At 53.5% G+C, this 142718-nt stretch overlaps 1 protein-coding gene across 1 annotated transcript; it reads right to left on the bottom strand.

Moving 5' to 3' along the window:
* Positions 1-22076: 22076 nt before the first annotated feature.
* Positions 22077-141610, bottom strand: DCHS1 (dachsous cadherin-related 1). Its single transcript, XM_073327118.2, has 21 exons — positions 141390-141610; positions 133208-135036; positions 103614-103802; positions 102992-103223; positions 96767-97003; positions 95384-96403; positions 93994-94181; positions 90939-91035; positions 90604-90761; positions 61629-62463; positions 60728-60967; positions 59965-60090; positions 59364-59573; positions 57646-58509; positions 48881-48994; positions 41727-41938; positions 40248-40402; positions 36652-36782; positions 35489-35775; positions 27787-27925; positions 22077-27425 (listed from the first exon to the last, which is right to left on the bottom strand). Exons 2-21 carry the CDS (start codon positions 134957-134959, stop codon positions 24811-24813), a joined length of 9801 nt encoding a protein of 3266 aa, XP_073183219.1. The 5' UTR covers positions 134960-135036; positions 141390-141610; the 3' UTR covers positions 22077-24810.
* Positions 141611-142718: the final 1108 nt, after the last annotated feature.

Here is a 142718-nt window from a genome sequence, read left to right as displayed (position 1 = left end):
CACAGAGGGCTGACCACCTCCTTCCCATGCTGTGCTGCCCAGTGCAGTAGTCTGGGAGCTGACCTTGTTCGTGAAGACAGAGGCAAAAAAAGCATTGAGTACATTAGCTTTTTCCACATCCTCTGTCACTGGGTTGCCTCCCTCATTTAGTAAGGGGACCACACTTTCCTTGGCTTTCTTCTTATTGCCAACATACCTGAAGAAACCCTTCTTGTTACTCTTAACATCCCTCGCTAGCTGCAACTCCAGGTGTGATTTAGCCTTCCTGATTCCATTCCTACATGCCCGAGCAATATTTATATACTCATCCCTGGTCATTTGTCCAATCTTCTACTTCTTGTAAGCCTCTTTTTTTGTGTTTAAGATCAGCAAGGATTTCACTGTTAAGCCAAGCTGGTCGCCTGCCATATTTACTATTCTTTCTACACATCGGGATGGTTTGTCCCTGTAACCTCAATAAGGATTCTTTAAAATGCAGCCAGCTCTCCTGGATTCCTTTCCCCCTCATGTTATTCTCCCAGCGGATCTTGCCCATCAGTTCCCTAAGGGAGTCAAATTCTGCTTTTCTGAAGTCCAGGGTCTGTATTCTGCTGCTTTCCTTTCTTCCTTGTGTCAGGATCCTGAACTCGACCATCTCATGGTCACTGCCGCCCAGGTTCCCATCCACTTTTGCTTCCCCTACTAATTCTTCCCAGTTTGTGAGCAGCAGGTCAAGAAGAGCTCCACCCCTAGTTGGTTCCTCCAGCACTTGCACCAGGAAATTGTCCCCTACACTTTCCAAAAACTTCCTGGATTGTCTGTGCACCGCTGTATTGCTCTCCCAGCAGATATCAGGATGATTGAAGTCCCCCATGAGAACCAGGGCATGCGATCTATTAGCTTCTGCGACTTGCCGGAAGAAAGCCTCGTCCACCTCATCCCCCTGGTCCGGTGGTCTATAGCAGATTCCCACCACGACATCACCCTTGTTGCTCAGGCTTCTAAACTTAATCCAGGTTTTTCTGCAGTCTCATACTTGAGCTCTGAGCAGTCATACTGCTCCCTTACATACAGTGCAACTCCCTCACCTTTTCTGGCCTCCCTGTCCTTCCTAAACTGTTTATACCCATCCATGACAGTACTCCAGTCATGCGAGTTATCCCACCAAGTCTCCGTTATTCCAATCACATCATAATTCTCTGACTTTGACAGGACCTCCAGTTCTCCCTGCTTGTTTCCCAGGCTTTGTGCATTTGTATATAGGCACTTGAGATAACCCGCTGAGAGCCCTCCCCTCTCACATGCTCCTGCTCGTGCTTCCTCCTGGTATCCCGCTTCCCCACTTACCTCAGGGCTTTGGTCTCCTTCCCCCGGTGAACCTAGTTTAAAGCCCTCCTCACTAGGTTAGCCAGCCTGCTTGCGAAGATGCTCTTCCCTCTCTTCGTTAGGTAGAGCCCGTCTCTGCCTAGCACTCCTCCTTCTTGGAACACCATCCCATGGTCAAAGAGTCCAAAGCCTTCTCTCTGACACCAGCTGTGTAGCCATTCGTTGACTTCCATGATTCGACGGTCTCTACCCAGGCCTTTTCCTTCCACGGGGAGGATGGACGAGAACACCACTTGCACCTCAAACTCCTTTATCCTTCTTCCCAGAGCCACGTAGTCCGCAGTGATCTGCTCAAGGTCATTCTTGGCAGTATCATTGGTGCCCACGTGGAAAAGCAGGAAGGGGTAGCGGTCCGAGGGCTTGATGAGTCTCGGCAGACTCCAATCAGCGGAGTCTCCTTCTGTTCCCTTCCCCCAGACGTATCATCTGGGCCATTCCCCGCAATGGTACCTGTGGAGAGAACATGAAAACGGTTACTTACCTGTGTCCGCGTTGCTGGTACATGGACGTTCCCCCTTCTTCTTCTGGAGGTCACATGTTGCCAGATTTCTTCACCGTCATCCTGTCCATGCTGCGCAGCCTGCTCTGAATCTTCAGAACCTTGTGCCTGTAGAAGCATATCCTGACATCTGTCCAGGAAATCTTCAGGTTCTCTTATGGCTTATGCAATGCAGGGTCGATACCTGTTGCTCCAGACCTTGAACCTTCTCTTCCAATATGGAGACCAGCTTGCACTTTGTACAGACAAAGTCACTTCTGTCCTGTGGAAGAAAGACAAACATGGCACATCCAGTGCAGGTCACAACAGTTGAACACTCCCCATCCATATTACCTTCCTCAGGAGATGCAATAATTACTCAGAGAAGTCGTTAGGGTGTAAGCCTCAGTGGGCTCACTCCAGGCAAACTCCCAGGCAAACTCCTGCTGTTTGCTGCTCTGCTGTCCCCCTCTGTGTGCCCCAGCCCCTGCGGTGCCAGCCCGTGTTCCCCCACCCCCTGCTGTGCCAGCCCGTGTTTGCCCCTCTGCCGTGCCATCCTGTGTCCCCCGCCCCCTGCCATTCCAACCCATATCCCCTACTCCCTGCCATGCCAGTGAGTATCCCCTGCCCCTTGCCATGCCAGCCCGTGTTACCCGCCCCCTGCTATTACAGCCCATGTTCCCTTCCCCCTGTGGTACCAGCTGTGACGATGTGAGGCAGCAGGGAGGGGGGAGTGTTGACCTAGGAATGTGCCCTGGGGATGGGAGACCTGAGAGCCTGTCACCTGAGCCAGGAGGGGGAGGGGGGGGTGACACCTCTGCCGGGGAATGTGAAGACAGGCTGCAGGAGGGGGCCTGCTGGGGGGGTTTAGTTTCAGTTTGGGGCTGGGTGGAGGAACACAGGGAACCCCAGGGCTGGGGTCTAAGCTCCCTGCTCCCCCAGAAGGACGTGATTGAGGGGTCCTGGGTGTACCCACAAGCTCTGTTGTGGACTGTGTTCCTGGTGTCCCATAAACCTTCTGTTTTACTGGCTGGCTGAGAGTCTCAGTGAATCCCAGGAAGAGGGGTGCAGGGCCTGGACTCCCGCACACTCTGTGACAACTGGTGGTAGCAGTGGGATGTACTGCACCCCGTGAACGGCGCTTCCTGCAGTAAGTGACTGGGGAACAGTAAAACGAAGGGGGATTGACGGGGACCAGGCGTGCTGAAGATTCAGAGAGAGAGACGGTTTCAGGGGGTGGTTAACCCCTGGAAGCGTGTGACCAGAGAGAAGGACTTTTGCAGTAACAGGGTCCCGGGGGGGATTGCAGCGAGCGGTCCCAGGGGCGGAGGAGTCTGCAGCTCGACCCTGGAAAAGAGGTGGTGACCTCAAGAAGGACTGGCACACTAGGGGCTTTTCCTGGAAACCGTAGAAAGCTGCCCGGCCTGCGAGGGGCCAGCAGGGAGATGTACGCTAAACGCCTGAAGAGCGACCTGGTGGAGCTGTGCAGGCAGAGGGGGCTGCGCATCGGGAGGTCCACCAAGGAACAGCTGATTGCCCAGTTGGAGGAGAGGGATCGCTTGGATGACCCGATCCCTGTCCCTGAGGGAAGCCCCCCGGCGGACGCAGCGTGGGCCCTGGGGCCTGACCGGGCTGGGAGGGGTCAGACTGCTGCCGAGGACATCCCGAGACCCTTCCTATCTAGGCCTGGGGGAGGGGTTGGGGAAGCCCAGCGAATACCAAGGGCACCCTGACCCCGGCACCCAGCAGGGGATCCTCCCGACGGAGCTCCCCATCCCTGGAGCGGATGCGGCTGGAATGGGAGCGGGAGATGAAAATGAGGGAGCTGGAGGATCATGAAAAACAACGTCAACATGAGGAGAAACAACGTCAACATGAGCAGGAGGAGAAGGAGAAACAACGTCAACATGAGCAGGAGGAGAAGGAGAGGGAGCGTCAGGAGAAGGAGAGGGAGCGTCAGGAGAAGGAGAAACAAAGCCATCATGAACTGGAGCTGGCCAGGCTGAGGAGCAGTGGGGCCCCGGCTGTGGTGAGTGAGGGGGGACCCAAGACTGCAAGGAGCTTTGATAAGTGCTTCCTGGCCCAGCGGAAGGAGGGGGAGGACATAGATAGCTTCCTGACGGCCTTTGAGAATGCCTGCGAGCTGCACAGGGTTGACCCTGCAGACAGGCTCCAGTTCCTCACCCCCTTACTGGACCCCAAAGCCGTGGAGGTGTACAGCCGAATGACAGGGGCGGAGGCAGGGGACTATGAACTATTCAAACAGGCCCTGCTCCGTGAGTTTGGGCTGACCCCCGAGATGTACCGGAGAAGGTTCCGGAGTCAGCGTAAAACGCGTGAGGTCACCTACCTACAACTGGCCAACCGGATGCAGGGGTATGCCCGCAAGTGGACAGCTGGGGCCCGAGCTAAAGAGGACCTGCTTGACCTAATTGTACTGGAGCAACTGTATGATCAGTGCCCTTCCGACCTGAGGCTGTGGCTGGTGGACAAAAAGCTCGAGAACCCCCAGCACGCAGGGCAGCTGGCCGACGAGTTTGTGAACAGTCGGTCAGGGGGTAGCAGGGAGGAGTCCCAAAAGAACAGGCCCCCCGCGATGCAGAGAGAGAGTGACCATGGGGCCTCCCACCGGGGAAATAGGGAGAATGCCCTCCAAAGGGGAACGCCTGGCGTCGGGCCCCTCCGACCCGCTCGAGGGGACCAACGTGACCTGAGCTGCTATCACTGTGGCCAGAGAGGCCACGTACGGACCCAGTGCCCCGGGCTCAGGGACAGACTGAGCAGACCCAACCTACCCAGGGTTAACTGGGTAGGGACTCAGGTGGACGAGGGGCAGACGACCCAGGCAAGGGGGGCTACCAGTTTACCACCTGCCCCGGAGGGAAGAGTACCCCAGGCCAGCTCCGCCAGAGGGCTGGAGGCTCTGGACTCAGGGTGCTCAGTTTACAGGGTGGGCGCGGGGCTGTCCCTCCGGAGAGAGTGCCTTGTTCCCCTGGAGGTGGATGGGAGGAAGGTCAACGGGCGCGGAGGTGATGCTGGCCCGGCCCGAGGTGGTGGCCCCAGATCGCGTGGTGCCCAACACCTACCTGACCCTGACAGGGGTGGGCGGGACCCCATTTAAGGTGCCCGTGGCAAGGGTACACCTGAAATGGGGGGCCAAGGAGGGCCCCAAGAATGTGGGGGTGCACCACCATTTGCCCACTGAAGTTTTGATGGGGGGAGACCTAGAGGACTGGCCAAGCAAGCCCCAGACCGCCCTGGTTGTGACCCGTAGCCAGAGCCGGCGAGGGGCACTGCGCCCTGACCTCGGGGAGGGTACCACACCGGAGGTGCAGGACCCTACCCTGGTGGGGAGGGAGCGCTGAGGGGCACGGCTCAGAGAGGCGGAGGCCTCAGACCTGGCCACTGAGGGGGAACCAGGCCCCATCCCTTCTCCAGCCGCTGAGTTCCAGGCCGAGTTGAGGAAAGATCCCTCCTTGTGGAAGCTCAGGGACCTGGCCGACCTCAGGGTGGTACGGACCATGAGGAGAGGCTGCCAGGAGAGGTTCCTGTGGGAGAAGGGGTTCCTGTACCGAGAATGGGCTCCCACAAGGGAAGTAGAGTCCTGTGGGATCAGGAGGCAGCTGGTGGTCCCCCAGAAGTATCGCCGCAAGCTACTGTACCTGGCCCATGACATCCCCCTCGCAGGGCACCAGGGAATCCGGCGCACCCGGCAGAGGTTGCTACAGAACTTTTACTGGCCTGGGGTCTTTACCACGGTCCGGCAGTATTGCCGATCCTGTGACCCCTGTCAGAGGGTGGGGAAGGCCTTTCCAAAAGGTGGCCATGGACATCGTGGGGCCTCTCAGCAAGACGACCCAGTCGGGGAAGAAATACATTCTGGGGGTGGTAGATTTTGCCACCCGCTACCCCGAGGCAGTGCCCTTAGCTTCCATTGAAGCAGACACCGTGGCAAACGTGCTCCTGACCATTTTCAGCCGAGTGGGGTTCCCCAAGGAAGTCTTGACAGACCAAGGCTCCAACTTCATGTCGGCCCTGCTCCGGTGCTTGTGGGAGAAATGTGGGGTCCGGCACGACTGGGCCTCAGCTTATCACCCCCAGTCCAATGGGCTGGTGGAGAGGTTTAACGGGACACTAAAGATGATGCTGAAAACCTTTATGAACCAGCACCCGCAGGACTGGGACAAGTACTTACCTCACCTGCTGTTCGCGTACAGGGAGGTGCCCCAGGAATCTACCGGATTTTCGCCTTTCAAACTGTTATATGGCAGGAGGGTGAGGGGCCCCCTGGACCTGATGAGAGACGAATGGGAGGGGAAGGCCACTCCCGATGGAGAGTCAGTGGTGGAGTATGTCCTGATCTTCCGAGAGAGACTGGCTGAACTCATGGGCCTGGCCAGGGAGAATCTGGCCAGAGCCCAGAGGAAGCAGAAGGTCTGGTATGACCGCACGGCGCGGGCCCGTGCCTACGCCACCGGGGATCAGGTGATGGTTCTCATCCCCGTGAGAAAGAACAAACTACAGGCCACCTGGGAAGGCCCTTCCAAGGTCATCAAGCAGCTCAATGAGGTAAACTATGTGGTGGAGCTGTCAAACCGGGCACACCACCGCCGGGTGTACCATGTGAATATGATGAAGCCATATTATGCCAGGGGGAATGTGGTGTTGGCCGTGTGTGGACAGTGGGAGGAGCAGGGAGATGACCCTTTAGTAGATCTATTCCCTGGGACCGGAGCTGATTCCCCCCTGGAAACAATTCCCCTCTCGGATCAGCTAACCCCTGCCCAGCAAGCTGAGGTCAGGGGGGTGCTGCATCCGTACCGACAGCTGTTTTCCAACCAGCCTGGACGCCCTAATCTGACTGTCCACTGGATGCAGACAGGGTCGCACCCGCCGATAAGATGCTCCCCCTTCCGAGTCACAGGGAAAACTGCTCAGGACCTGGAAAGAGAGGTCCGGGACATGCTGGCTTTGGGGGTGATCCAGCCATTGGCCAGCGCTTCGGCCTCGCCGGTGGTGCTGGTCCCCAAAAAGGATGGGTCGGTCCGGATCTGTGTGGACTATCGGAAGCTCAATGCCATCACTGTATCTGATGCCTACCCCATGCCCAGGCCGGACGAGCTCCTAGACAAGCTGGGAGGAGCTCAATACCTTACCACCATGGACCTTACATAGGGCTACTGGAAAGTGCCGCTGGATGCAGCTGCTCAGCTGAAATCGGCCTTTATCACCCCTCTGGGGCCCTATGAGTTCCTGACCCTGCCTTTTGGCCTCAAGGGAGCGCCGGCCACCTTCCAGCGCCTAGTGGACCAGCTCTTGAGGGGGATGGAGAGTTTTGCCGTGGCGTATATTGATGACATCTGTGTCTTTAGCCAGACCTGGGAGGACCACGTGTCCCAGGTTAGCCAAGTGCTGGACCGACTCCAGGGGGCTGGGCTGACTGTAAAAGCGGAGAAGTGCAAGGTGGGGATGGTGGAAGTATCTTACCTGGGCCATCAGGTGGGGAGCGGCCGCCTAAAGCTGGAACCAGCCAAGGTGGAGGTGATCAGAGACTGGCCCGCTCCCCACACCAAAAAGCAGGTCCAAGCCTTTATTGGGATGGCCGGATACTACCGAAGATTTGTGCCCCACTTTAGCGCCCTAGCCACCCCCATCACTGAGCTATGCAAGAACGGGAAGCCAGACAAGGTGGTCTGGACCGAGCAGTGCCAGGAGGCTTTCCGGGCGCTGAAGGAGGCTCTGGTCAGTGGCCCAGTTCTGGCAAACCCAGACTTTGACAAGCCCTTTCTGGTGTTCACCGACGCCTCCGACACGGGACTGAGGGCGGTGTTAATGCAGGAGGATGAAAAGGGGGAGAGACACCCCATCGTGTACCTGAGCAAGAAGTTGCTACCCCGGGAGCAACACTACGTGGCCATCGAGAAGGAGTGCCTGGCCATGGTGTGGGCCCTCAAGAAACTAGAGCCCTATCTCTTCGGGCGACACTTCACCGTGTACACCGACCACTCTCCCCTGACCTGGCTGCACCAGATGAAAGGAGCCAACGCCAAACTCCTGAGATGGAGCCTGCTCCTGCAGGATTATGACATGGATGTGGTCCACGTGAAGGGAAGGGCCAACATGATAGCGGATGCGCTGTCCCGGAGAGGGGGCCCCGAACTTCCCCAGGTCACTGGTCACAGTGACCCCGCTCAGTTCAGTCTCGAAGGGGGGAGAGATGTGACGATGTGACACAGCAGGGAGGGGGGAGTGTTGACCTGGGAATGTGCCCTGGGGATGGGAGACCTGAGAGCCTGTCACCTGAGCCAGGAGGGGGAGGGGGAGGTAACACCTCTGTCCAGGAATGTGAACAGAGGCTGCAGGAGGGGGCCTGCTGGGGGGGTTTAGTTCCAGTTTGGGGCTGGGTGGAGGAACGCAGGGAACCCCAGGGCTGGGGTCTAAGCTCCCTGCTCCCCCAGAAGGACTTGACTGAGGGGTCCTGGCTGTACCCACAAGCTCTGTTGTGGACTGTGTTCCTGTTGTCCAATAAACCTTCTGTTTTACTGGCTGGCTGAGAGTCTCCGTGAATCCCTGGAAGAGGGGTGCAGGGCCTGGACTCCCCCACACTCCGTGACACCAGCCCGTGTCCCCCATCCCCTGCTGTGCCAGCCCACGTCCCCTGCCCCATGCCATGGCAGCCCGTGTCCCCCGCCCCTGCCATTCCAACCCGTGTCCTCTGCTCCCTGCCATTCCAACCCATGCTCCCCGTCCGCTGCTGTGCCAGCCGGTGTCCCCCGCCCCCCGCGGTGCCAGCCCGTGTCCCCCGCCCCCTGCGGTGCCAGCCCGTGTCCCCCGCCTGCTGCCGTGCCAGCCCTTGTCCCCCACCCCTGCGGTGCCAGCCCGTGTCCCCCGCCCCCCGTGGTGCCAGCCCATGTCCCCCGCCCCCCGCGGTGCCAGCCCGTGTCCCCCACCCCCCGCGGTGCCAGCCCGTGTCCCCCGTCCCCTGCGGTGCCAGCTCGTGTCTCCCGCCCCCTGCGGTGCCAGCCCGTTTCCCCCACCCCCTGCGGTGCCAGCCCGTGTCCCCCGCCCGCTGCCGTGCCAGCCCGTGTCCCCCACCCCCTGCGGTGCCAGCCCGTGTCCCCCACCCCCCGCGGTGCCAGCCCGTGTCCCCCGCCCCCTGCGGTGCCAGCCCGTGTCCCCCATCCCCCGCGGTGCCAGCCCGTGTCCCCCATCCCCCGCGGTGCCAGCCCGTGTCCCACGCCCCCTGCGGTGCCAGCCCATGTCACCCGCCCCCCGCAGTGCCAGCCCGTGTCCCCCATCCCCCGCGGTGCCAGCCCATGTCACCCGCCCCCCGCAGTGCCAGCCCGTGTCCCACGCCCCCTGCGGTGCCAGCCCGTGTCCCCCATCCCCCGCGGTGCCAGCCCATGTCACCCGCCCCCCGCAGTGCCAGCCCGTGTCCCCCGCCCCCTGCGGTGCCAGCCCGTGTCCCCCATCCCCCGCGGTGCCAGCCCATGTCACCCGCCCCCCGCAGTGCCAGCCCGTGTCCCACGCCCCCTGCGGTGCCAGCCCGTGTCCCCCATCCCCCGCGGTGCCAGCCCATGTCACCCGCCCCCCGCAGTGCCAGCCCGTGTCCCACGCCCCCTGCGGTGCCAGCCCGTGTCCCCCATCCCCCGCGGTGCCAGCCCATGTCACCCGCCCCCCGCAGTGCCAGCCCGTGTCCCCCGCCCCCTGCGGTGCCAGCCCGTGTCCCCCATCCCCCGCGGTGCCAGCCCATGTCACCCGCCCCCCGCAGTGCCAGCCCGTGTCCCACGCCCCCTGCGGTGCCAGCCCGTGTCCCACGCCCCCTGCGGTGCCAGCAAGCATCCCTGCTGTAGGAGCCACTGCAGGTTGGGGAGGGAAGAATTGGGCCCCTTGGGCTTCACACACACGCGCCCGCTCCCCAGCCCGGAGCCCGAGGAGCTGCTGCTTCCCCGTGATTTCCTGCAGGGGCCAGAGGTGTTTGGGGAAATGGTCTTTGAGTCCCCCAGCTGGTCACACAGCTCCCTGCTCCCTGGTGGCTGCCCCATGGCTTGGCTCACCACCGCCCCCGTCCCCAGCTCAGCCAAGCTCCCTCTGGTTTGGCCTGCTCTGGGGTTCCTGCTCTAGCCAATGGCCCGTGGGGAAGTTACTGGCCAGGGAGACCCCTGCTCTGTTCCTGGCTCTGTGCAGACTTTGCCTGGCCTGGCGAATTCCTTCCCCTCTGTGAGTGCAGCCCCTTGCAATGCGGCAGCTGCTTGGGCTCCTGCCAGCCGGGGTGGGGCGGCTGCAGGGGGGGACAGGCGGGGATGGGACATGCGTCCCATTCAGCCCTTGGAGCCTCTGCAGGCTGTGCTCCCCGGGGAGCCGTGACAGAGCTGGGCAGGGGCGGGAGGGACCCTGGTGGCAGGAGGTGGGGAGGACGAAGGGGCTGGAGCGTGACGAAGGGCTGTGGGGCTGGACTGAGGCATAGGCACCGACTTCCACTGTTCCTGGTGGGTGCTCGACCCCACCCCCGCCCCTGCACTGCCCTCGCCCTGCCCCCATTCCACCCCTTCCCCAAAGCCCCCGCCCCTGCCCCGCCTCTTTCCCTGAGCACGACATGTCCCTGGAAAGTCCTAAGCACCACCAAATAGCTGTCTGGCGACAGGAGGTGCTGGGAGGTAGGAGGAGGAGTGGGGAGGTGGCGTGCTCGAGGAGTGGGGGGGGGGGTGAGGGGAGCTTGGCTGCCCCACTAATTTTTCCCCGTGGGTGCTCCAGCCCTGGAGTCGACACCTATGGCCTGAGGTGCATATTGTGGGGATAGTTAGGGGCCATGACTCTGGGAGCCCAAGGCAGCAGCTGGTGTCCCTGGGCAGGGGTTGTGCAGCTGGCGTGGGTGGCTGTGATGTTCCCCTGGTGTTATCTGGACCGGTGATCTGCTAGGTCACTCCAAACCTCAACTCTGCGAGCCAGCCTTACCTTGCTCTGCTGTGAGAACCCCCACTCCCGGGTTGGTCATGCTCAGCCTCTGGCGTGTAAGCTGCTCCCAGCTATGTGAGTGAGCACTTTTAGCCAGCCACTGCTTGGATTGTGCAACTGAATGACACTAGCCAGTATCTCTGGTCCCAGACACAACCCTAGGAACCTCCCTCTTGCAGTGTCCAGTTATGCTCACTGGGTGCTGGGGGCCCAGCCCATAACAGGTCACTCCCGAGGCACTGGTTCCAGAACTGGAGCATAAACTAACCCTGCCCATCTGTGATAGCTGGCTCAGGCAGGGTTAGCAGCTCCTGCGTGAGGGACGACCCAGAGCTCAGGGCCTGGGCGAGACGTGGGGAACAGACTGTCAGGAAGAAGCTGGCCATAGGCATACAGGGGCAAGGTCAGGGCCTGGGGAACAGGCCGTGGGGAGGGAGGCAGACCTGGGCAAGAGACATGATTGAACCAACTGGGCAAGTCATCCCCAGGCCCATTCTACCAGTCACAGGGTCAGGAGCCCAGCCCGAACCATCTCTAGGCCCAGAGTTGGGGGGACAATGCTGAGCTGGCCCATCCCACCATTCACCTGGCCAGGGCATTGGGGTGCTGCAGAACTCACCCTCCTGTACACACTGCATGGAGCCAGGACAGCCACAGGGCCTGCCGCAGTTGTCATAACCATACAGCTAAGGGTAGCCTGGAATTCCTCCTTACCTGTAAGGGTTAAGAAGCTCAGATAACCTGGTTGGCACCTAACCAAAAGGACCAATGTGGAAAGAAGATACTTTCAAATCTTGGAGTGGGGGAAGGCTTTGTTTTGTGTGTTCTCTTGGGAAACAGAGAAGCATCAGGTCAGAAAACTCCTCCTATAAACCATCCTAAAAGTTTCTCATATTACAAAAATTGTAAGTAAAAGCCAGGCAAGGAGTGTTAGGTTATCTTTTCTTCTGCTTGTGAATTTTTCCTTTGCTGGAGGGAGGTTTAGTCCTGTTTTTTGTAACTTTGAAACTAAGCCTAGAGGAAGTTCTGTTGTGTTTTTGAATCTTTTGTTACCCTGTACAGTTATTTTCCATTCTGATTTTACAGAGGTGATTTTTACCTTTTTTTTAAAATAAAATCCTTCTTTTAAGAACCAGATTTCTCTATTTCTCTATCCCCAGGTGTTTGGGTCTGTGATCACTTTGTAACCAATTGGTTAGGATATTATTATCAAGCCTCCGCTTTGGGGGATATTTTGGGGGAATAGGAACGCCAAGTGGTCCTTTCCCTGATTCTTTGTTAAATCACTTGGTGGTGGCAGCGTACCCTCCAAGGGCAAAGAATTTGTGTGTTGGGGAAGTTTTAACCTAAGCTGGTAGAAATAAGCTTGGGGGGGTCTTTCATGTGGGTCCCCACATCTGTACCCTAGAGTTCAGAGTGGGGAGGGAACCCTGACAGCAGTCATGGACACACGAAGCCCCAGCTACTGCCTAAAGACCCTGCCCTTCCCTGCTCCCAGTGGGACCCACACAGCTCAGCCTAGCAGAGAGAGAAAGCAGCCGGTTTCCCCCTCCCACACTGGGCTGCAGGAGTGACACCTCCACGGACCTCTGCCCTTCCCGCCATGAGGCTTCCCAGGGACGGCAGGAGGCTGCCCCACTGCCTATGGCAGTGACTTGCCCTCAGTGGGCGGCTCCATGCATTACAGTATGCCCAGCAGGGAGAGGGGCCAATGTGCCAGCCACAGGGAACCCCCCGGCCCTGTCTCCATCAAGCCACATCAATGAACATGGGGCAGGGCTGGGATCTCCCCTACCTTCTTGGCCTTGTTTCCCTGCAGCTGCAGAGGGCTGAGGGCCTCATGGGCAGCAGCTTGGGGCACAGCAGATCAGTGCCCTGCACAGTCCAAGGGCCCCTGTTCTAGGGCCGTGGCAGGCCAGGCTCAATATGGCACCAGCTGCTCGGGACAGAAGAGGGGCCGGACCAGGAAGAAGGTGCTGACCCAAGAGGGGTGGCCAGCAGCAAGCCAGAGGCCACCTCTGCAGCCTAGGCCTGTGGAGTCGGCTTGCTGGGCTCAGTGGAGCCCACCCCTGTCGTACAAGCTTAGTAAAGGTGCTGAGACTCCTGCAGGCCAAAGACTTGCCAATCAACAGCATGGAGACAGCCACTTTTGATTTAAAGGTGGAGAAAACCTGCTACAAATTCCACTCCCAGCCCCTTCCCAGCAGGGGGGCGGTGCAAGGCGCTGGCTGTGGGATGAGCTCCTGGTTACTCCAGTCCCAGCCATGCTGGGGACTGCAAACAGGGGAGTCTGAGTGAGGGCGAAGGAGATCCCCCTGCTGAACAAACAAGGTGCGAATACTAACCTTGGGGTGAGTGAGTTTATTTGGCTCTTTCTGTTTTTCTTTTTCTTTCAGATTATTTTAGTCACAAGGTCAATTGGGATTGTGTGTTTGGGGCCATTTTGAGCAGCTGTTCCTTTGATCATCGTTGATCAGCCTCAATCAGCCTTGTGATCACCTTCCCCCTCTGTGATTAACGACAGGGGTAGGGCTGACCTAGGAGGGAAGGACTTAAAAGCCAGTGTCTAAGCGACCAAGGGGAGCTAGCAAAACAGGGGACTGTGAAGGAGGGAGTTCGTAGGAGGGAGACGTAATATAGTCGCTATGGTTAGGAAGGGCCCCATCACCAGTGCCAACGCTGCTCCTGTCTCCTCCACCTGCGCCTGTATCCAGACAGACAACCTAACCATGGACGCCTCTACCCAGATCCTGGTGTGGACTTGCAGAGATTGTGGCCTGCAATTCCCACTCTCGGAAAGCCAGGCTGGGGGACCATCCAGTGCAAAAGGGGCCTGCTGGTGGAATCTCTCAGGAAGCAGATGGGAGAGCTACAGGAGGAGGTGGCTAGGCTGAGGAGCATCTGTGCACAGGAGGAATTTCTCAAGAGTATTCACATGGAGACATCCAAGGCTGAGGAAGCTATTCAGTTACCGAGGATTGCTGTCACACCACTGGGGGAAGAGGATATGGCTCTGTCACAGGGAGGACACTGGCTGCTGGTTACTTCAGGCAGCTGACAGTGCTCCACCCCTACTCCCAACCCACCCACCATGGTGATGGAGAACTGTTATGCTGCCCTGGCAATGAGTGATGAGGAATCGCCCCTGGAGGAGGAGGAGGAGAAGCCGTGTACCCTCAAGGCTGGGAGGATCACAGCCACCACTCCCAGGAGGAAACTTAGGGTAGTGGTGGTTGGTGACTCTCTTCTGAGGGGGACAGAAGCACCCATCTGTCACCTTGACATGGCATCCCGGGAGGTATGCTGCCCGCCAGGAGCCTGTATCCGAGACATTATGGAGGGATTGTCAAGGATCATCCAGCCCTCTGACTACTACCCCATGCTGCGGAAAAGGACCTAGGGGTGACAGTGGACGAGAAGCTGGATATGAGTCAGCAGTGTGCCCTTGTTGCCAAGAAGGCCAATGGCATTTTGGGATGTATAAGTAGGGGCATAGCGAGCAGATCGAGGGACGTGGTCGTTCCCCTCTATTCGACATTGGTGAGGCCTCATCTGGAGTACTGTGTCCAGTTTTGGGCCCCACACTTCAAGAAGGATGTGGATAAATTGGAGAGAGTCCAGCGAAGGGCAACAAAAATGATTAGGGGACTGGAACACATGAGTTATGAGGAGAGGCTGAGGGAGCTGGGATTGTTTAGTCTGCAGAAGAGAAGAATGAGGGGGGATTTGATAGCTGCTTTCAACTACCTGAAAGGGGGTTCCAAAGAGGATGGCTCTAGACTGTTCTCAATGGTAGCAGATGACAGAACGAGGAGTAATGGTCTCAAGTTGCAGTGGGGGAGGTTTAGATTGGATATTAGGAAAAACTTTTTCACTAAGAGGGTGGTGAAACACTGGAATGCGTTACCTAGGGAGGTGGTAGAATCTCCTTCCTTAGAGGTTTTTAAGGTCAGGCTTGACAAAGCCCTGGCTGGGATGATTTAACTGGGAATTGGTCCTGCTTTGAGCAGGGGGTTGGACTAGATGACCTTCTGGGGTCCCTTCCAACCCTGATATTCTATGATTCTATGATTCTATGCTGCTCATCCATGTGGGCAGTAATGATACTGCGAGGTCTGACCCATAGCAGATCAGAAATGACTACAGGGCTCTGGGAGTAAGGCTGAGGGAGTTTGGAGCACAGGTGGTGGTCTCTTCAGTCCTTCCAGTCAAGATTAGGGGCCTTGGCAAGGTTAGAGCCATCTTGGAGGTGAATGCCTCTCTGCAAGGATGGTGTCGCCAGGAGGGCTTCAGCTTCCTTGACCACTGGATGCTGTTCCAGGAAGAAGGACTGTTAAGCAGAGATAGGGTTCACCTATCGAGGAAGGGGACGTCTCTAGGTAAGGATAAAAGGGGTAAAACCAAGGGCGATGTCATGGTAGGGTCCACTACAGACCAGCTAACTGGGAAGAAGAGGTGGATGAGGCTTTTTTTTAAACAACTAACAAAATCATCCGAAGCCCAGGACTTGGTAACGATGGGGGACGTCAACTCCCCAGCCATCTGTTGGGAAAATAACACAGCAGGGCACCGATTATCCAACAAGTTCTTGCAATTGTATTGGAGACCATTTTTTTATTTCAGAAGGGGGAGAAAGCTACTAGGGGGGAGGTTGTTCTAGATTTGATTTTGACAGATAGGGAGGAACTGGTTGAGAATTTGAAAGTGGAAGGCAACTTGGGGGAAAGCGATCATGAAATGGTAGAGTTCATGATTCTAAGGAATGGTAGGAGGGAGAACAGCACAATAAAGACAATGGATTTCAAGAAGGCAGACTTTAGCAAACTCAGGGAGTTGGTAGGTAAAATCCCATGGGAAGCAAGTCTAAGGGTATGTCTACACTAAGAAATTAGGTTGAATTTATAGAAGTCAAATTTTTAGAAAGTGATTTTATACAGTCGATTGTGTGTGTCCCCACTTAAAACCATTAAGACCATTAAGTCGGCAGAGTGCAACCACAGTACCGAGGCTAGCATCAACTTCCTGAGAGTTGCACTGTGGGTAGCTATCCCACAGTTCCTGCAGTCTCCACTGCCCATTGGAATTCTGGGTTGAGATCCCAATGCCTGATGGGGCAAAAATCATTGTTGCGGGTGGTTCTGGGTATGTCGTCAGGCCCTCATTCCCTCCCTCCCTCCATGAAAGCAATGGCAGACAATCGTTTCGTGCCTTTTTTCATGGGTTACCCATGCAGACACCATAAAACAACTGAAGACAGTTGGGGAAAAACAGGGGAAAAACAACTGAAGGCAGTAGGCAGTTTTTCAAAGAGACATTATTAAGGGCACAAGACAAAACTATCCCACTGCATAGGAAAGATAGGAAGTATGGCAGGAGACCACACTGGCTTAACCAGGAGATCTTCAATGATCTAAAACTCAAAAAAGAGTCCAACAAAAAGTAGAAACGTGGTCAAATTACAAAGGATGAATATAAACAAATAACACAAGTATGTAAGGACAAAATTAGAAAAGCCAAGGCACAAAACAAGATCAAACTAGCTAGGGACATAAAAGGAAACAAGAAAACATTCTACAAATACATTAGAAGCAAGAGGAAGACCAAGGACAGAGGAGGTCCATTACTCAATGAGGGGGGAAAGACAATAACAGAAAAAGTGGAAATGGCAGAGGTGCTAAATGACTTTTTTGTTTTGGCTTTCACCAAGAAGGTTGGTGGTGATTGGATGTCTAACATAGTGAATGCCAGTGAAAATGAGATAGGATCAGAGTCTAAAATAGGGAAAAAAGAAATAAAAAATTACTTAGACAAGTTAGATGTCCTCAAATCACCAAGGCCTGATGAAATACATCCTAGAATACTCAAGGAGCTGATTGAGGAGATATCTGAGCCATTAACAATTATCTTTGAAATGTCATGGAAGACGGGAGACATTCAAGAAGACTGGAAAAGGGCAAATCTAATGCCCATCTCTAAAAAGGGAAATAAGGACAACCCAGGGAATTACAGACCAGTCAGCTTAACTTCCGTACCTGGAAAGATAATGGAGCAAATAATTAAGCAATCAGTTTGCAAACTCTGAGAAGATAATAAGCTGATAAATAACAATCAGCATGGATTTGCCAAGAACAAATCATGTAAAACCAACGTGATAGCTTTCTTTGACAAAATAACAAGCCTTGTTGGTAGGGGGGAAGCGGTAGACATGGTATATCTCGACTTTAGTAAGGCTTTTGATACTGTCTCGCATGACCTTCTCATAAACAAACTAGGGAAATACTTAGGAAGGAACAATCAGTTGCACACACACAAAATGGGAAATGACTGCCTAGGAAGGAGTACTGTGGAAAGGGATCTGGGGGTCATAGTGGATCACAAGCTAAATATTCCAGTTCTGGGTACCACATTTCAGGAATGATTCGCAAAAGTCATGAGAAGAGCAACAAAAATGATTAAAGGTCTAGAAAATATGACCTATGAGGGAAGACTGAAAAAATTGGGTTTGTTTAGTCTGGGGAAGAGAAGACTGAGAGGGGACATGATAACAGTTTTCAAGTACATAAAAGGTTGTTACTAGGAGGAGGGAGAAAAATTGTTCTACTTGACCTCTGAGAATAGGACAAGAAGCAATGGGCTTAAATTGCAGCAAAGGAGGTTTAGTTTGGACATTAGGAAAAACTTCCTGTCAGGGTGGTTAAGCACTGGAATAAACTGCCCAGGGAGGTTGTGGAATCTCCATCATTGGGGATTTTAAAGAGCAGGTTAGACAAACACCTGTCAGGGATGGTCTAGATAATACTTACTTCTGCCTTGAGTGCAGGGGACTGGAATAGATGACCTCTCAAGGTCCCTTCCAGTTCTATGATTCTATGCTCAGAAGGGGGTGCTGCAAGGAGTGGTGCAGGGTGATGGCTGTGGGATGAGCTCCTGGCTACTCCAGCCCCAGTTATGCCTAGCAGGGAGTTGTCTGGTGAAAGGAGTATTCCTGGGGGGATTCTGTGCCCATGCAGGGGTGCAGAATTCATGTGGTCCGCATTTTCCTGTGCCCCTCACACAGAAAAATGCAAAAGAAATCTGCTGGGGGACATGCACCACTTCCCCAGCAGCCTGGGCAGCGGGTCTGTTCCAGCGGGCATCAGGCAGCCTCAGAGACAAGGGATGGGGGCTGCTGGGCATGCGTTACTGTGTGATTATTGCCGGGGGAGGGGGGGCACAGGGCGGTTCTGGGCCTATGTAGGCATGAGGCAGGCAAGAGGCACAAATGAAGCAGCCTGCTTGAGTTAATTGATCTCATTCTCTGAAGCACAAATGTAGCACCCTGACTGTGTAGTAAAGTTGTTAAAGTTGCTGTTGATAGTGAATTGATCTCATTCTCTGAGGCAGAAATGTAGCAGCCTGCCTACTACTGTTAGTTAAGGGTTTCCATTCTCAGTCAATTCCCCCAGGAGCATAAAACCTGTGAAAATTTTAAGGCCCCTACATTGCCAGAGTGATGTAAAAGAGCCTTATTATAAATGACAGTAAGGGAATCCGCAGCTGGGAAGATCTAGGTGCTTTCTCACTTATTTCCTGTGTCAAAGTGGCACAATGGGGTTAGATTACAGCTCAGGATTTATTAAATTTACCCATTTAAAAAAAAAGACTTTGAGGGCAAATAAAACATTGACTAAGCAGTCAATAAAATGTCAGGACAATCAGAACCAAGCACTTCCCAAAGTACCCCGCCGGGTCCATGACAATTATTAGCAAACCTGTATGACTTTCATGTGTGAAAGTCTTAGCAATCTAAAATGCCATTTTACTTTTGTGTGTGTGTGTGTGTGTGTGCTGTTTGGTGTTCTGTAATGTAATTTAAATGAAAATCCAGGATTATAACTGGAAGGCAGGGTATTAGTTACCAAGCGTTTGTAATTTCACTTTCATGTGTTTAGGAAATGCTGAATACTTATTGTGACTTTTTTCTGTATTGTAGTTTAAATAAATTACCAAAACAATTGAAACTGGTGTGATTATATTGCATCATTTTGACAAATAAAATATGCAGAATTTTGAATTTTTTGGCGCAGAATCCCCCCAGGAGTAAAGGCGGAAACGTGTAATTTCTGATTTACCCTGGTAATTTAGCCTCCGGTATCTTAATCAGGAGATGGTCTGAGGCATAAATTCCAGCAGTACAGGGACCCCTAGCACCCTGATTGGGCACTGGGGGTCGGCATTGACTGGGAAAGGCGAATGCCCCCTACTGTCCCCTGCAACACAGTGTTCCCTAGTGCCATGCTAGGGCATTGGGGTCAGCACTCATGGGGCAGGGCCTCCTACTGAGCCCCCCACCCCATGCCCTGAAACACTGGGGTCCCCTGGGACTTTGTTTCAGGTACTGCCTGGGGAGGAGCGGTTATAGCAGTTTCCAACCACCGGCACAGCCTCAGCCATGAAACCTCCTGGAGAGTCTCAGTCTGAGCCTTCCTACACCACGCGGGTGCGCCTCGTATTCAGCTGGCCTGCTGGTGCAGGGGAGGAAGATTGGAGCCAGAGGTGAGCACAGCTTGACACTGTTGCACACGCACACAGACACATGGATAAGGGGCACGCGCACATGCAAACACAGACACATAGAGGCATATGAGCTGCTGTGTGCGTAGACACACCTGCAGGTGAGTGTACATTCATATACATGCACATACACACTCACAATATACACTCCCCCATAAGCGTATGCACGTCTGCACACCCTGCACCTGCATGCAGAGATGTGTGCATACACAGATGAGGGCACACCCACCTACTCAAGCCTGTGCACACTCACACTGATTTGCCCCCCCCCCCAATAAGCAGATGAACACACAGAGGTGAGTGCGCGTGCACCACCTGCAATGTGTCAAGCCTGCTGCTCTCAGTCTGTGCTGCGGGAGAAGGTAACGCGGGGTCCAGGGGAGGGGGCCTGTCCTCTCCCAGTGTGACAGGACCCTGCCCAGCCCCATCCCTTGTGAGGGAGAAAGGCCAGAGCGAGGCTTCAGCTTCAGGGCCTAGTGGGCAGCCAGCTGGGTGCCTTGCTCAGATTGACCCTGGCAGCGTCCAGGCCCCCCTTCACAATTGAAACCAGAGATGCCCCTTCCCCACCTGCCTGTGGATGGCAAAAGTGTGGGGGCCTGGGCCCCCTCCTCCCCCCCAGTGGCCAGCCACATTTGCTGTCTTTCAGCCCAGGGTCTGTCTCAGCTGCCAGGCAGGCAATGCCTTCTAGACCTCCCCATGGGCATCGGGTGCCAGGGGTCTCGCTCCCGTAACTAGTAGTGGTCCCTGTTTCTCACTGGGCCTTTGGCTCGTTGCTGTGCCCTTGGCTTGGCCACTGAGACTGGCTTTCTTTTGTGCTGCGGCAGGAAGCCGGGCTCACCCCATCGGTTCTGCCTACAGCATTGAGGGTGGCACATCTCTGTACAAACACATGTGGTTTATTAAGGCATTTCTTTGAGAAATTGGCACTTGGGTCCGGGCCATGCTGGAGCAGCCCGGGGTCATGGGCAGGCGAGCAGGGCCCAATACATGCAGTTCAGCGCGGACACGATACAAAAGGCTACAAACAAAGTAGAAAACAGAACCGCTTAGTACAAAGTGTAAAAATAAATAACTGGAGCCGCAGCTCCTGATGTGGTCAGCTGCACAGCCCCCATACTGTGTTCAGCGGTGCCCTTTCATGTCCACCCCCCCCATACTGCGCTCAGCGGTGCCTGTTCATATCCATCTTCCCTGCCCCATACTGTCCTTAGCGGTGCCCGTTCATGTCCATCCCCCCCATACTGCACCCAGCAGTGCCTGTTTGTGTCCATCCCCCCCATACTGAGCTCAGCGGTGCCCGTTCGTGTCCATCCCCCCCATACTGCGCCCAGCAGTGCCTGTTTGTGTCCATCCCCCCCATACTGCGCTCAGCGGTGCCCGTTCGTGTCCATCCCCCCCATACTGCGCCCAGCAGTGCCTGTTCGTGTCCATCCCCCCCCATACTGCGCTCAGCGGTGCCCGTTTGTGTCCATTCCCCCCCATACTGCGCTCAGCGGTGCCCGTTCGTGTCCATCCCCCCCATACTGCGCCCAGGGGTGCCCTTTCATGTCCACCCCCCCATATACTGCGCCCAGCAGTGCCCTTTCATGTCCACCCCCCCCATATACTGCGCCCAGCAGTGCCCGTTCATGTCCATCCCCCCATACTGCGCCCAGCAGTGCCCGTTCGTGTCCATCCTCCCCATACTGCGCCCAGCAGTGCATATTCGTGTCCATCCCCCCCATACTGCACCCAGGGGTGCCCTTTCATGTCCACCCCCCCATATACTGCGCCCAGCAGTGCCCGTTCGTGTCCATCCCCCCATACTGCGCCCAGCAGTGCCCGTTCGTGTCCATCCCCCCCATACTGCGCCCAGCAGTGCCCGTTCGTGTCCATCCCCCCCATACTGCGCTCAGCAGTGCCCGTTCGTGTCCATCCCCCCCATACTGCGCCCAGCGGTGCCCGTTCGTGTCCATCCCCCCCACCATATGGCGCTCAGCAGCAGTGCAAGTACATGCCTATCCCCCCCTGCATACTACGCTCCGTGGTGCATGTATGTGTCCTCCCCCCCCGACCCCCAGCAATGCTGCAATCAGCAGCAGTGCACATACCTGTCCATTCCTGCCCCATACTGCACTCAGGGGTGCATATATGCGTCTGTTCCCCACCCCCATATTGCCATCAGCGATGCAGGTGTGTCGTCCCCCCCATATTGGGAGTCGTGCTACAACTATCCATGTCCTCGCCTTGACACACATTGGGGCTAGTGTGAGGGACCCAGCGGTCACTGGGGAGACGGATCTCTTGGGCAGGAGCCCCTTGGAGCCTGTTACCTGCTTTAGGGCTGCATTAGGGGCAGAGTGAGGACAAGACCTTCAGATCCCAGCGGGAGGGGCACAGGGATACCCTAGTCCTGGGCTGGGCAGAGAATTCTCTGGGCCACTGCCCCTGTCCACTCCTGCTGCCCCAGGAACACAGCCCAGCCCTGCCTGCGACAGGGGATCACGTGGCAGGGCCCCAGCTCCGGGGCTGTAGCCCCTTAGTTCTGCTGCGGCCAGGGGAGCATTGCACCTTAGCAAGTGCCCTGCACTGCGGCTTCTGTTCCGTCTTCCCAGGGGACCTCAACCCCTGCCACAGGCTCTCCCCATGTCACCGCACCCCCTCTGGGCCACCCCCCATGTCACCGCAGCCCCCCCAGGTCACTACCCTGCCCCTTGGTTCCTACCCCCCATGTCACCACCAACCCCAGGCTCTCCCCACCCCCGGGTACTCCTGCATGTCCCTGTCCCAGGATAAGTGAGGGTGCTAGAGAACCACACTTGGGCTGAAATGCCCAACGAGCACTGGGAAAAGCAGCTCAAGGTGACTGAGCTGAGCTGATGGAGGGGGCTGGGCACAGATGGGCGGGGCCAAAGTGGGGGCAGCTGAGCGCAGAGAGGTGGGGGGCAGGACTGATGGAGGGAGGGGGCAGGGCTGAGCCACAAAATTCCAGCATGAAACTTTCACAATCAAACCACAAAGTTTTTCTCCCACAGCTGGGGGAAGGGGCACTCTATCCCCTGCTGTTATATACCCACCTGTCCCCAGCCACACCCAGTCCCCTGCTGCACCCTCCCCCAACCACACCCACCAAGTCACACCTTAGGTGGCTGCACCCTCCCCCCGCAACAGCCTGTTCACATCTGCTGCACCCTGCGCTGCTCTGTCCCCGCCTCACCCTGTCAGCCCAGCATCTGATTGCTTTGTGCGCCCAGGTGCTAGCCCTCCTGCCGGGTTATTGCTGCAGCCTGGTGGATGGAAGCGAACAGACAGATGTAGCCCCCCAAACGTAGCTGGGCAGGATGGAGAGCCTCTGTCATCCCCTCAGGGGTCCTGGACCCGGCCTTGGTACTGTGCATGGTGCTGGATGGCAGGGGAGCATGCTGCCTGTCTGTCGCAGCGTGTGTCCAATTCCAGTTGGTGCAGCCCCATAGCCCAGGCTTGTGCAAGACACAGGGTTGTGCAAGACATTCTGGTGCCAGGGCTGAGCATGTGAGAGTGACACTGGGGCACCAAGATGGGCTGCAGTGAGACACGGGTGGCAGCAGGAGGGTGGGGACTATGGGAGCATGTACCCGTGCCATGCTCACAGCACCACATGGAGGGGAGATGAGCAGCCACAACCAATTGTCCACCCCTCCCACAGGGGAATATGGGGCTCCTACAGTGGAGGCCCTGGATGCAGGGACCCCAGCCCAAGGCAGATGGGCAGGGGGTGTCTTTCAACTGCACAGACCCCCCCTCCGGTGCGGGAGGGGGCATTGTGGCTGCACAGACCCCCTCTGCCCCCACCCCTCCACCAGCAGGGCATTGCAGCAGCACAGGCCCTTACCTGGATAAGGCATCATGGCTGCACAGACCCACCCTGGCTGGGGAAGGGGTCCTCATGGCTGCACAGACCTGCCCCTGCTTGGAGAAGGGGTCCTCATGGCTGCACAGACCCACCCTGGCTGGGGAAGGGGTCCTCATGGCTGCACAGACCTGCCCCTGCCTGGGAAAGGGGGCACTGTGGCTGCACAGACTGGGGGGCGGCGGGCTCTTTTGGATGCTGTCTTGCGGCCGAAAGAGAAAGTGCAGCAACACACCCAGGTGGGGCTTACAGCTGCTGAAAGCCCCAGGTGCGGTCCATGCTGTCTCCATCTGCCCTGTCCCTCCAGGGGCCACAGGACCGGCTCAGTCATGGGAGGGGCCCAAGCGTGTCTCTGGCCCTGGTACAGGTGATGCCCAAGGGGTGAAGTGGCTGGGAATCAGGGCATGCCCATGGAACAGGCGTGGTTCTGTGGCAGCCCTCAGGGTCTCTGGCCCTCCTAAAGCTGCTTCCTCTATGCAGCTTGTCTCAGCAGCAAAAAACAGAATCAATGAGCTGGAAAGCTCCTGGTGTGGATGATCTGTGGGGAACCAGATCTGCCCCCCGGAGCCAGACGAGCCTGCAGGGAATGGAATTCCTTCCCTGAGTCTGGATGGGGTGGCAGGGAACAGGATCCCCCCTGGGGTCTCGATGGGTCTACAGGGAACAGGATCCCCTGCCCTGGGGACTGGATGGGGCAGCAGGGAACAGGATTCCCTCCCTCCTTCCCCCTGGCAAGACTGCAGGGAACAGGATCTGTTCCCCACTGTGACTGGAGGGGTTTGTGGGAATAGGACCCTCCACCCTGTGTTAGGCCAGACCTGCGGTGTAGGGTATCCCATCCCCCAGATCCCCCTGTGTCCTGTTTCCCTGCCCTGTATCCAGATTTCCCCCCATTCTGGGGCTGGACAGGCCTGCAGGGAATGGGATTTCTCCTGGGTCTTGGTAGGTCTACAGGGAACAGGATCAGCCCTCACCGATGGGCCTACAAGTTGGAGGTGATGGGGAGTGGGAGACAGCCAGCTCAGTGTGGTGGAGTGAGCTCTGTCCATGTGCATGGCATGATGTCTGGTATGCTGGCCCATGCTCCCCCCACCCCTTTGGAATGTGTCCCCACCCCAGAAACCTTCACCCAGCGCTTTCCCGGCCTCTAGCTCACAGTCCGGCCCCCCAAACTAAATCCCAGGCAGGTACAGCTGCTGCCACTCCCGGCTGGGCAGCTTGGCCCACAGGACTGGAGGAATGAGGTCACGAGCGGCCATGGCCATCACAGGGGTGGCGAGGACACCACTTCGCCCCCCGCCCCCACCACTCAGGGCAAACAGTACCATGAGAGAGCAGGTCTGACACCAGCACCAGAACCGGCAGCCATTTGAGGCAGTGGGACCAGCACCACCGCAAGCAACCTATCGGGGCGCTGAAATTAGTAGTGGAACTGGCAGCCCATGTGGAGCGACTGGAACCAGAAGCAGCAACCTGCTGGGGTCTGAGAATGAAGCAGCCTGTGGGGGTGGCAGATCCAGCTCTTCCGCCCCCGCCGCACCTGGAGGCTGCAGAGAATAGCAGGAGGGGCTGAGAGTCCATGGGAGCCTGGCTAAATCCTGAGCTCAGCTTCCTCAGGGAGCTCCAGCGAGTGCTCGGCGCTGATGACAGAGGCTGAGGGCCCCTGGGAGACACCAAAAGGCGACACCACGGGGGAGCGGGCAGCCAGCGGGGACAGCGAGGGCGAGAAGCTGGGCGACATGGCCGAGGAGGAGATGGACCCCTCGTGGCTGATGGGTGAGCGGCGCAGGGAAGACAGGTGCGGGAAGGTCCTGCCCACTGCTGGCTTGGGGGGCACTGACTTGGCCCCGGGATGGGCCACCGAGGTGATAAGGGGCGGCGGATCAATGCGGGGCTTGGGCTCTGCCTTGGGCTTGGCTTGGAAGGGCTTGCGCAGGGAGCTCTCATCCTTGAGCCGGGCGATCTCGGTGAAGACGCTGGCCAGGGGCTGGAACTGGGGGCACCAGTTCAGCAGGTAATCCCAGTTGTAGCTGCCACGGAGCTCCTCCTCACTAGCCACAACGGCGGTGAGGGAGCCCTCCACAGAGGGCTTGCCATCCTCGGGGAAGGTGTAGTCCTTGGGGTGGGAGGAGACGCTCAGGCCGCAGCCCACGCCCAGGAAGGTGCTACTGCCCCCTTCGTCGCGGTACAGCTGGGGCGGCTGCCCAGGCAGCAGCAGGCTGGAGCCCTTCTTGGTCTTGAACCACTGGGCGCTCTCCAGAGTGGTGGGCTCACAGGAGATGTCAGAGAGCTGGTCGGCGTCCTGCTGGATGCCCGAGTCGGGACCGCGGGCTGAGATGTGCTCCTGCATGGAGGAGGTGACGCTGGCCACACGTGGGTATTCGTTAATCATCCGGATCTCATCGTCCTCGGCTGCCTCGGCTGAGCCACGCCCGCTGGAGTGGGAGGGGTCCAGGGAGCCACCCCGCGGGTAGGGTCCGGCTGACTCACTGCCATAGCCTGGCAGGGCCTGGTGGTAGATGCGGTCACTGCCGGGAAGCACTGGCTCCTCATGGCCTAGCTTCTGCAAGGAGCCACTCTGCATGCGGTTGAGCTGCGAGTCCTGCTCTGGCTTCTTGTGTCCCTGTTGGTGCCGGGAGCGGACCAGCACCAGGACGATGGCCACGGCGGCCAGCACCACCACCACGCCCAGGGAGGCAGCTACAGCTACTACCAGCAGCAAGTTGAGGTCCGGAGCCAGGCCGAAGGAGGTGTGGGTGATGTCGATGGAGACCTGAGCAGAGGCCGAGCGGGAGGAAGGCAGGGGGCTGCGGGCCTGCACCTCCAGGCTCATCTCTCGTGGCTCCCGCTTGGGGCGCCCTGCTGGCTCTGGCTGGCTGTCCACGCGCAGGTAGATGGTGCCGGTGGTCTGGTTGACCCCGAAGTATGGTGAGGGCTTAGCTAAAGAGTAGAGCACCACGCCGTCCACACCCTCGTCCTCGTCAGTGGCCAACACCCGGCCAATGCTCTGGCCCTTGTGGGCACCCTCAGGCACCTCGAAGCTGAAGTCAGGGCTCAGGAAGACAGGACTGTACTCATCCTCGCCGGTCACCAGCACCCGCACGGTGACGGTGGCTGAGGCGTTGCCAGCGTCTGTGGCCTGCACCAGCAGCTGGAAGGTCTTGGCGCGCTCGTAGTCAAAGGCGAGACGGGAGCGTAGCTCCCCGGAAGAGCGGTTAATGAAGAAGACATCCCTGCCCTCAGGGGCTCCCAGCTCCCCCACTGCCTGCTCCAGCACAGCGTAGTGCAGCTCTCCGAAAGCCCCGGTGTCGGCGTCGATAGCATGCAGAGTGGTGACCAGGGTGCCTGGCGGCAGATTCTCCTGCACGCTCGTGCTCAGCATCTCCACCGGGAAGTAGGGTGTGTTGTCATTGACGTCCTTCACTTCAATGGTGATGGGCACCAGCGTGAAATGCCCGCCGGGGCCGTCAGACGCCTGCACCACCAGGCTGTGCAGGGCCTGGGTCTCTCGGTCTAGGGGCTGTGCCAGGCGCAGGGCGCCTGTGGCCTCATGCAGCTGGAAGAGCCCACACTGATCCCCGGAGCTGATGCTGTAGTGCACCTGGCCATAGGGGCCCGAGTCGGCGTCGTGGGCTGCCAGCCGCAGCAGCTCGGTGCCCGGGGGGGTGCTCTCGCTCACGGCCGTGCGGTACTCGGCCCGGGCAAAGACGGGCGGGTTGTCGTTGACATCCAGCACAGTGACTAGCACTGGCAAGGTGGTGCTGCGCTGCGGCACACCCCGGTCCGAGGCTGCCACTGTCAAATTGTAAACGGGGGTGGCTTCGAAGTCTAGCGCCTCCACCAGCACCACGGCTCCCTGCGTGCGCAGGTGCCCCCGAGACCAGCCCACGTGGCTCTCCACCTGGAAGGCATTGCCACTGTTGCCACTGACGATGGTGTAGTCAAAGCCGGCGTTCTCCCGGGACAGGTCAGCGTCACCTGCCTCTAGCGTCAGCACGGTGGTGCCCGGGTGCAGGTCCTCAGGGACACAGGCATTGTAATGCGCCTGCTGAAAGGTGGGGCTGTGGTCATTCACGTCCAGCACCTGGATCTGCACTGTGGTCCAGGCCGAGAGGCTGGGAGAGCCATGGTCACACACCTCCACCACCAGGTCCAGCGTGGGCTGGTTTGCATCCAGCTCCACCTGGCGGGAGGTGAACAGCGTTCCTGTGTGAGGACAGAGTAGTCAGTCAGTGCAGCCCTGGGCAGGGGCGCAGAGCCTGCCAGGCACCAATGGGTGAGCATAGGGGTGGGGAGAGTGTTGGGAGTGGGGGAAGGTGGGGCCAGAAGCAACCCCCACCCCCTGGGGTGAGAAGAGTCAGGGGACTTATTAACCTCAAGGCAAAATAGGGAGGCCAGACCCACTCCCACTGGTGATGGGGGTCACCGCTGGGGGGAAGTCAGACAGCTCCAGGCTGTGGGGCCCTGAAAGAGATATCGCTGTCCCCAGGAAGCCAGTTAACAGCTCCCTGTTGCTGGCATGGGATGGAGCTGCTTCTCCCAGGCACAGCAGCACCTTCCCACCTACCGTTGCTGGGGTTGATGGAGACATCAGAGCTGGGCACAGCCAGGCGATAGGTGAGCTCCCCATTGCTGCCAGAGTCCCTGTCCGTGGCACTGACGGTGAGGATGGTGCTGCCTGCTGGCGTGTGCTCCAGCAATGCCACCTGAGAGGAAAGCAAAGCCCAGAACCGTCAGACTCCTAGGAATCATAGGACTGGAAGGGACCTCGAGAGGTCATCTAGTCCAGTCCCTGCACTCATGGCTGGACTACGTATTGTCTAGAAGACCATCCCTGACAGGTGTTTGTCTAACCTGCTCTTAAAAATCTCCAATGCTGGAGATTCCACAACCTCCCTAGGCCATTTATTCCAGTCCTTAACCACCCTGACAGTTAGGAAGTTTTTCCTACTGTCCAAACTAAACCGCCCTTGCTGCAATTTAAGCCCTCTTGTCCTATCCTCAGAGGTTAAAAAGAACTATTTTTCTCCCTCCTCCTTGTAATAACCTTTTACATACTTGAAAACTGTTATTATGTCCCCTCTCAGGCTTCTCCTGGGGCTCACCCCGGAGCTCTGGCAATGGCTCCCAGTTTGGCGGGGGAGTCACAGGCAGGGTGTGCCTGCCCTAGAAGCATCAGGCTCTGGAGAGAGGCGGGCACACCAGGCTGTGCAGCCCCACTTCTCTGATCCAGGAGTGGGGAACAGCAGGCTAGACGGGCACATTGGCTTGATCTGGCTAGAGTGCAGGGTGTTAGCATGTAAGACCAGAAGGGTCCAACAGATCATTGTGTCTGACCAGGCCATTTACTGCTGTCATGAGCCCAGTAACCTGTGAGTGACTGAACCCCCGAAGGCACATGCAGCGTGGAGCCACAGCCATTAATGAGGTTGATCAACGTAGCATTCCTGGGACCCAGCCCACAGTACGTTCGCTGCAACTGGGCTGGCCATGTGGTGAATTTACCAGACCAGCTGCCCATCCTGCTGCTGCTCACCATGACAAGGATCACAATGCCACTCCCTACATTTGGTCTCCCTGTACCGCCATCATGACAGGGGTGGCCAGGCCCAATTTGAGGGATTAGCATTGCAGCACTGCCATAGTCAGCAGGCCCTGAGTAGCAGCAGGATGAGCAACCAATCCTGGTAGATCCACAGCATGGCCAGCCGAGCCATGGCAAGAGTATTGTACGGCTGGGTGTTGTTATTCATAAGAAGGTAAGGGCCCATAAGAGAATAGTGCCTATGGCCCACTGATGGGTTAATCCAGCCTTGGGCATCAAGGGATGGAGAATCTATCACTTCCCCTGGTACTTGGTTCCCATGGTTAATGCCTCTCACGGTTAACGATATGCACCTTATTAACACATACTCTGGTAGAGAAAGGGGATGAAAAATACAAGAAATGCTGAACAAACTGGACTGTCTAAACAGAAGGCGTGGTATGATAATCATACTTGGAAGCACTTCCCTGACATGAAATTTGCTTCTGCAGTTATGTCTCTTAATACACTATCTATGGCAGGGGTCTCAAACTCAATTTACCTTAGGGCCAGTGCCAGTCCTCAAATCCTCCCAGTGAGCCAAAAATGTCACTGAAGATGGTGTTCACACCACGTCCCAGCCCGTTCCCACCCTTTTCCCTTGCTTCCTTGGCCTCATGCGGCGCCAGCTGACCCTGCCTCCATGGCTGACTCTGCCTGACAACTTATGATGCTGCCTCCACCGGCTGACTCCGCCCAGCAACTAGTGATGATATCTCTGTCCCTCTCTCCCCAGCCAATGGGGCTGTGGGGGGCAGCGCTTGTAGCAGACAGCAGGCAGGGTGGCTGCATAGGTCTCTCCTCTGTGGCTTCCCCAGCAACAGCAGGGATAGGGAACTGCCCATTGCCAAGTGCAACCCCTGGGAGGGTCCCAGGAGCAGCAGGATGGAGCAACGTTAGGGGGAGGGACATGTGAATCTCTCCTGCCTGCTCCCCTCCCTCCCCCCCACAGTCGATAGACATGAGGGCCAGATGAAAGAACTTTTTAAAAAGTTTCCGTGGGCCGCAGATGGCCCGCAGACTGGGACTTTGAGACCCCTGATCTATGGGTTGAGACCAAGAATTTGGTACTCATAGTAAATCCTTTAAAAATGTGTAACATGCATGATTTTTGGAAGAAACTTTGGTCCAGGCTAGGAGTGGTAACACGGACGTCCTGTAAGAATACTGCTTCTCAGCTAGTACCTGTAAACAGGCTTAGAGCTTGGCACAGCAGAGAAAGCATAACCAATCTAGACTGCTGTGTGGAAGGGGAAACTGAGTCACACCTCCTCATGGTGTTGGTGGCTAAATGCCAAAACACCTACACTCTAGAAGATATTAATATCTACATTATGTTAACCATGCTGCACAATAAAAGGCTTTCAGGCAACTTGGAAAAAGGAACCTAGAACTTTGTGAAAACATCTGTGGGTAACAATACAATTTTTGGTAACACTAAGAAATTAAATAATTAAGCCCTAAAGCGGCAAAGAGTCCTGTGGCACCTTATAGACTAACAGACGTCTGTTAGTCTATAAGGTGCCACAGGACTCTTTGCCTCTTTTACAGATCCAGACTAACACGCGTACCCCTCTGATACTTAAGCCCTAAAGAGAATTTTAGGCACACTGCCTTCACATTAGTCAGTAACTAAACCTCTGGCAGTAATCTAAGGGGGGAGGTGTAACACTACACCCCATATTATTCACAGAAATATTGTTATGATATGAATATGGCATAACTAAGATACGTTTTATGCAATGTAGATCATGTGAGATATCATTGGAAAGATTTACTGAATATGATTATCCAATTTGTATGCATGTATCATGTCTGTATCTGAAGTTAGAAATATTGACTGTGTAATAATTACAGCTGTGTTTTCACCTGGGGAACATCCCACCAGACAGTATGCAAACAGCCTGGATGGACCATTAAGAAGGACAATAGGACTTTGAAGATACTAATCTCCCTCCTTCCTGAGAAGTTTCCTGGGATGCTGATTTGACACTGCAGGGTCAGGTGATCGTCTCACCTGGTACTAGACCCCATCTTGGACATCTAGTGTTTTTCCATTAAGAGGGAGTGGAAGTCAAACTGGGAAACAAAGGGTTCCCGTCATATGCAACTCCTATTTAAGGCTGGGAAGTGAGTTAATCTTGGCTCTTCTCCACTGCCTCCCTGCCCAAAAAGGAAAACTGCTGAAAACACCTGAAGAAACAAAGGAACTAAATGGGCAGGGGCTGAGCCCAGGCGAGAGTAAATGTCATGATCTTACACTGTATAGATCTCTATACAGTGCAAGACAATAAAATTTTGGGTTACACTCCAGAGGGTGTTTGCACCTGAGTGCTAGGCAATTCCCTGAGCTGAGTCTTCCTACACAGAGCTGATTGCAGATTCTGTGATTCTACAGCTAGGTGTGTCCCTACCTGTGTGTGTGTGTGAATGTAGGACAGGGTGAGGGAGCCCAGGCTGGTGGAACGGGCGGGCTCAGTGGGACCCCTATACATCAGGTCCAACCCACCATGGAAGGGTGTTAGGATGAACCGGGGAACAGAGGGCCTTGTGAGAGAGACTGGAAGAGCTTTGCTTGTTAGCCTGGCAACACCAAGGCTGAGCGGGGATTCTGACTGCTTTCTCTAAATACACTGTAGGGGTAAATCCCAGGGAGAGAAGAGCTGTGGGTGCTAAAGGACAATGCTGACACAAGAACCAATGGGGACAAACTGGCCAGGAGCAAACTCAGGCTGGGAATCAGAAGGTTTCTAACCACCAGAGTGGGGATGGCTTGGAGCAGCCTCCCAATAAGAGTAGGGGATGCAAACAACTCAACTCGCTTTAAAACGGACCTGGATAAGTTTGTGAACAGGAATATAGAAAGAGCCTGCCTGAGCCTGCCTGGGCTAGCCGAGGAATGGACAAGATGACTCAGGAGGTCCCGTCCAGTCCTCGGTTCTTATAAGGCAGGTTTTCCAGTCCTTTAGTCGTTCTTGTCGCTCTTTTGTGAATCCTCCCACATTGTTCAACATTCTTGTTGAATTGTGGGCACCAGAACTGGACTCGGGATTCCAACAGTGGCCACACCAGTGCCAATGGAAGTAAAATAACCTCTCTGCTCCAGAGTTTCCTGTGTACGCATCCAGGGATTGCATTAGCCCTTTGTCCCAGCATCACACTGGGAGATCACGCTGAGCTGCTTCTCCACTGTGACCCCGAGATGCCAGTTTTCAGGATACATGCCCCATACTGTCAATATGCCCTGCAGGTCTGGGCCTTTGGTGCAGCGCACCAGTCTGTCACAGATGGGCCCATTGGCTGGATCCAAGGAGGCAGAGAAATACCAGTGGGTTTACCGGGAGAGATGGGCCATAGACAGAGGTTAATGCCATTGACCCAGGCAAATCTCTCTACCCTGACCCAGAGGGCACCTGGGAGTGGCCCAGGCACATGCAGGTGAAGGTCCCAATGTTCCATGGGGGCCGGTGCTAGTGTAGTAGAACTGGGCAATACCTAGTAGAGGGCTCTATGGTGTTTGTTTGTGTCTGTCTGTCTGTGGGGGGTGCTGGGGAGTGATGCTGGGCGGTACCTGGTGAGGCTCTGGGGTGTGTGTCCCTGTGGCAGGGGGACTAGGACAGTGCCCTGGGCGGTACCTGGTGCAGGCTCTGGAGTGTGTGTCCCTGTGGCGGGGTGCGAGGACAGTGCTCGGGGCGGTACCTGGTGCAGGCTCTGGGGTGTGTGTCCCTGTGGCAGGGGGACTAGGACAGTGCTCGGGGCGGTACCTGGTGCAGGCTCTGGGGTGTGTGTCCCTGTGGCGGGGGGGCTAGGACAGTGCCCTGGGCGGTACCTGGTGTAGGCTCTGGGGTGTGTGTCCCTGTGGCAGGGGGACTAGGACAGTGCTCGGGGCGTTACCTGGTGCAGGCTCTGGGGGGTGTGTCCCTGTGGCAGGGGGACTAGGACAGTGCCCTGGGCGGTACCTGGTGCAGGCTCTGGGGTGTGTGTCCCTGTGGCGGGGGTGCTAGGACAGTGCTCGGGGCGGTACCTGGTGCAGGCTCTGGGGTGTGTGTCCCTGTGGCAGGGGGACTAGGACAGTGCCCTGGGTGGTACCTGGTGCAGGCTCTGGGGTGTGTGTCCCTGTGGCAGGTGCACGAGGACAGAGCTCGGGGCGGTACCTGGTGCAGGCTCTGGGGTGTGTGTCCCTGTGACAGGGGGACTAGGACAGTGCTCGGGGCGGTACCTGGTGCAGACTCTGGGGTGTGTGTCCCTGTGGCGGGGGGGCTAGGACAGTGCCCTGGGCGGTACCTGGTGCAGGCTCTGGGGTGTGTGTCCCTGTGGCAGGGGGACTAGGACAGTGCTCGGGGTGGTATCTGGTGCAGGCTCTGGGGTGTGTGTCCCTGTGGCGGGGGTGCGAGGACAGTGCCCTGGGCGGTACCTGGTGCAGGCTCTGGGGTGTGTGTCCCTGTGGCAGGGGGACTAGGACAGTGCCCTGGGCGGTACCTGGTGCAGGCTCTGGGGTGTGTGTCCCTGTGGCGGGGTGCGAGGACAGTGCTTGGGGCGGTACCTGGTGCAGGCTCTGGGGTGTGTGTCCCTGTGGCGGGGGGGCTAGGACAGTGCTCGGGGTGGTACCTGGTGCAGGCTCTGGGGTATGTGTCCCTGTGGCAGGGGGACTAGGACAGTGCCCTGGGTGGTACCTGGTGCAGGCTCTGGGGTGTGTGTCCCTGTGGCAGGGGGACTAGGACAGTGCTCGGGGTGGTACCTGGGCAGGCTCTGGGGTGTGTGTCCCTGTGGCGGGGGGGCTAGGACAGTGCTCGGGGTGGTACCTGGTGCAGGCTCTGGGGTATGTGTCCCTGTGGCAGGGGGACTAGGACAGTGCCCTGGGTGGTACCTGGTGCAGGCTCTGGGGTGTGTGTCCCTGTGGCAGGGGGACTAGGACAGTGCTCGGGGTGGTACCTGAGCAGGCTCTGGGGTGTGTGTCCCTGTGGCGGGGGGGCTAGGACAGTGCTCGGGGCGGTACCTGGTGCAGGCTCTGGGGTGTGTGTCCCTGTGGCAGGGGGACTAGGACAGTGCTCGGGGTGGTACCTGGTGCAGACTCTGGGGTGTGTGTCCCTGTGGCGGGGGGGCTAGGACAGTGCTCGGGGCAGTACCTGGTGCAGGCTCTGGGGTGTGTGTCCCTGTGGCAGGAGGACTACGACAGGGCTCGGGGCGGTACCTGGTGCAGGCTCTGGGGTGTGTATCCCTGTGGCGGGGGTGCTAGGACAGTGCTCGGGGCGGTACCTGGTGCAGGCTCTGGGGTGTGTGTCCCTGTGGCAGGGGGACTAGGACAGTGCTCGGGGCGGTACCTGGTGCAGACTCTGGGGTGTGTGTCCCTGTGGCAGGGGGACTAGGACAGTGCTCGGGGTGGTACCTGGGCAGGCTCTGGGGTGTGTGTCCCTGTGGCGGGGGGGCTAGGACAGTGCTCGGGGCGGTACCTGGTGCAGGCTCTGGGGTGTGTGTCCCTGTGGCAGGGGGACTAGGACAGTGCTCGGGGTGGTACCTGGTGCAGGCTCTGGGGTGTGTGTCCCTGTGGCGGGGGGGCTAGGACAGTGCTCGGGGCGGTACCTGGTGCAGGCTCTGGGGTGTGTGTCCCTGTGGCAGGAGGACTAGGACAGGGCTCGGGGCGGTACCTGGTGCAGGCTCTGGGGTGTGTATCCCTGTGGCGGGGGTGCTAGGACAGTGCTCGGGGCGGTACCTGGTGCAGGCTCTGGGGTGTGTGTCCCTGTGGCAGGTGGACTAGGACAGTGCTCGGGGCGGTACCTGGTGTAGGCTCTGGGGTGTGTGTCCCTGTGGCAGGAGGACTAGGACAGTGCTCGGGGTGGTACCTGGTGCAGGCTCTGGGGTGTGTGTCCCTGTGGCAGGGGGACTAGGACAGTGCCCTGGGTGGTACCTGGTGCAGGCTCTGGGGTGTGTGTCCCTGTGGCAGGGGGACTAGGACAGTGCCCTGGGCGGTACCTGGTGCAGGCTCTGCGGTGTGTGTCCTTGTGGCAGGGGGACTAGGACAGTGCTCGGGGCGGTACCTGGTGCAGGCTCTGGGGTGTGTGTCCCTGTGGCAGGGGTGCGAGGACAGTGCTCGCGGTGGTACCTGGTGCAGGCTCTGGGATGTGTGTCCCTGTGGCGGGGGTGCGAGTACAGTGCTCGGGGTGGTACCTGGTGCAGGCTCTGGGGTGTGTGTCCCTGTGGCAGGGGTGCGAGGACAGTGCTCGCGGTGGTACCTGGTGCAGGCTCTGGGGTGTGTGTCCCTGTGGCAGGGGTGCGAGGACAGTGCTCGCGGTGGTACCTGGTGCAGGCTCTGGGGTGTGTGTCCCTGTGGCGGGGGTGCGAGGACAGTGCTCGGGGTGGTACCTGGTGCAGGCTCTGGGGTGTGTGTCCCTGTGGCAGGGGTGCGAGGACAGTGCTCGCGGTGGTACCTGGTGCAGGCTCTGGGGTGTGTGTCCCTGTGGCAGGGGGACTAGGACAGTGCTCGGGGCGGTACCTGGTGCAGGCTCTGGGGTGTGTGTCCCTGTGGCAGGGGGACTAGGACAGTGCTCGGGGCGGTACCTGGTGCAGGCTCTGGCGTGTGTGTCCCTGTGGCAGGGGGACTAGGACAGTGCCCTGGGTGGTACCTGGTGCAGGCTCTGGGGCGCATGTCCTAGAAGCAGGTGCAATAGTGCAGTGTTCGGCACAGTACCTGGTAGAGGCCCTGGCTGAAGATGGGCGCGTTGTCGTTGATGTCTTCCACAATGACTGTGAGGTTGGCCTCGGTCTCGTGCCGGGAGTCAGAGGAGCGGATGGTCAGGACGTAGTGGCTGCACTGCTCGTAGTCCAGTGGTGCTGTCAGGGCGATGCGGCCTCCATAGCGCAGGATGCTGAAGGTTCCTGCTGTGCCTCCATCCGGCATCAGCGTGTAGGAGAGCGCTGGGCCTGAGTCCACGTCGTTCCCTGTCACCTGGGTGATCTCAGTGCCCAGCAGGGTGTCTGCAGGAGGGGTGCCATGTCAGCAGCCCACAGGCTCAGTGCTGGGAGTCCTGCCCCCAGCCAAAAGTGCTGGGAGGGAACCACTGAGGCATGGCTTTTTGTGCGGGGGACAGGAACCCAGCTCAGCACTGAGCCAGAAGGGGATGCTATGTTACCTGTAGTCTATAGGGAAAGGGTCAGAGGGAGCTCCAGCAGGGAGAAGCCAGGGCTGACATGGGGTTAAGTGGCAGCGGATGGGGGCTGGAGTGGGAGGGCAGGGGGCTCCTGTGAGGGGAGTTGGGGCTGGTGAGGGGGCAGGCATTGATGGAAGGGTAGCCAGGGCTGGTGTGGGGAGCAGAGGGTTCCAGAAGGGGTGAGTTGGGCGGGCGGGAAAAGAGGTGTGGGGCTTTAGCTGTGGGGCACCAGGACTGGCAGGGGAAGCAGGGTGAGGGAAACCTGGGGCTGGCTGACAGGAGGGCACCACTTTGGGATGCGGCCTTCAGCCACCCATGACCAGCCCCTCTCCAGCGAGAGGGCTACAGCCACAGCCCAGGCCAGAGGCTCTGCAGGAAAGTGTCTCTGGTGCCCCCAGGGCTGTGCGAGGTGCTGCCCTGTCTTGTCCAACAGCACCCAGCCAGTACCCTGCAGAAGGGGCACTCTGGGCTGCGACTCTGTGGTTAAGCTCCACGTCTATGGTTAGAGTCCTCCAGCAGTCTCTCTAGAGACCTTGACTGGAACAGCACCCTGAGGCAATGGGACAAGGAGTTGAGGATTCATGTAAATTAGTCTTTACATATTAATTGATATGCAAATCTCAGGATTGCACAGGTAGTAGGGTTTGAGCCCCTACCGTGCTTGCCTCCATGTTACCCTACCCCCACCCTGTGCCCCACTTACTCTCGGGCACCCGCACCTCCCAGGGCAGGGGGATGGTGGGGCTGTTATCATTGATGTCCATCACCACCACGGTCAGCGTGGCTGAGCCAATGAGAGGCGGGTTCCCTCTGTCCATCGCTGTCACCACTAGCCTGCGGGGCAGAGACAAAGCCGCAGGATCAGCATCGTCCAGGACCCTGTGCACCTGCATGCACACTGGAAGAGGATGCATGGAACCCCAGGTGTTTGGGTCCTCAGAGTGTGGGGAGTGCTAGGGGATGGGGGGAGGGATAGCTCAGTGGTTTGAGCATTAGCCTGCTAAACCCAGGGTAGTGAGTTCAATCCTTGAGGGGGCCATTTAGAAATCTGGGGCAAAAACTGGGGATGGGTCCTGCTTTGAGCGGTTGGACTAGATGACCTGCTGAGGTCCCTTCCAACCCCGATATTCTATGATTCCATGATGCACAGAGCCCCAGGTGTGTGGGCTGGGTGCTCAGAGTGAGGGGAGTGTTAGTGGAGGCATGGAGCTGTGGGTGGGGGGGTGCCCAGTACACTTGGGCTGTGAGACAGGAGGATGAGTGTCCAGAGTGAATAGGCTAGAGGGGTGCATCATGCCCTGAGTGTGTGGGCTGTGGGAGTGTGATGTTATTGACATAATCTGGGAATGTATAGATCATTGTGGCAACCAAGGTCCTGTAGTGGCACCAAATCTTGCATAAAGGGGGTCAAATGAGGTGTCTAACACAAGGTGATGGTTTTCTGATTAGGATTATGCTGTCTATATGTGTGTATCATTTTTGTAGTTAAAAGTTATGAATATTGGCCTATTCTGTCTGTATTTCAAATTTAGGCTATGCTTCTGGGTGACACCCCAGACAAGTTGGTGTCAACTCTGCTCAGCCTGCTGGATGGCCCATTAAGGACCATCAGCGACACAACTGACCCATTGAGAGAAGGCAGACACACCTTGTGACTCAGCAAGGCATGCAGGGACCTGCCTATGGACAGAACTCTGAGGTGTTTCCAGGCCATGGGATGGGCAGCTTGTCCTTGGGACAAAGAAAGCAGAGACCACATGGCGAGAAAATATAAAAAGCTGCTGCAGCTCCTCCATCTGGTCTTCAGTCCTGCTTCTGACCTCTGGAGAAACTTTGCTACACTGAAGCTGTGAACCAAGGACTGAAAGATCCATCCCAGCTTGGAATATACTCCAGAGACTTGATTTGAACCTGCAGTTTATTCTATCATTGCTACAAGCCTGAACCAAGAACTTTGCCATAACTGTATGTAATTGATTCCATTTAACCAATTCTAGCTCTCATCTCTATCTTCTTCCTTTTATGAATAAACCTTTAAGATTTTAGATTAGAAAGGATTGGCAACAGCGTGATTTGTGGGTAAGATCTGATTTGTATATTGACCTGGGTCTGGGGCTTGGTCCTTTGGGATCAAGAGAACCTTTTTTCTTTTACTGGGGTTGTCATAAATATAAAGGGAAGGGTAAACCCCTTTGAAATCCCTCCTGGCCAGGGGAAAGCTCCTCTCACCTGTAAAGGGTTAAGAAGCTAAAGGTAACCTTGCTGGCACCTGACCAAAATGACCAATGAGGAGACAAGATACTTTCAAAAGCTGGGAGGAGGGAGAGAAACAAAGGGTCTGTGTCTGTCTGTATGCTGGTTTCTGCCAGGGATAGACCAGGAATGGAGCCTTAGAACTTTTAGTAAGTAATCTAGCTAGGTATGTGTTAGATTATGATTTCTTTAAATGGCTGAGAAAAGAATTGTGCTGAATAGAATAACTATTTCTGTCTGTGTATCTTTTTTGTAACTTAAGGTTTTGCCTAGAGGGGTTCTCTATGTTTTTGAATCTAATTACCCTGTAAGATATCTACCATCCTGATTTTACAGGGGGGATTTCTTTATTTCTATTTACTTCTATTTTTTATTAAAAGTCTTCTTGTAAAACACTGAATGCTTTTTCATTGTTCTCAGATCCAAGGGTTTGGGTCTGTGGTCACCTATGCAAATTGGTGAGGCTTTTTATCCAACATTTCCCAGGAAAGGGGGGGTGCAAGTGTTGGGAGGATTGTTCATTGTTCTTAAGATCCAAGGGTCTGGGTCTGTAGTCACCTAGGCAAATTGGTGAGGCTTTTTACCAAACCTTGTCCAGGAAGTGGGGTGCAAGGTTTTGGGAAGTATTTTGGGGGGAAGGATGCGTCCAAACAGCTCTTCCCCAGTAACTAGTATTAGTTTGGTGGTGGTAGCGGCCAGTCCAAGGATAACGGGTGTAATATTTTGTACCTTGGGGAAGTTTTGACCTAAGCTGGTAAAGATAAGCTTAGGAGGTTTTTCATGCAGGTCCCCACATCTGTACCCTAGAGTTCAGAGTGGGGGAGGAACCTTGACAGGGGTATTGGTTTTCATAACCATTCATCCTCATAACGAGTGGCACTGGTGGGGATACTGGGAAACTGGAGTGTCTAAGGGAATGGCTTGTGTGACTTGTGGTTAGCCAGTGGGGTAAAACCAAAGTCCTATCTGTCTGGCTGGTTGGGTTTGCTTTGATGTGCACAGAAACCCCAGCCTTGGGCTGTAACTGCCCTGCTTTAAGCAGTTTGTCCTGAATTGGCACTCTCAGTTGGGTCCCACCAGAACCAGTATCGTTACAGGGGGAAATGGGGGCATGGTGCCCAGAGGGCGTGGGCTGTGGGGAGGTGCGTGGTGCCCAGAGGGCATGGGCTGTGGGGAGGTGTATGGTGCCCAGTTTGTGTGGGCTGTAGGGGGGCGTTGCATAGGGCCCAGAGGACATGGGCTGTGGGGGATCGTTGCATTGTGCCCAGAGGTTGTGGGCTGTGGGGGGTCGTAGCATGGTGCCCAGAGGGCGAGGGCTGTGGGGAATTGCATGGTGCCCAGTTTATGTGGTCTGTAGGAGGGCGTTGCATGGGGCCCAGAGGACATGGGTTGTGTGGGGTCGTTCCATTGTGTCTGGTTTGTGTGGGCTGTGGGGGGGTCTTTGCATTGTGCCCATAGGACGTGGGTTGTGGGGATGCTCTGTGTGTGGTGCCCAGAGTATATGAGCTGTGAGGGGGCCACGATGCCCAGAGTTTGTGGGCTGTAGGGCAGGCATGATGACCAGTTCGTGGTCTGTGGAAGGGGAGGTTACATACTGCCCAGCGGGTGTGGGAGAGGTAGATATATATGGGGATTGGGCACGTGGTGCACAGAGAGCTTGGGATGGGGCAGCATGGTGCCCAGTGGGAACGGTGCTCAGAGTGTGTAGCTTGGCAAGAGGGTTGGGGGATGCCCAGAGTGTTCAGGCTAGGCAGATGTGTGGTGCCTGGACATTCGTTCTTTCTGCCAGCCCCAAATACAAGTGAGAGTCACAGAGTTTATGGCCAGAAGGGTCTGTCAGAACTTGTCTGAACGGCTGCATAACACATGCTAGCGATGCCCACCCAGGTCTCTGTGTATGGAGCCCAGTGACTTGAGTCAGCTAAATTTTGCTAATGCAGCCAATGTGGATCTGAAGTCACTAAGAGATGGAGAATTTCCCACTTCTCCCTAATCGCATCCCTGGGATACACGGCGCCTTATTCCATTTGGCTGGCTTTCACGCACCGGGTCTGTGGCCAGATCTCCCTGTCCAGAATGGCTGCAGTGGTGATGGTCCCCATCTGGGCATCAATGTGGTACAGGCCATTCATGGGCAGCGACTGGTTGATGGCGTAGGTCACCTGACCATTTGCACCCTGATCTGGGTCGTCAGCCAGAACCTGCAAAACAACACATGGGATTCAGTGTGCTGGCTCAGACCCACGAGCCACCCCAGCCCCGACCTTATGCTTCTGGCTCAGACCCACAGGCTGTTCCAGCCCTGGTCTCATGCATCCGGCTCAGACCCACGGGCTGCTCCAGCCCCAATCTCATGCTTCCAGCTCAAAGCCACAGGCCACTCCGGCCCCAATCTCATGCTTCCGGCTCAGACGCACGGGCCACTCTGACCCCGCTCTCATGCTTTGAGCTCTGACCCACAGGCTGTTTCAGCCCCGATCAGATGCTTCCGGCTCAGACCCTCGGGCCATTCCGGACCCGATCAGATGCTTCCGGCTCAGACCCTCGGGCCATTCCGGCCCCAATCTGATGCTTCCGGCTCAGACTCTCGGGCTACCCACAGGCCACCCACTCCGGCCCCGATATCATGCTTCCGGCTCAGACCCACAGGCCGTTTCTGCTCGGACCTCACGCTTCCGGCTCAGACCCACGGGCCATTCCAGCCCCGATCTCACGCTTGCGGCTCAGACCCATGGACTGTTCCAGCCCCAATTTACACCCCCCAGATCAGAGCAATGGGCCAGTCTGGCCCCAATTTACTCTCCCCACCTCAGATCAATGAGACCATCTAACCCCTGTTTACACCCCTCTGGTCAGACCAATAAGCCCATCCAACCCTGACCTATGCCCCCTTCATCAGACCAATGGGCCCATCCAGATTCAATACCCCCCAATCAGCACAATGGGCCCATCCAGCCCTGATTTTCCCCTCCTCGATCAGCCCAATGGGCCCATCCAGCCCTAATTCCCTCCCACCGATCTAACCAATGGGTCCATCCAGCCCAATTTATACCCCCCAGGCAGACCAATGGGCTCATACAGCCCCAATTCCCCCCCCCCAATCAGACCAATGGGCCCATCCATCTCTGATACCCCTCCAAGCAGAGCAATGAACCCATCCAGCCCCAATTCCTGCCCCTGATCACACCAATGGGCTCATCCAGCCCCAATTTCCCCCCACTCCCAATCAGCCCACTGGGCCCACCTGGCTCTGTTCCACCCCCCTGGCCAGACCAATGGGCCCATCCAACCCTGACCCAACCCTGACCCTCCCCTCAATCAGACCAGTGGGCCCATCCAATCCTGATTCCACACCACCACCCGGATCAGACCAATGGGCCCATCCAGCCCCGATTCCCCCCCACCATTAGACCAATGGGCCTATCCAGCCCAGTGCCCTCCCCTTCCCGTCCACAGGCCCCTTGGACTCATCATGTGTGAGGCTCCCATCGCCCCATCCTGGGGCTCCCCCGCCCCCGGTGGTACCTGTATGACGGGGGAGTCGTAGCTCTGTGACTCCCAGATAAAGGCCACATAGTTCTGCAGCTGGAAGCGTGGCAAGTTGTCGTTCACATCCTGCAGGTTGAGGTTCACTGCCATGAAGCCAAAGGAGGCGGCAGTCTCTGCTTGAACCACAAGGCGCAGCCGAGGGCTTGACTCGAAGTCCAGGCTGCTGGAGTCCTGCACTGAGATGGCACCTAGGAGAGGACGGGGTAAGCCAGTGCATGGAGTCCCAGGGTCACCAAGCTGACTAAGATGGTGCGCAGGCCCATGCATGAGCACATACACCCTTACATATACATCTCCACGCACCCACATATCTATCCAGCTATCTGTGGCACATCTGTGACCCTAGAACTGCAGTGCTGGTCACTTCACAATTGTTACTGCATTTCTCCTCACACTCCTGTGCAGCAGGGCAGAGCTGCTAACCCCCTATACAGTCGCACAGGGAGTTTGGGGGAAGCCTAGGAATTACTGCCATCTTCAGCCTAGATGTCAAGATCAAAGACATCACAACCCAACCAACGTCCTGCACAGACTGTCACCTCATTAAGGTAGTGGTCACTGCTTTGCCAGGAAACAAAACAGACCTATGATCCTGATTCAGCTGCAAAGACTCAGGGACTCTACTAAATTTCAAAGACAACTAAAGGACAGCAGCACTCCACCCACAGGATGAGGACCTGGTGAATTGTTACCATTCCACACTAGCCTCAACCAGCAACATATTGACCCCAAAGAGCCTCTTCCTCTCCACACCGCTTTCCTTGGTTTGCTGACACCTTGAGCCAGATGAAGAGAGTGGGGCAGAAATTTAATTGCCAAAGCAGAAAACAAAGACTGATGCAGACAGGATGAAACAACATGTCTCCAAGCCTATGGCAAGAGACCCTTCCTATGAGCTCCATTAAAGCTGACAAATCCCACCCCGAGGAGCTATTCAGGGTGGTAAACTGCTTCAGCAATTCTGGGTGGCTACAACCTGCATCTGAACCCAGCACCAAGTGCTGCAAAGGACTATATTCTACTGCGCTGAAAGATCATGCATAGTCAAGAAGGCTTCTCAGACAGCCTGGATCCACCCTGCCTGCACTCACCATCCAACAGCCTGCCTGAAATCCTGGAGTCCAGTATATTTACTCCTCAAGAAGTTCTGGACACTCCAAAGGAGTCTTGACTCAAGACTTGTGCACCAGACCCCTGCCATTTATGGCTGGTGAAAGAGAGTAATGAGCAACTGATGCCACTGATGACTGTAATGGCCAATGACTCATTCAGAGAATTTTTTCCTTCCTCCTCTGAACACGCAACAGTGTGACCAACACTGACATTACCTGGATATGTTGGTTATAACCATCTATCACTTGGTGTCAAATCTCCCATTCCTTAGCAAGCTCACAGAGAAAAGTTAGCCAAAGGACAACTACAAGCTCATCTAACTCCTCCCCATAGAAGGAAAAGGCCTGGGTAGAGACTGTCGAATTGTGGAAGTCAACGAATGGCTACGCAGGTGGTGTCAGAGAGAAGGCTTTGGAGTCTTTGACCATGGGATGGTGTTTCAAGAAGGAAGAGTGCTAGGCAGAGATGGGCTCCACCTAACAAAGAGAGGGAAGAGAATCTTCGCAAGCAGGCTGGCTAACCTAGTGGGGAGGGCTTTAAACTAGGCTCACCCGGGGAAGGAGACCAAAGCCCTGAGGTAAGTGGGGACGTGGGATACCGGGAGGAAGCACGAGCAGGAAAATGCGAAAGGGGAGGGTTTCTGCCTCATACTAAGAAAGCAGGACAAACAGCAAGTTATCTCAAGTGCCTATACACAAATGCAAGAAGCCTGGGAAACAAGCAGGGAGAACTGGAAGTCCTGGCACAGTCAAGGAATTATGATGTGATTGGAATAACAGAGACTTGGTGGGATAATTCACATGACTGGAGTACTGTCATGGATGGATATAAGCTGTTCAGGAAGGACAGGAAGGGCAGAAAAGGTGGGGGAGTTGCATTGTATGTAAGGGAGCAGTATGACTGCTCAGAGCTCAAGAATGAAACTGCAGAAAAACCGGAGAGTCTCTGGATTAAGTTTAGAAGTGTGATCAACAAGGGTGATGTCATGGTGGGAGTCTGCTATAGACCACTGGACCAGGAAGATGAGGTGGACGAGGCTTTCTTCCGGCAACTCACGGAAGTTACTAGATCGCAAGCCCTGGTTCTCATGGGGGACTTCAAACACCCTGATATCTGCTGGGAGAGCAATACAGCGATGCACAGAAAATCCAGGAAGTTTTTGGAAAGTGTAGAGGACAATTTCCTGGTGCAAGTGCTGGAGGAACCAACGAGGGGCAGAGCTCTTCTTGACCTGCTGCTCACAAACCGGGAAACAATTAGTAGGGGAAGCAAACGTGGATGGGAACCTGGGAGGCAGTGACCATGAGATCATCAAGTTCAGGGTCCTGACACAGGGAAGAAAGGAGAGCAGCAGAATGCGGACCCTGGACTTCAGAAAAGCAGACTTTGACTCCCTCAGTGAGCTGATGGGCAGGATCCCCTGGGAGAATAACATGAGGGGGAAAGGAGTCCAGGAGAGCTGGCTGTATTTTAAAGAATCCTTATTGAGGTTACAGGGACAAACCATCCCGATGTGTAAAAAGAATAGTAAATATGGCAGGCGACCAGCTTGGCTTAACAGTGAAATCCTTGCTATTCTTAAACACAGAAAAGAAGCTTACAAGAAGTGGAAGATTGGACAAATGACCAGGGAAGAGTATAAAAATATTACTCGGGGATGCAGGAGTGAAATCAGGAAGGCCAAATCACACCTGGAGTTGCAGCTAGCAAGAGATGTTAAGACTAACAAGAAGAGTTTCTTCAGGTATGTTAGCAACAAGAAGAAAGCCAAGGAAAGTGTGGGCCCCTTACTGAATGAGGGAGGCAACCTAGTGACAGAGGATGTGGAAAAAGCTAATGTACTCAATGCTTTTTTTGCCTCTGCCTTCACGAACAAGGTCAGCTCCCAGACTGCTGCACTGGGCAGCACAGCATGGGGAGGAGGTGACCAGCCCTCTGTGAAGAAGTGGTTTGGGACTATTTAGAAAACCTGGATGAGCACAAGACCATTGGGCTGGATGCGCTGCATCCGAGAGTGCTAAAGGAGTTGGTGGATGTGATTGCAGAGCCATTTGCCATTATCTTTGAAAACTCATGGCGATTGTGGGAGGTCCCGGACGACTGGAAAAAGGCTAATGTAGTGCCCATTTTTAAAAAAGGGAAGAAGGAGGATCCTGGGAACTACAGGCCAGTCAGCCTCACCTCAGTCCCCGGAAAAATCATGGACCAGGTCCTCAAGGAATCAATTCTGAAGCACTTACAGGAGAGGAAAGTGATCAGGAACAGTCAGCATGGATTCACCAAGGGCAAGTCATGCCTGACTAATCTAATTGCCTTCTATGATGAGATTACTGGCTCTGTGGATGAGGGGAAAGCAGTGGATGTGTTGTTCCTTGACTTTAGCAAAGCTTTTGACATGGTGTCCCACAGTATTCTTGTCAGCAAGTTAAAGACGTATGGGCTGGATGAATGGACGATAAGGTGGATAGAAAGTTGGCTAGATTGTCAGGCTCAACGGGTAGTGATCAATGGCTCCATGTCTAGTTGGCAGCCGGTATCAAGTGGAGTGCCCCAAGGGTCGGTCCTGGGGCCGGTTTTGTTCAGTATCTTCATTAATGATCTGGAGGATGGTGTGGATTGCACCCTGAGCAAGTTTGCAGAGGACACTAAACTGGGAGGAGAGGTAGATACGCTGGTGGGGAGGGATAGGATACAGAGGGACCTACACAAATTAGAGGATTGGGCCAAAAGAAATCTGAGGTTCAACAAGGACAAGTGCACAATCCTGCACTTAGGACAGAAGAATCCCATGCACCGCAACAGACTAGGGACCAAATGGCTAGGCAGCAGTTCTGCAGAAAAGGACCTAGGGGTTACAGTGGACGAGAAGCTGGATATGAGTCACCAGTGTGCCCTTGTTGCCAAGAAGGCTAATGGCATTTTGGGATGTATAAGTAGGGGCATTGCCAACAAATTGAGGGACGTGATCGTTCCCCTCTCTTCGACATTGGTGAGGCCTCATAGAATCATAGAATCACAGAATATCAGGTTTGGAAGGGACCTCAGGAGATCATCTAGTCCAACCCCCTGCTCAAAGCAGGACCAATTCCCAGTTAAATCATCCCAGCCAGGGCTTTGTCAAGCCTGACCTTTAAAAATATCTAAGGAAGGAGATTCCACCACCTCCCTAGGTAACGCATTCCAGTGCTTCACCACCCTCCTAGTGAAAAAGTTTTTCCTAATATCCAACCTAAACCTCTCCCACTGCAACTTGAGACCATTACTCCTTGTTCTGTCATCAGCTACCACTGAGAACAGTTTAGATCCATCCTCTTTGGAACCCCCTTTCAGGTAGTTGAAAGCAGCTATCAAATCCCCCCTCATTCTTCTCTTCCGCAGACTAAACAATCCCAGTTTGGATTGGGGTGCAGTCCTGGAGGTAGTGCGGTTCTTCAGTGTCCAGTGATGGTCTCACTGATCTCGTATAGGGGTAATATCACCTCCTTGCTACTTCTGGATACTACCCTGCTTATCCAGACCCCCAGGGTGGTGTCTGCCCTCTCAGCTAGAGCACCTGTCTGGGAGCTCATGTTCGGCTGGATTCCATCAGGACTTTTCACTGGCTTGTCTAAATAAACACTAAATCAGGAACACAATCCCCGATAATGTCACGGCTAACCTGGTGGCTGAACTTTGTGACTTTGTCCTCACCCATAACTATTTCACATTTGGGGACAATGTATACCTTCAAATCAGCGGCACTGCTATGCGTACCTGTATGGCCCCACAGTATGCCAACATTTTTATGGCTCACTTAGAACAACGCTTCCTCAGCTCCTGTCCCCTAACGCCCCTACTCTACTTGTGCTACATTGATGACATCTTCATCATCTGGACCCATGGAAAAGAAGCCCTTGAGGAATTCCACCAGGATTTCAACAATTTCCATCCCACCATCAACCTCAGCCTGGACCAGTCCACACAAGAGATCCACTTCCTGGACACTACAGTGCTAATAAGTGATTGTCACATAAACACCACCCTGTACCAGAAAGCTACTGACCGCTATTCCTACCTACATGCCTCCAGCTTTCATCCAGACCACACCACAAGATCCATTGTCTACAGCCAAGCTCTACGATACAACCGCATTTGCTCCAACCCATCAGACAAAGACAAACGCCTACTAGATCTCTATCAAGCATTCTTACAACTACAACACCCACCTGGTGAAGTGAAGAAACAGATTGACAGAGCCAGAAAAGTACCCAGAAGTCACCTACTACAGGACAGGCCCAACGAAGAAAGTAACAGAACGCCACTAACCGTCACCTTCAGCCCCCAACTAGAACCTCTCCAACGCATCATCAAGGATCTACAACCTATCCTGAAGGACGACCCATCACTCTCACAGATCTTGGGAGACAAGCCAGTTCTTGCTTACAGACAGGCCCCCAGCCTGAAGCAAATACTCACCAGCAACTACACACTACACAACAAAAACACAACAAAGCCCGTTGCCAACTGTGTCCACATATCTATTCAGGGGACACCATCATAGGGCCTAATCACATCAGCCACACTATCAAAGGCTCATTCATCTCCACATCTACCAATGTGATATATGCCATCATGTGCCAGCAATGCCCCTCTGCCCTATACATTGGCGAAACCGGACAGTCTCTACATAAAAGAATAAATGGACAGAAATCAGACGTCAAGAATTATAACATTCAAAAACCAGTCGGAGAACACTTCAATCTCTCTGGTCACTCAGTTACAGACCTAAAAGTTGCAATATTACAACAAAAAAACTTCAAAAACAGACTCTAACAAGAGACTGCTGAATTGGAATTAATTTGTAAACTGACACTATTAAATTCGGCTTGAATAAAAACTGGGAGCGGATGGGTCATTACACAAAGTAAAACTATTTCCCCATGTTTATTTTCCCCCCCTGCTGTTCCTCACATGTTCTTGTCAACTGCTGGAAATGGCCCACCTTGATTATCATTACAAAAGGTTTTTTTCTCTCCTGCTGGTAATAGCTCACCTTACCTGATCACTCTCATTACAGTGTGTATGGTAACACCCATTGTTTCATGTTCTCTGTGTACATAAAATCTCCCTACTGTATTTTCCACAGCATGCATCCGATGAAGTGAGCTGTAGCTCACAAAAGCTTATGCTCAAATAAATTTGTTAGTCTCTAAGATGCCACAAGTACTCCTTTTCTGAATCTACCCCGCACTAGCCTGCTCCACACTACCCATTCCCTAATGCACTTTGTTCTACTCCCGTTTTACAGCAGGGTTAATCAAAGAGCACAAGAGAACGTTTAGTGCGCAGCAGCAGAGTCCACATGGACACTTAGTGCGCAGCAGGCTAGTGCAGGATAGGTGTACACTCCAGCTTGCCACGATTCACATCAGATATGCTCACCATCACTGCTTTGCATCCTTTATGCCTAGAAGGATGACCGAGTATTGGCTGCATTAAATAACATGTTGTGCAAATAAGCTCACCTTACTAGTGATCCAAGTCGCTCTGTAGCACTGACCTGTCCCCACCATTATTTACCACTCCACCAATTTTTGTGTTGCCTGCCTATTCTCTCAGCAGTTACTTTGTATTTTCTTCCAGAAATGGAGGAATGATGAAGATATTGAATAGCACTGGGCTGTGAACAGATACTTGCAGAACCCCACTACAAACATCTCTCTGGATGAGGAGTCCCTGCTTACCATTACTTTTAAGATTTCTCCGCTAGCCTGTTTGAATCTATTTCATATGGGCTACGTTGGGATTGTGTCTGATAAAGAATTAGCACGAATGCTGTGTGGGATGAAGTCAGCTGCTGCACAGAAGGCCTTGTCTCCTGGCCTAGGGGTTTCCAGCTGGAGTGGGCCAGGCAGATGTGCAGGCAAGCAGGCAGGCCTACACAAAGACAGGGCCTTGGGGAGCCCTGCAGATCACTCCATTTACGCTTCTCCATAAGGGTGCAGTACCACTCCTGTGTTCCCTCCTTCTCCCCGTACCTGAGCTGGGCTGGATGCGGAAAGCATTCTTTTCATTGCCACTCACGATGCTGTAGGTGATGTGTCCCGAGGAGCCCCCTGCGTGCATGGCCTGGATGCTCACCACCACGGTGCCTTGGAGGAGAGTGAATACAGCATAAGTGTCACAGTGACACCCCCAGAAAGAGGGGAAGTGATGAAGAGAGTCGGGAGAGAACGTAGGTGTGTGCGTGTATGAACAAAACCACATGGCTCCTGGGGGACGCTGGCAAATCCTTGAGACAACCCCGGGGACTGCCACTGTCATCTGGAGAGAGATTGAGTGGGTTAGAGTGTATGTGTGGGGGTGCCTGGGAGCCAGGACGACTGGGTTCTATCCCTGCCTCTGGGGGCAGGGGAGCAGAGGATAGTGGGTAAGGTGAGAGGCGGAAGCCTGGGTTACGTCCTTGGCTCACTGTGATCAGTCTGTATGTCTGAGCCACCCCTGGAGCCCCAATGACCCCCCCGCCATGCTCCCAACTGATGCCCTCAGCACTGCCTCCTTGGAACCCACTTTAACCCTACTAACCCTGTGACACTACGCCCCATATTCTTCATAGAGATACTGTTATGATATGAATATGGGATAACTAAGATGTGTTTCATGCAAGATGGGTCATGTGAGATATCATTAGAAAGGTTATGATTTACTGAATGTGATTATCCTATTTGTATGCATGTATCATGTCTGTATCTGAAGTTAGGAATATTGACTATGAATCAATTGCAAAAGTGTTTGCACCTTGGGAACACCCACCAGACAAAATGCAATCAGTCTGGCGGGTTAGTCTATAAACCATTAGGGAGAACAGGTCTTTGAAGATGCTAATCTCCCACCTTCCTGGGATGCTGCTTTGACACTGCAGGATCATGTGATCATGTCACCTGGTACTGGACATCATCTTGGACTGCTGGTATTTTTCCACTAGTAGGGGGTGGGGATCAAACTGGGAAACAAAGGATTCCGGCCACACGTATATCCTATTTAAGGCTGGGGAGTGAGTTAATCAGGGTCTATTCTTCACTGAATCCCCACCCAAGATGATTGCTAAAACACCTGAAACTGAACTGGGGAAGAACGGACCCAGGCTAGAAGGTGTCTGGCCTGTGAAAGGAATATCTGGAATTCTAAGCTGCAAGCAAAAGAAGTTTGTTTGCAAGAACCTCTGCAACCTGCTTAAAACAACATTTAGAGTGAGAAATTACTACTTGTAGCCAGTTTCTTCAGTGTATTAAGCTTAGTTTGTGTGTTTGCTTTATTTGCTCAGTAATCTACTTTGATCTGTTTGCTATCCCTTACTCTGAAACTTGCTATCCCTTATAATCACTTAAAATCTATCCTTTCTAGTTAATAAACTTGTTTTGTTTTCTAAAACCCAGTCTGTACAATTCATAACTGGGGGAGGGAGGGGAGCTGTGCATATCTTCCTCCACATTGAGGGAGGGAGCGAATTTCCAGGAGCAGCGCAAGACAATACAATTTTGGGTTTACACTCCAGAGGGGGTGTGCACTTGACTGCTGGGCAATCCCCGAGCTGAGTCTTCCCATGCAGAGCTGATCGCAGTGTCTGTGTCTTTTTGCAGCTGGGTGTGGTCCTACCTGTGTGTGTGCTAGAGAAGGCTTGAGGGCCTGGCACCAGTGGCGCAGCTAGGGGGGAGCGGGGCAGCGGCCGCTCTGCCACTGAGCACAAAGCGGCGCCTTGTCAATGTCGTGGGGCCTTTTAAATTTTCTCCCGTTGAGGGAACAGGGGGAGCGATCCAAAAAAAAGGCGCCACCCACTGCAGCACTTTTACTCACTTGGCGGCGCTCTGGGTCTTTGGCAGCACCTTGGGGGCGGGACCTTCAGTGCCGCCGAAGACACCCGGAGTGAGTGAGGGTCCGCCCCTGGAGCGGGTGACGCCTTTTTTTTGGATCGCTCCCCCTGTTCCCTCCACCCAGCTACGCGGCTGCCTGGCACTGCAGGACAGGGTGAGGGAATCCAGGCTGGTGGAACAGGCACGTTCAGTGGGACCCCAGCACATCAAGTGGCACCCCAAAGTGGGGGTAACCCGTCACAAACCCCCCTCTGACCCTACTGTTGCCCCAGTTATGTCCCTAGAGCTCCACTGAGCTGCCTGGGACATCTGTGCTCCAACAACCCAAATCTGCCCCTAGCATCCTATTACCCTCCCTGCACAGATTGGAATGGAGGCCTAGAGACTGTGCTGCAGAATGTCGCTGTGGCCTGGTTCATGGGACTTGCCTAAGATCACATGGGAATCCTATAACCAAGCAGGGAACTGAAACCAGGTCTCCCAAGTCCAAGGCTAGTGTGCTAACCTATGTCCCTGTCCCCAGTCCCCCACTGTTCCCAGTTATCCTGGTGTCCTGTGTCCCTTCCCCAAGTACCCCAGTGCCCCATGCCCTGTCCCCAGAATCTCACTCTTTCCAGCTACCCCAGAGCCCTGTGACCCTGCACCCAGTCCTCCTTGTTCCCAGTTACCCCATGTCCCCCTCCCAGAAGCCTGTGCCCCACTTCTAGAACTCTGCTGTTTCCTCTTGCCCCATGTGCCCCTAGCACCCTGCAGTTCCTCAATACTGATGCCTGTTAGTGTGCCAGACCACCCTCCCCAGGGGTCTCACTCTTCCTTCAGGGTTAGCCATGCGGCCTCACAACCTCCTTAGACTGGACCTCTGGGGCTGCAGCACTCCTACTTCACACCGTAAGCTCTGTTCAGCAAGTCTCACTGAGACAGACTCCTGGTAGAGACTTGTCCACTCTGCAGAGATTAATGCACCTCACCAAGCGCTTGCACTCACACCCAAACAGCATTGTCACAGCAATTGGATTTATTAGTCAGTGGTACACAGCACAGGAAGCCCTTAGATAAGCCCAGAGAAATGAAGGTTAAAGCACATACTATCCTGGTCAGCCCAGCGCCCAGCCAAGCTGTAGTGAACCCCTTTGTTCAAGTTGTGTGTGTCTCTCCATCTGACCTCCTTCGTCAGACTCCAGGTGAGAGACGCTTAAGTTCAGTTGACACCTGAGGCTCACAGGAAAAGGTTTTGGGTGTAAAAGACTCAGGGTACGACATATATGGTTGCCACCGCCCTGCTGGGAGAATCTCTCCACTAATGGGATAAGGTCAGTGGTGAGCTGGAGCCGGTTTGCTCCGGTTCAGTAGAACCACTTGTTCGTACTGGTTCGCTAGAACCACTTGTTAAATTTAGAAGACCTTTTAGAGCCGGCTGTCCCGTGAGGGACAACCGACTCTAAAAAGGGCTTCTAAATTTAACAACCAGCCAAAAGCGGCGCCTTAGGTGCCAACTCCGTGGGTATTCCGGGGCTGGAGCACCCACGGGGAAAATTTGGTGGGTGCAGAGCACCCACTGGCAGCTCCCCGCCCTGCGCCCAGCCCCAGCTCACCTCTGCTCCGCCTCCACCTCCTCCCCTGAACGCGCCACCCCGCTCTGCTTCTCTGCCCCGCCCCCCCGGCTTCCTGCAAATCAGCAGTTCGCACGGGAAGCCTGGGAGGGCTCAGAAGCAGGCGGCGGCTTTGCGCTCAGGCCGAGGGTGGCGGAGGTGAGCTGGGGTGGGGAGTGGTTCCCCTGTGCGCCCCCCCCACCCCGGGGTTACCTGCTGCGGTGTGGGCGGCCCTCCCCGCGCCCCCCCACCCCAGCTCACCTCTGCTCCGCCTCCATTTCCCTATGCCTGAGCGCGAAGCCGCCGCTTGCTTCTCAACTCCCCCCCTCACCGGCTTCCAGTGCAAACAGCTGATTGGCAGGAAGCGGGGGTTGGGGCGGAGAAGCAGAGCGGGGCGGCACGTTCAGGGGAGGAGGTGGAGTGGAGGTGTGGTGAGCTGGGGCTGGGTGTGGGGCAGGGAGCTGCTGGTGGGTGCTCTGCACCCACCAAATATTCCCCATGGGTGCTCCAGCTCCGGAGCACCCATGGAGTCGGCACTTAAAGCGCCACTTTTGATGTGATCAGTGGCGGGAGCGGCCGCTCCCTCTGCTCCCCCCCAGCTATGCTCCCCCGCCCCTAGGAGCCAGAGGGACCTGCCAGATGCTTCCTTGGAGCTGCCCCAGGTAAGCACCGCCGGGACTCCCCACCTTGCAGGCTGGTTGGCAGATGAATTTGTCGACAGAAGGCCCGGGTATGAAAAGAAATCCAAAGGGATTGGCCCAGATCTGGGACCTGGTGGTTACACAGGGGTGCTCCAGAAGTGGGACATGAGCAAATCCAAACCAGGGTGACAGCTGATGTGGTAGCCCTCTCCATGTGAGCTCAGGCCCTGAAATGTAATGTTTGTTGGAAAACAGGGCATAGGTGGGCAAAACTGCCAAGGGTTAATGAAACAGTAGCCAAACGAAGGGTTAACTTGGGGCAAGCCCAGCTGGAAGGAAGGCCAGATCCTCAGGTTGCCAGGGCTGACAGTGTACCTGTGGCTCGGGGGGAGGAGGCCTCCAGGTCAGCCCATCTACAGGGTGTGATGTTCAGGCCTCTGCTGTCAACCCACACGACCCAGTGAATCCAACTCACAGGGTGTGTACCGGGCAGCCATCACCATATCATCCCCAGAGAGGTGGATGGGAGGAGGGCCCAGGGGTACCAGGACACAGGTGCTGAGGTGACTCTGGCATGGCCCGATGTGGCAGAGAGGTGGATGGGAGGAGGGCCCAGGGGTACCAGGACACAGGTGCTGAGGTGACTCTGGCATGGCCCAATGTGGTGGCCCTGGATCAGTTTGTGCCCATTGACTAGCTGGCGATGAGGAGGGGTGTTCAGATACAGTGAGGTGCTGTAGTGAAGATATCCCTGAAATAGGGGTGCCAAGGAAGGGCACAAAGAGGCTGGGGCTCAGGATCATCTACCAGTGAAGGTGCTGATGGCAAATGATCTGGATGATGGCCGGATGGTGCAGAGAGCATCCTGGTTCTTTCCAGAGCCAAAGAGCGCTACCCTGACCCAGGGTCCTGGACTACCAAGCATGGGGCTAATCAGCCTCCACTTTGGGGGAATATGCTACCTGGGATGGGGCTGAGCCTGAGACTTTGTCCTGAGGTGGGGAACTAAACTGGGGGGAGAGGTAGATACGCTTGAGGGTAGGGATAGGATACAGAGGGACCTACACAAATTAGAGGATTGGGCCAAAAGAAATCTGATGAGGTTCAACAAGGACAAGTGCAGAGTCCTGCACTTAGGACGGAAGAATCCCATACAGCCCTACAGACTAGGGACCAAATGGCTAAGCAGCAGTTCTGCCAAAAAGGATCTAGGGGTTATAGTGGACGAGAAGCTGGATATGAGTCAACAGTGTGCCATTGTTGCCAAGAAGGCCAATGGCATTTTGGGATGTATAAGTAGGGGCACTGCCAGCAGATCGAGGGATGTGATCGTTCCCCTCTCTTCGACATTGGTGAGGCCTCATCTGGAGTACTGTGTCCAGTTTTGGGCCCCACACTACAAGAGGGATGTGGAAAAATTGGAAAACGTCCAGCGGAGGGCAACAAAAATGATTAGGGGACTGGAATACATGACTTATGAGGAGAGGCTGAGGGAACTGGGATTGTTTAGTCTGCGGAAGAGAAGAATGAAGGGGGATTTGATAGCTGCTTTCATTTACCTGAAAGGGGGTTCCAAAGAGGATGGCTCTAGACTGTTCTCAGTGGTACCAGATGACAGAACAAGGAGTAATGGTCTCAAGTTGCAGTGGGGGAGATTTAGGTTGATTATTAGGAAAAACTTTTTCACTAGGATAGTGGTGAAGCACTGGAACGGGTTACCTAGGGAGGTGGTGGAATCTCCTTCCTTAGAGGTTTTTAAGGTCAGGCTTGAAAAAGACCTGGCTGGGATGATTTAGTTGGGGATTGGTCCTGCTTTGAGCAGGGGGTTGGACTAGATGACCTCCTGAGGTCCCTTCCAACCCTGATAGTCTATGATTCTATTAACATAGAACCATGGGATTAGAAGGGACTACAAGGGTCATCTAGGGTCATCACTGTCTAGGAGGTTAGACTAGAAACCGAGGCACAGCTGTGACTCCAAAGGTTGCTGTGACTCCAGCCCCTAACAGCAAAGAGGGACAGGTCACACTCACTACCCAGGAGTTGAATTTCAGACTGAACTGCAGAAGGATTCCCTCCTTGGAGAAGCTGAGGGCCACAGCTGACCACAGCACTGTAAAATCCCTTAAGGAGTACGGCAGGGACACATTCCGGTGGGAGAAAAGATTCCTGTACCAGGAATCAGTTCCCACTGGGAAAATTGAACCTTGCGGGGATCAGGAGGCAGCTGTTGATTCCCCAGAGGTACCACTGCAAACTATTGTACCTGGCCCACGATATCCTCTCAGGACATCAGGGGACATAGCACACCCAGCAAAGGCTACTGGCCTGGAGTCTTTGACACAGTCAAATAGTACTGCAGGTCCTGTGACCCCTGCCAGAGGATGGGGTTAAGTATAAAGCAGTGCTGAGATCATTGCCCATCATAAGGGAACCTTTTCAGAAGGTGGCGATAGTGGGGACCCTTAGCAAGGCAACCCGGGCAGAGAAGAAATACATTCTGATTGTGGTTGATTGCGCTACCCGCCACCCAGGGGCAGTGGCTCTGTCCTCCATTGAGGCAGACACGCTGCTGACTATCTTCAGCAGAGTGGGGTTCACCCGGGAGGTCTTTACAGACCAGGGGTCCAATGTCATGTCAGCTTGTGGGAGAAACTGGGGGTCCAGCACACCTGGGCCTCTTCTCATCACCCTCAGTCCAACAGGCTGGTGGCGATGTTTAATAGGATCCTGAAGATAGTGTTGAGGACTTTTATGGACCAGCATCAGCAGGACTCAGATAAGTGTTTGCTGTTTGCTTATAGGGAAGTGCCCCAGAAATCTACAGGGATCTCCCTTTTTGAATTGCTGTGTGGGAGGAGAGTGAGGGGACCACTGGACATGATAAGGGATGAGTGGGAGTAGAAGGCCTCCCTCGAAGGGCAACTGGTGGAGGACTATGTGCTGTCCTTTTGGGAAAGGCTCACTGACCACTCCGCTCTGACGTGCTGCATGAAATGAAAGGGTTTAATGCCAAACTTCTAAGCTGGAGTTTGACCCTCCAAGATTATGATATTGAAGTGATTCATGTTAATCGGAGTGAAAATGGTATAGCTGATACCTTGCCATGAAACCGGGAACCTGAACTTCCCCAGTGCAGGCAGAAGGCAAAGCGCAGGGCAGGCTCGAATGGGGAAGGGACGTGCAGTGGCAATTTTTGGTAATATTTTTATGAATTCTATGTGTGCCTCAGTTTATCCTGTATGCTGCATTGTTACCCAGTGGGGTGGAAAAGGAATGCTTCCAGGGCAGGCTAACAGACATAGGTGTGGGCGTCAGCTGATGGTCTGGGCCTTGACCCCCATACCAGTGGAAGAGTTAAGACAATGGAAAACCCAGTCACCAAGACATGGACAACTAGAAAACAATGACCCAGAGGGAGATGGATTTCCCCACCTCCCAACAGGGAAGCTGAGTAACATTCCTGGACTCAAGAACAAAGGACAGGAAGGTGTGAGCTGGCGGGGAGAAGAATTGGCTTCTGGAAGGAGTTGCGGCTCTCACCTGGAGTCTAAACGTGAAGTCAGATGGAAAGACACACAAAACTTGAACAATGGGACTCACTCCAGCATGGCTGGGCTCTGGGATGACCAGGATGGCCTGTGCTTTCCCCTTCAGTTCTATGGGCTAACGTCAGGGCTTCTGGTGCTGTGCGCCACTGACTAATGAACCTGACTGTTTTGACAACGCTGTGTGTGTGTCATGGCAATGCTGGGTGAGGTGCACTGATCCCTGCAGAGTGCACATACTCTATCCGGAGTCTGTCTCACTTGGACTCACTGCACAGAGCTCACAGTGTGAAGAGGAGTGCTGAAGTCTCAGAGCTCCAGTGTGAAGCAGTGGTGAGGCCATGTGGCACATCCTGCAGGAAGAGTGAGACCCCTTGGCGGTCTGGCACATTCCTCCTAGAGATGGTTCCAAAGCTAGGGGTGTAGCACTGATCCTGGGAATCCATGGCACCCCATGCAATACCCCTAGCGCTCCACTTTCCTGTTTCCCCCAGTCTCCCTGTCCGAGCACCCTGCTGTACCCAGTTACTTCCACTGCCCCACTCCAGATTTTGCTGCTCCCCAGTGTCCCTGGTGCCCCACTGTTCCCCAGTTCCCTTGGCACCCAGTTCCCATCCCCAGCTCCCAGCCGTTCCCTGTTATCCCTGGCACGCAGTTCCCATCCCCGGCTCCCGGTTGTTCTCTGTTACCCCTGGCGCCCAGTTCCCATACCCAGAGCCCGGCCCTTCCCTGTTACCCCTGGCACCCAGTTCCCTTCCCGGCTCCCGGCCGTTCCCTGATACCCCTGGCACCCAGCTCCCATCCCTGGCTCCCGGTCGTTCTCTGTTACCCCTGCAACCCAGTTCCCATCCCCAGCTCCCAGCTGTTCCCTGTTACCCTGGCACACAGCTCCCATCCCCAGAGCCCAGCCCTTCCCTGTTACCCCTGGCACCCAGTTCCCTCCCCGGCTCCCGGCTGTTCCCTGCTACCCTTGGCACCCAGCTCCCATCCCCGGCTCCCGGCCGTTCCCTGTTATCCCTGGCACCCAGTTCCCATCCCCAGCTCCCAGCCGTTCCCTGTTATCCCTGGCACCCAGTGCCTATCCCTAGATCCTGGCCGTTTCCTGCCCAGCCCCGCACTGTTCACCCTGTGCCCTGTCTGGCTGGTGGCACTACCTGTGGCGGCATTCTCAGGTATGGCTACGTCTCTGGTGCTGCGGGGGAAGCGCACGCCCTGGTAGCTCTCTTCCTGCAGGTAGATCACCACCACGCCGGTGGAGGAGAGGGCTGGTTGGCCCAAGTCGGTGGCCAGGATGAAAAGGGTGCGCTGGCGCTGGCTGAGAGAGCCTAGGGGCTGCAGCAACTGGATGGCGCCAGTGTAGGAATTGATGGCGAAGCTGGGGTTGTGTGTGGCAAACCGGTACAGAATGGAGGCGTTGGCACCTGCGTCTTTGTCCTCAGCCCGCATAGTGGCCACCACCTGCTTAGGTGGCGTGTGGCGGGAGAGATTGACGGAGAGTGGGCTGTACAGGAAGGCAGGTGCATGGTCGTTGATGTCCCGCACGACGACTGTGACACGCACGACCGCGCTCTTGGGCTCCCAGGGTGCCGAGTCCACGGCTTTGGCCAGGAAGCTGTAAATCGGGCGGCGCTCACGATCCAAGGCCTGGGCACTGGTGATGAGCCCGCTCTGTGGTTCCACCTGGAACATGCCCAGCGACTCATTGCCCAGGTAGTAGGAGACCTGCCCATTGGTGCCCTCATCTGGGTCCAGTGCCACCAGCTGCAGGACCAGTGCCCCGACAGCCAGGTCCTCAGGCACCTCCACAGTGTAGGCTGCCTGCGCAAAGTGCGGTGCATTGTCATTGAGGTCCAGCACCCGCACATTCAGAGACATGGTGGCACTGCGCTGGGGTGTGCCGTGGTCTCGTGCCACCACAGTCAGACGGTAAGAGGCCACCAGCTCTCGGTCCAGGCTGCGCGAGGTGGAGAACACACCAGAAGCAGGGTCCAGGCTGAAATCCTGGGCAGGGTCTCCATCTGGGAGAGAAGAGATGGGAATGAGAGAACCTCCCTGATATGGCCTGGGAGCTGGGGTGGGGGGGGGGTAATGGGAGCAAGGAACCCTCCCGATATGGCTCAGAGGGGGAGTGGGAGCAAGTGACATTTCCTGATACTGCCCAGTGGGAGGGGGATGGGAATGATGGACCTTCCCTGATATGGCCCCTGTAGTTCTGCAGACAGACCCCTGCAGGCAGGGAGCCATGGTGCAAACAGGATGGGGTCTCTCTCCTCTGAATTGCACAGAAAATGGCCCACAACTGGCACCACCTCAGTGGCAAACACTACCCCAGTGCAGAGTAGAAGTGGCAAACCCAAACAGCATGTACAGTGTAGCCCCATCCCAGCATGCCCCACAACCACTCTTCCTGCCATCGAACAGCACTCAACTAGCCACCAAGAGCCCCAAGAACGAGGCACCAGAACCAGCCATAGCTTGAGGGCTTTGACCTGGCCCAGATGACTGGTGCTGCAGAGACCTCACCACAGAGCTGTGTGCAAACCTCAGCCCGACCCCCCCGATACAGATTCAGCAGGAACAGATAGGAGAGGACCGGGGAGGCCCCAGGAGGAGCAACTGCAGCCAGTGTTCACAACCCTGGAGGCACACTCTACTGAGGTCCTCGGAGGGGCAGCAGTCAAGAGCCATGCCTTGCCTGGCACAGAACCAAGCCAGTGTGGATTGTACCCCATGCCGCAGGGGCTGCAGCACACATGGCAGATGGGGGATTGCTGCTCATGCCAATGGTCTCAGCGAAGGACCCCCATGTGGGAGCTGGGGTCAGAAGGGGGAGCACCAGCACAGCGTGAGCCATGTGCCCGGTGGCCCTCACCCATCACATGGTATTCCAGACGCCCATTCTCGCCCGCATCCAAGTCTGTGGCCCGCAGAGTGTAGAGCGCCACGCGGCTCTGGTTCTCGGGCACCTCCAAGGAGCAGGACTCGCTCTCGAAGCGCGGGGCATGGTCGTTTTCATCTCCCACCAAGATCCGCACTGTCACTTTGGCCAGGTTGGGGGGCAGGCCACCATCCTGGGCATAGACTGTGGGAAGAGAGGGAGGGGGTCCTGGAGACCCTAGGTGCCACCCATAGGACCACACCCACCGCCTGCAAGGAGCAGCTCCACCATGGCCCATCTCCCCCAGCCCGCACCCTGTGCCCAATCTGGGTCCCTCCACTCTCCTGTCCCCCTCCCTTCCTGCCTCACCCACCCAACACTCTTACATCAAAACCTGAACATTCCCCACTCCCTTTCTTTGCCCCACACAATACACCTCCTTCCTCCAGCAAACATGCTGATGTCCATGCCAGCTGGGAGCACAGCTGGACCCCCTCCCATCTCCTCCCCTTAGTCCCTGCTACCCTCACTGCCACTCTCCACTTCCCATACAGCACCTTCCCCACCCAAGCCCAACCCCCAGGTCTGGCCATACCTGTTAGCATGTGCTGCTCCCGCCTCTCCCGGTCCAGGGAGCGCATGGTGGTGACAAGCCCAGTCTGTGGGTGGATGGAGAAGGGACTCCCAGAGAGGCCCCCATATGACACATGCCCATTGGCCCCTGCAAAAGAGAAACCTCTGGTCTGAAGGGGTAAGTGCAGACAGCTCCTGCAATGGTCCCAGGACCAGGCCCTCTTTCCACTTGCCTGTCCCAGGCCTCTGCACCCACTGTGCCTCCTCCCACCCGCCCCAGGCCATGCTCCCTTCCCTTTCCCCACAAGGGAGCAGTGTGGGGGCTGGGTGGGGAAAGACCCCTAGAGGCAGGAGGGAAGGGGCAGAAGTGGAGATGTCAGGAAGGCTGAGGAAAGGAGACAGCTGTGGCCAGGCTAAGGGGACCTGGGCAGGCTGGGGGTCAGTTGGAGGAGAGGGTGGGGAGGGACTGCTGCTTGGTGACAGTCCCTCAGGGCCAGGCCACACTGTGGGGACGACGGCAATTGTGACATGGATCTGTGTGGGTCTAGTGTGACAGGGCTCCAATCTCCGATGCCCCTCAATGCTCAGGGACTGGCTCTCTCATCTCCCGCAGGTAAGGCGCCCAACCCTGGGGCTCCCTGGATACTGCCTTGGCAGATGAGGAGCAGGGGAAGGCCTGTGGTGATCACGTATTCTTCAGCCCCTGGGCCAATGCCTTTGGCGCAGCTTTGACCCAGCCAACCTCCCTCCCCGAGGGCCACCTGTTCCAGCCCCAAGGCTCTCACCCAGGTCGCAGTCTGTGGCCAGCAGCTGCAGCACGGGGCTGCCTGCTGGCAGATTCTCCATGACACTGGCCTCATACTCAGCCTTCTCGAAGGCAGGTGCCTCATCATTAACGTCCAGCACCAGCACTGTCAGCAACTGCGTGGACGAGCGGCGCGGGAAGCCGTGGTCCATGGCCACCACTGTCAGGTTGTGCTGGGATATCTCCTCCCGGTTCAGAGTCCGCACAATGGAGAGGGCACCTGGGGAGACACCAGGACAGACTGAGCCTGGGACAGAGGAGTCACAGGGAGCTGGGCTGAGCCAGGGTCACTGAGGTCAGGCTCCATGCTTGGTGCCCCGCAGCACTACAAACCCCACACCTTGGGCTGCGGAGCTGCGCCCAGCTCTCCCTGCACACGCTGGCACCTGCCTGCTTCTGTCCCTCATGCTGTGGCCAGGCACCTCCTCCCGCCTGGGCCCAGTGGGAATCTCTTACCCACTCCAGGCTGGGTCAGGAATCTACTGTCACCACTGCCCCCATCCTCCCACTGGGTCCCCATGCCTCCCCGATGCTCCTTATCCATTGTGTCTACCTGTCTTCCCATCCCCCACATCTGTCACCTCTTCCCCTTCGCCCCCTGTGTCCCCTCCCCCACATCCATCACCTCTTCCCCTTCGCCCCCTGTGTCTCCCGTGTCCCCTCCCCCACATCCATCACCTCTTCGCCTTCACCCCCTGTGTCTCCCGTGTCCCCTCCCCCACATCCATCACCCCTTTTCCTTCCCCCCTTGTATTTCCCATATCCCCTCCCACCCCCCACATCAGCCACCTCTTCCCCTTCACTTCTTGTGTCTCCCATGTCCCTTGCCCTCCTCTCCCCCACAGCCCCAGCATCTCCCTGCAGCCCCACAGGCCCCTTACCTGTGCTGGGGTTGAGGTGGAATCGGCCCTCGGCGTTGCCTGCCTGCAGGGTGTAGCTCACCCGTCCATTTTCGCCCAGGTCCCCATCCCACGCCACCACATGCAGCACCATGAAGCCAGTGGGCTGGTCCTCCATGACGCTAACGGTGGCTGGTGAGAGAAAGACGGGCGTGTTGTCGTTCTCGTCTGTCACAAAGACGCGGGCAGTGACGGCAGCGGAGCGGCGCTGGCTGACGTTGAGGGCCTGGTCTGTGGCCTCCACCACCAGCAGAAAGGAGGGGGCAGCCTCGCGGTCCAGCCCCTGCTGGAGGCTCAGCAGCCCAGAGTGGGCATCCAGCTGGAAGTGGGAGCCGGGGGGCTCCTGGTGCAGCAGCCTGTAGCACACCTGGCTGTTGGGGCCAGCACCGTCTCCATCTGGGGCCTGGAAGGTGAAGATGGAGGCACCGATCTGGGTGTTCTCGGGCACCACAATAGTGATGGGGTCCTCGGGGAAGGCAGGCGCCTGGTCATTACAGTCCTGCACATGGATCTGCACCAGCACCAGCCGGCTGGCAGGGTAGCCGCGCTGTGTGTCCTCGGCGCTGACGTGCAGCGTGTGCTGTGCCCCCAACTCATAGTCCAGCTCCCGTGCCGTGTAGATCTCCCCCGTCACACTGTCCACCACAAAGGTGCCGTCTCCACCTCCCCCCAGCAGGGTGTAAGTCAGATGCCCCTGTGCAGAGGCCTCAGGCGGCGCCACCGAGCCAATCACTGAGCCAGGTCTGACCCCTTCCACCGGGTGCAGTGTAAGCACAGTGGCATCTGGCTGTGGCAGCACCCGGGAGGATGGCAGTACCTGCAGATGAAGAGAGAGGGGAAGGGGGAGTGAAAGTCTGAAGTGGGACCTGTGGGGTTGGAAGAGGTGAGGTGAGAGGGGGAAGTATGGGGCAGCAGTGGGGATGTGAGGCAGGAGGGGGAGCTGTGGGGCAGTAGTGGGGGTGTAAGGCGGGAGGAGAGAGCTGTAGTGTAGCAGTGGGGAAGTGGGGTGGCAGGGGGGACCTGTGGGGCAGTAGTGGGGATGTGTTGCCTCACTCCTTTACTGGGTCCCAAAGCCATTGACACCTATAGCCAACTGAACAGAACTGACACTGGGAGCTACAAACAGTTCAAAAGAGCCTTATTGCTTAGGTTTGAGCTAACAATGAAGGCAGAAATAATCAATTATTTTTGTCCAGGTGAAAGATTTTGTGGTCTGTTCAAAAGCGTCTGGCAGGCTGGATTTGGCCAGCAATCTGCCTATTGCCTACCGTGGCCTAAGACCTATAGGAAAAGGTTTTGGCATGTGCAGTAGAACAAAAGGCTGGCACCCTGACAGGTGAGTACTCCCACAGGTGGAGTAACGGAGCTGGTGTCACTACCCTGGAATCTTTGTAAGACCTGATCAGGTTAGAACTTTATATGAAATATGTCCCTCTGATCCTAAAATGTGATTAGTATATTGAGCACCTAAGAAAATCCACATAATGTGGGCTGAGTGGTGGATCAGTCTGTGGGCAGTACGTCTAGATATGGAAGTTAGTTAAACAGAAATTAAAAGGTGCAGTGCCAAAAGTGAAATCCCTGCAAGCTGCATGGAGACTTTTTAAAGACATCATAAGAGAGATTCAACTTAAATGTATGCACCAAATTAAAAAATACAGTAAGAGAACCAAAAAAGTGCCATGGTGGCTAAACAACAAGGTAAAAGAAGCAGATACAGGCAAAAAGGAATCCTTTAAAAAGTGGAAGTTAAATCCTAGCGAGGAAAATAGAAAGGAGCATAAACTCCGGCAAATGAAGTGTAAAAATATAATTAGTTAGTTAGTTAGTACCTGTGACAGGATACCTGGAGTGCAGCGTGGGACTGTGGGACCTCTGTGCCCCCTTAACTCTCCAGCCTGGGCTGTCTCTCACAATGCTTTGCTAGTGACAAGCAGCAAACCCCTCCAGGCGCTGTGATCACTCAGCAACAGCAGGTGGAGCCCCTCAGCCAGCTAGATCGCATGAATGCTCCCAGAGCCGGTCATGAATCACTCAGAGAAAGGCACCAGCCAAATTCCCCCAGCTCCCAGCCTTATACCTCAGGAATATACTGTCTTGTACTGCTCAAGATGAGCAGTACAAATTTATTAATTGGTTCACCACTTCATCAATGGAAAGTGGATATACACTCGCCTTTGTAAAACCTGAGCAAATTTACCAAACACTTCAGGCAAACTCACTGGCAAAGATAAATAGTAAAACAAATGTATTGACTACAAATCATAGAATCATAGAATCATAGAATATCAGGGTTGGAAGGGACCCCAGAAGGTCATCTAGTCCAACCCCCTGCTCGAAGCAGGACCAATTCCCAGTTAAATCATCCCAGCCAGGGCTTTGTCAAGCCTGACCTTAAAAACCTCTAAGGAAGGAGATTCTACCACCTCCCTAGGTAACGCATTCCAGTGTTTCACCACCCTCTTAGTGAAAAAGTTTTTCCTAATATCCAACCTAGACCTCCCCCACTGCAACTTGAGACCATTACTCCTCGTTCTGTCATCTGCTACCATTGAGAACAGTTTAGAGCCATCCTCTTTGGAACCCCCTTTCAGGTAGTTGAAAGCAGCTATCAAATCCCCCCTCATTCTTCTCTTCTGCAGGCTAAACAATCCCAGCTCCCTCAGCCTCTCCTCATAACTCATGTGTTCCAGACCCCTAATCATTTTTGTTGCCCTTCGCTGGACTCTCTCCAATTTATCCACATCCTTCTTATAGTGTGGGGCCCAAAACTGGACACAGTACTCCAGATGAGGCCTCACCAATGTCGAATAGAGGGGAACGATCACGTCCCTCGATCTGCTGGCAATGCCCCTACTTATACATCCCAAAATGCCATTGGCCTTCTTGGCAACAAGGGCACACTGCTGACTCATATCCAGCTTCTCGTCCACTGTCACCCCTAGGTCCTTTTCTGCAGAACTGCTGCCTAGCCATTCGGTCCCTAGTCTGTAGCTGTGCATTGGGTTCTTCCGTCCTAAGTGCAGGACCCTGCACTTATCCTTATTGAACCTCATCAGATTTCTTTTGGCCCAATCCTCCAATTTGTCTAGGTCCCTCTGTATCCTATCCCTCCCCTCCAGCGTATCTACCACTCCTCCCAGTTTAGTATCATCCGCAAATTTGCTGAGAGTGCAATCCACACCATCCTCCAGATCATTTATGAAGATATTGAACAAAACCGGCCCCAGGACCGACCCTTGGGGCACTCCACTTGATACCGGCTGCCAACTAGACATGGAGCCATTGATCACTACCCGTTGAGCCCGACAATCTAGCCAGCTTTCTACCCACCTTATAGTGCATTCATCCAGCCCATACTTCCTTAACTTGCTGACAAGAATACTGTGGGAGACCGTGTCAAAAGCTTTGCTAAAGTCAAGAAACAATACATCCACTGCTTTCCCTTCATCCACAGAACCAGTAATCTCATCAAAATGATAGATTTTAAGTGGTTATAAGTGATAGACAAAATGTCAGAGTTAGTTACCAAAAGAAAATAAATTAAAAGCATGCAGTCTAAACTCTCAACCCTATTAGACTGGGCAACATCTAGATTAAGCAGTTTTTCTCACCCTACTGGATATTGCAGTCCTTAATATACAGGTTTGTCCCTTAAATCTGGGCCAGTCTCCTCTGTTGGAATCTTCAATCTTTTGAGTGTCTTTGTTGCTTGCAGCATAGGTGGGGGCAGGAGAAAGGTGAAGTATTGGCCCCCTGTGTTCTGGTTTACACCTTTAGTCCATGTGCTTGGAGAACACAAGTCCAGGCATGTCTGGAGGGCATTGCTGAGTCCCCAGGCAAGGTTGAGCACTTCCCCTTGTATGGCCTTATACAGGTGAGTCACTGAATTGTAGCTCCCTTGATGGACAATGGCTGTTGATGGTGGTTTGACACCTACCTGGGCGTTGGTTACTTTTTGTTGGCATTGTCTCTGGAGAGCTAGCATTTGGTCACTTCCCAAACCCACAGCATATTTTAGTTACAACCATACAACACAATTCTCATAACTTCATATGCATTAATTATATACATATTTACACAGAACAAAAACAACAAGGAGTCCTTGTGGCACCTTAGAGACTAACAAATTTATTTGGGCATAAGCTTTCGTGGGCTAGAACCCACTTCATCAGATGCATGGAGTGGAAAGTACAGGAGCAGGTATATATACATAGTACATGAAAAGATGGGAGTTGCCTTAAAAAGTGGGGGGGGGCAGTCTAATGAGACAACTCAATTAACAGTTGAATACCAAGGGAGGAAAAATCACTTTTGTAGTGGTAATGAGGGTGGCCCATTTCAAACAGTTGATAAGAAGGTGTGAGTAACAGTAGGGGGAAATTAGTAAGGGGAAATTAATTTTTGTAATGACCCATCCACTCCCAGTCTTTATTCAGGCCTAATTTGATGATGTCCAGTTTGCAAATTAATTCCAGGTCTGCAGTTTCACTTTGGAGTCTGTTTTTGAAGTTTTTTTGTTGAAGAATTGTGACTTTTAAGTCTGTTATTGAGTGACCAGGGAGACTGAAGTGTTCTCCTACTGGTTTTTGAATGTTATAATTCCTGATGTCAGATTTGTGTCCATTTATTCTTTTGCGTAGAGCCTGTCTGGTTTGGCCAATGTACATGGCATAGGGGCATTGCTGACACATGATGGCATATATCACATTGGTAGATATGCAGGTGAACGAGCTCCTGATGGCGTGGCTGATGTGATTAGGTCCTATGATGGTGTCCCTTGAATAGATATGCAAACAGAGTTGGCACTGGGGTTTGTTGCAGGGTTAGGTTCCTGGGTTAGTGTTTTTGTTGTGTGGTGTGTAGCTGCTGGTGAGTATTTGCTTCAGGTTGGGGGGCTGTCTGTAAGTGAGGACTGGCCTGTCTCCCAAGGTCTGTGAGAGTGATGGGTCGTCCTTCAGGATAGGTTGTAAATCCCTGATGATGCATTGGAGAGGTTTTAGTTGGGGGCTGAAGGTGATGGCTAGTGGCGTTCTGTTATTTTCTTTGTTGGGCCTGTCTTGTAGTAGGTGACTTCTGGGTACCTTTCTGGCTCTGTCAATCTGTTTCTTCACTTCACCAGGTGGATATTATAGTTTTAAGAATGCTTGATAGAGATTCTGTAGGTGTTTGTCTCTGTCTGAGGGAGTGTCTCTTTGAAAAACCACCAACTGTCTTTGGTTGTTTTTCCCCTTAGACTTGCTTCCCTAGGGGATTTAGTTGTTTAAAAAAAGCCTCATCTGCCCCTTCTTCCCGGTTAGGTGGTCTGTAGTGGACCCCAACCATGACACCATCCTTGTTTTTTTACCCCTTTTATCCTTACCCAGAGCCTCTCAACAAGTCTGTCTCCTATTTCTGTCTCAACCTCAGTCCAAGTGCGTCCATTTTTAATGTATAAGGCAACACCTCCTCCCTTTTTTCCCTGCCTGTTCTTCCTGAGTAAGCTATACCGTTGTCGATCTAATGCCTCTTGGCATGTCTTTTGTTGTACGCCGTATTACCCAGTAAGCATTGTTCTATTATATTTCGTAGAGTGAAGAGCTGGTCTGTGCATCCACACTCTTTCCGAAAACTGGTTTGCTCTTTTCTGAGAATGCTCAGTTTGATTTTGAAAGGGAAAGAGATGTGATAAAATGGGATTTTTTTGTAATATTTTTATGATACCTATGTGTGCCTCAGTTTCTCTCTGGACTTTGTGTTACCACTTGGGGTGGGGTGCAGAAGTGTTAACACTGCTCCTGGGACACTGTAGGAGACACAAGTCTGGGTGACACCTTGTGGTCTGGTTGGAATAAAAGGTCATTAATTAACTAGTTGAAACCGACCCAGAATAATAGCAGGTCCAGAGAGACAACAGGACGTCCCAGTGACTGAACCCTGGCAAGCGAAGGACGTGAACTAAATTGGAGAACAAAGAGGAAAAGGGACCTGGGATAAGAGCTACTCTTTGGAGGCACTAAGAAGCTCTCCCCTGGGTGGACAGAAAGGAGAGCATGGATGCATAGGCACTGACTCCACGTGGGTGCTCCGGGGCTGGAGGTGTGGTGGGGGTGGAGCCTCAGGGAGGGGGCAGAGTGGGGGTGAGAAGAGGTGGAGAGAGGGTGGGGCCTTGGGAGATGGGGTGGAGTGGGGGTGGGGCCTTGGGGTGGAGCACCCCCAGGGAAAGCTGAAAGTTGGCACCTGTGCTGGGATGGAATCCATTACAGCTTGGCTGACACATGGCTCTGGCTTGGCCAGGATGGACTATGACTTAACTTTTGCCTCTCTGTGCTATTCCAAGGACGGTCACATTCTGTAGGCCAGGTGACTTATAACTTGTTTCCTTGTTTGCAAAGGCTGTGTTTGCAGAGGCTGTGTCGCTGTAAATACTCACTGAAAGCATTGCATTCTCAAAGGGAGCAGTACCAGCCTCCCACAGGGGCCTGGCTTGGCTGGATTCGCTGCAGGCAGCCACATGTGACCAGATGTGTACTAGAATGTGGATGATGGCCACATGGCAGCAAGCCAGGAAGCTGTGGGGCGGGGGGAGGTGAACTGGAACAAGGATGATGGCCACAGAGCAGGGGCGCAGAGGGTTTGGGAGCTGCAAACTGAAATGCGGGGGAGGGGGGAGTGGCACTATATGTGAAAGAAAATGTAGAATGAAATGAAGTAAAAATCTTAAACGAATCCACGTGTTCCATAGAATTTCTAAGGATAGTAATTCCAGGCTCTAATAAGAATATAACAGTAGGGATCTATTATTGATCACCTGACCAGGACAGTGATAGTGACAATGAAATGCTAAGGGAGATTAGAGAGGCTATCAACATAAAGAACTCAATAATAGTGGGGGATTTCAATTATCCCCATATGGACTGGGTACATGTCACCTCAGGACGAAATACAGAGACAAAATGTCTCGATACTTTAAATGACAGCTTCTTGGAGCAGCTGGTACAGGAACCCACCAGGGGAGAGGCAACTCTTGATCTAGTCCTGAGTGGAGCGCAGGATCTGGTCCAAGAGGGAACTATAACAGGACCACTTGGAAATAGTGACCATAATATAATAACATTTAACATTCCTGTGGTGGGAAGAACACCTCAACAGCCCAGCATTGTGGCATTTAATTTCAGAAAGGGGAACTGTGCAAAAATGAGGAGGTTAGTTAAACAGAAATTAAAAGGTACAGTGACTAGAGTGAAACCCCTGCAAGCTGCATGGACACTTTTCAAAGACACCATAATAGAGTCTCAACTTAAATGTATACCCCAAATTAAAAAACACAGTAAAAACTAAAAAAGAGCCACCGTGGCTTAAGAACCTGTAAAAGAGGCAGTGAGAGATAAAAAGGCATCTTTTAAAAAGTGGAAGTCAATTCCTAGTGAGGTAAATAGAAAGGAGCATAAACACTGCCAAATTAAATGTAAAAATGTAGTAAGAAAAGCCAAAAAGGAGTTTGAAGAACAGCTAGCCAAAAACTCAAAAGATAATAACAAAACGTTTAAGTACATTAGAAGCACGAAGCCTGCTAAACAACCAGTGGAGCCCCTGGACAATCGAAAAGACGATAAAGTCATCACAGAGAAACTAAATGAATTCTTTGCTTCAGTCTTCACGGGCTGTGGATGTTATGGAGATTCCCAAACCTGAGCCATCTTTTGTAGGCTACAGATCTGAGGAATTGTCACAGATTGAAGTGTCACTAGAGGAGGTTTTGGAATTAATTGAGAAACTTAACAGTAACAAGTCACCAGGACCAGATGGCATTCACCCAAGAGTTCTGAAAGAACTCAAATGTGAAATTGCGGAACTACTAACTATGGTTTGTAACCTGTCCTTTAAATTAGCTACTGTACCCAATGACTGGAAGATAGCTAATGTAATGCCAATATTTAAGAAGGGCTCTAGAGGTGATCCTGGCAATTACAGGCCGTTAAGTCTAACATCAGTACCGGGCAAACTAGTTGAAACCATAGTAAAGAATAAAATTGTCAGACACATAGAAGAACATAAATAGTTGCGCAAAAGTCAACATGGCTTCTGTAAAGGGAGATCATGTCTTACTAATCTATTAGAGTTCTTTGAGGGGGGTCAACAAACACATGGACAAGGGGGATCCAGTGGACATAGTGTACTTAGATTTCCAGAAAGCCTTTGACAAGGTCCCTCACCAAAGGTTCTTATGTAAATTAAGTTGTCATGGGATAAGATGGAAGATCATTTCATGGATTGAGAACTGGATAAAAGACAGGGAACAAAGAGTTGGAATAAATGGTAAATTTTCAGACTGGAGAGGGGTAACTAGTGGTGTTCCCCAAGGGTCAGTCTGAGGACCAATCCTATTCAACTTATTCATAAATGATCTGGAGAAAGGGGTAAACAGTGAGGTGGCAAAGTTTGCAGAAGATACTAAACTGCTCAAGATAGTTAAGTCCAAAGCAGACTGTGAAGAACTTCAAAAAAATCTCACAAAACTAAGTGATTGGGCAACAAAATGGCAAATGAAATTTAATGTGGATAAATGTAAAGTAATGCACATTGGAAAAAATAACCTCAACTATACATACAATATGATGGGGGCTAATTTAGCTACAAATAATCAGGAGAAAGATCTTGGAGTCATCGTGGATAGTTTTCTGAAGACATTTACGCAGAGTGCAGTGGCAGTCAAAAAAGCAAACAGGATGTTAGGAATCATTAAAAAAGGGATAGAGAATAAGACAGAGAATATCTTATTACCCTTATATAAATCCATGGTATGCCCACATCTTGAATACTGCGTACAGATGTGGTCTCCTCAACTCAAAAAAGATATACTGGCATTAGAAAAGGTTCAGAAAAGGGCAACTAAAATGATTAGGGATTTGGAACAGGTCCCATATGAGGAGAGATTAAAGAGGCTAGGACTTTTCAGTTTGGAAAAGAGGAGACTAAGGGGGGATATGATGGAGGTATATAAAATCATGAGTGGTGTGGAGAAAGTGAATAAGGAAAAGTTATGTACTTGTTCCCATAATATAAGAACGAGGGGCCACCAAATGAAATTAATGGGCAGCAGGTTTAAAAAAAATAAAAGGAAGCTCTTCTTCACATAGTGCACAGTCAACCTGTGGAACTCCTTGCCTGAGGAAGTTGTGAAGGCTTGGACTGTAACAGAGTTTAAAAGAGAACTGGATAAATTCATGGAGGTTAAATCCATTAATGGCTATTAGCCAGGATGGGTAAGGAATGGTGTCCCTAAGGAATGGTGTCCCTAGCCCCTGTTTGTCAGAGGGTGGAGATGGACGGCAGGAGAGAGATCACTTGATCATTACCTGTTAGGGTCACTTCCTCTGGGGCACCTGGCATTGGCTACTGTCAGCAGACAGGATACTGGGCTGGATGGACCTTTGGTCTGACCCAGTATGGCCATTCTTATGTTCTTATGTTAATGTGGATGATGGCCATGGGGCAGGGTGGGATAGGGCTGCAAAACAGAATGTGGATGATAGCTATGTGGCAGGGGAGCAGAGGGTTGAGGGACTGTGAACTGGAATGCAGATGATGGCCACATGGCAGTGGAGCAGGGAGCTGGGGTGCTGCACACCAGAACACAGATGATAGCTATGGGGCAAGAGGGTGAGAAGTTGGGGGACTGCAAGATGGACCACAGATGATGACTATAGAGCAGGGAGACTAAAATCCAGAATGGGATGATGGCCTGTGGCAGGGGGGCTATGAACTGAATGCACCCCATAGTTCACATCATACACACCATAGTCATAATCTTTGTAAAAAATATGCCTAGTGAGGTATCATTTGAAAACTAATAACTTGCTGGTCAATAACAGCACAGTGAAATGGGTGTAGCAACATCATATGTAAAGGTATAAACATAAGCTTAAATTATAATTGAGATACGTTTACTAGACAAGTCTGGGGAGGGGGTAAGCCTGTTCCTCAAAGACAAAGGACAAGTCAATGTCTCTAGCTAGGTGTCATCGAAGTTGGCAAGTGGGTGTTCTTTGGCAGTGAAGCGGGGCATGAACAGATTATGATGAAGCGGGACTGTTCTTAATGTTTAATGGAGCAGTCCAAGGGACGGAGGAGTCTGCAGCTCGACCCTGGCAAAGAGGGGGTGACCTCGAGAAGGGCTGGCACACTAGGGGTTCTCCCTGGAAATGGTGGGGAGCTAAGAGCGCACAGGCCTGTGAGTCCACAACAACTTGGGAAGAGCGGAGTGATGGTCTGTCACTCTCTACTTAAGAAGGACATTGTAACCCTGTGCAGAAAGAGAGGGTTGAGCATTGGGAAGTTCACCAAAGCACAGTTAATCGTGCAGCTGGAGGACGATGACTGCTCTAAGGAACAGATTCCTGACCCAAACAGGATCTGGGAGCAGCTGGAGTGGTAGCCAGGCATCCCCAAGACTCCTATCCCCGACCAGAAGAGGGTCTTCACGATCGGGTTTGCCATCAGGGGATTGGAGACGGACGGGATTGGAGCTGAGTCCGAAAGAGCAAGAGGACTGTGAGAGACAGCGAGAGCCCAAGAAAGAGCTGCAGAAGCAGCAGCAGCAGAAACTGGCGGTGGTAGAGCGGAGAAGCATAGGGGACCTCCCAGGGGTGAGTGGGGATAGATCCCAGGGTGCCAGTTCGCAGGGAACCTCGAGACTAAATTGCTGCCCCTGGTTAAGGAGGGGGGGATGTGGATGCCACCTCACTGCCTTTGAGCAGGCTGGCGATTTGAACCAGGGGGACCCTGCGGAAAAGCCCCGGTGTCTAGCTCCCTTGCTGGGTCCCAAGGCCATAGACTCCGCCAGCCAGATGGGTGGGGAGGTGGACAGGCTCCCACTCCTGACCCCAACCTATATGTCTGGGTGGTGTATCCTGGGGTCAGGCCCCTCAGACCTCCAGTGGGAGCGAAAGGTGATGGTCAATGGGGAGACATTCCTGGGGTGGCGAGATCCTGGGACAGAGGGAACTGTTGTCAGGCCCCCGGTGGTGCAGCCTCAGAGGCTGAGGGGCTGTGTGATGGTCCCAGGGATGAAGCCCATCACCCTGCCTATGGCCCAGATTCCTGTGCAGACCCAGGAGAGGTGGGGCTGGCTGGTCGTTGGGGTTCTCCAGGATATCGGCTGTGAGACCCTGTTGGGGAGTGACTGTGTCTCTTTGGGACAGGATCCAGGCTCTACTCCTGTAACGGCCAAGGGTTTGAATTTGAATCCAGGGGACCAATCAGCGGAGAGGGAAATGGTCAGTGAAAATGCAGATGACCTGGCTGGCAGCAGGGAGGAGCTGCTAGACTTAGGCTGCCTGCCTGCCTGTAAGCAGACCCCTGGGGCTGGGTGGGACAGAGAGATGCTCCCTGCCCCCTTGCACACTGGAGAGGGGACTCACGCTGGCTCTGATGCAGTGAGGAAAGCAGTGAACTTGCTGCCTACCCCCACTGGGACAGCAAGGGCAGCGCTGAGCACAGTGGGAGCGGAGACCCCAGCTGAGTGCGGGGAGACACAGGCAGGACAGGGGATCTGTGGGGAGTGGTAAGGTGCTTGGTAAGGGAAGTTTGGATGAGCCTAGGCAGCCTTGTGAGCTGATGGCTTTGTCTAGTCAGCAGCGTGGGAAGGCGAGGAGAGTGGAAGATGAGTGTTCCTGTACCTTACCTGTTACCTGGGTGGAGAATTGTGACAGGGAAGGAAACGTGCCTGTGTCTGTCAGGGGTATTGACTTGCCTATGGAGGGAGCTACCCCGGTCTCCAAGCAGTTGTCTGTGAACAGCCCTGTGTGCTGGGACCAGGGGAATGAGATCCCAAGCTGGGTGTCTGGGAAAGGAGAAGGTGTGTCTGGCTCTTCTTTGTCTGTGGAGCAGACAGAAGGGGCCTTTCAGCCTGTGACGGTTGAGAATAGTGCAGTTGTCTCAGAGTTGGTCTGGATTCAGCTAAAGCCCAGGAAGGGAAGGGCCTTAAGTTTGTGTCTGCTCGGGAGAATGGCCCTGTAACTAGGTCGCAGCCAGTTAGTGTCTATGCAAAATCCCAGAGCCCAGACAATTCTGGTGCTTGTATTTTGCCTGTTGCTAGTGTGTTGTTGGGAAAGGATGTAGCAACTCTGTCTAATCAGAGTGAGATCCTAGCCAGGGCACAAGGAGAGCAGAAAGGTGATTTGATTGTGTTACCTACTGAGGGTGTGGAAACCTGTAGCAAGAAGGAAAAGATTCCTGAACTTGTGTGTGGCAAAGGGAAGGAGAATGCTTCTAACCTTTTATCTAGGAAGTCTGTAAGTTTGCCTGAAAGGGGATTGTGTAGGAATCTGCCTGATGGGCCAGAGGTAATTCTGGATGTAAGTGAGACCCAGAAAGAGTCTGTTGTTGCTCAGGAAAGTGTTCCTCTAGAGCAAGCCCTAGGTAAAGAGGGTAAGAGCAGAATTTCTGTGAAGGGTGAATTGTTGCATAGAAAAGCCCCTAGGGAAAGGAATCCTCATGGTAGTCTTTGCAAGCAATTTACTGCAACTGAAGGGTGTGAAAGTGATTTAATCAAGAAAGTTTCAGTTCCTAACAGCCAGAAATTTTCCGTTGTGAATGAAGCCACTGACTTTCCTGTTGAAAGATCCAGTGTGGATAGCTTTGAGAAGGTCTCAGATGGAGTGAGAGCTGTTAAGAAAGGTATACCGTCCTATAACCAAGTGGCTGTGTTTGGCCAGCTTGTTGGGGAGACAAGGTTGTTGAGAAAGGAATGTCTCCATATTAGTTCTGTAAGTGAACAGTATGTGGCCCAGGTCAAGATGGGGGCCCTTAACCAAGAGAGCCCGAATTGCAGCCCTCCAGACTGGAGCGCTGGGAGAAGACCCGATCCCAGTTTGACCCCAGGGGTTTTGGGGTGGCAAAAGCGCACCGGCCGCATAAACCTTCCCATATGCAGCATGCGAGTGCTATCAACCACCCCCGACCTAAGGGAGGGCGTGAAACTGCAAGGGACTGGTGTAACTCCCACCAAGGAATGGGAGAGATGCTGGGGCATCCATGGGAACATTGGTGGGTTCGAACTTCCCCAGGTCACTGGCTAAAGTGACCTGCTCAGTTCGGTCTCAAATGGGGGAGAGATGTGATGAAGCGGGACTGTTCTTAATGTTTCCTCTGAATAGTGTGGGGGTGCCTCAGTTTTCCCTAGGCAGTTCTTAAGTACCTAGGGGGTGGGATAAGGGTGTATGATCGTTGCAGAGCCCTAGAGGGCAGGGGTGTGCAGGGGTCTGGACACAGAGAATGGCCAACACCCTGTTTCCTGGCCACTGATGGCCTGGGCCCTTCCCCCCTGCAAGGTGAGAGCTAAAGGGTTGGAGAACAAATGAATCAGGTGACCTCCTGGCCCAGAAAGGGACAAAGCCCAAAGGAGGAGGGGCTGGAGGGGGAGGCAGTTTGGGGGTGGCTGGGGACATGGAGTGAAGTGCAGACGTGGTTGTCTGGCTCACTGTGCCCTAAAATGGACCCAGTTGAGGGGTCCTGTTCTCTGCACCTACAAGCTCTGTTTTAGACCATGTTCCTGTCATCTAATAAACCTCTGTTTTACTGGCTGGCTGAGAGTCACGTCTGACTGTGAAGTTGGGGTGCAAGACCCTCTGGCTTCCCCAGGACCCTCCTTGGGCGGACTCGCTGGGAGAAGTGCACGGAGGGGCAGAGCGGATGCTGAATGCTCCGAGGCCAGACCCAGGAAGGTGGAAGCTGTGTGAGCTGTGTGTCCTGAAAACAGTCTGCTCACAGAAAGGAGACTTCCCCAGAGTCCTGACTAGCTTCGTAGGGAGCAGTTCCAGAGCATCGCCCAGGGACTCCATGACACAGACCAATCTGCGTCTTAGCAAAAAACAACATGAAACGTTTTTCACCATGGAGTCATGTCTCCATCCTCACAGCTGGAAGAAACTTTATCCAGGTGTAACCCTCAGGAAAATGCATTTCAAAGGGTGACAGGACTATAAAAACGAGGGGCAAAACCACCCTGAGGTTTGTTCTTTCTTTCTCACCCTATCTCTCTCTCACACATGAAGACAAAGGAACCAGCCTTTGGATTTTGTGAGGAGTTCTGACCTCAGAATTTGATCGTCCCTGTTGCTGGGAACATGTGGTAAGGATTTTACCTTGAACCAAGTCTAGTTTGTTACATTTTAGTTACTAGAAACCTTTTTATCTTTATTTCTCTTGTAACCATTTCTGACTTTAATGTCTTATACTAGTACTCACTTAAAATCTCTCTTTGTCGTTAAAAATGCTTATTTTATTCTTTAAATCAAACCATTTGGGAACTCCAGTTAAAAAACAAACTGTTGCATATTGACCTCTTATAAGGGCAGCAAACCAGGAGGAGGCTGGACAGTGCAGAACACATGCTTTTGGGAAAATGCATGATTGGGAGTGTGTTGGGGTCACACTGCAAATGGTAACCAAGGCTGGTGGAAACCAGAGTGTGACTGGAGTGTGCTGACAGGTTGCAGCTACACACAAATACTCAGGGTGTCATGCAGGCTGTTTGTGAGGGGTCCAGCTTGGGAGCTCCCACAGCAAAGCATTGTGAGGCACCCAAGGTAGCAGGGCTGGTAGTGACAAAACCCCTTACTGGTCTGGACTGCACCCTAGAATGTGATAGAAGGGCTGCAAAACAGACCGTGGATGATGGCCCCATTGGGTTGGGAGGCTCTGAACTGGAATGCAGATGATGGCCATGGAGGATGGTACAAAGGGCCCTGTGAACCAGAACATGGATGATAGCCATGTGGCAGGGAGGTGGGAAGCTGGGGGACTGTGAAGTGGAAGATGGATGATGGCTGTGTGGCAGGGAGGTGGGAGGTTAGGGGGCTGTAAACTGGAACATGGACAATGGTTACATAGCAGAGGGGGTAGGGGGTTGGGGGACTGTGAACCGGAACACAGTTGATGGCTGCGGGATTAGGGGCTGTGTACTGGAACAAAGATGATGGCAGTGGTGTGGAGGGTTGGGGGTGTGTGTACCAGAACTTGGATGGTGGCTGTGGGTGGCAGGGTTTGGGGGGGCTGTGCAATATCCCACCTAGATTGTCTTTGTTCTGAGTGGGCTACAAACTCCACCGAGAACTGCACTTTTGTAGTCTTCTTACACTATATTTTATTGAAAAGTGTTCTGTGTTTTGAAAATGACATTGCAGTAATACACTGTGACAAAGTTCCTGCTCTACCTTGGTGGGTCTTGAGCTTACTGGCAGATTTGCTCGCCTTGGAGCTTCACGGCAGCCCTCAGCTTGGCCGTTTTTCTGAACCCACAGTCCAGGTTGACTCCTCCTGTGTCTGACCAGGAGTTGGGAGGATTGGGGGGAACCCGGGCCCGCCCTCTATTCCGGGTTCCAGCCCACGGCCCTGTGGAATGCAGCTGTCTAGAATGCCTTCTGGAACAGCTCTGTGACAGCTACAACTCCCTGGGCTACTTCCCCATGGCCTCCTCCCAACACCTTCTTTATCCTCACCATAGGACCTTCCTCCTGGTGTCTGATAATGCTTGTACACCTCAGTCCTCCAACAGTCCGCGTTCTCTCTCTCAGCTCCTAGTGCCTCTTGCTCCCAGCTCCTCACACGCACACCACAAACTGAAGTGAGCTCCTTTTTAAAACCCAGCTGCCCTGATTAGCCTGCCTTAATTGATTCCAGCAGCTTCTTGATTGGCTGCAGGTGTTCTAATCAGCCTGTCTTAATTGTCTCCAGAAGGTTCCTGATTGTTCTGGAACCTTCCCTGTTACTTTACTCAGGGAAAAGGGACCTACTTAGCCTGTGGCTAATATATCTGCCTTCTATTACTCTCCTATAGCCATCTGGCCCTACCCTGTCACATATCCCCGCCCTCTGCTCAACACTACGGGGTTGGGCCACTTGGGACGTCAGGCAGTGTACTCGTGACAAGCCATCTGTATTGCCATGGTGGCTTCCAGCCTGGTGTTGTATGGTGAATTGGAAAGGTTGTAGGGACAGGAACCATCTGGTCACCCTTGCGTTCTTCTCTTTATTTCACTGCATCCACTGAAGGGGTGCATGGTCGGTCACAAGGGTAAACTGTCATCCCCAGAAGGTAATAACATAGTGTGTCCATGGCCCATTTCACAGCAAGGCACTCTCTTTCAACCATGGCATACTTCTGTTCTCTTGGGAGGAGTTTCTTGCTGAGGTAGAGGATTGGGTGTTCTTCGTCTCCGACCATCTGCGATAGGACAGCTCCCAATCCTACTTCAGATGCATCTCTTTGTAAAATGAATTTTTTGTTGAAGTCTGGGGCTATAAGCACGGGGTTACTGCAGAGGGCTGTCTGTAGATCCATGAATGCTTTCTCTGCGGCATCTGTCCACTTCATCATGTCTGGACCCCGGGGTTTTATCAGGTCTGTCAGGGGACTCGCTCTGGTAGCAAAATGGGGAATAAATCGTCGGTAGTACCCAACCACACCCAGGAATGCCCGGACTTGCTTTTTCCAATTCGGCCAGGGCCAATTTTGGATAGCCTCTAGTTTGTTTAGTTGGGGCTTGACCATGCCCCTTCTGACAATGTAGCCAAGGTATTTAGCCTCGGCTAGCCCTATGGCACACTTGGCTGGGTTGGCTGTGAGGCCAGCCTGTCTTAGCATGTCCAGAACTGTTTCCACCTTTCCTAAGTGGGTTTCCCAGTTGGGGGTGTGAATAATCACATCATCCAGGTATGCTGCTGCATAACTGGTATGGGGCCGTAGGAGCTTGTCCATAAGACGCTGGAAGGTGGCAGGTGCCCCACAGAATCATAGAATCATAGAATATCAGGGTTGGAAGGGACCTCAGGAGGTCATCTAGTCCAACCCCCTGCTCAAAGCAGGACCAATCCCCAATTAAATCATCCCAGCCAGGGCTTTGTCAAGCCTGACCTTAAAAACTTCTAAGGAAGGAGATTCCACCACCTCCCTAGGTAATGCATTCCAGTGTTTCACCACCCTCCTAGTGAAAAAGTTTTTCCTAATATCCAACCTAAACCTCCCCCACTGCAACTTGAGACCATTACTCCTTGTTCTGTCATCTGCTACCACTGAGAACAGTCTAGATCCATCCTCTTTGGAACCCCCTTTCAGGTAGTTGAAAGCAGCTATCAAATCCCCCCTCATTCTTCTCTTCCGTAGACTAAACATCCCCAGTTCCCTCAGCCTCTCCTCATAAGTCATATGTTCCAGTCCCCTAATCATTTTTGTTGCCCTCCGCTGGACGTTTTCCAATTTTTACACATCCTTCTTGTAGTGTGGGGCCCAAAACTGGACACAGTACTCCAGATGAGGCCTTACCAGTGTCGAATAGAGGGGAACGATCACATCCCTCGATCTGCTGGCAATGCCCCTACTTATACATTTCAAAATGCCATTGGCCTTCTTGGCAACAAGGGCACACTGTTGACTCATATCCAGCTTCTCGTCCACTGTAACCCCTAGGTCCTTTTCTGCAGAACTGCTGCCTAGCCATTCGGTCCCTAGTCTGTAGCGCTGTATGAGATTCTTCCGTCCTAAGTGCAGGACTCTGCACTTGTCCTTGTTGAACCTCATCAGATTTCTTTTGGCCATTCCTCCAATTTGTCTAGGTCCCTCTGTATCCTATCCCTACCCTCCAGCGTATCTACCTCTCCTCCTAGTTTAGTGTCATCTGCAAACTTGTTGAGGGTGCAATCCACACCATCCTCCAGATCATTTATGAAGATATTGAACAAAACCAGCCCAAGGACCGACCCTTGGGGCACTCCACTTGATACCGGCTGCCAACTAGACATGGAGCCATTGATCACAACCCGTTGAGCCCGACAATCTAGCCAGCTTTCTATCCACCTTATAGTCCATTCATCCAGCCCATACTTCTTTAACTTGCTGGCAAGAATACTGTGGGACACCATGTCAAAAGCTTTGCTAAAGTCAAGGAACAACATGTCCACTGCTTTCCCTTCATCCACAGAGCCAGTTATCTCATCATAGAAGGCAATTAGATTAGTGACTTGCCCTTGGTGAATCCATGCTGACTGTTCCTGATCACTTTCCTCTCATGCAAGTGCTTCAGGATTGATTCTTTGAGGACCTGCTCCATGATTTTTCCAGGGACTGAGGTGAGGCTGACTGGCCTGTAGTTCCCAGGATCCTCCTTCTTCCATTTTTTAAAGATGGGCATTACATTAGCCTTTTTCCAGTCGTCCAGGACCTCCCCCGATTGCCATGAGTTTTCAAAGATAATGGCCAATAGCTCTGCAATCACATCCGCCAACTCCTTTAGCACTCTCGGATGCAACGCTTCCGGCCCCATGGACTTGTGCACATCCAGCTTTTCTAAATAGTCCTGAACCACTTCTTTCTCCACAGAGGGCTGGTCACCTCCTCCGCATGCTGTGCTGCCCAATGCAGTAGTCTGGGAGCTGACCTTGTTCGTGAAGACAGAGGCAAAAAAAGCATTGAGTACATTAGCTTTTTCCACATCCTCTGTCTCTAGGTTGCCTCTCTCATTCAGTAAGGGGCCCACACTTTCCTTGACTTTCTTCTTGTTGCTAACATACCTGAAGAAACTCTTCTTGTTACTCTTAACATCTCTTGCTAGCTGCACCTCCAGGTGTCATTTGGCCTTCTTGATTTCACTCCTGCATGCCCGAGCAATATTTTTATACTCATTCCCGGTCATTCGTCCAATCTTCCACTTCTTGTAAGCTTCTTTTTTGTATTTAAGATCAGCAAGGATTTCACTGTTAAGCCATGCTTGTCGTCTGCCATATTTACTATTCTTTCTACACAAAAGATGCAGTCCAAAAGGAAGAATAGTATATTGAAACAGACCCTCTGGGGTAGAGAATGCCATCTTTTCTTTCGCATCTTTGGCAAGGGGAATCTGCCAGTATCCCTTTGTTAAATCAAGGGTGGTCAAAAATCGGGCATTGCCCAGGCGGTCAACTAACTCATCGATACTGGGTATGGGATATGCATCGAATTTGGATATCTCATTCAGCCAGCGAAAGTCATTACAAAACCTAGTGGTGCCATCAGGTTTGGGCACCAACACAATCGGGCTTGACCACTGACGGTGGGACTCTTCGATGACTCCCAGCTCCAACATCCTTTTTACCTCTGCCTTGATCTCCTCCCTTTTTGCTGCTGGGACCTGATAGGGCCTTAAAGTTACCTTTGCCCCAGGGTCTGTGAAAATGTGGTGATATGCTTCGGTGGTCCGGCCTGGTTTGGTTGAAAACACGTCCTGGTATCGGTTCTTCATCTCAGTTACCTCCTTCTTCTGGTTTGGTGTCAGATCAGTGGATATCCTGATCTGCTCATGCATATTATTTCCCTGGATCGGGGTCTCTTGGGCCACTACACACACCTCTCGTTGGTGCCAAGGCTTTAAGAGGTTAATGTGATAAATTTGTTCTTGTTTCCAGTGTCCTGGCTGCCGCACCTTGTAGGTTACTTCTCCCATGGGTTCAACAAACTCATAGGGCCCCTGCCATTGGGCCAAAAGCTGGCTTTCTGCCTTGGGTACCAATACCATCACCCGATCCCTGGTTGGAACTGTTGGACTTTTGCCTGGTGATTGTAATGGGTTCGCTGGGCCTCCTGCGCCTTTTCCAAATGTTCCCGTACAATAGGGGTGACCCGGGCTATCCATTCTCGCATCTGCAACACATGGTCAATTATATTTCTCCCCTCATTGGGTTCCTCTTCCCAGATTTCTTTTGCAATATCTAGTATGCCATGGGGGTGGCGTCCGTATAATATTCAAAGGGGGAAAACCCAGCTGAGGCCTGACGTACCTCCCGGATTGCAAACATAAGATAAGGTAGTAGGGTGTCCCAATCCTTCCCGTCTCGACTTACCACTTTCCTTATCATTGCCTTGAGGGTTCGGTTAAACCTTTCTACCAGCCCATCGGTCTGCGGATGATAGACTGAAGTTGTCAGGATAGGTATATGTAGCATTGAATAGAGGTCCTTCATTAGCTTTGACATAAATGGGATACCTTGGTCTGTTAATATCTCCTTTGGTAGCCTCACTAGGGCAAAGATCCCCACCAACTCTTTAGCTATCGTTTTAGAGGCCGTGTTCCGCAGGAGGACGGCTTCTGGATAGCGAGTAGCATAATCCAGAACAACAAGTATATATTGGTAACCCTGGGCTGTCTTCTCCCAGGGTCCCACTAGATCCATGGCTATTCGCTCGAAGGGGACCTCTATGATGAGAAGGGGTACTAAAGGTGCCCTCAAGTGGGAACGGGGACTGTGCAGCTGACACTCCGGGCAGGATGCACAGTACCTCTGCACTTCTTCATGTACTCCGGGCCAGAAGAATCGTTGCAGGACCCATGCCAGGGTCTTCTCTACCCCCAAATGCCCCCCAAAAAGATGACTGTAGGCCAGACTTAATACAGTATTCTGGTGTTTTTGAGGTACTAGGATCTGCTGTACCTTCTGCCCCTGTACTGGTGCAACCCGGTATAAGAGATTCTTCTTCATTATGAAGTAAGGTCCTGGTGCCTGGGTTTTCCCTTCCATGGGGACCCCATCTATTTCGGTCACCTCCTTCCTAATGTTGCTGTACCTTAGGTCTTCAGCCTGGTCCTGTCCAAAATTTCCTCTCCCAAAGCTAATCTGCCTGAGATCTAGGGGGCCAGTCTCTGTTGCCTCTACTGGTTCAGAGGCGTTAGGGTGTGGGTCAGACTCGGGTGCTTCTCCCTCCTGGGTGGCCTCCTTTTCAGCTGCTCGGGTCTGCCTACCTACGAAAGCGACCCTCTGGCTTTGGGACAGTATTCGGGTTCCCAAGGCCTTAGCTGCCCTTCTTTCCGTTTTCATCTTTCTACACTGTCTGGGAGTGGAAAACAAATCCGGGGATATTTCAGAGAAGGTTGGGGGTTGACAGTCTACTGTGGATGTCTCACTACTTTCAGGGCTTCTCCCTTTCTCCAATTCCCCTACCAGGAGTAAGTCTCCAAACGCTGGGAAGTCCCTCCCAATGAGCACTGGGTATGGGAGTTTAGGGACTACACCTGCTGCTACCTCAGTAGTGTTCCCCTGAATCTCGATTTTTACTGGGATGGTGGGGTAATAACCAACTGTCCCATGGACGCATGTTATCCCCCTACTCTTAGCCCACGGCTGCTGACTACGCTTCATGAGCTTCGAGCTTCTCCAAGACAAGCGTGATAGCACTCCCCGAATCAACCAGTGCTGTGGTCTCTACCCCATTTAGCTTCACTGGTCTAGTGTACATATGTGGGGTTAATGAGACCCCCACAAGGTGGATTAGGGAGCATGGGTCTACCCAGTTCCCCAGGTTACACTGAATAGACTCCTCGGCATTGGGACACTGTGCAGCTATGTGTCCCCACTCCCTGCAGGTGTAACATCTGTATGGAGCCCTAGGCATTCCCCAGTTTCTTGGTATGGGTAATCTAACATCACGATCCTCTTCACCCTCAGTGCTCCGACTCTTTGTGGCTTCTGGTGGGCCTTCAGCCCCTCTCTTTTTCCACCTGGGCTCTCCTGGTGACCCAGTCACCCAAGCTCTAGGGCTTGGTGCTGCTAGTTTAACCCGGGGTGCTTCTTCCTTAACTGGTCGGGTCAGCTCCCTCGCCGTCCTTTGCCTTTCTACCAGCGCGAGAACCTCGTCGTAGGTGCAGGGTTTGTTCTGGCTTATCCAGGCACGAAGGTCTGGCGGTAGTCCTCTCAAGTACCGGTCGATGACCAGAACCTCTAGTATCTCCTCCGGACTCTGGGACTCAGTTTGTAACCACTTTTGTGCGAGATGGATGAGGTCATACAATTGGGACCACGGGGTTTTGTTTTCCTGGTACCTCCACTCATGATATCACTGGGCCCGCACTGCGGTCGTTACCCCAGATCTGGCCAGGATCTCTGCTTTCAGCTGGGGGTAGTCTGCCGCAGCCTCTTCAGGCAAATCATAGTAGGCCTTCTGGGCCTCCACACACAGGAATGGAGCGAGGATGCCAGACCACTGTTCTCGGGACCAAGCCTCCCACAGGGCTGTCCTCTCAAAGGCCAGGAGGTATGCCTCTACATCATCCTCCTGCGTCATTTTCTGCAGCCAATTGCTGGCCTGCATGATCTGCGTACCATCATGGCCGCGGTTCAGCTCTGTAAGGGCCTTTATGTGGTTTACCAATTCCCGCAACATAGCTCAGTCTTGAGCAGCCTGGTCCATCAGCAGGCGATTAGTCTCTTGCTGCAGCCGCAGTGCCTCCTGCTGTGCGGCTGCCTGGACACGAGTAGTCTCCTGCTGGGCAGCCGTGGCTTGTATCAGTGCCCGCACTACCTCCTCCATCGTGGTGAGAAAAATAAAAATAGACCCTCTTCCCCCTTTTTTTTTTTTCTTCCTTCCAAACACCCTCCTTCTTCCGCTGCGCTGTGGACACCAGATCCCACTTCCGACACAAGTTGTGACAAAGTTCCTGCTCTACTTTGGTGGGTCTTGTGCTTATTGGTGGATTTGCTCGCCTTGGAGCTTCACAGCAGCCCTCAGCTTGGCCGTTTTTCTGAACCCACAGTCCAGGTTGACTCCTCCTGTGTCTGACCAGAAGTTGGGAGGATTTGGGAGGGTTTGGGAGGATTGGGGGTTTGGGAGGATTTTCTCACTCTCAGCTCCTAGTGCCTCTTGCTCCCAGCTCCTCACACGCACACCACAAACTGAAGTGGGCTCCTTTTTAAAACCCAGGTGCCCTGATTAGCCTGCCTTAATTGATTCTAGCAGCTTCTTGATTGGCTGCAGGTGTTCTAATCAGCCTGTCTTAATTGTCTCCCGAAGGTTCCTGATTGTTCTGGAACCTTCCCTGTTCCCTTACCCAGGGAAAAGGGACCTACTTAGCCTGTGGCTAATATATCTGCCTTCTATTACTCTCCTATAGCCATCTGGCCCGACCCTGTCACAACACACACACCCACACACACACCCAGGGACACACCAGCCCACATAGCTGTGGGTTGGGAACCTATTAACTGTGCCACTGCAGCATTTCAAGTGTAGATAAGCCCTTGGACTATGCTTTAACCTTCATTTCTCCGTGCAAAGAGCAGGTTTCTTACCTGTAACTGGAGGTTCTTCGAGATGTGTGGTTCCTAGCTGTAGTCCACTGTGGGTTACGCATGCACACAATGAGCCCAGAGTTGGACAATTTGAAAGTAATGTCCGTTCGTCTGCCCATGTGTCCTGGCTTGCCCTTGCCTCTGACTGAGGGGATAAAGGGAGGGGCGAATCAACTGCCTTTTCAGTTCCTTCTCCACCATGCATCAAGAAGATCTGAAGCACAGGGGAAGGAGGGCAGGACTCGAATACAGCTAGGGACCACACATCTCAAAGAACCTCTCGTTACAGGTAAGTAGCCTCCTTTTCTTCTTTGAGTGATGGTCCCTAGTGTACTCCACTGTGTGTGACTCACAAGCGGTACCTAAGTAGAGGGAGGGTGCGAGGATGAAGATGATAGGGTTGAGCAGAGAACCACAGTACCAAAGGAGGCATCAGCAGCAGAGTCCTGCACCAGGGCATAATGCCTTGGAAACTTGTCAGTGGAACTCCATGTGGCTGCTTTACAGATGACCAGGAGGGATATGTCCTGAGGAGATGCTATGGTCACTGCTTGAGCTCTGGTGGAATGAGCTCTTACTCTGTGTGGGGTGGGAGGTTTGAGAGCTGATAGCAGAAGAGAATGCAGCCCCGATATCCATTTGGAAATTCTCTGGGTGGAGATGGCAAGTCCTCTGCCTGTTTCTGCTATAGTAACAAACAAACTTCAGGACTTCCTGATTGCCTTTGTTCTCTGCAGGTAAAAGGCCAAGGCTCATCAAACACCGGAGGAGTGGAGCCTATGTTCTCTGCAGACATGTGCAGTTTCAAAAAGAACACAGGTAAGTGAATGGATTGATTAAAGTGAAATCCAAAACTACTTTAGGGATAACTTTGGGGTGTAGGTGCAACAAAACTTTATCTTTATGGAATACAGTGTATGGAGGGTCTGCTCCTAGTTTGACAGCCCTTCTCACTGACATGATAGCTTCAAGAAAGGCAACCTTCACTGGACAGAGGGACATGGAGCAAGTAGCTAAATGGCTCAAAGGGGGACCCTCATTCATACTGAAAGAATGAGATTCAGGTCCCATTGGGGCGCAATCCTCTGAGGGGGTGGGAAAGTTCTTATCAAGTCTTTTCAGAATCTATGGTTCGAAGGTGTGTGAAAATGGAGTAGCCTTCAGCAGGTAGATGGTATGTACCAGTTGCCTCTTAGTGGACTTGTAGGGAGCTGAGGGATAGACGTGAGGTCTTCAAAGATAGGATATAGTCCAAGATGAGGGGAAGAGCTGCAGTTTGTGGCAGAACGTTTCTTTGCTGGGTCCAGGATGAGAAGCACGTCCATTTAGCTAGGTAACATTTTCTAAGAGAGTCCTTTGATTTAATTGGGGATTGGTCCTGCTTTTGAGCAGGGGGTGGGACTAGATGACCTCCTGAGGTCCCTTCCAACCCTGATCTTCTATCATTCTATGATTCTTTCTGCTATTGGAGAGATGTCTCGAAGTGCTGAGGAGCAGGCACATTCTAGGGATTATGCCCATCCAACTACCACACCCTGAGGTGGAGCAGTCATTGACGGGGGGATTTGATCTTGCCATTGCACTGTGCCAGGAGATCAGGGAATGTCGGGAGGGAAATCGGTGGGCGAGATAACATGCATAGGAGGTTGGGGGACCAGAAAGGGGCAATCAGGATGACCTTCACCCTGTCCTGTCAGATCTTATGTAGCACTCGTAGCAGGAGCAGCAGTGGAGCGAAGACATAGCGGAACTGGTCTGACCAAGTAAGCTGGAGTGCATCGCTCTTGGGAGCAGTAGTCTTGGGCGCCTCTGGAGCAATATGTGGTGGGAGGTAAATAGATCTCTGGCTGGGGTTCCCCATAGAGTGAAAATGTCAAGCAGCACCATGACATGAAGTTCCCACTCGTGATCATCGTGATCATTGTGATCATTGGGGGGAGGGATAGCTCAGTGGTTTGAGCATTGGCCTGCTAAACCCAGGGTTGTGAGTTCAATCCTTGAGGGGGCCATTTAGGGATCAGGGGCTAAAATCGGGGATTGGTCTGGCTTTGAGCAGGGGGTTGGACTAGATGACCTCCTGAGGTCCCTTCCAACCCTGATATTCTATGATTCTATGTAGTGTCTGCTGAGGCTGTGGATAGGGTGATCTGACTGCTGATAGCCCAGTTCCAGAGACTGACTGTTTCTGCACACAGGCAGGTGGATCTCACTCCCCCTACTTGTTGATGTAGAAAACAGTCCTAGTGTTGTCTGACAGTATCAGGACATGGTGAGAGCAAATGAGTGGAAGAAATAATTTGCACACCTGCCTTACTGCCTGTACTTCCAGGTTACTGATGTACATTCTGGACTCTAGACAAGTGCATACTCCTGTGTGATTGTCCATGTGGGAGCCCCATAGGGATGCTTCCATAATTATGGTTTTGTCTGGAGAAGAGGGGACAAAGGGGACCCCATGGATACATGATGAGGATGGGTCCACCAAAGGAGGGAGGGCAGTACCTTGGTTGGAATTGTTAGTGTAAGGTTCATGGAGTGATGGCTTGAGGTGTATACCGACTGTAGCCATGCTTGAAGGCAACGAAGGTAGAATCTTGCAAATGCAGTGATGTAAGTGCACAAGGCCATGTGGCTGACCGGGACAGACATGTTTTGACTGTTATCCAAAGTGAGTTTTGATTTCGTTCATGAGTGTACCTGCCCATAGACAGGTTCCACAGCTAGTGGTGATAGAATTCAAGGTTGCTCCAACAAAGTCCAAAGATATCATGGGAGTAAGAAAGGATTTTGAAACGTTGATTCTGACTCCCAGTTGAGAGAGGAGGTGAAGCACCATAGAGGTTGACACGGCGAGATTTGGTGGCAAGAAGACAGTCATTGAGGTACGGAAAGACAAGGAAGCCATGATGTCTGACGTGAGCTGTCACCACTGAAAATACCTTGGTAAAGACTCTGGGAACAGTTGCTATCCTGAAGGGGAGTACTCTGTATTGAAAACAGTTGGACCCCACAGTAAATCTGAGAAATCATCTGTGGGCAGGGTGAATATCAATGTGAAAGTAAGTATCCTTCATATCGAGAGATATGAATCACATGCCCTTTTCTAAAGATGGAATTATTGCTGCCAACGTGACATTGTAAAATTTGAGTTTGCGAATGAAGAAGTTGAGGTGGTGGAGGTCAAGGATTGGAGGGCTGGGACAAGCTCAGTACACAGATCCAGGAATGTGGCCTTGAGCATCCGGAAGTTCTGCAGCCACTGCTTATCATCCCAAACCTGCATTACGATGTGATCCCATCCGTCATGCTTGTTTCTCAGGCCCAGAAATGGTATTCCACCATCTGCAGCTGCGCCGTGAGCACCAACAACGATCTGGAATTTGTTCTTGCTATGTCCCACAGCAATCTGTCCTCCAAGGCATCGTCATGTTCCCTCCCCACTCATTCAGTTCTTCTTGCAGCTCTGCAAATACTCTAGAATCATGCGCACTGTCTTGCAATGCTCATGACAATAGTGCAGAGCTGTGCAGGCTCCATGCTTCTGTCAGAGATGACAGACAGTGAGCGAGGAGGGCTATACAGGTTTGTGGGATTTTGAAAAAAGGTGCAAAAATTGTGGTATACAGATAACGTTACTGGATGAAGTCAGTTGCTGTGATGGAGTAGGGAGTGGGGAGGATTGACCTGGGAATGTTGGGTGGGAGTTTTACTGGGACTGTCTGCATTGGGGATGGGATATCAGGGTGTGACTTCACTTGAAGGATGATACCTGAGCATGTAACCTGAGCCCAGGATGGGGGTTGGGGCCAGGTGACACCTTTGCCTGGGAAACTGGACAAAGGCTGGAGGAAGAGCCGGGGGGAGGCTGGGCGAGACAGCTGGAGGGGGTTTCAGTTTGGAGCTGACTGGGGAAATGGAGGGAGGCCCAGATGGGGCTCTGGGCTCCCTGCCCCCCAAGACGGACCTGACTGAAGGGTCCTATTCTCTGTGCCTACAAGCTCTGTTTTAGACTATGTTCCTGTCATCTAATTCAGTGGCTCTCAAAGCCAGTCCGCCGCTTGTTCAGGGAAAGCCCCTGCCGAGCAGGACTGGTTTGTTTACCTGCTGCGCGGGCCAAGGGACGTGCTGTCCGCCCTTCCCGCAGCCCCCATTGGCCTAGAACGGCGAACTGCGGCCAGTGGGACCCGCGATCGGCCGAACCTGCGAATGCAGCAGGTAAACAAACCAGTCCGACCCACCAAGGGTTTTCCCTGAACAAGCAGCGGACCGGCTTTGAGAACCACTGGTCTAATAAACCTTCTGTGTTACTGGCTGAGAGTCACAGTGAATCACAGGAAGTGGGGGGTGCAGGGCCCTGACTCCCCCACACTCTGTGACAGTTGCAAAATGGGAAGTTGAACCCATGCTCCCGCTCACCCCGCACAACTCATTTTGACCCATCATGCATTGCCAAACTTCCCAAAAGACAATGTGTTGGACGGTGGCAAGTTGCACAGTGGGATACCTACCAATGGTGCATCACACTCTGCAATAATACGCGCTCTGCCAACACAAGAAGCCAAGCACGCACGCGGAAAGCGATGTACTAATCGCAGCGGCTATATGCCAATGTAACTTGAGTCAGCATAACTTTGTAGTATAGACATGGCCTAACCATGGTAGAATCAAAACAAGGAAAGCTATGTTCACTGACAGGGGAAAGGAAGCCCACCAGAAGGGAGGAACAGCATGAGGTCAGCTTGCTCGTGGACGCAGCAAGCTGAACACACAGAAGGACTTCCTGCCTCCTGAAGAAAGGTCATTAAACTTTGGGAGATATAAACAAGGACAGAAAGCCATTTTAGGCACCCATCACAAGACAGACACAAGGAAGAAGAGTTCTCACGAGCTGAGAAAGATCGGTCCTTCATCCAAGGTGGGCCTGAAATCTCTGGGAACTGAATACAGAGGACAAATCTGCTTCGGCAAAGATTGTACCTTTCTAGATTAAATTTGAGATTTTTAGAAGCGTATTTTGTTTTGGTTTTACTTGTAATTCTTTCTATCTTCATTCCTTATACTTGAACTCATTTAGTCCTATGTGTATTTTGTTAATACATTTATTTCATTTTTACCATAACCCAACTCAGTGCTGAGTTTAAAGGGCAGGGTGTATTTACACTCAGTCAAGTTAATAAGTTGCAATGTGTTCTGTGTTTGTAGAGGAACAAACCAACCATATATGTCTCTCAACTGTCCAGGAGCGGGCTGGACATTGCAGAGCACGCATCTTTGGGGAAATTCAGGGCTGGGAGTGTGTTGGGGTCACCTTGTTGGTTGTAACCCAGGCTGGTGGAAGTTAGCATGAGGCTGCAGGACTGTAGACAGGCTCCTGGGCTCAGAGCTGCTGAACCAGGGCTGTCTAGCACACAGACACTCATCAGGGTGTGACCTGCATGCTGCTAGGCTACTTATGTGGGAGCTACAACACCAAAGCTTTGTGAGGTACCCAGGGTTACAGGGCAGGTGGTGACATAGTTCCCATTGGTCTGGATTTGTACCCCAGGGTGTGACAGGTCCCTGTACCAGGATTCAGATGATGGCTGTGGGGTCGGGGGGTGGGACTTGGAGGGCTCAGGAACCTGGATGCAGATGGTGGGCATGGGGAAGGAGGCAGGGGTTAGGGCCCTCCCCCCCATGTACCTGGATGTGGATGACGGCCCTGGGGGGCAGGGTTGGGGGTCCCATGTACCTGGATGTGGATGACGGTCGTGGGGGTGGTGGGTCTGTGGGCCTCAAGTACCAGGATGTGGATGACAGCCCAGGAGGGGCAGGTTTGGGGGGGCCCATGTACGTGGAGGTGGATGACAGCCCTGGGGGGGGCAGGTTTGGGGGGCCCAGGTACCTGGATGCGGACAGTGGCTGCTGTGCTGCAGGGCACTGTGCCTCGGTCACTGGCCGTCACAGTGAAGATGTACTCGGCCCGGTCGGTTCGGCGCAGCACGGTGGCTGTACGCAGCTCCCCCGTGGCCGTATGCAGCGTGAAGCGCTCGGCCCAAGCCCCTGTGGAGAGAAGGGGAGATGCTGCTGCATGGGTCAGAGCAGGTTAGACATGGTGTGGAGCAGGCTTGGGGAATGCTGGGAGTGTGCGTGTGTGTTTGTGGGGAGGTCAGGACCATAGTCCTAGGCAAATGACTGGAGGTGATGGTGCCATACCGCTTTCCCCCTTTCCCCCATTACCTGTTAGTGAGTAGAAGATGGTCCCATTCTCAGCCTCGTCTGGGTCCTTGGCCTGAAGGGAGGTGACCAGCAGCCCTGAGGGCTTCTCCTCCAGCACCTGTCACACAGAGAGGGGAGCTGGAGATAGTATAACAGCCAGCACCCAGGTCCCGCATCACAGAACCCATAATCCTCCCAGCACAGCCACCTCCACAGCAGACCCCATGCCCCCCATTCCACCACACAGCCCCACTAATGCTGGAACTAGGGATGTGGCAGCACCCCCTGGCTTTAAGGGGCTTCCATCATATGCAGGGTTTACAGTTTGCGTACAGTTTGGCTCCATATCTAGTTGGCAGCCGGTATCAAGTGGAGTACCCCAAGGGTCGGTCCTGGGGCCGGTTTTGTTCAATATCTTCATAAATGATCTGGAGGATGGTGTGGATTGCACTCTCAGCAAATTTGCGGATGATACTAAACTGGGAGGAGTGGTAGATACGCTGGAGGGGAGGGATAGGATACAGAAAGACCTAGACAAATTGGAGGATTGGGCCAAAAGAAATCTGATGAGGTTCAATAAGGATAAGTGCAGGGTCCTGCACTTAGGACGGAAGAACCCAATGCACAGTTACAGACTGGGGACCGAATGGCTCGGCAGCAGTTCTGCGGAAAAGGACCTAGGGGTGACAGTGGACGAGAAGCTGGATATGAGTCAGCAGTGTGCCCTTGTTGCCAAGAAGGCCAATGGCATTTTGGGATGTATAAGTAGGGGCATAGCGAGCAGATCGAGGGAAGTGATCGTTCCCCTCTATTCGACATTGGTGAGGCCTCATCTGGAGTACTGTGTCCAGTTTTGGGCCCCACACTTCAAGAAGGATGTGGATAAATTGGAGAGAGTCCAGCGAAGGGCAACAAAAATGATTAGGGGACTGGAACACATGAGTTATGAGGAGAGGCTGAGGGAGCTGGGATTGTTTAGCCTGCAGAAGAGAAGAATGAGGGGGGATTTGATAGCTGCTTTCAACTACCTGAAAGGGGGTTCCAAAGAGGATGGCTCTAGACTGTTCTCAATGGTAGCAGATGACAGAACGAGGAGTAATGGTCTCAAGTTGCAGTGGGGGAGGTTTAGGTTGGATATTAGGAAAAACTTTTTCACTAAGAGGGTGGTGAAACACTGGAATGCGTTACTTACGGAGGTGGTAGAATCTCCTTCCTTAGAGGTTTTTAAGGTCAGGCTTGACAAAGCCCTGGCTGGGATGATTTAATTGGGAATTGGTCCTGCTTTGAGCAGGGGGTTGGACTAGATGACCTTCTGGGGTCCCTTCCAACCCTGATATTCTATGATTCTATGATTCTATGGTTCAATGGCTCTCAGCACCTGAACTATACAAATTGTTTCAGCATCGCTGCTCAAGACCCTCCAAGCACAGATATCCCCCTCACCAGCATAGATCCTATATTCCTCATTCCACTACACACCCCCACAGATCCTCCAGCACACAGATCCCATAATCCTCCCGGCACAGACCCCCACATCCCTCCAGCACAGACCTCACAACACTCCACACTCCTCCCAGCACAGGCCCCCGTAATCCCCACCCTACAGCACAAACCTCAGAACCAACTGTCTTCCTAAGCAAGGCCCGGTAGTGATAACCAGGCCTACAAATGTACCTTAATTGTGAGTTCAACTTAGTAAAGACTGAGTGAAACTTTATAAAGTGCCACAATAACCTATAACAACAAATGTTGATGGGAAAAGAGACAGAAAGCCTGAATATGTCCGTACAGAAAGGGTGTCACTGATACCACTCAAGGTTTGTGTCAAGATTATGACTGATATATAGGAGGAGCAGAGGACTGGAAATCAATGAATCAAAACTTGTTGTGTCAGAAATTAGGGCTATTGGTGGACAAAATGATGAGAGGATGGACTATTACACCCAATACCGCTTTCTGGGGTTCTTAAAAATAAAAGACTTCAGGGAAAAGACAGCAGAAGAAGCCACAGTCTGCCAACAACTGCTGCAGTGAACTTCATCATCATGATAGATTTCATGATTCTAAAGAAAGGAAGGAGTGAGAGCAGCAGATTTTAACAAACTTAGAGAATTGGTAGGAGCTCTTTAATTATCTGAAAATCAAAAAGAAATCCTACAAAAAGTAGAAACATGGACTAATTGCTAAGGAGGAGTACAAAAGAGTAGCACAAGCAGGTAGGGACAAAATCAGAAAATCTAAGGCACAAAATGAGTAACACCTAACAAAGGATATCAAAAGGCAGCAAGAAGAGTGTCTTTAAACGCATCAGGAGCAAGAAAAAGACAAAGGTAAGTATAGGTCTTCTGTTCAGTGGGGAAGGAGAGCTAATAACTGATGACATCAAGAAAGCTGAGGTGTTTAGTGAAGACTGAAGTGAAATAGGCATTAAAGACATTAATTGTGACCAGATACTCAACACAATCAATATTAACAAGGGGGAAGGAACACAAGTCAAAATATGGAAAGAACAGGTGACAGTATATGTAGATAAGTTAGAATTATTCAAAGTAATCAAGGCCTGATCAAATTTATCTTAGGCCTTGTCTACACTGCCTCTTTACAATGCTGCAACTGTCTCGCTCAGGGGTGTGAAAAAACACCCCCCTGAGCGCTGCAAGATTCAGCGCTGTAAAGTGGCAGTGTAGACAGTGGCAGGTAGCTACTCCCCTTCTGGGGGTGGTTTTTTTATAGCTCCCGGTCCAGGCTGCTCCCAGTCCAGTGCTGTGACTAAACAGCCTCGTTAAAGTGCCTTTGCTGGTGAAGACATGCCTTTAGAGTACTTAAGGAATTAGCTCCCTCCTCCTCCCCACACTGTCTCCTCCCCCCACCCCAATCTGCACAGGGGCTCTCTCCTCCTCCCCACACCCAACCTGCACAGGGGCTCTCTACTCCCCCATCAAGAGCTCTTGGCCCCCACAACCTGCACTGGGAGCTCTGCCCCCCAATCTGTACTGAGGGCTCTGGACCCCACAACTTGCACATGAAGCTCCCACCCTCACAACTTGCAGTGGAAGTGCCTGCCTGCCCCCCTCACCTGCACCAGGAGCTCCCGCCCGCCCAGCACATGAAGGAAAGCTGGCACATTGTCATTCTCATCCAACACGGTGACATAGACGGTGCCCGTGACGCTGCGTGGTGGCGTCCCCCCATCCTGCACGATCACCAGCAGCTGATAGCTTGACTGCTGCTCCCGGTCCAGGCTGCGCTTGGCAGTGAGCTCTCCTACCAGGGAGAAGCAAGGACACAGCTCAGCTCCCAGAGAGCCAGCTCCCAAGGGAGACTCCCAGCAGGGAGACAACTCCAGATGGGGAACTGTCTACCATGGGAAGAGAGGAGCCCCAGCGTGCGAGGCAGGACAGAGCCCAGGGGAATGGACTGTGGGCAGAGAGATAGCCCTGGACTAGGGGGATGGAGTCACAGTCCTTGGGAATGGGCTGGGAGGAAGGAGGGGGGGAAGAGAGCCTGCCCGAAGGAGCAGGCCATGGAGAGGGAGGTGGCCGTGGGATGGTGGGGACAGGACAAGGGCCCATGGGGAAAGGGCAGTGGGAAGGGAGCCAGCTGGGGTTGGTGGAACACGGTTAGAGCTGCTCTCTGAAATTGCATAAGGGTCCCCTATTGCACCCCACTTAGCCATGGCCCCTTGTGCCAGCCATCAAGGACCACGATGCGAGGCAGATGCCAGGTCAGGGCAGGAGAGCTAACGCTGATGACAAGAGAGTCACGCCAGCTGCATCAGGCCCTCCTCTGGGGTGTGACCTCTAACCTCCCATGAGACGGGGTGACACCGACCCACCTCCTGTGAGACGGTGACACCGACCCACCTATGGGGTGTGACCCCTAATGCCCTGACCCTCGTCTGGGGTGTGAGCTCTAACTTCCTGTGAGACAGGGTGACACCGACACACCTCCTGAGGTGTGATCCCCCCCCCCGACAACGCATCCTTGTGCATACGCCCTTTCACGACCCCTGGGCCCATTATATATCCCTCTTGACAAGCTTCCTTAAATCTCAGCACCTGTGTTCCGGCTGGGCCCTGCTGACCTGAGCACCGGGCTCTGGGCTGGGCGGGTGGAAAGCGGGACCACCCCACCAGTCATATCTGCAGCTGCAGTAGCTCAGTGATGGGCCTGGCTTTGCCTGAAGGGCTGCTGGCACCACCCGTGCCATGAGAGCTCTGTGGGAGGGATGGCAATCCCAGACAAAGCACTCTGCTGTGGGATGGCTCTGGTATCTCTCAGACCCAGGAGTTAGACTAGGTAGCATGATGCTACCCTCACCTCCCTCCTTGAAGCACAGCACCCCCTAGTGCCATGTTGGGGCCAGCACTGCTCTACCCTCACAGTCACCCCCTGCTGAGCTTCACAGGCCCCTCCATGCCCACTCGGATCTCGGTGGGCTCTCTCTCGCCCATGCGGTCTCTCACCAGACTGCATGTGAATGAGGAAGTTGGGGTCATGCTGGAGGAGGCGGTAGGTGAGGCGGCTGTTCTGCCCTGTGTCCCGGTCACTGGCTGTCACCCTGCCCACCCTGCTGCCTGGTGGCTGGTTCTCGGGAATGGTGAAGAAGTAGCGCTCCTCGCTGAGCCGGGGGCTGTTGTCATTCTCGTCAGTGATGCTGACCCGCACTGTGCTGGTGCCCGTCTTCCTGGCCTCGCTGCTGGTGCTGCCTGCCCCTGCAGATGCTAGCACTGTCAGCATGTACAGGTCCCGCGTCTCCCGGTCCAATGCACTCTTGACGTAGAGCCAGCCGCTCTCGGGCACGATGGCAAAGCTAGCGGCGTCGCCATCGGCACGCAGGTGGTAAGTGAGGGGCGTGGCACCAGCATCCCGGCCCAGGGCCCGCACCTGCAGGAAGCGAGTGGAGACAGGCGTGCCCTCCCGCACCTCCACACGGTAGGTGAGTGTGTCAAAGATGGGCCCGTGGTCGTGCTCTGCCTGTACGTGCACCAGCAGGGTGAAAGTGGCACTGAGCTGGGGCACACCGCTGTCCCGGGCCACTATGGCTAGGCCATAGGCAGCACTGGCTTCGTACTGCAATGCCCCCACCAGACGCACTGTCCCAGAGGAGCGCTCCACGCTGAAGATGCCGTCCCCACCTGACACCAGCTCAAAATGCACCTGCCCGTTGGAACCACTGTCACGATCCTCTGCCTGCAACGTGTAGACAGTGGCCCCCACCTCTGTGGCCTCTGGCAGCAGGATAGAGTCAGAAGGGGCCAGGAAGGCTGGTGCATTGTCATTCACGTCTGACACAGAAATCTTCACCTGTGTGTTGCTGTAGGCAGGCGGCGAGCCGCTCCGGGCCTGCACGTCCAGAACCAGAACCGCCTGGACCTCATGGTCGATAGGGAGGTTGGTGCGGAGCTGTCCCAAGCTGGAGTCAATGAAGAAATAACCATGGGGATCTCCCGAGGAGATGGAATAAAAGATGTCATCAGAGTGACCTGGGGACAAGGGAATACAGAGCAAGGACAGTGAGAGAAGCACTCTGCTCACTCCCCCAGCCTGCCCCAGCAAGGGGAGCCATGGGGGAGGGCAGGCCACTAGTTGTGGGGGGTGATTCCACCAGGAGGCACCATGGGGGAGGGCAGGGCACTGGCTGTGGGAGCGAGCTCCCAGCAGGGGGTTCCATGGGGAAGGGCAGGTCACAGCTATGAGGGGAGCTCCCAGCAGGAGGCACCATGGGGGAGGGCAGGCCGCTAGCTATGGGGGAGATACCAGCACCGTGGGAAGTGGGGCAGGAGCGTGGGACCCCTGAAATGGAAACATGGGCCCAACGTGGTTTTGGGGCTGCGATGGGCCCATACCTGGGGGGTTATGGGCCCGGACGGCCCCAACACTCGCCCCCTGCTGCGTATTCTCAGGCACTGTGAAGAAGTACTGTGCCTGCTCAAAGACAGGGGGCGAGACTGTGCCAGCCACGATGCTGATGTTCACTTGGGCGTTGGGTTGGGCTGACAGGCCCCCCCCATCCCGTGCTGAGATCACCAGCTGCACCAGCGTGTTGGCTTTGCCACTCAGGGACCATGAGAGGGACACAACACCTGGAAGAGAAAGAAACTGATAGGGGAAGCGCTACAGGATTGAACACTGTGTCCCCCTCCCCCAGCAAGAAATGCACCTCCCCTCCCTGCTCTAGGGATGTAGAAACAAGCCACGTGCCTGGGAATAACCAAGGGAGAGAGATGCCAACCCCAGAGATTGGCTCCAGAGGTCAGAGGGGGAAGGAAGGGAGATGGGGGCTACATCTGGGAGCAAAGAGGGGCAGCCCCTCTCTACAGGGGTCTGAGGAGACCCTACTCCCTTCCCCTTCCCTCCCCTCCCCCTGTATTCAGCCCTCGACCCATCTGTCCTAAAAAGGCCAAAAGAGGCTGGAGGGGGAGAGTGAACCTGGCCCCGTTTACATCAGCACTAGCTGTGGGGAGATCAGTCCGCTGATCCTGAGGGGATGGAGGGGTGTGACATTATTAACATAATCTGAAACTGTATAGATCACTGTTGCAACCACTGTTATATATGTGCAGCAAATATTGTACAAATGTTGTCATGTGAGGTGTCTACGGGAAGGTTATGATCTGCTGGTTATAATTATGCTATGTGTATATGTGTATCAGTTTTGTAGTTGAAGTTATGAATATTGCTATACTGTCTGTATTTCAAACTTATGCTATGCTTCTGGGTGATACCTCAGACAAGTTGGTGTCAACTCTGCCTAGCCTGTTTGATGGCCCATTAAGGACCATCAGTTATACAATTGACCTGTTGAGAGAAGGCAGACACACCTTGTGACTCAGCAAGGTATGCGGAGACCTGCCTATTGGACAGAACTCTAAGGTTTTTCTATGCCATGTGCTGGATAGAAACAAAGAAAGCGAAGACCACATGGCAAGAGACTATAAAAGGGTGATGTCTCATCTTCATCTTGTCTTCAGTCCTGCTTCTTGCCTCTGGAGGAACCTTGCTACAAACTGAAGCTCTGAACAAAGGACTGAATGACCCATCCCAGCTTTGGATGTACTCCAGAGACTTGATTTGAACCTGCAATTTAATCCATCACTGCTACAAGCCTGAACCAAGAACTTTGACATTACTGTATGTAATTGATTCCATTAACCAATTCATATGCTCATCTATATCTTTTTCCTTTTATGAATAAAACTTGTGGTAATACAGGGAAACTGGAGCGTCTAAGGGAATTGCTTGTGTGACCTTTTCGGTTTTGCCCACTGGCTAACGATGTCTTCTCTGTTTGGCTGGTTTGATTTGCCTTGGTGTGCAAAGGAACCCCAGCTTTGGGCTGTAACTGCCCTGCTTTAAGCAATTTGTCCTGAATTGGCACTGAGTTGTGTCCCACCAAAGCCAGCATCTGCCCTTGGTGGTACACTTCTGAGAGGACCAATTCAGGACAAATTGCTTAAAGCAGGGCAGTTACAGCCCAAAGCTGGGGTTCCTTTGCACACCAAGGCAAACCAAATCAGCCAAACAGAGAAGACATTGTTAGCCACTGGGCAAAACCGAAAAGTCACAAAAGCAATTCCCTTAGACACTCCAGTTTCCCAGTATCACCACCAGTGCCACTAGTTATGGGGATGAATGGTTATGAAAACCAAGACTCCAGTAAAAGAAAAAGGTTCTCCTAATACCAAAGGACCAAGCACAAGACCCAGGTCAATATACAAATCAGATCTTACCCACAAATCACGCTGTTGCCAATCCTTTCGAATCTAAAATCTAAAGGTTTATTCATAAAAGGAAAAAGATATAGATGAGCGCTAGAATTGGTTAAATGGAATCAATTACATACAGTATGTGACGAAGCGGGACTGTTCTTAATGTTTCCTCTGAATATTGTGGGGGTGCCTCAGTTTTCCCTATGCAGTTCTTAAGTATCTAGGTGGGGGATAAGGGGGTATGATCATTGCAGAGCCCTAGAGGGCAGGGGTGTGCAGGGGTCTGGACACAGAGAATGGCCAACACCCTGTTTCATGGAGCAGGTCCTCAAGGAATCAATCCTGAAGCACTTACATGAGAGGAAAGTGATCAGGAACAGTCAGCATGGATTCACCAAGGGAAGGTCATGCCTGACTAATCTAATCGCCTTCTATGATGAGATTACTGGTTCTGTGGATGAAGGGAAAGCAGTGGATGTATTGTTTCTTGACTTTAGCAAAGCTTTTGACACGGTCTCCCACAGTATTCTTGTCAGCAAGTTAAAGAAGTATGGGCTGGATGAATGCACTATAAGGTGGGTAGAAAGTTGGCTAGATTGTCAGGCTCAACAGGTAGTGATCAATGGCTCCATGTCTAGTTGGCAGCCGGTGTCAAGTGGAGTGCCCCAGGGGCCGGTCCTGGGGCCGGTTTTGCTCAATATCTTCATAAATGATCTGGAGGATGGTGTGGATTGCACTCTCAGCAAATTTGCGGATGATACTAAACTGGGAGGAGTGGTAGATACGCTGGAGGGGAGGGATAGGATACAGAGGGACCTAGACAAATTGGAGGATTGGGCCAAAAGAAATCTGATGAGGTTCAATAAGGATAAGTGCAGGGTCCTGCACTTAGGACGGAAGAACCCAATGCACAGCTACAGACTAGGGACCGAATGGCTAGGCAGCAGTTCTGCGGAAAAGGACCTAGGGGTGACAGTGGACGAGAAGCTGGATATGAGTCAGCAGTGTGCCCTTGTTGCCAAGAAGGCCAATGGCATTTTGGGATGTATAAGTAGGGGCATAGTGAGCAGATCGAGGGAAGTGATCGTCCCCCTCTATTTGACATTGGTGAGGCCTCATCTGGAGTACTGTGTCCAGTTTTGGGCCCCACACTACAAGAAGGATGTGGATAAATTGGAAAGAGTCCAGCGAAGGGCAACAAAAATGATTAGGGGTCTGGAACACATGACTTATGAGGAGAGGCTGAGGGACCTGGGATTGTTTAGTCTGCGGAAGAGAAGAATGAGGGGGATTTGATAGCTGCTTTGAACTACCTGAGGGGCGGTTTCAGAGAGGATGGTTCTAGACTATTCTCAGTGGTGGAAGAGGACAGGACAAGGAGAAATGGTCTCAAGTTGCAGTGGGGGAGGTTTAGGTTGGATATTAGGAAAAACTTTTTCACTAAGAGGGTGGTGAAACACTGGAATGCGTTGCCTAGGGAGGTGGTGGAATCTCCTTCCTTAGAGTAACAGCCATGTTAGTCTGTATTCGCAAAAAGAAAAGGAGGACTTGTGGCACCTTAGAGACTAACCAATTTATTTGAGCATGAGCTTTCATGAGCTACAGCTCACTTCATCGGATGCATCTCAAAGCTCATGCTCAAATAAATTGGTTAGTCTCTAAGGTGCCACAAGTACTCCTTTTCTTTTTCCTTCCTTAGAAGTTTTTAAGGTCAGGCTTGACAAAGCCCTGGCTGGGATGATTTAATTGGGGATGGGTCCTGCTTTTGAGCAGGGGGTTGGACTAGATGACCTCCTGAGGTCCCTTCCAACCCTGATATTCTATGATTCTATGATTCCTGGCAACTGATGGCCTCGCCCTTCCCCCCTGCAAGGTGAGAGCTAAAGGTTTGGAGAACAAAGGAATCAGGTGACATCCTGGCCCGGGAAAGGGACAAAGCCCAGAGGAGGAGGGGCTGGAGGGGAAGGCAGTTTGGGGCTGGCTGGGCACATGAAATGAAGTGCAGACGTGGTTGTCTGGCTCACTGCCCCACAAAATGGACTCAGCTGAGGGGTCCTGTTCTCTGCACCTACAAGCTCTGGATTAGACCATGTTCCTGTTGTCTAATAAACCTTCTGTTTTACTGGCTGGCTGAAAGTCACGTCTGACTGTGAAGTTGGGGTGCAGGGACCTCTGGCTTCCCCAGGAGCCCGCCTGGGTGGACTCGCTGGGGGTGTCACGGAGTGTGGGGGAGTCCAGGCCCTGCACCCCTCTTCCTGGGATTCACTGAGACTCTCAGCCAGCCAGTAAAACAGAAGGTTTATTGAACAACAGGAACACAGTCCAAAACAGAGCTTGTGGGGTCAACCAGGACCCCTCAGTCAAGTCCTTCTGGGGGGCAGGGAGCTTAGACCCCAGCCCTGGGGTTCTCTGTGTTCCTCCACCCAGCCCCAAACTGAAACTAAACCCACCCAGCAGGTTCCCTTCTGCGGCCTCTCTTCACATTCCTGGGCAGAGGTGTCACCTCCCTCTCCCCCTCCTGGCTCAGGGGACAGGCTCTCAGGTCTCCCATCCCCAGGGCACATTCCCAGGTCAACACTCCCCCCTCCCTGCTGTGTCACATCGTCACAGGGGGAAGCGCACGGAGGGGCAGAGGATGCTGAATGCTTCGAGGTCAGACCCAGGAAGGTGGAAGTTGTGTGAGCTGTGTGTCCTGAAGACAGTCTGCTCACAGAAAGGAGACTTCCCCAGAGTCCTGCCTGGCTTCGCAGGGAGCAGTTCCAGAGCATCGCCCAGGGACTCCGTGACACCGTAATGTCAAAGTTCTTGGTTCAGGCTTGTAGCAGTGATGGATTAAATTGCAGGTTCAAATCAAGTCTCTGGAGTACATCCACAGCTGGGAGGGATCATTCAGTCCTTTGTTCAGAGCTTCAGTTTGTAGCAAAGTTCCTCCAGAGGCAAGAAGCAGAATTGAAGACAAGATGGAGATGAGACATCACCCTTTTATAGTCTCTTGCCACGTGGTCTTCGCTTTCTTTGTCCCAAGGACACGCTATCCAGCACATGGCATAGAAAAACCTTAGAGTTCTGTCCAATAGGCAGGTCTCCGCATACCTTGCTGAGTCACAAGGTGTGTCTGCCTTCTCTCAACAGGTCAATTGTATAACTGATGGTCCTTAATGGGCCATCAAACAGGCTAGGCAAAGTTGACACCAACTTGTCTGGGGTATCACCCAGAAGCATAGCATAAGTTTGAAATACAGACAGTATAGAGCCAATATTCATAACTTCAACTACAAAACTGATACACATATACACATAGCATAATTATAACCAGCCAATCATAACCTTCCCATAGACACCTCACAAGACAACCTTTGTACAATATTTGCTGCAAATATATAACAGTGGGTGCAACAGTGATCTACATGGTTACAGATTATGTTAATAATGTCACAAGGGGAGAGGGGTGGAGTTCAGGCTAGAAAGGGCCCGGGACCTGGCCATGGGTGGAGGGGGGGGTGCTGAGGGCCCTGGGGAATGGGCCATGGGTATCGAGCCTTTCTGGGCCCAATCAATGTGGTCAGGAATGCAGGGAATAGGGTTGCCAGGCATCCGGTTTTCAACTGGAATGCCTGGTCGAAAATGGACTCTGGCAGCTCAGGTCGGCACCGCTGACTGGGCCATTAAAAGTCCTGTTGGTTGTGCAGCAGGGGCCTAGGGCTAAGGCAGGCTCACTGCCTGCCCTAGCTCCATGCGGCTCCTGGAAGCAGCCGCCAGGTCCTTGCAGCCCCATGGCGAATGGGCAGCCAAGGAGGCTCTGTGTGCTACCCCTGCCCCAGTGCTGGCTCTGCAGCTCTCATTGGTCAGGAACTGTGACCAATAGGAGCTGCGGGAGCAGTGCCTGTAGGCACAAGGGGAGCCTAGGGGCCACAGGGGCCTGGCGGCCACTTCCTGAGAGCTGCAGTAATCACTGCTGCAACCCTGCATCCCGAACTCCCTCCTGCACCCAAACTGTCTCCCAGAGTCTGCACCCTCCCAACATCCCAACACCCTGCTCCAGCCCTGAGCCCCCTCCTGTACCCCAAACCCCTCATCCCTGGCCCCACCCCAGAGCCCACACCCCCAGCCCTCACCCCCGCCCTGCACCCTTGGCCAAGCAGGGAGGGGAGGGATAGTGGAAACAGGGGAGGGGGAAGACTGAGGAGAGAGGTGGGTGGTGGGGCTGCCCTTCTGTGGAGCTGATGAGCATGCTGTACAGTAACACTGACAGGTGTCACATCCCCCCATACCCTCTGTCTGCGGCTGACTGAGCATCACCCTGGGGAAGCTCCCTTCCTCCCACCCATCCCCAAACCTGGCCAGGACGCCAAGGGCTCTTACCTGTGTCCTTGTGCAGAGAGAAGAGAGGGGGCGAGTTCCCTGAGACAATGTGGTACGTCACCTTCCCGTGGGGGCCCTCGTCCTTGTCGTGGGCCATGACACGCAGCACGGCAGTGCCCGGCATGCTCTGTGTACTGATGCTGGCTGCGTACTCCAGTGGGTAGAATGCCGGACGGTTATCGTTCACATCCTCCAGGAAAACCTTCACGTACACCATGGAGTTCAGACCGCCCTGGAGGAGGACAGGACCAGGCATAACTCTGCCCAGGGCTGGGCTGCTGGGAGGCCCTCATTGCCCTGGGAGGATGGGATGACAGGGATAACCTTCTGAATAGTACTAGGCTGGGGGCATAACTCCCTCCTCCACCCAATTGCTCACTCCCCGTTTGCCCATCCCCCGTTTTCCCCATCACTCAGCACCCCCCAGGGCCCAGCAGCCCCTGCCCCATTGCTCACATCCCCCAGGGCCTAGCTGCCCCTGCACCATTGCTTAGTTCCATCCCACCTTTCCCCATCGTCCCATGACCTCCTTCCTTCATTACTCAGCCTCCTTCCCCATTGGCCCATCCCCCATCACTCAGCCCTTTCCCCCAGGGCCCATCCTGCTTTCATCAGTGCTCACCCCATCGACAGCAGTGACAGTGAAGTCATAGGCAGTGGCCCCCTCGTCGCGGTCCAGGCCCTGCACCGTGCACAGCTGCCCAGTGTGCTCATCAATGCTGAACTGTGTGGGGACAACGCTGCCAATGCCAGAGCCGATGGAGTAGGAGAGGGAGCCGAAGGGACCACTGTCTGCATCCGTGGCTGTGATCTGGTGGAAAGGCTCTATGTCAGTGGGAGCAGCAGTGGGGCTGGAGCCCAGCAGCCAGCCCCAGCTCCTCCGGCCATCCCCAGGGCAGCTCAAGACCTTCTGCCCTAGGAGGCAGGATGGCAGCAGTTAGTGGGCTAAGCTAGGACTCAGGAAGCCCGGGTCCAATTCCATGCACCACCAAAGTCTGTCTGTGTGACCACAGGCGAATGACAGCTTCTCTGGGCTGCTGTTCCTGTCTATACAGTGGGGATGCTGCACAGGGGGTCGGGAGGGTAAACACTTTACAGATACTGAGGCACTCAGATATTCCACCTAGGATAGGTAAATTGATACCCACCCCCCCCAGTAGGTGATCAGAGCAGCTACTCTGCTCAGTGCAGTGTTCTTCAAGGGATGGTGGGAGCACTTCCCGCCTTGCAAACTGGAGGCAGGGGGCTCAGACAGAGGTGCTCTCCCCTTGCAGTCAGTGCTCGCACTTGGGGTGCTGCAGGAAGTGGGGTGGGGACTCAGTAACAGGAATTTCTGCCCTCAGTCGGAGCTGGCCCCACTGCAGCAATAAGGGTTGCTGTGCTGCTGGAGGTGCCATGGGTCAGGCCGTTACTACTCATGTTCTCAGATTAGACGCTGTTTCTGTGCCCATCATTGTGCTGTCCAGGGCCCAGATGGTCTTGGGACTTGCCCCAGGAAAGGCCACTGGGCAGAGAGGCTGAGCTCCACAGATTTACCCCAGTGCCCTTTCCCAAGCCCAGCCTGAGGGATGCGAGCCTGTCCCACAGTGCTGAACAGGCTGGCACTCACCTGCTGCTCTCCCCACCATTCTCAGCCTTTTCATGGAGCCTGTGTTTCCCAGGACCCTCCTTCCCCCTCAGCCAGCCTCATCAGCATGCACCCTCTCCTGGGAATGGGAAAGGAAACCAGAGATGCTGCAGGGCTAGCAGCTAGCCCGGCCTTGCTCCTCACCTTCCACTGAGCAGCCAGCACCTCCCACTGCCCTCTCCCGCTGGACATTCCCCTGCAGCACTGCTGGGGGGCCTGGTGCTGCAGCCGGGGCCCAGAGGTCCTCTTCTTGGTCTCTTTGCAAGTGACCCAACTTCAAGAGGGACAGAAGAGTCAGCCTTATTCTGAGCACCCCACTGTGCTCTCTGGGACATAGGGGCTGGAAACATCCCTCCAGCACCTCAGGATCCCATCCTGCTGTCAGGGCCCCAAGTGCCAGCACTCCCAGACCTCTGGCCAGGGCTGCAGTGAGGAGCCGGCTGTTACAGGCTTAAGGGACAGGCTGAGCTGCAGGCCAGCACACCCTGCCCACCTGCTCCCAGCTGGGCTACAGCACAACTTCCAGAAAGACTCCTTGGCGCTGAGCTTCTCTGTGGCAGGGACAGGAGAGGAGGCCTGGCCCTGCCAACTGCTGGGCCCGGAAAGAAGGCGAAGGGGCAGGGGGAGCCAGCATTGCCAGAGCATCAGGGGCACCTGGGGGTTCAGACCCTGCTCCTTGAACCCAAGGCTCCTGCCCATTATCCTGGGCTCTCCTTTGTGTGGGAAGGCTTCTCCAAGATCCCTCCAGTTCCCTGCAGTTCCAGGTCAGCCACTAATAGCTCCTTTCCCCAGAACATCCCCTCCGGGGGATGCTGCCCAAGGCTCATCCCCTGCTGAGAGCTCAGAGGGGAGAACACACCCCGGAAAAGGAGGCAGCTGGGACAGGCCCGGGTGAAGTGAAGTTCACGCTCCATTGCTGCAGCTCCTGCCCACACTGGGGCTGCGGCCTCAGCTCCCGTGAGCGAGCAGCACAGGAACATAGACGAGCGCCAGGGAAAGGGCCCAGCTGGGAGCTGCAAACAGCTCTTAGGAGCCTCCTAACCTGGGTCACACGTCAGCCCCTCAGGCAGCTCAGGCCCCAGCAGCAATTTCACCACTTGCCTATCCTGCTGGGAGGTTAAGACTAGAGTAAGAGGGAGCCCCCGCCCAGCACTCTTGCCCCACTCCCTACAGAGCTGCATGCTGACCCCTCCCACCAGCCACAGCTCCCACCCCACTCCCTACAGTGCCCCCTGCTGCACCCTCCCTCCAGAACCTGAGTTCCTGCCCTACTCCCACCACCTCTCCTGCCATTCACCCTAGAACACATCTTGGTGGGAGAGGAGGGGATTGGAGTATCCAGGAGCTCCCACAACGGCCAGCACTCCTGCCTGACTCCCTACAGGCCCCCCTACTGAGAGAGGCTTGCACTGGAGTAGTCAAGCACTTCCCCACATTGTGAGCCTGGTTCCTTGGCGCCATGTGTGCATTTCATAGGGAACTCATTCCCTCCCATCTTACTCCCCTTGCCCCTCCAGCTGCTGGAAGTAGTCCCATGTAACAGGATCCCCTTCTCCTGCCACCAGCTACAGAATCCATGCAGCTGCGGGCAACATGAGCTCTGGAGCAGCCACCCATCTTCTTCCCACTTTCCACTCCTTTTTTTCCTGTTTCTCCACTCCCTTGCTCTTTTGTTTTCTCCATCCTGGAGACTGGAGGGACTGGACATAAAGCAAGGAGCTCCTGGAGCAAAGCAGCTCCCAGCAGCAGGCATGCACAGAGTATGGCAGGTTGGGTGAGGGACATGGGGGACGAGTGGACAGAGCACAGCAGGCTGTGAGAAGGGGTGACATGGCCAGTTGGATTTGGGGAGATTACACAGCACGCTGATGTGTTGGACAGAGGGTGTGAGGTCCAGCTGCTTCAGTGGGGGCAAAAGTGAGGCACAGTATGAGCCAGTCTGAGCACTTGTGTCACCTGGAGAATCCCACCCTGCGACTCCTGCATCCAGCCCAGAATGCCTGGCTGAGCCAGAACAAGTCTTTTAGCAAAACTATCCACTAGCCATTTACTGATTTTAAGTGAGGGAGAATCCATCATGCCCCAGGACGAGCTGTCTAAGGTTAATTACCCTCACTGATGAAAACCTTCAGCTGATTTCCAGTCTGAATTTGTCTGGCTTCAGCTCTCAGCCACTGCACCTTGTTCAGCCTTTGTATGGGAGCTTAAAGAGCTGCCTGCTCTCAGAAATCTCTTCCCCATGCATGTATTTGTAGACTGTGATCAAGTCACCTCTAAATAGACTGAGCTCCTTTAGGGCTTGGCTACACTTACATTTTATAGCGCTCTAACTTGCTGACGCAGGGATGTGAAAAATCACCCCCCTGAGCATGTGAAAAATCACCCCCCTGAGCGCAGCAAGTCAGAGCACTTTAAAGCACTAGTGTAAACAAGCTCCAAGGCTGGGAGCTAATCCCCTCTTGGAGGTGGATTACCGTTGGGAGAGCTCTCTCCCAGCACACTCGCACTTCAAAGCGCTGCCTCGGGACCGCTCCTGCGACAGCGCTTTGAAGTTTCCAGTGTAGCCATGCCCTTTAAGGGTCTTTCACTATAAGGCAGGTTTTCCAGACTTCAGCTGCTCATTCTTGTATTTCTTTTCTGAAGCCCAGAACAGCTCATGCTCTAATAAATTGGTTAGTCTCTAAGGTGCCACAAGTCCTCCTTTTCTTTTTGTCTCACTCATGACACCTGTAGAGGTCATACCATCTACCTACCCCTACTCAATATTCACCCGCTTGTTAAAGTGAGGGAGTAGCACCATAATAGCACATGTTGAGAGTTGCTTACTGTTAACAGCCAAGTTTTCTAAGTGCTATAAAATCCACATGCTGACTCAGACTGCTTGTAAAGTGCTCTGCCTCAGTGGGGTTCCGGGGTGTGCCAGTGAGCCGAATTTGGGGCTGTTTACCAAGGGGTTCCCGACATAGAACAGCCCTTAGAAAATCATGTGATATCAACATGTTAGGGTTTTAATTGTTAATATTCAAAATGCTTTAAAACCCACATGCACAGGGAGGTTGTCTTGACAACTGGTACGTTGCAGCATGAAAGCAGATTTTGTGGTGCAAACTGGTCATTTCATCAACAGTTTCAGATATACAGCCCCTCCCCCAAAATGAGCTGCTTATAATTTTCAAAATGCATATGTAAATTGCCTTAAACTGTGGTGCCATATCAGGAGCTGGAGTAGAGCTTGCGGTGCAAATGTGGAGTCATTTGAGCAAGGGTTCCCAAGAAACAGCCACTAACAAAATGAGCTTCTTTTAAGTTTCAAAGTGCTCTAAAAGCCACATGCATAGGGAGAAGAGGAGGACTTGTGGCCCCTTAGAGACTAACCCATTTATTTGAGCATGAGCTTTCGTGAGCTACAGCTCACTACTGTGGAAAAACATCCGATGAAGTGAGCTGTAGCTCACGAAAGCTCATGCTCAAATAAATGGGTTAGTCTCTAAGGGGCCACAAGTCCTCCTCTTCTTTTTGCAAATACAGACGAACACGGCTGTTACTCTGAAACCATGCATAGGGAGCTGTTGGTATTCCACAACAGAAACTGGGGTAGACTGTGAGGGGGTTAGGAAGAAAATGGGTCAGTTCACACCTCTCAAAGCTCAGGTGTCATTTCCATGGGATGGTCTCAGGTTTGTGCAGAATCCCTTCCCCGTTAGCCCCCAAAGGGGAGTAGAGCATCTGCAGTCTGCCTCCCCTCCCTCTTGGGCCTCCAGCTGATAAATGTACCCCTCACAGCCCCTTGGTTACCACTTTCCCTCTGCACAGCCACTCCAGCCCTACTGGGGCCAGGGATGACCAGGTGGAGGGCAGAGCTGCTAGCCAAGAGGTGGTGCAGTATGCCCACAAAGTCCCCTCATTCCTACACTTCACAGATGCCCCTTAACACAGAGTAAGGGTAACTGGTGGGGCCTCGTGCCCTTCCAGCATAATACAGCTTGGCACACATCCAGTGGATTAAATGCTATCTAAATGAGCAATCATAGCACACAGGACTGGATCGCTGTGTCCAGAGTCCTGCTATTACAGGTAACTCCATCATATAATCCTGTTCATAAATTTATCAAGCTGTATTTTAAAATTAGTTAGGTTGTTTGCCCCTGCTACTCCTACTGGGAGGTTGTTCCAGAACTGTGGTCCTCTGGTGGTTAGAAACCTTCTTCTAATTTCCAGCCTAAATGTATTCATGCCAGTTTATACTCATCCTCATAGAGTGTGTGAGTTTCTAGTGGGGTCCTGAAGGGATTGGTTCTTGGCCCTATGGTATTTAACATTTTTCTCAGAAAAATGGAAGAAAGTGTCGTCATTATTATTACATTTGCAGCAGATGACACAAAGATTGGGGGAGTGGTAAATAATGAAGAGGACTGGTCACTAATAAAGAGCAATCTGGATTACTTGGTAACCTGAGTGCAGGCAAACAATATGTTTTTTAATACAGACAAATGTAAGGTCATACATCTAGCAATAAGAATGCAGGCCATACTTACAGGATGGGGGAAGTTATGCTGGGTAGCACTGACTCTGAAAAACATTTGGGGGTCCTGATGGATAATCAGTGACCACAACAAGTTCCCAGTGCAATGCTATGGCTGAAAGGGCTAAGATGAGCTTTGGCTGTATAAACAGCAGGATCCGGCTGTATAAACAGGGGATTATCACATTACCTACATAGGAAACAAAAGATTCTAGCACATGGGAAAGTGTTCTCTAGTATATTATTGAACCAAATCAAACTGGTTATAGGTGAAAAAGCGTAATAAGCAAGCAGGATTTGGACTGAAAAGATTGTGTGTAGATCACATCTTTACCTGGAGATGATTGACTAAGAAATGGCTCACCTACCAGAGAAGATTAGTCTTGAACTTCATAGATTTCAAGCTTTCAGCTGCATTCATAGAATCACTATGGAAGTTCTTGCAATAATATGGGCTTCCTAGAAAGATAGTACCACTGGTCAAGATGTTACAGAAAGTTTCAGAATACTGTGTAAGGACAGTAAGTGGAGAATGGATTAGTTTGATATCATCACTGGAGTAGAACCGGGTTGCATTTTATCGCTTCTTCTTTTTTGCACTGTGGTAGATTACATGATGTGAAGAGTAACATCAGAGGAAGATACAATAGTTTGTGGAGTAGAGGAAATATCTGACTTTGCAGATGACATTATTCTGTTGGATACAGATGACAATGCTATGAAAAAGACTACTATCAATGTCATATGTGAGGATGCTACAGTAGGATTCAAAATCAGTCAAAAGAAAATGAAAGTCATGGTCATTGAAAGAGGAGTCAGCAATGATGGTACATATGTAACTGATGGGGAAGACTACAAACACATTAATCAGGCCATATTGTAGGAGGGGGAGATTTTTTGGAGCTCAGAGCCCAGTAACATGCCTGGACCACTGCCCACAGTTGTTATGCTGGGACAGAGTGGGAATGTTCTTAATGTTTTGTCTGAATACTGCATGTGTTTCCCCTATGTGTTATTCAAGTATCTAGGTGGTGGGACAAGGCTGTGTGATCCTTGCAGAGACCCCTGTGACTGCCATCTAGCTGCCTGGGCACAGACAATTGCTGACAGTCTGTAGCCTGGCAACTGATGGTTGGGGCCCATTCTCTGCAAGAATCAGCTGGAGGTGTTGGAGAACAAAGTAAGAGATGGAGGTTGGGTGTTCTGTTTGCTTGGGAAAGAGACAAAGGAAGGAGGAGAGCAGGTGTGCATGACTGAAGCTTGGCTGCTGGAAGCTGGTCAGTCTCCTGGCTGGAACTTGGGGGGAGAGCCCGGGGGGAGCCTTGTGGGAAGAGCTCTCCCCCACCCCCAAGATGGACTTTGCTGTAACTTCCTGATTTCTGTGCTAACAAGATCTGTTCTATGCTGTGTTCTAGACAACTAATCAACCATTCTGTTTTACCTCGCTGGCTCAGCGTCACTGCTAACTATGAAGTTTGGGGTACGTGACCCCATTGGAGGTGCGTAAGGCTTCACCAGATGTCCTATCCAGGTTGACTCACTGTGGGGAGCTCCTGGTATGGAACAGAGGTGCTGAACGGTCCAAGGTCAGACCCAAGGAGGCACTGAAGCCAAGGAGTCTTGCCCTAGTGAGAGTGTGCCCTGGGGGGGAGTCACACTACAGAGGGTCCTGTCTGACTTCATTCAGAGCGGTTCCAGAGCACCCAGCCTGTGCACTCCGTGACATATGCTTGTCACTGAAAGGAGCTAGAATGAACATTTCTGAAGCCTTAGCATAACTAATAGACCAGGAGGGGAGGGGAAGTGAGTGACCACGAGGAGTAAACATGACCCTCTGCTCTCCTGACTTGAGCTTTTGCTGGAGCATGCGGTTTTGCAAGATGGAAAGTCTGGCAATAGTTAAATATTGCTATGTGAAATACAGCTGGTTAACTGATAGAAAATTCCTTGCTTGATAGGCTGGAAAACTACAGGTTGGAAAACTCCACACTTAACTTAGCTTCTGCTCAGCAGTTATTGTTTTTTGATGAACAAGCTGTGTAATACTAACAAATTGGATATAAAAAGAGGAAGAAATCTGAGACTGGTGGACACTTGAAGGCTTTGACACCTCTCAGGTTCCTCTGCAGATGGAAGGCTAGCCACTACACGTCTACAGTTATTCACTCAAGACCTCCTCAAGACCCTGAGTAAATATTAATCTGAGGGTAATTTGGGGTGTTTAATTAACCTGTTGCAGATGTAAATGCTTGAGACTAAATAAAGTGTTAAGTGAAAGCACTCTTGTATTACACTGCTTGTGTCAACCATCTATTGGTCAGACAGCTGTGTCCCCATTGATTTATTTCCTGCCACCGCCTCGCCAAGAGTAAAAGTTACTAAGGGCTTTGGGTTCAGAAACTCCGGATAACAATATAGCTTGGAAGCACTGTCAGTGCTGATGGACAATTCCATAAGGAGATGAAAGCAAGAATTGGGAAGGCAAGTGGAGCTTTTTCAAGACTGGAAAATATTCGAAAAATAAGGAGGTTCACACACGAACCACGAAAGTTATACCTGTACAATGTTATTGTGATACCCACATTGTAGTATGTTTCTGAAACTTGGCAAACGCTAGAAGCCTGCAACAGGAAATTTAACACATTTCATCAGAGATGCTCGCAGAGAATATTTCATGTCCACTGGTGGGAAAAATGTGGGTATCACAATAACAAGAGCCAGAGTGAGACCGTGTGTCTGTGGGCAGGCTGCAGGTGTCAAGGAATTGAAACATAGTGGCACAGCACGAAGGCCCTAAGTTACAGGCCAGACAATGACAGAACCCCTTATTGGTCTGAGAGGACCCCAAAATGTCACAAAAACCATTGGGAAAGATGTCATTGTCTTGGAAACCAACTATAATGGAGAAAGAAATGTGGCATTAACCAGACAGAGGTGGAAACAATGGGTTGCTTCATGTGTCAAAAGGCACAAAAGCATCTAATCTAATCTAGCAGTCAAAGGCCTAACACGATCCAACGGCTGGAATTTGAAGTTAGACAAATACAGATTGGAAATAAGGCACAAACTTTTAACAGGTTTCCACGATATGCATCTGAGGAAGTGAGCTGTAGCTCACGAAAGGTTATGCTCTAATAAATTGGTTAGTCTCTAAGGTGCCACAAGTACTCCTTTTCTTTAAACTTTTAACAGTGAGGATAATTAACCAGGGGTGTGGCGGGGTGCATAGTAAAATCGCTGCACAGGGGCTGCTGGATCTTGGAGGGCAGGAACTGTGGGCTGCTGGGGTCTCCACCAGCTAGTGACCCCATCTCTGCCCCTTCAGGCAGGACAACGAGAGCCTCCTGCAGATGCCGCCCCCCCAACATGCTGGGGCCTCTAACTAAGGGCACGGGGGGAGGCCACCCTGGTGCAGCAGAGCCTAAATGGAGGGATGGGAGGATGAGGGCAGGGGGGCAGCTCCAGCAGGGTCAAGAGTGAGGGAAGGAGACAGACTGGAGCAGGGGGAGGAGAGAGGCATGGGGGCCAGGGCAGGACTGTGGGGACAAACACATCCAGCCTCCTCCACTCTCCTGCCCAAGGTCCCTTGAACAGGGCTCATGCTAGCTGTGTGCTCACAAGTGGCTCAGGGCTTGACAGTAGCTGCTAAGGGCTGGGAGGTAGTGCAGCAGCATCTCTAGGGAAAAGGCTTCTCTGAACTCTCCAAGCCCCTGCCCACTTCTTCCTTGGGCACTTCCCCCAAACCTCTCAGCTCTCCCTGCAAAGTCGGCACAAAGCAGGATCCTTCCTGGTGGCCATGGGGCCAAGCTGGGGGAATGCGAGGCATTTGGGAGGGGCTGCAGCAGCAGAGCCCCCTAATCCCCATTAATCCTGCACAGGGAGAGGGACCCGGGATTAGCTGGACGAGCCTCAGATTCCCACATTCCAGCAGGCAGGGCCCTGGATCAGGGTGACAGCTCACATGGCACTCACCCTTCCCCACTCCCACCCCACCATGCAGCAGGTGCCCTGACATAGCTGAGTCCCCACAGGCCAAGGTCCCAAGCCCCTTGGGGTTCCCTCTGGTGCAATATGTACAGAGTGCTCCCCTGCCTCCAGTGCACCCATTACAAAATCAAATATATTGGAGAATAAGTCGGAGACTGTCCTCATGCTCCAGAATCAACGGAGCACCCCAAGCACCCCTCTGGGTCTGCTCCCGTTACCCTCCTCTGCACCGCTCTGGGTCTGTTCCCGTTACCCTCCCCTGCACCGCTCTGGGTCTGCTCCCTCTACCCTCCCCTGCACCGTTCTGGGTCTGCTTCTGTTACCCTTCCCTGCACCCCTGTGGGTCTGCTCCCCTCTCTGCCACTGGTACCATGCTGAGTCTGCTCCCCCCACACACCCCGGCATCCCACTGGGTCTGCTCCTCTCTCCACCCTATCACCTAGCTGGCTCTGCCCCACCTTCCCCACCTCCAGCACAGCACTGGGTCTGCTTACCCCTCCTCCTAACACTGCCCTGGGTCTGCTCTCCCCTTCCCTCCTCTGGCACTGTGCTGGTACTGTGCCCTCTCCCCCAGCCCCCAATCTAGGACAGGCGACAGCACAGATGGGAATGATCAGAGTTTGGAGAGATTCCTGCCCAGGAAGCAAGTGACCGGGCCATGCGAGTTAGTGCCAGAGGGGATGGGATGGAGGGAGAGAAAATACTGACTAGAATAGTGTCTAACTGGGGCACGTCCTATGTCACCCTAACCGCCACGCAGGAATGGGGGTGGGGAGGTCACTGACACTGGCAGGGACCAAATTTATGCTCGGGCAAAGGAAATGTTTCTAACCCCGGTGCATAACTGGCCTGTGGAACTCACTGCCACCAGGTCCCCCTGGGCCAGGAGCTGAGCAGGAGCCAGGAATGTCCTGGCATCTCAGTGGCTAACACATCCTGGCATTACATTATGGAACCACAGTATCAGTTACAGTTGACGGCAGTGCCTGCCTGTCAGGTGCTGGGCACTTGTTAACCAATGACCCCGTTCCCTACCACTAGATCTCAGAGTTTGTCCCTAAGTCCTCCTGCCACAGGAGAGAGCCCACCCCAGCTGAGGATTTGGGGCAAGTTATCTTCCTGGGGTAACCCCTGAAAGCACTGACCCCCCCATTTCATTTCTATAGGGTGAATTTGGCCCTGACTGCCCATAGGGGGAGTGTCTTGCAATTTCAGAGTGCTGCCAACTCCTATTTTATCACAAACCCTGTGAGGTTTGGATTATTTTGAGCTTCTTTTTATCTCAGAATCATTGGGACGTAGGGGCAGGGCAGGGCCACTAATCTCTTTATGTCCTCCTACAGGAGTGGACGGAGGCACAGGCCACATACATGGCTTTGACAGACTCTGCTAGTCAAAAACACTTCAGCCCCATGCACATGTGCACCCACGTTGGGAACCACACTGACTACAACACCTCAAAGAACCACAACTACTGCAGGGTAAAGAACTGTTCCTTCCAACCAGGAGACTGAGAGAACAGCTCTTAAAATGAAAGTTCAGATTCTGTAACATCTGGATTCGTCACAAAGGCCACAAATGTGCACCATTTGGGTCAGGCAGAACCCACCCGGCAGCCCTGGCCCCTGTCCTGAATGACAGCTACCACTACATCACAAAATCTCTAAAAACCAACAACTGTGAACAGCTTTTATGTGCCTGCTGGAATTGCTCCACTGGATATTAGGAGAGTGGACACAAACAAAATAGAATGATTACAACAGGTTGGCGATACCAGACATCCGCTCTATGGCCACACAGCAGCCATATCACAGATTAGCATCCTAACTGGAACAGAACTGCTTACAGAATCATCAGTGGCTACATAACTGGAAATGTGGTGCACGCAGTCTGAAAACAAGGATGTCAAATGGCACACTGACATTGCCAAATGCCTTCCACAGGTACAGAGAACGACTGGTCAACCTGGAGATGTTTAAAATCACCTCTGAACAAGAGCTGGAAGGCCAAAAGTCCATATGCGGAAGTGGGACTATTCCAAAGACCTAGGCACGTGACTGTGGTAAAACACATACCATGGAACATCTGTTGGTCTGTCAGCTCCTGGAGGAACCGTGCAACACAGACGATCTCACCAGAATTCCAGACCAGACATAGGATGTGCCCAATACTGGAAAAAAACCTGATTGAGGTGGAAGGACATAAGAAGAAGCCACACTAGTCTGTCTGCAGTCTCTGATGGAGCCACACCCAAATGCTCCAGAGGAAGGTGGTGTTGCCAATCTGAAGCATTCAAATAGTATGAGATTGGCCTGTTCTTTTTAAAAAATGTAATTTAAAAACAATCTGCTTTCTGGCTTTTTTAGCCTTTGTGGAAGCCACAGCCACCCACCCATCCACATGGCAAGTGAAATTAAATGTTGGGAATTGCAAAGCAATTAACATTGGAAGAACAATATCAACCCCCTCATACACATATAGGGGCCTAAATTAACTATGAGTTCAAGGAAGGGAGCTGGGTACAACTGTAGGCAGTGCAACAGAGACCTCTGCTCAATGCCCAGCTGCAGGCAAAACAGAAAACAAGGTATATGAATGCATAAAGGATGGGATGAGAATAATACAGAGATTATTCTAATGCCCCTCTGTATCAATAAATGGTGCAGCCCCATCTGGACACTGTGCAGGATTAAAAGAAAAGGAGTACTTGTGGCACCTTAGAGACTAACCAATTTATTTGAGCATGAGCTTTCGTGAGCTACAGCTCACTTCATCCGATGAAGTGAGCTGTAGCTCACAAAAGCTCATGCTCTAATAAATTGGTTAGTCTCTAAGGTGCCACAAGTACTCCTTTTCTTTTTGCGAATACAGACTAACACGGCTGTTACTCTGAAACCTGTGCAGGATTAGTTCCCCATCTCACACAGGACAGTGCAGAGCCAGAGGGTGTCCATGTGTAAAGCTGTGTAAGGTAATCTGAGCAATAAGGCTTTGGAGCTTACTGCCTCTCTTTGCTGATGTAATAAGTTGGTGTACCGAGTGCTCAGACAGTGGTTCTGTATGTTTTAGAACAAGGGTGGCCAACCTGAGCCTGAGAAGGAGCCAGAATTTACCAATGTACATTGCCAAAGAGCCACTGTAATATGTCAGCACCCCCCCACATCAGCTCTGCCCACCCGCTCCCAGCACCTCCCATCCACTGGCAGCCCCGCTGATCAGCGCCTCCCCCTCCCTCCCCACACCTCCCAATCAGCTGTTTCGTGGCGTGAAGGAGGCTCTGGGGGAGAGGGGGAGAAGCGAGGGCACTGCAGGCTCAGGGGAGGGCGTGGGAAGGGGTGGAGTGGGGGCAGGGCCTGTGGCAGAGCCAGGGGCTGAGCAGTAGCACCCCCTGGCACATTGGAAAGTTGGTGCCTGTAGCTCCAGCCCCAGAGTCAGTGCCTGTACAAGGAGCTGCACATTAACTTCTGAAGAGTCGCATGTGGCTTTGGAGTCCCAGCTTGGCCATCCCTGTTTTAGAAGGACAACATTGTGGTCCCAAGTGGGAGTTGAGTCTCTGACTGGAGGGCATGATGAAAGCCCTTGAGGAATTTTGATGTCATAGGGTATGAGCAGACTGTGTATGACTGTATCAGGGTGTGACACACAGATATCTCAGCAAGGTGGACCTTAAGGGTATTAAATGACAACTGTACATGTTTCAGGACCATCATATAGTCCAACATCTTCCATATCAGGGACTCTGCTGGGTCATTGTCATTCCGAGCTACCCATATGCCCAATCAAGGAAGAAGGCCACACTGGGACGTGAAGGCAGTATGGGGACGTGAAGGAAGCTATAAAATATTACACACACACGCACATAACAAATGGAGAAAGGGGAAGCTGACAACAATGAATATAGATTAGAAGTTAGAAATTGCAGAAAATTGATAAGGGTAGCAAAAGGACACAAGGAGAAAGCTATGGCCAGCAGAGTTAAGGACAATAAGAAGGAGGTTTTAAAAAAATATATTAGGAACAAAAAAATCCTAACAATGGTATTGGTTCATTATTAGATGAAAATGGTAGAATTATCAATAATAATGCAGAAAAGGCAGAAGTGTTCAATACATATTTCTCTTCTCTATTTGGGGAAAAAACAGCTGATATAGTCATATCAAATGATAAAACTTGTCAGCAAGCGGCTAAATTTCCAGTGAAGTCCCACAAGGACTGGTTCTTGGCCCTACACTAGTTAACATTTTTATCAATGACCTGGAAGAAATCATAAAATCATCAATGATAAAGTTTGCAGGTGACACCAAAATTGGGGGAGGTGTAAATAATGAAGAGATCACTGATAGAAAGCGATGTATTGCTTGGTAATCTGGATGCAAGAAAACAATATGCATTTTAATAAGGCTAAATGTAAATGTAAATATTTAGGAACAAAGACTGTAGATCATACTTACAGGATGCGGGATTCTATTCTGGGAAGCAGTGTCGATGCTAAAGCCAAAAGAGCTAATGCAATCCTGTGATGCATAAACAGGGGAATCTTGAATAGGAGGAGAAAGGTTATTATACCTCTATATTTGGCACTGGTGCGATCCCTGCTGGAATACTGTGTTCAGTTCTGGTGCTCACAATTCAAGAATGATGTTGGAGAGGGTTCAGAGAAGAGCCACAATAATGATTTAAGGATTAGGATGAACAGGGGAATCTTGAATAGGAGGAGAGAGGTTATTATACCTCTATATTTGGAGTAATGGTCTCAAGTTGCAGTGGGGGAGGTTTAGGTTGGATATTAGGAAAAACTTTTTCACTAGGAGGGTGGTGAAGCACTGGAATGGGTTACCTAGGGAGGTGGTGGAATCTCCTTTCTTTGAGGTTTTTAAGGTCAGGCTTGACAAAGCCCTGGCTGGGATGATTTAGTTGGGGATTGGTCCTGCTTTGAGCAGGGGGTTGGACTAGATGACCTCCTGAGGTCCCTTCCAACCGATATTCTATGATTCTATGACTAGATCACAGTCTATTAGTACCTACATGAGAAACAAATATTTAATAATGGGCTCTTCAGTCTAGCAGAGAAAGCTCTAACAAGATCCAATGGCTAGTTGAAACTAGACAAATTCAGACTGGAAATAAGGCATAAATTTTTAATGGTGAAAGTAATTAACCATTGGAACAATTTGCCAAGGGTTGTGGTGGATTCTCCATCTCTCACAATTTTTAAATCAAGATTGGATGTTTTTCTACAAGATCTGCTTTAGGAATTATTTTGGGGAAGTCCTACAGCCTGTGTTATACAGACTAGATGATCACAATGGTCTCTTCTGGCCCTGAAATCTATGAATCTGAGTCACTGATAAAAATGTTAAATAGCGAAGGGCCAAGAACCGATCCCTGTGGGACCCTACGAGAAACACACTGCCCAATGCTGACTCTCCATTTACAATGACATGTTGTGACCTACCAGTTAACCAGCTTTTAATCCATTCCATGTGTACAGGCAGTGGGGTGGGGGCTAAGCAGGGGAGCACTCTCTTCTGGCAGAAAGCACTGGTGTGCAGTGCTAGGGATAAAGTTGCCAACTCTCCAGGATTATCCTGGAGTCTCCAGGAATTAAAGATTAATTTTTAATGAAAGATTATGAAAACTCCAGGAATGCATCCAATCGAAATTGGCAACCTTATCTAGGGGGCGCTGCACTGCAGAGCGTGGGGGTGATGGGCTCAGTATGGGTCATTCTCCCCTCTCAGTAAGTGCAGGTCCTTATGCCCCAATGCAGTCCTACCATCTTTTACATGAGACATAAAACTGACCCTTCAGCTCCCAAGACAAGATGTGAATCCAGGTGTCCTGGTCAAATCTAAACAGAGAGAGTTCAAGTTCCCCTGGTAGTTTCCATTGTGTAAATGATTCCTGCCTTCCAGTCCCAAGCTGCAGAGCAGTGCGGCTGTACAGTTAACCATGTGTCTCCCAAAAAGGGTGGCTCTGTGCAGGTATGCAGAGCTGGTGAGGCCTTGGAGCTGAAAGTGTCCTGGTCGGAGCAAACTGCCCCCACTCTGGGACAGGGGAGTGACTCCTTGGTTTATTTCCACCTCTGAAGTGACTGAGCTACCTGTCCTGGTGGGGGCAGAGTTGAAGTTGCCAGCACTGAGTCTGTCACAGTGACACCCTTTCACCCACACAGGCCTCCACAATGGAGAGCTGAGCACATGAATAATGGAGCAGCCAAGACAGGCACTGAATAGACCCTTCTGCAGAGCCGAGCATCCCACACCTGGGACTCAGATTTCACAGCAAAGTGCTGACACTGATCTGGCAGCATAGGTCTATCTGTGCCTGAGGCGCACATCAGGGGCCCACGACGTTTCAGCCCTCGAACCCCATGCTCTGAGGCACTGGGGTCAGCAGTGACCGTGAAGGGAGAGTGCTCCCAACTGAGCCTCCACACTGCAGCACAAACCCCCTAATGCTGTGCTGGGGCACTGGGTCCGGCACTGACTGCCAGGAAAGAGCACCCCCTAGAGAGCCCCCACCATGCAGCTTCTGGGTCATTTCTGGAAGTTTCCCATTCAAGCTGTTATCCAGCCTGACCCTGCTGAAGCTGGGGTTTGAGAGTCTTTCATCATGAACTGCTGTGGCTAACACCGGGCACAGAGCTGACTAGCAAACCAGAGGCTGGTGAGGGAGCTGTCTGCTGGGGAGAGGAAGAGGATGAGATTCTTGGAGACCCCTAGCTCTGTGTCAGGATAGGGGGAGCAGTCCTGTTCATCTCTGCCCTGGCTGTGCAGCAGGAAGTGGAGCCGGGGGCCAGGCAGGGGGAGATGTGGCTCAGGTTTTACATCCTGTCAGGATTAGAAACAAAGAAAACCTGTACTAAATCCAGGGAAAGCACCCAGCGCTGAGCAGATACAGGGAGGGAGAGGGTGCAGGGCACCATGGGGTCCCTATCCCCCCAAAAGTGCTGAGCAGGGACAGGGAGGGGGATTCATGGGGATAGGAGGGTGCCCATTTCCCCCCCAGGACTGGGAAGGTACAATGGGGGAGCAGGGCACTGTATGCGGGGGTCCCTTTGTCAATGTGTCAGATGCAGTGAGGGAGCCTACTTGTTTCCAGAAACCCATTTGGAGAGCACGAGAGCCCCAAAACATCAGCACCACCCCAAGCTCCCCAAACCTCAGTGTTGGTGCCACTCCCACCCCCAGAAAACAAGTGCAACCCCTGGTGCAGGGGATGAATTGGGGCAGAGACTGGACATGTCAGGGAGGGGGGCGTGTCACCCTGTGCCCCTCTCAGGCTGGCTCCACCTTTCGAGGCTGTCCTCCCTGTCACCAGCAGGCCCAGCCTGCAGGCAGGGAGCCCAGCTGGAACTCTGCCCCAGCTGAGTCTCTGCTGTGCACATGTTATGCTGTGGCTTGGCAAACATCTGGCTCTGGGCTCCCGCCCCTCCGAGTGACGGCTCTTGGTGGGAGAGGCGGGGAGGCTGGCGCCAGTGTGGTCAGCGATCCCACGCACAGCTCCTTCTGCCTGATTGCATGCCAGGCACTCTGCCCTCCCCAGCCCTGGCACAGCTGCTGACCAGCTAAATGCAGCCTGGGAGTGGCCACTGCTTCTATTTCAGGAGTGGATTGTTTCTAGCTCCTGGCTACTACAGTGGGCTGTAGTGTGCTTGAGCCTTTGGGGAGGGAGAAGGGTCAGGGATCAGCCCCTGGAGCATCCTGCACATGCGGCTGGGGTGAGGGGTCAGGTCCCAAGGCAGCATAGAGCATGGCCATCTGCACAGCCACTACACAGACTCACAGCTCTCATTCCCCACAGCCCCAGGCAGCAGCAGTGCACACACACAGGGACTTCTAACTGGCAAGTCTGACAGGTTCTAGGCCCCCAGGCACAGCTAATCCAGAGCCAGCAGGCAGAAGGATCCATGAAGCATTACCCATTCTCATAGGGAGGGGCAAGGAATGGTGAGCAGCTTGGGACATCTAGGGGCTGGATCCAGGCAGAAACAGCTCAGGCGACGGACAGAGACAGGAGTACAGTATCCTGGCAGCTGAGCTGAGCCAGTGCCAAGTGAGTTGCAAAGTGCCTGAAGGGCCAAGAAACTGATCACAGGTGCAGTGCTAAGGGGCAGAGTGTCTGGCACTGCAAGCTCCATGGGGCACTAGAATGCTCAGCACAAAGTGAAGAAGGGATGGACCCTGCCCCAGGAGCCCCAGACAGACAATGGGGAGGGGTGGAAGCAAGTTCTTTATGGACACCACAAAAAGGATAGGGATTCAGGAGGGAAGCAAATGTGGAATGAATGTGGAGGTGAGCAGCACCACTCAGGATGGGCACTGAGAGCCTGTGGTCTCTCATGGGCAGGCAGGGGTTGGGGCCTGGTGGGTGTCTGCGAAGTGGGCCTGGCAGGTATGGAAATCCATGAATAGGGGCAATGTGGGGGAGCCGTGGAGACCACGGAGTGCGAAGCTGACATGAGTGGCTCAGGCTGGCACCACTGGCAGAGCAGCAGGTTGAAGAGGGAGTTGGGAGGGGACAGCAGTGGGGATGCTGTATGGGGCAGGGGCATTGCGGTGTCATGGGGCTGGAGAGGAGGAGCACAGTGATTGAGCTGGAAGTGGTGAGGAATGCATGGGGCCAGGCGATGAGGACTCAAAGAGGATGTCTAGGTTATGAGCCTGAATGATGGAGAGGGTGGGAACAGGTAGGTGTTGCTGAAAATGACTGAGAATTGTTCAGGGGATTGGGGCTGGGCTTTTGCTATGCAGAGGTGAGGATGAAATGCCCAGGAGACATTAGCAGCAGGCCACAAAGCAGAATCTGAAACATCAGAACAGAGATGGGAGTCATTGTGGGGGGATGAGTATTGAGGCCCCCGGCAGAGAACAGAGGGAGGATCCACCAACAAGGGGGACAGAGAGATAACAGGGGAGCCAAGAAGGGGTGGTGCAGGAAGCCTGAGAGGAGGGAGAAGAGACTTAGAGAGGAAAAGGCCATGAGAGGTCTTGGTGAGAGCGCTCTGGTGAAATGAAGGGGGAGGGTCCAGCAAGGGGGAAGCAGCCACACACTCCATGGGGTGAGGGGAGTGCACAAGGGGATGGGGAGGGCAGCAGGGGTTGGGGTGGGAAAGGGGAATATATGAGGAGGCATGGAACGTAGAAGGGGGCATAGTGGGGGTAGAGGAGGAAAGTATGGGAGCATGTGAGGGGGCTGAGGACTTGGGTGAGAGAGTGCAGGGAGTGGGTGAGGGAGCTGGAAGTTAGGATGTGTGAGGGGAGTGTTGGGGGGAGCACGGGAGAGCAGCTGTGGGAATACATGGGGGCAGAGGGCTGTGCTATGTTGGGGGAAGGAAATGTGTGAGGAGGAGGTAGGGCAGGAAGGCAGTGGGGGTTGGGGAGGGGAGTGTTTGAGGGGAAGGGGAGTGTGTCAGGGGGTTGGGGTGGGAGAATTTGGAGGGGGAAGTGTGTGATAGGGCTGGGGGTTGGATGTGGGAAGGGACCATATGGGAAAGTGTGGGAGGGCAATGGGGGTTGGGATGGGGGAATGTATGTGGGGGGCTGTATGAGGGAGACAGGAGGAGAACATGTAAGGGGGTGGAGGAGGGTAATTTATGAGGGGAGAAGAGTGTGAGGGACATGGGGAGGGGAGTGTCTGAGGGGATGGGGAGCTTGTCAAAGGGGTTGGGATGGGGGAGGGAAGGGAATATATGAGGGGTGGGGAGTGTGTGAGGAGGAGGGGAATGTATGAACAGGACAGGAAGGGAGGTGTGAGAGAGCTGGGGATGGGGTGGAGGTGGTGTGGGGAGGGAAGAGGAGCGTGTGAGGGGACTAGGGATGGGGCGGGGAGCATGTGAGGGGGTTGGGGATTGAGTGGGGGGAGGGAGCATAGTAGGGGGAGGGGAGAGGAGCGTGTGAGGGGGCTGGGGCCTCTCCGCTGCAGTGGAAAAGCTGCTGCAGCTCCAGGGGAAATGCTACTTGAATTAATCATGGCGCTGGCTGCCGTGCCAAGCCCAGGAGGAGGTTGCTGGCAAGGGGAGGAAATAACTTTCACAGGAATTTGGAACAAACGTGGCTCTTCTGGCTGTAACAGCAACATTCACCTCCCTCACAACTCTCCTCCCCCATGTACCATCACAGCCCCTTCCCCTCCTCCCATGGACCTTCCTGGCCCCCATACATCCCTCCACCTACTTTCCTTTTTTCCCAGCACATCCCCCTCCCACCACCTGCCTCTCCTCTAATCACCACACTCTTCTCTCGCTCTTCCACATCTCCCCATCCATTCCCAGGAATTGCCCCACTAGGTCCCTCAGAAGGAGTCTGCAGCACAGAGCTCTGAAAATGGGATCACTTCCAAACCCCTTCTCCCATGGAAAACTTTGTGCACCATAATTTTCTCCCACCTGCCCCCATTGCTATCTCCAACAGAACAGTTTGCACACCATTATTATCCCCCTCCCCCCTCCCACTGTCCAGGGAATAGTCTGTGCACTATTATTATTATTAGATGCAAAACCCAAAAAACTCATCTCCTCATGTGCCTCCCTAGGACTTTCACACGTCATCTCTAGTCCACCCTACACATCTGGTCATAGCCTGTACCTGATCTTGGACATATATCAAGACAGAGGACATTAGACCCTGGCTGCTGTCTTGGACAATCAACCCATTAAGGCAGTGGCCAGAGACCTTCCAGCAACAAAAAAGACCAATAATCCATATTCAACCACAAAGAGTCATGGATTTCAACCATTTCCAAAGCTTGCTAAAGGACAACAGCATGCACTCACAACACAAGGAGTCAAGCACCTGGTGAACCTATTCTACACTGGCCTTGACTGCTGACAAGCTGGTCCCCAAACAGCCCCTTGCTCCCCATTGCTCACACAGATCTCCTTGGTTTTCTGACATCCTGCACTGGATGAAGACAGAGGTGCAACAACAGGCAGAAAACAAAGGCCATTGGCCAACAAAGGATCAAACATAAATTCCTCAAAGTCTATGCTGAGGCTTTATTACTGGCCAAGAGAACCTGTCTATCAGCCTCCATTGAGACTGCCAAATTCATCCCCAAGGAGCAATCTAGGGTGGTAAACTGCTTCATCAATCTTTGGTGCCTAGAGTCTGCATCAGAGCTGAGCAACAAGCACCACAAAAAACTACCACACACATTCAGGAAATTCTCAAAATGCCCGAATCTGCCCAGCCTGCACCCACCAGCTAACAGCCCCCCTGCAGAATTCAGTACTATCAAGACATCCAAGGGAATACACTAAAATGGTTTGAGCCCTCCCTGGAGGGATACACCCAAAGAGTTGTGATGGGAGACTGCACCTCCACCACTAGACCTCTCACCTGCGGGGATCCACAAGAATCAGCTGATATTTTCTCTGATCATCCTTTCCTTTTCATCCTCTACATGCAACCACTAAGTGGTCAGACACCATGGACTCAAGCATCAGCAATATGCAGGTGACACACAGCTTTACCTACCCTTCACCACATGCTACCACCAACGTGACACAGAGGTTGGATGAAATAAACTCATGAATTAAAGATAACTGGCTGAAACTGAACCCAAGCATGATAAAGGTGATACTGGTGGGAAAAGGAAAGTATTCTGATGCATTTGAAGCTATGGTGCAGTCTCCTTTGATTGAAAGTTCATATCCACAATTGGCTAATTCAGTCTGTAGTCTAGGAGAACGCTTGGATTCCTCGCTGAGCTCTCGCATCGCAATGGTAGTGAATAATGCTTTCTACCATCTCTGGTTGGCTAGGAGACTGGCATCTTTGCCAGCAGGCTGACTAACCTAGTGAGCAGGGCTTTAAACTAGGTTCACCGGGGGAAGAAGACCAAAGCCCTGAGGTAAGTGGGAAAGTGGGATACCGGGAGGAAGCACAGGCAGGAATGTCTGTGAGGGGAGGGCTCCTGCCTCATACTGGGAATGAGGGGCGATCAACAGGTTATCTCAGGTGCTTATATACAAATGCACAAAGCCTTGGAAACAAGCAGGGAGAACTGGAGGTCCTGGTGATGTCAAGGAACTATGACGTGATCGGAATAACAGAGACTTGGTGGGATAACTCACATGACTGGAGTACTGTCATGGATGGTTATAAACTGTTCAGGAAGGACAGGCAGGGCAGAAAAGGTGGGGGAGTAGCACTGTATGTAAGGGAGCAGTATGACTGCTCAGAGCTCCGGTACGAAACTGCAGAAAAACCTGAGTGTCTCTGGATTAAGTTTAGAAGTGTGTGCAACAAGAGTGATGTAGTGGTAGGAGTCTGCTATAGACCACCGGACCAGGGGGATGAGGTAGATGAGGCTTTCTTCCGGCAGCTCACGGAAGCTACTAGATCGCATGCCCTGATTCTCATGGGTGACTTTAATTTTCCTGATATCTGCTGGGAGAGCAATACAGCGGTGCATAGACAATCCAGGAAGTTTTTGGAAAGCGTAGGGGACAATTTCCTGGCGCAAGTGCTAGAGGAGCCAACTATGGGGGGCACTTTTCTTGACCTGCTGCTCACAAACCGGGTAGAATTAGTGGGGGAAGCAAAAGTGGATGGGAATCTGGGAGGCAGTGACCATTAGTTGGTTGAGTTCAGGATCCTGACGCAGGGAAGAAAGGTAAGCAGCAGGATACGGACCCTGGACTTCAGGAAAGCAGACTTCGACTCCCTCAGGGAACGGATGGCCAGGATCCCCTGGGGGACTAACTTGAAGGGGAAAGGAGTCCAGGAGAGCTGGCTGTATTTCAAGGAATCCCTGTTGAGGTTACAGGGACAAACCATCCCGATGAGTCGAAAGAATAGTAAATATGGCAGGCGACCAGCTTGGCTTAATGGTGAAATCCTTGCGGATCTTAAACATAAAAAAGAAGCTTACAAGAAGTGGAAGGTTGGACTTATGACCAGGGAAGAGTATAAAAATATTGCTCGGGCATGTAGGAATGATATCAGGAGGGCCAAATTGCACCTGGAGCTGCAGCTAGCCAGAGATGTCAAGAGTAACAAGAAGGGTTTCTTCAGGTATGTTGGCAACAAGAAGAAAGCAAAGGAATGTGTGGGCCCCTTACTGAATGAGGGAGGCAACCTAGTGACAGAGGATGTGGAAAAAGCTAATGTACTCAATGCTTTTTTTGCCTCTGTCTTCACTAACAAGGTCAGCTCCCAGACTGCTGCGCTGGGCATCACAAAATGGGGAAGAGATGGCCAGCCCTCTGTGGAGATAGAGGTGGTTAGGGACTATTTAGAAAAGCTGGACGTGCACAAGTCCATGGGGCCGGATGAGTTGCATCCGAGAGTGCTGAAGGAATTGGCGGCTGTGATTGCAGAGCCATTGGCCATTGTCTTTGAAAACTCGTGGCGAACCAGGGAAGTCCCGGATGACTGGAAAAAGGCTAATGTAGTGCCAATCTTTAAAAAAGGGAAGAAGGAGGATCCTGGGAACTACAGGCGAGTCAGCCTCACTTCAGTCCCTGGAAAAATCATGGAGCAGGTCCTCAAAGAATCAATCCTGAAGCACTTGCATGAGAGGAAAGTGATCAGGAACAGCCAGCATGGATTCACCAAGGGAAGGTCATGCCTGACTAATCTAATCGCCTTTTATGATGAGATTACTGGTTCTGTGGATGAAGGGAAAGCAGTGGATGTATTGTTTCTTGACTTTAGCAAAGCTTTTGATACGGTCTCCCACAGTATTCTTGTCAGCAAGTTAAGGAAGTATGGGCTGGATGAATGCACTACAAGGTGGGTAGAAAGCTGGCTAGATTGTCGGGCTCAACGGGTAGTGATCAATGGCTCCATATCTAGTTGGCAGCCGGTATCAAGTGGAGTGCCCCAAGGGTCGGTCCTGGGGCCAGTTTTGTTCAATATCTTCATAAATGATCTGGAGGATGGTGTGGATTGCACTCTCAGCAAATTTGCGGATGATACTAAACTGGGAGGAGTGGTAGATACGCTGGAGGGGAGGGATAGGATACAGAGGGACCTAGACAAATTGGAGGATTGGGCCAAAAGAAATCTGATGAGGTTCAATAAGGATAAGTGCAGGGTCCTGCACTTAGGACGGAAGAACCCAATGCACGCTACAGACTAGGGACCGAATGGCTCGGCAGCAGTTCTGCAGAAAAGGACCTAGGGGTGACAGTGGACGAGAAGCTGGATATGAGTCATCAGTGTGCCCTTGTTGCCAAGAAGGCCAATGGCATTTTGGGATGTATAACTAGGGGCATAGCGAGCAGATCGAGGGACGTGATCGTTCCCCTCTATTCGACATTGGTGAGGCCTCATCTGGAGTACTGTGTCCAGTTTTGGGCCCCACACTTCAAGAAGGATGTGGATAAATTGGAGAGAGTCCAGCGAAGGGCAACAAAAATGATTAGGGGTCTAGAACACATGACTTATGAGGAGAGGCTGAGGGAGCTGGGATTGTTTAGCCTGCAGAAGAGAAGAATGAGGGGGGATTTGATAGCTGCTTTCAACTACCTGAAAGGGGGTTCCAAAGAGGATGGCTCTAGACTGTTCTCAATGGTAGCAGATGACAGAACGAGGAGTAATGGTCTCAAGTTGCAGTGGGGGAGGTTTCGATTGGATATTAGGAAAAACTTTTTCACTAAGAGGGTGGTGAAACACTGGAATGCGTTACCTAGGGAGGTGGTAGAATCTCCTTCCTTAGAGGTTTTTAAGGTCAGGCTTGACAAAGCCCTGGCTGGGATGATTTAACTGGGAATTGGTCCTGCTTCGAGCAGGGGGTTGGACTAGATGACCTTCTGGGGTCCCTTCCAACCCTGATATTCTATGATTCTATGATCCCATCCTGACAGCCAAAGACCTGGACTCAGTTATTCATGCCTTCATCACCTCTCAGCTGGACTACAACGATGTTATATACCTCAGCATGAAACCTTCAGCACTTAGGAAACTCCAGCTAATACAGAAAGCTGCAGAATGGCTCTTCAACAACACAAGCTATGGTAAGAAACATCACACCTGTCCCTGCTCTCTACAATGGCTTCTCCTAGCATTTTGAATAAATTTCAAGGTCTCAGTTCTTATCTTCAAAGTGCTCTATGACCTGGGCCCAGGATACCTAAAAGACCATCTAAAGTTCTAGGATGAAGACAGTGGTTGGCTGTTTGCTCCTCTGGAACAATGGAACTCTCAACAATAAGAGTGAAGCTTACCTGTGCAAAAGACAGAAACTTCTCCAGGCGCAGCATGAGACTGTGGAACGAACTCACCCAGGAACTAAGAACCATCACAAATCTCACCACTTTCCCCTCCAACTGCAGAGCATGTCTTTGATCCTACCTTCTCTAATACAAACACATAGTAACATCTATATTTATTTAAAAACATAATTTAAAAAACATACCTAAACAAGACACTTCACTGCACACACTTTTCCAGCTGGTGAGAGGATGAGAGAACAAACAACACATGACAGATGTGTGGTCATGTTGCTTAATGCACTACTGGAAGGCACTCAAATACTACGTCATGGGTGCAGTACGAAAACCTACACAGAATAGAATAGAATGGAATAGAATCCACTCCATCACTATCTTCAGTGGAACAGTCCATGCACCATTATTTACCACCCCCCATCACTCTCTTCAATGGAACAGTCTCTGTACTATAGTACGTAAGGAGCTCTGGGTCTGACTGTGAGCTGCTAAGGCAGGCATGGCTGTTGGGGCACCACCATCCCATTGTGCAGCAATGGCGGTGGGTAATGCCTTCACTCGCCTCTGCTCACATGTCTTCAGCCAAAAGTGAACTGCAGTGGTTGAGAGCGGCTGAGTGGCTGTGCAAACTATCTGCATTGTGCCCCTCCAGGGCCTGGACAACTCCCTGAGCTTCTCAGACTCAGTTCCTCTTCAGTGGGTCTCAGATACACTCCCCCAGGCTCTGCTGGGCTCAGATGCCTTTGCTGCAGTTCAACTATTTGCCATAATCTCTTGGTCTGGTTTCGTCTCTCCAGGGCTCAGATATTTAATATAATTTTTTGATGAAATCACGAGTTTGGTTGATAAAGGTAACTCTATTGACACAACAGACTTAGACTTCTGCAAGGCACTTCAGTACCATGTGATCTTCTGATCCAAATATTAGTTCAGTTCACTGACAAATGGATTAAAAACTGGCAAACAGATCACAAAAAGTAATGGTATGGATCTGTTCTCAGACCAATGCTATTCAATATCTTTTATCAATGATTTGGTAGAAAATATGAAATCACTGTTGGATATCACTTGGCAAATTCAGCTCATTTGAACAAAACGTGTTTTAATATAGCCAAATGCAAGGTGGAACATAGGTCACAGTTAAAGGGAGGGAGACTGTATTTTTGGAAAGCAGCGACATTAAAAATGACTCGGTGATCATGGTGAAAACCAGCTGCACATGAGTTCCCAGCAGGATATTGTATCTAACAAGGCTAATGGGATCCTTGGGTGTATGACCAGGGGACTACACAATAGGAGTAGGCAGGTGGTGTTACCTCTGTATACAGCATTGGTGAGACCATTATTCGAATGGTTTGAGGCCTGAACCCCCTGACATATAGCAAGAGACTTAGGAAACTCAATCTATATAGATTATCCAACAGAAGGTGAAGGCCAAGCTGGTGTGCTGAAACCAGTCAAGTTGGCCAAAACTGTCTCATTGTTTCCTTCTTCTCCCGTCAGTTTGTATCCACCAGTCGCCTTTTGTCTTATACTTAGATTGTGAGCTCTTTGGGGCAGGGGCTATCTTTTGGCTCTGTGTTTTCACTGGGGCTCCCTGGCAATACAGCAATACAAATAAATAAATAATAATAAGATAACTCAATCACGGTCTAGAAGTATCTACATGGCGAGGAGATTTCTGAGAGAACATGGCTCTTTATCTCACACACAAAGGCACAATGAGATCCAACGGCTGGGAGCTGTAGCTAGATAAATTCAGACTGGAAATAAGATGCAGATTTTTAACAGTGCAGGGAATGAACCACTGCAACAACTTACCCAGGGATGTGGTGGATTCTCCGTCATTCAGAATCTGTAAATGGAGACAGGGTGCCTTTCTGAAAGACCCATTCTAGCTCAGCCAGACGTTCTGGGCTGGACACAGGAGTTATTTAGTGGGATTCTTTGGCCTGGACTCTGCAGGAGGTCTGACTGGATCATGAGGCACTAAAAGCTATGGATTTGTGCCCCCTGGGCTCTGCTCAGTTCTTCAGGCCTGGCTTCCCCTTGCTGGGGCCCAGTGCCGAGCCTAGTTGCCTGCCAGGCTCCTTTCCCATCCTCTCACGTTTCCCGGCTCAGAGGAAGCAGCAGCAGATGTGTGAGCTGTTTGCTTTGTGCTGTGACCACGTGGGAGTTACCTGCACTCGGCCCAGACCCGCTGTTTCCAAACGAAACATGAGGACTGAGCCAAAGGCCCGAAATCCAGCCAAACCCTCAGCCACTTTGGCCTGCTTGGACAGCTCCCGCCACTTGCATGATTCACAGGAGAAGAGCCTCCAGCTGCAATCCCATTACACAGGGAGTGGAGGCTGCTGCCCAGGGCCTGCTCCAGCCCCTAAGAGTCACAGCTGCCCTCCCTCCAGGGCAGGTGTGGAGTCTGCGGAAGTTCAGCCAGAGACAAGAGGGGCCTTCAGAGGCAATGTTCCTGATTCCCAGGCCCCGCACCAGCAAACCAGGCTCCCCCTCCTCCCTTACTCTGAGGCAGGGACTCTCCTGCTCCCTTCCCCCTTTTCCCCTTGCTGCTCCCAACAGGCACAGAACTCCAGTCCCTTCTCCCGCAATTGCATTTCCAGAACCCGGCTCCGCCTTTCCCCCACAACTCGTGAACCAAACAGAAAAGTGCTGAGAGAGGCATCCCTTCAGGGGTACGGGCCGGGGAGGGGTGACTGCTGTGTGACACCAGCCCCCATGGCTCACCCTACTACAGCATTGCAGACTCAGCCCCAGTGCTCACCTTCCCACACCGCTCGGCCCCTCCACTCACCTTCCCCCCACTGCCTCTGAGCCACCCCTCCCCCACACCGCTCACCTTCCCCCCACTGCCTCAGAGCCACCCCTCCCCCGCACCACTCACCCTTCCCCGCACTGCTTCAGAGCCACCCTCCCCCACACCGCTCACCTTCCCCCCACTGCCTCAGAGCCACCCCTCCCCCGCACCACTCACCTTCCCCGCACTGCTTCAGAGCCACCCCTCCCCCACACCGCTAACCTTCTCCCCACTGCCTCAGAGCCACCCCTAACCCCCCACGGCTCACCTTCCCCCCACTGCCTCAGAGCCACCCCTCCCCCGCACCACTCACCTTCCCCGCACTGCTTCAGAGCCACCCCTCCCCCACACCGCTAACCTTCTCCCCACTGCCTCAGAGCCACCCCTAACCCCCCACCGCTCACCTTCCCGCAACCGCCTCAGAGCCACCCCTCCCCCGCACCGCTAACCTTCACCCTACTGACTCAGAGCCACACTTAACCCACCACCGCTCACCTTCCCCCAACCGCCTCAGAGCCCCCCTAATCCCCCACCGCTCACCTTCCCGCCACTGCCTCAGAGCCACCCCTCCCCCACACCGCTAACCTTCACCCCACTGCCTCAGAACCACCCCTCCCCCACACCAGTCACCTTCCCCCCACTGCCTCAGAGCCACCCCTCTACCCCCCTCCACTCACCTTCCCCCCGCTGCCTCAGAGCCACCCTTCCCCCACACCACTCACCTTTCCCCCACTGCCTCAGAGCCACCCCTCACCCCTTCACTCACCTTCCCCCCACTGCCTCAGAGCCACCCCTATCCCCCCTCCACTCACCTTCCCCCCACTGCCTCAGAGCCACCCCTCCCCCACACCACTCACCTTCCCCCCACTGCCTCAGAGCCACCCCTCACCCCCCACCACTCACCTTCCCCCCCACTGCCTCAGAGCCACCCCTCCCCCACACCACTCACCTTACCCCCACTGCCTCAGAGCCATCCCTCCCCCACACCTGTCACTTTCCCCCCACTGCCTCAGAACCACCTCTTGCCCCCAATAACTCAATTTCCCCACCGTGCCCCCACTCATCCCTTGCTCATGTCAGACAGACACCCCGCACACTAGCTCCCCAGGCATTTCCCCCTGCATGGACTTGCCATCTTATGGAGCAAACCCCTTCCCTCTGCCCATCTCTGCTCCTGACCCCGAAGCTGCCCCCCTGCATCTCTCATCCTCCTGACTGCACCTGCAGATCTCATCCTCCCTTCACCCCGGGCCTCTCCTTTCTCTCCCAGCTGGCTACGGGCACCCAAAGCAGCAGCATCCCATCTCCAGCATGCTCTGTCTCTGGCAGAATCCCAGGGGTTTGTGAGGGATTTGGATGGTACTGAGCATTGACGCTGGCTCCTAGGTTATTGTTAGGGAGGAACCACTGTTCAGTGATGAGGGCAGGGGACTGAGAGTCTGGATTCCCGAGTTCTTTTCCCAGCTCTGAACAGACCAACTTTGACAGACTGAAGAAGTTCCACGTATCTCAAAGCCACTAAATCACACACTTTCACAGAAATCAGATCTCAGTCGGGGTCTGTGTGGCACCCAGCACAAGGGGGCCCCTGATCTCAGTCACAGGCTCTAAATGCCACTGTAATACTGTTACTGATAATATTACCCACCCCAGACCCTGCTGCCTATCCCACACAAGGCGGGGGACTCCACTCTGACCCATACACCCACTAGTCCCTGACCCCTTCCCCTTCCAGGTCAGTCCCCCACCCCCCCAACTCATCCATCCCAGGCCCTGATTCCTCTCCCATTGCCCCCCATCTCCTCTGCCCTCCACGCCCCTCCTTCTGCCCACATACAATATCCCCCACCCTTGGCCTTGATCACTCTTCAGCCTGACCATCCAACTGCTCTGAACCCCAGGCCTCTCCCGCTGCCTGGCCACCTCCTACCCTCCACGCCACGCCTCTCCCCATGCCTGGCTACCCTCAGCCCCTCCGCCTGCCTGGCTACCCTCCACTCTAAGCCTCTCCCCCTGCCTGGCCACCCCCAGCCCAGCCATCCCCACCCTGCACCCCAGGGTGTCCCCCATTTGTCCGGCTGTCCCCCCACCTGTAGGAAGCAGGTCCCAGCGGGTGTGTTCTCCTTCAGGGATATATTGTAGAAGTTGCTCCTGAACACAGGCTCATTATCGTTGATGTCCTGCAGGGCCACGTGCACCACGGCCGTGGAGGAGAGGACAGGTGTCCCTCTGTCCGTGGCCAGCACCGTCAGCTGGGGCTGAGGGTCCTTCTCATAATCCAGGGAGGCAGCAGTGGTGATGATGCCTGTGGCTGGGTCAACGGTGAACCAGTTGGAGTGGGTGTCCTGACTGTGTAGGATGCTGTACCGTACCTCCCCATTGGGACCCTGGTCCTTGTCACGGGCTGTCACCTGCAGGACAAAGCTGCCTGGGTACACCACCTCAGGGATGCTCTGCTTGTATTCCTGCTGGTCAAAGAGTGGTGGGTTGTCATTGACATCCATCACCTGCAGCACAAAGGCCGACTCTGCCCGCAGCGGAGGGGTCCCTGAGTCAGTGGCCGTCACCCGCAGGTCATAGGAGTCTCTCTCCTCCCGATCCAGCAGCTGGTCCACACAGATCAAGTAGATGATATTGTCCTTGGTGGTGAGGGCAAATTTGCCATCTCCCCCCTCCAGGGAGACATTGACATTGGAATACTCACCATAGTCGGGGTCCGAGACAGAGATGCGTGCCACGTACTGGCCGGGCTGGGCACCCTCGGAGATCTGTGGCGAGCCGTCCTCGCTCAGGAAGATGATGGTCATAGTGGGCTGGTTGTCATTGTAGTCGCGCACGTGGATGGTGACAAAGGCTGTGGTGACTTCTGGGTGCATAGCCTTGTCCCGGGCCTGCACAACCAGCTCATGCACCTTCCTCATCTCATAGTCCAGCCCCTTGTTGAGCTTGATGACACCCGTCCTGGAGTCGATGGTGAAGTACTGATCAGGGTCACTCTGCCGACGGTTGATCTCATACACCACAGCCCCGTTGTCACCCTCATCTGCATCGGAGGCAAAGACCTGCAGGATGCTGCTGCCTGGCTTCAAGTTCTCAGAGATGAGGGTGTGGTAGCGGCTCTGGTTGAAGGCAGGTGCATTGTCGTTGATGTCCTGTATGGCCACATCCAAACTCATCTGAGTGCTCCGGGGAGGGGAGCCGCCATCATAGGCCTCCAGCAGCAGGGAATACGACGAGCAGTTCTCCCGGTCCAGGACGTTGCTTACCACCAGGTCCAAGTACAGGACGCCACTGGGGCCCCTGCGGGTCTCCAGGCGGAAGGCTTGGCCCGCATTCTCCCCTTTGAGCACATAACCCTGGGTGTTCAGCAGGCCACTGTCAGCATCGAAGGCTGGGTCCAGGGGGAACCTGCTGCCAATGTGGGTGTGCTCTGGGATTTGAAAGGTGCGGTGGTGCTTGGGGAATACTGGTGCATGGTCATTGATGTCATTCACCTGGACATTCACCTCCACTGTGATGCCCTCAGGGGTGACAGCAATGAAACTGTAACGGTCCCGGCTCTCTCGGTCCAGCACACGGGCTGTTTTGATGATGCCTGTGTTCTCATCTATCTCCAGGTCCGTGGTGACACCGCTGCCCTCCTGTGCAGAGATGAAGTACATGTAGGCAGTGGTGCCGGGGGGCAGTCCAGCACTGATGTCCCCGATGATGGTGCCAGCTGGCTGCTCCTCATCTATCTGTAAATCCAGGGTGCCCAGCACAGTAGAGCCCTGCCCTGGCCTTAGGCCCCCAAGTAGCAGCAGCTGCAGCAGCAACTGGGCTGATCTTTTCAGGCACCCCATCACTAACAAATCCCTGAGGCCCTGGGGACGGAGGTGAAGGTTGGCTCAGTCTCCTTTTCAGTGTGCGCTCCTTAATCCTGCAAGGAATGCAGATCAGAGGAGGCTGGTCAGGAGGGGAGCAGCAAGCAAAGGACAGGAAAAGCATAAGGGGGAGGGGAGCCCTGCCAGGTACCCCCAGCCTCCTCCCTCTGATTCCTTTCCCTCTAGCAGGAAACCTATGAGACAAAGAGGTCGTTACACAAAATTAGACCCAGAGGAGAAAGAGTAAAACCAGGGCAATACAGAGGAGCAGAAACATTTGCTGGTGCCTGAGGAGAAGGCCTGGGGCTCCCTCTGGGGCTGCATGTCCAGCTCCAGGCAGGCTACAGAGCTAACAAGAAGTTCAGGCTTGTACTATACACTATAACGGACCATTCCCATTGCAGCTTGTGCTCTTCCCAAGAGCCATCCCGGCTCTGCAGCAGGGTCACAAAGAAGCTGAGTGCTGGTCAGGACTCCTGGGTTCTATTCCCAGCGCTGACCCTGACCTTCAGCAGGCTTTTCCCTTGTCTGTGTCCCAATATCCCCCTCTGTAAATGAATATAGATGGGTCAGCTCTGTCAGGCTGGGTCTGCCCTACGCTCTGGAAGGGTTCCAGAGGGGCTGGTGCCCAGGACTGCAGGTTGCCAGGGCACTGAGCAATGTCATCATTACCAGGTTTGGTCCCTCAGCTCTCACATGCCAATGACCTGGGGAGCACATGGTATGAGCCTGCGAGAGATGTTGACAGGCCCTCTCAGGGCACTCCCCCGGGGGAAAAGAGGTTAGGTGTGAAAAATGGGGGATCCAAACCTGATATCAACTGGAAGGTGCCAGTGTGCAGCCGAGCTGGATAGGGCCTCATGCCCCAGTGGCCAATAAATCAGCAGGGCTCTACCACCCAGCAGGCATCTACCATTTAGAGATTGTCCAGCTTAAAACCTGGTCCCTCTGGAGCAGAAGTGGCCCATCATTTTAGCCTGGCACAGATTTGGGATGCCCCTGAGTGGACACTGTGCCAGGATGGTAACAGCAGAGTGGGAATGTGGCAGCTGGCTGTAAGTCCCACAGCTGCCCTGGCTTTCCGTGCATTTTCTCCCTGTCCCACATACCCTCTGCTGCTTGCACTCCTCCTTTGTCTCCTTCTCCCTGCTTCTTGGCTCTCTGGCTCCTTTGCTCCATCCCCTTCACTCCCCCTACTGCAGCTTCAGCTCACTGCAGCGGTGGGCGAGGGATGGGCAAAGGAGGAGTGGCTGTGATGCTGCTACACCGAGAGCCTGAGGGCTGCCTGGCCCCCTGGGCATGGCTCACACGCCCCAGGAGCAGGCAGGGCAACTTAACAGTCAGGAAGCTCATCAAGGCGCACAAGCCCCAGTGCCGCTCTTAGCCCCCGGTGAAGCAGGGCTTAGTGGTCTGCAGGGATGGCGTCAGCATGAGCTCATACTTGGACTCTCTTGAAAGCATTTGCTGTGGGTCCCATAACCACACTCAGGAGTTGCTCATGTCAGACATGGGGCGGCAGGAACTTCACTGCGTTCAGGGATGGAGATGGGTGGGGGCTGCTGGCTTCCAGCTGGCGATAAACTAGTGTGTGACTGGGGAGATGGATGTGACTGGACCGGCTGAAGCACCCCATAGCAGTATTAAGCCTTTCCAGGGGCACAGAGAGTCAGGACTCCTGGGTTCTATTCCCAGCTCCAGAAGTGGATCTGCCTTAATACAAATAGCTTCCCTGTAAGCTGCAACAATTGCTAACATGGAAAGCGATCTTAGGTAAACATTTTCTATACGTGTAGTTTCTTTAAACACAGACCAACATTTGGACCCATAGAGGAGCAGCCGGTGCCCTGGGACTCCATGCTTCTCTATGGACCATGGTTTAGTAACCACTGCTCTAGGGTCCCGGCTCCTGGGGCTCGATCGTCTCCCAGCAGGATACAAGAAGTCAGTGGGACTTACTCATATCCTGGCACTGGCTTCAAGTTGGACTTATGCCACTGAGTCACTGAAGGGCCTTGAAAAATCACCTCACTTCCCCCTGCTAAAGCAGTGATAATGATACTTACCCAGATTGGGGGTGGTTCAGTGGGTTCTGTGTGTGGATGGGGCAACAATTTCTGGCAGTTGAGACAGGCTAGACCCTTGGCCTGTAATAAGTCTCAAGTGACCCAACCTTGGCTTGCTGGGGCCCATGCTGAGTCAGGCTAAGAACAAATGGGAGGTGGGGAATCTCGGGTTTAGGCCTTTGGCTGAGGCTAGGCAGGTGGGGAGCAGAGGGTCTGTCCCATGGAAGTCAAAGGAGAGAGAGGGAGCTGGAGCGTGACAGCGGGACCAAGGCTCAATGCTGTTGTGATATAAACAGAAGTGGGTAAACTAACCTAAACTAAACTCCATATTTCCCAAAGGAGACATGGATAAACTCATTATCCATGTGTGCTCTGAACTACCATGCTGAAAGGGCTGGGTTTGCACAGGAGAGCAAATCCCATTAGTGCCAGGAGGGCAGCAAACCTAGGAAGGTGCTGGGTGAATTTGGAGGGTGACTGGGGAAGGAATGAAGCTGAGGGGTATCGAGGGCAGCTGGGTGTGTGTGGAGTGTGTGCAGACTCGTATCTCCCGTCTCATGTGTGCCCTGGTAGGGTTGGGGACTGGGAGGTTCAGGCCTGTTCCCCCTCCCCACACCAGGAGGCCCGGCTGTTGGATCTCCCTGCTTGCCCTGGGCAGAGGTTGGGAGCAGGCTGTTCAAGGCGCGGGCAGACCCGCATCCTGATGAGCCTCACAGGCTCAGGCCAGTGGGGAAGGCTGCGGTGACCTCAGTGGATGCAGAGTCACCAAATCCCAACAGCTGCTTCCAATTAGCAGATAGCTCAGTGCAAGGGGCTGGCGCGGCTGGTCCAAGCCCTGCCTGTGTAATGTGAGCCAGGCTGCCTCGCTCGCTTGCTCACTCCCCTCCCTTCCCGAGGCACTGAGCTCCCTATAAAACCAATGGCAGACTCAGCCACCCTGCAGAAAGCCATTAGCCAGCAGCACCCCCCACCATGCCACACCAGGATTCCAGACCACAGAGCTGGGGGCGGGGAGCGGGGGCGTGGAGAGGGAAAGAGGCAGGGGAGATGATGGGGCTTTAGCAAGGTTTGTGTTCTGGATTAAAATGCACTGGGTTCCCTCCAGCAACTGCACCTCCAGCTTCACTCATGTCCTTGGGCCTCCAATACCCGGCACAGGGCTGGCATATCAGAGGTACTGGGAGATCCAGGCCCAGGGGAAGGAGAGGCAGGTTATTGATGAGCAGGGGAAGGAAACAGCAGGAAAACAGAGAGCACATGCAACTGTCCATCCAGCTACAGAATTTCCTGTCTCCTGGCATGTCTAGGGGTACATCTACACTGGACCTGAAGTGTAATTTCCAGCCCGGGTAGCCATACCCGCACTAGCTCTGATTGAGCTAGCATGCTAAAAACTGTAGCTGCAGGAGGACAGGCTAACCCCATGAAGATGTACACAGGATTTCAGACAGGATCCTGCTTCAGATAACTAGCCCGTCCTGTGCCATCAGTGCACCACTTCTATTCTTAGCATGCTAGAATTTTGATTAGCACTAGAGTGAGTGTGTCCACCCATGCTGGAAATTATTTGCCCAGCTTCAGTGTAGATTTACCCAAAGTGCCATCTACTAGGCATGGTGAATTAGGCGCCAATGACCCCTACTGGAAGGACAGTGAAGGGAGTGGCACAGAGGGTATGACCAAGCAGCATAGGCACAGTCAAAGACAATGCAAATAGTGCTAATGCTGCATGCTGGCTCCATAGAAATACACTCACAGTATACACAGCACTGGTGAGACCTCCCCTGGAATACGGTGTGCAGTTCTGGTCTCCCATGTTTAAGAAAGATGAATTCAAATTGGAACAGGTGCAAAGGGCTACTAGGATGATCCGAGGAATGGAAAACCCACTGTACGAGAGGAGACTCAAAGAGCTTGGCCTGTTTAGCCTAACCAATAGAAGGCTGAGGGGAGATACGATTGCTGTCTATATATACGCATCAGAGGGATAAATACAAGGGAGGGAGAGGAGTTATTTAAGTTAAGTGCCAATGTGGACACAAGAACAAATGGATACAAATTGGCCATCAACAAGTTTACGCTCAAAATTAGGCAAAGGTTTCTAACCATCAGAGGAGTGAAGTTCTGGAGCCGCCTCCCAAGGGGAGCAAAAACACCTAACTGGCTTCAAGACTGAGCTTGATAAATTTGTAGAAGGGATGGTATGATGGGACTGCGTACAATGGCATGTGTCCGATCGGTGACTGCTAGTAGCAAAACTCCCCAACTGGAGTTGCTGGAGTTGCTGGAGACGGGACACTAGATGGGGGGGTGGGGGGGAGGACTCTGAGTGACTACAGAGAATTCTTTTCCAGGTATCTCCTGGTGGGTCTTGCCCACTGACTAGATGATCATGATGGTCAGTCCTGGCCTTAAAGTCTATGAGGTCCCTATATGTGTAAAAATATTATTGAGCCCTAGTCTTCACGCAGACTACCCTATACCCACAACTTCAAACCGCTAGCCTTCAAAGCCAGACAAAGCCCATCAATGACCGGCAGTGGTTCTGCCTCCCAACCCCTACCCAGCTGGTGCACAGCTGCCCCCCCCGCCCCATATTCTCCACTTCCCCTTCCAACCCCTGTCCATCTCCTCCTGCTCTGCAGCATGACCCCATATCCACTGCTCCCCTTTCCAACCCTACCCAGCTCCCCCATGGCCTGTACCCTGACACCCTCTCTTACACTCCTCCTTCCAGGCCCTACGTGGCTCCCCCATGGCCTGCAGCCTGACCTTTCTCCACCGCTCCCCCTTCCAGCCCCTCCTCGGCTCCTCCTGGCCTGCAGCATGACCCCATCTCCCTACCATTACTATGTACATTGGTGCCCTCCTCCCCCATTCCCTTACCAGCAGTCTGGGTCTGCAAATGCCTTGAGCAAAGGCTGGCTCTGGAGCAGCCAGATCAACATCCACCCGTACTCCAGACCCTCTCAGATAGTGTACCACAGCCTTGTCATGCACACAACACACTCCCAGCTGGCGCGCACACACACAGCCCTCTCTCTCTCCAACACACACATACAACGTCACTCTCACACGCACAATACACTCCCACCTGGCTCACACACACACACACTGTGTGTCTTTCTCTCTGTCTCACACACACACACACGTCTCTCTCTCACACACAAACTACACTCAGTGGGTGCGCACACACACAGACATACGCACACATACAATACGCTCAGTGGGCACACACACACAGGCACACACACACAATGTCTGTAACACACACAATACACTCAGTGGGCGTGTGCACGCACACACACAATGCACTCACAGCTGGCACACACAGTGTCTAGCACACACGTCCAGCAGAAACACACTCACAGTCTCTCCCACACCCTCTCTGCCCACGCAGCCTGCGCAGCCAAAGCACCCGAGTGGCCTGACACGTTCCCGGAGCGTGGCCAAAGCCAGACCCTGGGACCCTCTGGACCCGCTGCCCCTCCAGGCACAGCATGTGCAACCCCCCCCTTGCGGGCACCCCCCTTCCAGGCTCCGCACCCCATTGTCTCGCACTGCCGAGCAGAACAAAGCGCTCGGTTTCCCCAGCAAGAATTTACCGGAGGGGCCGTGACCGTGTAAACGGGGCGGGCCGGGAACCCCGTTCTTACCCCCCACCCCGGAAAGGAGCGGCGCCCAACAGCCTCTGGGCTCCGGAGCGGGTACCTGGGCCATGGGAGGGATGCGGAGCAGAGGCCGAGAATGGGGAAGGGACTGCGGGGACGCGGCTGGGGCCCGCGGGAGCCCGCTCCAGTCCCCGTGCCAGGAGAGCACAAAGCGGCCATCCCCGCTGTGTCTGGGCGCCGCCCCGTGCGCGGCGCCAAGCCGGGGGGAGGAAGAAGGGGGGCGCGGGACTGGGAGCCGGAGGGGTGGGTGCGGGGCGGGGAGCCGGGGGCGGGGAGCCTGGGGATGGCGCAGGGTCGGGGGAACCGGGGGGGGGGCGGGGACGGGGAGCCGAGGGGGGAGGCACAGGGGCTGAGGGGGGCGCGGGACGGTGAGTCGGAGGGGTGGGTGCGGGGCGGGGAGCCGGGGGCGGGGAGCCTGGGGATGGCGCAGGGTCGGGGGAACCGGGGGGGGCGGGGACGGGGAGCCGAGGGGGGAGGCACAGGGGCTGAGGGGGGCGCGGGACGGTGAGTCGGAGCGGGGGGTGCGCGGACGGGGAGCCGCAGGGTCCGGGAGCCGGGGGGGGCGGGGACGGGGAGCCGCAGGGTCGGGCGAGCCGGGGGGGCGGGGGCGGGGAGCCGAGGGGGGAGGCGCAGGGTCGGGGGAAAGGGGGTCCGGCCCCAGCGCTCAGCACTTACGCCCGTCGGGCTCCGCGGCGCAGTCACGGCCCCGCAGCCGGCCCCGCACAGCGCCCCTGCGGAGCCGGGCACCGACTCCCCATCGCGGCTGCCGAGCGCCGGTGCCCGCTGCAGGGATCTTCGCTGCCTCCGTCCTCGAGCTCCGCTGGCTGCTCGGGAGCCGGGGACGCAGGGTCCGCACTGGGCTGGGAGCGCAGGCTCCTGCTGCAACCCGATCCGGCGGCCCCCTCCCCGCCCCTCACCGCCCCGCTCCCTCCTTCCTCTCCACCCCCCCTCCCCAGGCTGCACGATTCATCGCGCCACCGGGAGCAGGGCCAGGGGAAAGAGGGAGCCGCGCACAGCTGGGCTGGGGGCTGCCTGCCGGAGGGGGAGGGAGGGGCCGGGGAGCAGAGAAGGGACAGCGTGAGGGGAGCGACGGGAGGAAGACAAGAAAGGACAGCGAGAGGAGGGGGCTGGGCGGGGAGGGGGGAGCAGAGACGGGACAGTGAGGGGAGGGGGCAGGGAGGGGGAGCAGAGACGGGATAGTGAGAGGAGGGGTGAGGGGGGAGCAGAGACGGGACAGTGAGGGGAGGCGGCAGGGAGGAGGAGCAGAGAAGGGATAGTGAGGGGAAGGGGGCAGAGAGGGGGGAGCAGAGACGGGGGAGCAGAGACGGGATAGTGAGGGGAAGGGGCAGAGAGGGGGGAGCAGAGACGGGATAGTGACGGGAGGGGAAGGGGGCAGAGAGGGGGGAGCAGAGATGGGATAGTGAGGGGTGATGGCAGGGAGGGGGGAGCAGAGACGGGATAGTGAGGGGAGGGGGATGGGGCAGGTTGGGGGAGCAGACATGGGATAGTGACGGGAGGGGGCAGGGGCGCAGAGACAGGATAGTGATGGGAGAGGGCAGGGTAGGGACGGGGAGCAGAGACGGGATAGTGAGAGGAGGGGTGAGGGGGGAGCAGAGACGGGACAGTGAGGGGAGGGGGCAGGGAGGGGGAGCAGAGACGGGATAGTGAGAGGAGGGGTGAGCGGGGAGCAGAGACGGGACAGTGAGGGGAGGCGGCAGGGAGGGGGAGCAGAGACGGGATAGTGAGAGGAGGGGTGAGGGGGGAACAGAGACGGGACAGTGAGGGGAGGGGGCAGGGAGGAGGAGCAGAGAAGGGATAGTGAGGGGAAGGGGGCAGAGAGGGGGGAGCAGAGACGGGATAGTGAGGGGAAGGGGCAGAGAGGGGGGAGCAGAGACGGGATAGTGACGGGAGGGGAAGGGGGCAGAGAGGGGGGAGCAGAGATGGGATAGTGAGGGGTGATGGCAGGGAGGGGGGAGCAGAGACGGGATAGTGAGGGGAGGGGGA

Source organism: Lepidochelys kempii, chromosome 1, assembly GCF_965140285.1.
Source record: "Lepidochelys kempii isolate rLepKem1 chromosome 1, rLepKem1.hap1, whole genome shotgun sequence".
In the NCBI taxonomy this organism is placed as follows: domain Eukaryota; kingdom Metazoa; phylum Chordata; order Testudines; family Cheloniidae; genus Lepidochelys; species Lepidochelys kempii.
This window is presented reverse-complemented; position numbering and strand designations above follow the sequence as displayed.

Excerpts from the sequence above, each read along its gene's own strand:
- DCHS1 (XM_073327118.2), bottom strand. The coding sequence starts at position 134,959 with ATGGGGTGCCTGAAAAGATCAGCCCAGTTGCTGCTGCAGCTGCTGCTA. Across the intron at positions 103,803-133,207 it reads CTGGGACCTGCTTCCTACAG|ATCACAGCCACGGATGCAGA; the intron begins GTGGGGGGACAG and ends CCTTTCCACCAG. Across the intron at positions 59,574-59,964 it reads GGAGCAGCACATGCTAACAG|TCTATGCCCAGGATGGTGGC; the intron begins GTATGGCCAGAC and ends CTCTTCCCACAG.